The 144,179-nt window shown below is 38.4% G+C and overlaps 4 protein-coding genes and 2 non-coding genes across 12 annotated transcripts; 3 read left to right on the top strand and 3 right to left on the bottom strand.

The window, feature by feature from the left end:
- Positions 1 to 41,825: 41,825 nt before the first annotated feature.
- Positions 41,826 to 51,616, bottom strand: znf346 (zinc finger protein 346). Of its 4 annotated transcripts, none has more exons than XM_041052381.1 (7): positions 51,544 to 51,616; positions 48,334 to 48,437; positions 47,258 to 47,353; positions 45,896 to 46,043; positions 45,457 to 45,690; positions 45,165 to 45,264; positions 41,826 to 44,485 (listed from the first exon to the last, which is right to left on the bottom strand). In XM_041052381.1, exons 1-7 carry the CDS (start codon positions 51,599 to 51,601, stop codon positions 44,281 to 44,283), a joined length of 945 nt encoding a protein of 314 aa, XP_040908315.1. In that variant the 5' UTR covers positions 51,602 to 51,616; the 3' UTR covers positions 41,826 to 44,280. The 4 variants fall into 4 exon arrangements, with proteins under 4 accessions (XP_040908315.1, XP_040908313.1, XP_040908314.1 ...); XM_041052379.1 differs by having other exon boundaries at positions 45,457 to 45,693; XM_041052380.1 differs by having other exon boundaries at positions 45,896 to 46,046.
- Positions 51,617 to 52,272: 656 nt separating this feature from the next.
- On the top strand, positions 52,273 to 52,345 carry trnav-aac. The gene has a single exon. It is a non-coding gene; the product is annotated as a tRNA-Val (tRNA).
- A 555-nt stretch (positions 52,346 to 52,900) lies between these two features.
- On the bottom strand, positions 52,901 to 52,972 carry trnad-guc. The gene has a single exon. It is a non-coding gene; the product is annotated as a tRNA-Asp (tRNA).
- Positions 52,973 to 54,324: 1,352 nt separating this feature from the next.
- Positions 54,325 to 57,655, top strand: LOC121191143 (15-hydroxyprostaglandin dehydrogenase [NAD(+)]-like). The gene is made up of 7 exons (XM_041052234.1): positions 54,325 to 54,812; positions 55,261 to 55,384; positions 55,976 to 56,082; positions 56,303 to 56,399; positions 56,618 to 56,694; positions 56,816 to 56,970; positions 57,266 to 57,655. The coding sequence occupies exons 1-7, from the start codon at positions 54,720 to 54,722 to the stop codon at positions 57,384 to 57,386; spliced, it is 774 nt and encodes a 257-aa protein (XP_040908168.1). The 5' UTR covers positions 54,325 to 54,719; the 3' UTR covers positions 57,387 to 57,655.
- Positions 57,656 to 57,791: 136 nt separating this feature from the next.
- On the bottom strand, positions 57,792 to 63,042 carry LOC121191141 (15-hydroxyprostaglandin dehydrogenase [NAD(+)]-like). Of its 3 annotated transcripts, none has more exons than XM_041052233.1 (7): positions 62,876 to 63,042; positions 61,708 to 61,831; positions 60,955 to 61,061; positions 60,545 to 60,641; positions 60,054 to 60,130; positions 59,448 to 59,567; positions 57,792 to 59,243 (listed from the first exon to the last, which is right to left on the bottom strand). In XM_041052233.1, the coding sequence occupies exons 1-7, from the start codon at positions 62,966 to 62,968 to the stop codon at positions 59,235 to 59,237; spliced, it is 627 nt and encodes a 208-aa protein (XP_040908167.1). In that variant the 5' UTR covers positions 62,969 to 63,042; the 3' UTR covers positions 57,792 to 59,234. The 3 variants fall into 3 exon arrangements, with proteins under 3 accessions (XP_040908167.1, XP_040908166.1, XP_040908165.1); XM_041052232.1 differs by having other exon boundaries at positions 59,410 to 59,567; positions 60,054 to 60,094; positions 62,876 to 63,040; XM_041052231.1 differs by having other exon boundaries at positions 59,410 to 59,567; positions 62,876 to 63,040.
- A 9,246-nt stretch (positions 63,043 to 72,288) lies between these two features.
- larp1 (La ribonucleoprotein 1, translational regulator) lies at positions 72,289 to 117,524 on the top strand. Of its 2 annotated transcripts, XM_041051120.1 has the most exons (20): positions 72,289 to 72,962; positions 89,408 to 89,472; positions 90,892 to 90,957; positions 95,501 to 95,572; positions 99,073 to 99,223; positions 101,518 to 101,652; positions 102,151 to 102,303; positions 104,593 to 104,755; positions 106,104 to 106,248; positions 106,406 to 106,580; positions 106,905 to 107,071; positions 107,680 to 107,778; positions 107,928 to 108,254; positions 110,023 to 110,146; positions 111,255 to 111,460; positions 111,624 to 111,730; positions 112,245 to 112,547; positions 113,038 to 113,147; positions 113,336 to 113,463; positions 113,812 to 117,524. In XM_041051120.1, the coding sequence occupies exons 1-20, from the start codon at positions 72,578 to 72,580 to the stop codon at positions 114,034 to 114,036; spliced, it is 3,306 nt and encodes a 1,101-aa protein (XP_040907054.1). In that variant the 5' UTR covers positions 72,289 to 72,577; the 3' UTR covers positions 114,037 to 117,524. The 2 variants fall into 2 exon arrangements, with proteins under 2 accessions (XP_040907054.1, XP_040907055.1); XM_041051121.1 differs by lacking the exon at positions 95,501 to 95,572.
- Positions 117,525 to 144,179: the final 26,655 nt, after the last annotated feature.

A 144,179-nucleotide genomic window follows, 5' to 3' on the forward strand; every position in this document is an offset into this window, starting at 1 on the left:
ACCACCATGAGTCCGGGTGCCGTTTCTACATGCATATGCTGGTGGTGCATGCTGGGAGATGGGGGCGGTGCCAATTGACCAATTTCCCCACACAGTAATATGATAGATAATAGAAAACAGCTTAGCGGCGCAGATGATTTTCTTTTCACGTGGTTGTGCCGCCCCCATGTGATGCCGCCCCGGGCGGCTGTCCGATTCACCCGTGCCAAAAACGGCCACTGCTCAGGGCCATCCGCCCAAGTCTCCTGTTAAGCCTGGGTTTGGCCCTTGAGTTTTAGTTTCAGTGCTTCCTGTTTTATTTTGAAGCCCCATTTCCTGTGTATCTGAACCCGGTCAACTTTCTGCCTTTGTCTGGTTTCCCACCTTTGTTGATTGTCTGCTCCACCCAGATTTGTGCCACCTGTTGTCAATTAGCCCCAGTGTATTTAAGTCTCTGTTGATGCCATGTCTCTTGTTTGTCTGTGCTTGTGTCTGAGTCTGTTCTTGTAGTCATGCCCAAGTTTATACCTGTTGTCTTCCCTGAGTTTCTGTGCCTGTGTTTTCCTCCAGTGTTTGCTCCTTGTTTTCCCCCATTGACTATCCTCCTTGCTGTTACAAGTACAGCTGGGATTACCTTCAAGTTTATGTTTGTTTTTGAGTGGTTTTTTCCTCTATGTGGACACTTTGAGCCAGTGAATTTTGCTTTGAATAAAAAGACTATCACTTTATCAGTCTGCCTCATGTATCTGCATTTGGGTCCTTCCCTCATGTTCTTGGCCACAGCCTTTAACAGGAAAGCCAAATGTGAGAGAGAAAAAGACAGAGATGGGCACAGAGAAACGGCGAGACAGAAGAATGAATAGATGGAGGTTAAAGGTCAAGAGGAGGGAGGAGACGGCAGCAGTGATCCCACCCAGCCCTGGCTTTTGAAGTGTGTCTCTGTGTGTGTTTTCAAAGTGTGAGTGTGTATATGATTATGTTAAAGTGTGTGTCTGATCTCCTATGTAGATGGTGTGTGGTCTCTACATGAATGTGCGTGCGCCTGTGTCTTATCTCCCATGTACAATAAAGAGACTTGATCACCTAGCAAGTCTCTCTCTGAGCTGCCTTCCTGCTTGAACTGATAAAGGTCTCAGTCTGGGATCTGTGTCTAGAGGTGTGTGTGTGTCTGTTACATTAATAGTTAAATACACACACCAGCATATATTTTTTCCCTCAAATGCAGTTTTAAAATTGCCTGTAAAAACACTTTTTCCTCCTCTATGATGATGCATATGTGATCAAAGATGATAGAGAGGCCTCTTGCATCCGATCGAGTCTTAGATATATTGACACACAGACCCGTGACCTGCTGCAACACAATGGGACCTGTCATGCCCGATTAGACTCGATACGATTTTGGTCTGAGACTAGACCTTTAAAGACCTCTTGCCAGTTAGTCTAGTTTCTACTGAAATTTGCCTTCATCCTTCTTATCCTCTTCCACAAGCAGTAGGTCACATGAGAGGGATGACTAAAAAAACACGGCTGAAATGCCTCCCATGATAGTGGATGTTCAAGAGTTGTGGTCTGGCTTCATGACATTTCTGTGCAGTGAGTTGTTCTGCTCACTTTTCGCCTCCTCAAGTTGTTTGAATCTAGATCTAGTTTATGTTTATGTTTAGAATAAACGTGATAAACCACACCCAGACTTGCACATACAGATCTGCATGAATTCAACTGTTTACACACGAAGACCTCTTATCTCCAAAGAACAGTCTGTTCAGTTGGTTGCATAACTTGAGATTTGAGGTGTGAGTGTTTGTCTTTGTTACCTCTTCTGATAAAAGGAAAATAGTTGAGGTCATTTAATTCCCATCACTTCTGGCCAAAAAAAACAAAACAAAAAAAAACACAACTACATTTCACTCTGTTTTCCTGTGCCCAGTGCTAATATTCTGCTAGGCTAACAATCTCGTCCTATCAATCTCCTCATCATTCTCTCTATAAGAAAGAAAATAAGTGTATTTTCAAAGATGTTCAACTATTCCTTTAAAGCATGACTTTCCAGTTCTACAGATCTAATATTAATTATCTTATAAAAGCAGTAATACGTTCTTTGCTGTGATTTTAGACCTGTTGTTGATGTTCCTGTTGGTTTTCCACCACAAAAATGTTCAGAAAAATAAACATAAAAGTCCAGTATGTCTCTTCAAAATGTGTTTTGATTGTGGCAGCTGCATTTTTGCACATGTGAAAAAAACACAAGCATCCTACTGTCACTGACCGTGGTTTATGTGTTGACACTGAGCACAGAGGGATACATGGATGACTTTGGTGTCCCTGCTCTCATGCTAAACTCACCACTGGAACAACACGCTGGATTTGTCGTGGTTTATTTCTCTTTATGCTCTAAATGCTCAGGGGTGGCAGTGGTTTGTTTTGCTGGGTGTGCGAGTGTATATGAGCGCAGTGTTAGACTCAGCAGGCAGTATATCTGCTGACTTGTTTCCTTCTCTTCTTCTCTGATTAGTCAGCAAGCGCCCGGCCTGTATTGTGGGACTCTATCTGTCAACTAATCCAGCTCCCATTTAGTCAAATTGAACTGTTGGTGACTGGAGAAATCCCTCAGGCTTCAGCTTTACTGACTTTCATGTTTTTGGGTGCTGCTGAGCAAGCTTAACGACTGTAGGAACCATAACGCCACCTTCTATTTAAAAGGAATAAAGAGTATGTCCACACTTGAAATCATATCTTTATGTCCATGTTTTCCTTCCAGCTGGCAACACTAAGCTGCTACTTTAGCATAACTTCTTAAAAATGTTGGAGAGCATGTTCAGAAAGTCTCTTAAAATTTCAAGTCAAAATACATCAAGTCAGAAGAAATCAAGTTTTGGAATTCTGAACTCAAGTTGAAGTGATTTGAGAAGCGCAAAACTCAATTAATGTTATGTTAATGAGAAAATATTAGCTGATCCTGCGAAACTTCTGCATGTTTTACAGTGCACCTGATGTACCAGCAGGTTGTTTGTTGGACCTGTCTTCCCACAGTATTTGAGCATCTGAAAGTCAACACAAGTCGAGTCCAGTCTGTAACTTCCTGTGGTATTTAGAGGAACATCTGAAGCAGACGTTCTTTTGTTCTCATGTGCTTTTAGATTGTTTTCATGTTCATGCTCACACATATCAGTGCCATTATTTGGTGCCACTTGAGTTCACATGGCGCTGTCTTCATCTGCGAAAATACTCCAAGCAAAGAGGCAAAGTCCAGAGTTTGAATGAACTGCGGGATCTGTGTACTGACCGTGTGAGGGTTTAAAACCATTTCCTCAGTTGCTTGTGAGAGTGTTTCTGTCAGCTTTGAACAGAGACCAAGACATATTCCAGATACATTTTCAGTAAATTCCGGCCTGTATTTGTTGAATCAACAGCAGTTATCATCACTTGGCAAATTTAAATAATCAAAGGATCATATTTGTTATGAAAGCACTGAGACTAGATGCTTTGATCCTTTTAAAAAGGCAAGAAAAATGTCTCTCAGAGGCAAAATAAACTATACTGCTGACAATATCTATCTCGTCTTTCTAAACTCATCATCATCATAACGTCATAGAAATTCCAACACAAATAGACTCTCATCTTGGGCACCCTAAATATTTATGGTTTGCTATGCCAAAAATGGTATCATACCAGCTCCAAACAGTATTCCTAGTTTTCAAAATCCTCTGGTTACCTGAAAGATAAACACCTAGCGGCCACAACATTAAAACCAGTTTTAATATAGTAGCTGATCTGTGTAACCTAATGACAGGATTAAAAGTTTGTTTGAGAGATGAAAAGAAAAAAGAGAGAAAGAAATGTTTTCTACATGAATCAGCAACCGGTTACTAAACAATACTACTGCAAAGGGTGCTTTTATTTGACATTTTGTCATTTACAAATCTGATCAGGCAGTGAGCAGAATGTGGAGGTCGACTAAAGAGACTTGGGGCAGCTCCTCTGTTTATCAGCCTTTAATGATTAACTGCTACAGCACACTGAACCCTGGACCACACATACACACACAACTGTAGCAGCCCTGTAGTGTGTGTGCGTGTTTGCGTGCGATCCAGTGCAATGTTTGTTGGTCTAATTTATCTATTGACCTCCGGAAGTATTTCTGATTCTGTCTACACACACACACTGTGTGATAAGGCCAGGAAGAGAGTGTGGACACAGGATGTTGAGTTAACACTGGGACAACACGAGAGGAGCTTATCACACAGAGAGGCAGCCATAACACAACAAGCAGCCACGTGGGTCCCTACCGGTGTCTGCTCACACGGCCTGCTGGACAGAGGACAGCAGTGACAATGAAGAGCTCATTTTCTATTTACTGTCCACCAGCAATGAAAGGTGTGAATATTTTGAAAAAAAAAGCCACACTAAAGGCTGAGATGATTGTAAATGTCCAGAGCTTCTTCTTATGCTATTTGCGATAGATAGATAGATCACGTGTAGAGAGCAAAACAGAGTTGAGAAGTCTGAATTACTGACCAGGCAATTGCTCACAGACCCTCAAAGGTCCCAAAGCTGTTTTTAATTGGCTGGTTTGTGGTAGTTTGGTAAAACTGCAATTGTGCTTGAAATATGCACCACATCAGCCCAGTGCCCACAGTGAGGCTTGTAAGTACGTGGAAAAGAGAGAGGAGATGTGACATGTGTGGGAGGTCAGGGAGAACAGTCAACATTTTAGAGGATTGAAAATGACTTTCCATTGTTGTGCAACAAGAATGATCAAACCAGTTATTTCACAAGCAAAAAATATCTGCTTTGAGTAAATTTAACTATTTATTTTCTGTCCCTTCACTTCATAGACAGGGTCATTTTTGACCCCACCCATGCATACCCTAATAAATTCTGAACCAGATCTACTTTGCATTCATCAATACCCTATCAGTTATTGATTAATGAGTTAATCTTTAATAAATGTCCCACAAAGCAGAGAGAGGACAGTTAAGTTTTACATCACAGAAGTAATTGTTCATGATCACCCTTTATTATGGATCCATTTTACCTAAGAGGGGTTATTGATCATGTCTGGGGGTTTATCATTAACATTATGACCATCGATCAGCACTGCAAAGCTCACAAGTCTTTGCCTTTGTAACAGTGGCAGTAAACACTGAACACTTACAGTGGCAACAAGTTGTGTTTGATTTGCAGTCCCAGTGAACAGCTTACAAAGCATCATACTGGAATGTGGCATCCAAATTTCTATATTTCTAATACTGGTAAAACAAGACAAATACATGATGAATTATATAACAGAGAGATGTTGTGTGATATCACAATACATACTGTACATATCTGTACAAAACTGTACAAAACTGTATAGCAAAGAACCACTGACTAGCCTTTTCTTTCCCTTTAAGGTTCTAGATTCCTCTTTTTCAAGATGGAAAATGTCCTGTTTTCTTAACACATCCATAGTGGGAAACTTTCGCATATGCAAAAAACAGACAAAAGCTGAGAAAACAGTTGTCCACTGTATCAACAGCTTCTAGTAAATTTAATTAAACAGAGCTGCTTTTAGATCTAATGGAGATCTTTCGTCATAGTAAAAATCATAGTAAAAAAAAACCAAACAAACCAAAAAAAATGATTTAGCAGTATGATAGGAATATGGGAAGTTCACTTGACTTAGTGTGAAGTCTCCCATTGAACTCTGTCCCCACAGTCCCGGTGAAAAAATACAGACACCCCAATGTGTGGTTTCACCGTCAGGGAAGGAGATGCTTCATTTTTGTAATGCACAGAAGTCACAGTGAGTTGGTCAGGATGGGTGGTGGGAGTATTCAGCACAGGACTGTGACACCAAGGTTTGTGTCCTGAGTCCTGTGTGGTTAAGTTCAGGCCACAAAAGCACTTTGGTTACACTCAAGGAAAGACTGTAGTTTAGTTTAAATGTTACAGCAAGCACACTGTATCTTGTACTTCAAGTCATCAGACCTTTTCAGTGTTAAACCCAGGCCATGATCTTTTAGCCAACTTTAATCAAATCCTGTGACTGCACGTTCCTTCAGAACATATTTGCTGTGGCAAATTAGCAGTACATTAGTGTCATTTATAGGCAACAGGGCTGCATGTTCATATGTTTGAGTTTGAGTTTGAGTTTGAGTGTGTGTGTGTGTGTGTGTGTGTGTGTGTGTGTGTGTGTGTGTGTGTGTGTGTGTGTGTGTGTGTGTGTGTGTGTGTGTGTGTGTGTGTGTGTGTGTGTGTGTGTGTGTGTGTGTGTGTACACAGAGAAATGATTTGACTGGGACAGTCTGCAACAGGCCAGATCAGGTAACAACAGAGCAGAGACCAAGGTCACAGCACCTCGAAACTGTAGACACCCCCTGCCTGGCGTCTACTGTTACCCACAAGGCCAAAACGAGACGTATGGAGCTTATGGTATTATCTATTAAAAGAATGTCCTTAAAGAACTTTGTCTTAAATGCATACAGAGGAGAAACATTTTGTACACGTTTGATTACTGCACAAGCTCTTACTCTCTCTATATGTGAAAGAATAGAGTGCAAGTGTGTACATATGATATGGAAAAGTTTTGTCATTAGTCTCTCTTCTTTTTCTCATTAAACCAAACGCTCCAAACAGATTCAATCATCCTGTAAACATCACACAGCGAAGCACATAAAAAGCTCTTATTGTGATATTGTTAGAGGTTGGAGGCCCCTGCCTCCTGAGCTGCACATGCAGACAGGAGGGGCCCCATAACTCTGGTTTGTCCTCCGCCCGTCTCCGCTGTTGCCGACTGGCCCTCATTTTATTGCTCTGTAATTTCTGCAGACTAATTGATTTGGCTCGGCTTTCAGGCTGCACGGAGACAGGAAGTCAGGCAACCAAGAGGTTAAGAGGGAGGAAAGTGTGTGTGTATGTGTGTGAGACAGAGAGAAAAAGTGTTGGTGGTGGGACAAACGTTTCTTAGAAACAGAAAGATGAATATGTGAGAACAAAGCAGAGGAAGAGAAGATGAGTGTGTATGAGAGGGAGATGTAATGTGTGTAAGTGCTGGTGAACATGTGTGGTGTGTCACATATTTACTGCAGTATATCTTCTGACTCTGACTTCTGACTCAGATTTTACACCTCATATATTTGCTGCTTTTCAATTATATATATATATATATATATATAAAGCAGGGATGGTATTGTTAGGATTTTTTTAATGTGGGTAATTTTAGCGGGACTAAAATTTACAACCACAGCTAGTTGTGACCTTTATTTACTTTTATTTGACCAAGGATCTCAGCATAGTCTTAGTGATAATAGGATAATCTGCTCACAACAATCAGGTTGTATCACACATTGATACTTTGTCAGTAGTAGTAGTAGTGGGGTAACACTACTATATCTATCACTGGAGGTAACACATGAAATAGAGGTTTTTAAGTTACTTCAGAGGTAATGCGTAAGGTGAGTGCACCCAAAATGTCCATAATAATTTCTCATTACAGGCCAACTGTGTGTGGACAGACACAAGCACAGTGGGTCAATGCTAAACCATGAAGTTGGCCGGTGAACTGTGGGAAGACTCTCAATATAATTGCCATGAGCTGTAAGGTGAGGGTCATGTGACCAACATGACCCTTGCAAAGTAATCAGTGATAATGTGCACAGCTGTCCATGGAAAATTAGAAGAATTCTGTAGAGCAAAGGGGAAAATGCAGTAAACACAGTTTTTATCAGTGCATTTCCTTATTATTTTACCACTATTTTGTTTTGCAGAATCATAATTTGAGCAATATTCGAATGCAAAAACAATGATTGAGTTGAAACCAGAAACCTGTAACTCCCTCAGAACTATCAAATATAACACTACTATCTATTATGAGCATTCATACAAGCAAACCTTTAGTTAGTTATGTTTTGATTTCCATTTATGGAACCCTTCAATATGTTGCTTTCAGATTTCTGACCAAGAAAAGAAAAGAGCCCAGCTGTAAAACAACAGCAATTATCCTGTAAAATCTGTTCTGTAACTAATGGTAAGATTACTGGGAAACAAGCACGTTTCAGTCTGCAGATTGATTTTTAATGTGTTCATGTGTGTTCATTTAATTGAAATGAAATGAAATGAAATGAGCACAACATCCATCTGGTTTGTAGGAAAACACATTCAAAACAACCCAAAAGTGCAGTGCAGTTTGCTTTGGAAAATGCTTGGCAGGAATGAAAATAAACCATTAAGTACATGTAATTAGCAGTAAATGGGTTAAAACATACAAAGACACAAGTACAGTCCCTTAAGCCAAACTAAGCAGCATTTTAGCTTTGACATTAGGTCAGCATTAGATTTCTACAATTTATAGCTCCACACTAAGTGGTTTCAGGTCAGAAAATGAGGGTTCAATTAAATTATTCCCCAGACAACACTTAGTAAAGGTCAGTAGCTCGCTGAGATCAGCCTGCTCAATGTGAAAAGCATCGGTGAACCGTTTGTCTGGCTCAGACCCAGTCGATAGCGACTCTACTCAGCCTGTGAACTGAAACCAACAGAAGGCTTTCAGGGGGACACCGTCACACCCTGCAGCCTAAACTGTCCCTTCAGGCCTCATTACGAACAGACACTCCATGGACAACAGGAGCAAAAAAACAGGAGATATAAACTCCACCTCTGCTGGACTCTGAGTCATCATGAACCAAACTGAGATTAATATTTTGTGGGAATGTTTAGGTGGTTGAAAGCTTTTTGTTGAGGTGAAGTCAAGATAAGTGTCTTTGTAATCAATGAAGTCACCACTGACTTGAAGCGCGAGACAGGAAGCATTGACTTTTTTAATACTTAATGCCCTGTTTTCACAAAATAAAAAAAATGAAAAGCCCAGTGTAACGTCCGTAACTTGTTTTGCACTTTGGATTGTGTGTGGTGTTAATTAGTGAGCTTTACAGATGTCGGTGCATGAATTTTGTTACCTCTAGACAGAGCCCGACCAGCCGTTTCCTTACTTCCAATGTTCAGCTGAGTAAAATCTCCCAGCGTCATGTTCAATGGGCCAATACAAGAGAAGAATCATATCCTTTTATTTTTATTTTTTATTTTTTTCCTTTTTAGTTTTGCATTACAAATCACGATGCAAAGATTTTCTGTGCTTTATTCAAATGGCAGAAATTTCCTACTGGAGTGAAATTATTTATCTTTGAGCTTTTGCCGAGCTTAAGTTGGATTTGATGAAAAAAAAAGTGAATCTTCGGGAGCCTCTATCTCAAGAGAGCAGCTGTTAATGGTACATCGTCAGGTGCCAGTGAAGAGGTCACACAAACATTTGTAAAGCTGTCAGAACCTCATCATCTGTTGCATGCGCGTATCGTGTTACAGGTGCCGAAACGGCATGCATGAAGAGAACGTGAAGGAGACGGTGAGAGTCTGAGAGAATTTGTAACAGAAGAGAGAAGGAAAAAAAGTGCGTGTGTGTCTGTGAGAAGGAGGGAATCTGAAGGAGGCAGAAAAATGTGTGAATAATCCAATCCAACCCAAAACTAAATAGCTGCCTCCTTTTAATGGGGAAAGATTTCTGGAACTCAACCCAGACACGCTGGTGCTGGCTAGACTACTCCAACGGTCAAGCCAACGTCTCTTTAGGTGGAAAAATAAAGGATTTAATAACATAAGTGAAAAAGTGCTTGACTAAGTGGCTTATTTTGTGAATGGAGGCTGTGACTGTGGAGCCTTGAAACAGCTAACTGAGTGTGATTTGAAGCACAGTGTTGATATCGAAATGATTCTATTTCAGGGGAAATTGTATAATGTCATTTTTTTTTTCTAGATGGGACGTGAACCCCTTTGACCATAACCCAGCAAGATTCCCTCCTCTGTGTATAGTATGCATCCAGACCAAGCAGTGCAAGTTATTAGTGCAGTGACAAGCACGTGATCCCTCACAGGCTTCCCACCCATTAACGCAGTTAGTTGTATTTGTTGGATTGCTCAACCCTGCCAAAGATAAGGGCCCATATACTCTGTCAGAACTGCTTGTCAGATGGTTGGATAGCATGTCATAGAGGCGTCTGGTAATGATTAAGACACATAACCCATAATTGCAATGTCCCTGGTTCTAGTTGGCGACTTTAGTTGCATGTCCCCCTGTTTCTCTTTTTCTCTCCCTCCATTTCCTGTCTGTATCTCTACCATCACTGTCAAATAAAGGCCAAAACATTTAAAATATAAATAAATTATCATGTCACATACTGTTATGTAAAAAACCTTTTATCCCCAAATTTGGTTAGTGCTGCGCTCCAACATAAATTGCCTGATCAGATCATCATCTGTGGTTTGAGAAACTTCCACCTCCACTTTGGCTTAACAAAAAAAAAGCTTTTCAAAACTGGATAAACCAATAAAAGATAAAAAAATATAACAAAAACATAACTTGTAAAGAGTTGTCGCAAACATAGAAAAAACAGAGAAAAAGAAAGCAACAATGCCATTTCTCAAAGGTGTGAAAGAAAAATAGACAGCAGATGTCATCCAGGCAGGGGGTCTGTCTCATCCCTCCCCATCCAGATGTCTTATTACCTCTCACTGTGTCTGTCTGTCTCGCCTCTCATGCTAACTGCTAAACGTTTTGGACAACATGGATGAAGAGCTCGTGTCTATGCTGCAGAAGGTTTTGGTGTTTTTATTTCTTTTTGACCAAATCCACAAAAGGTGTTTGAGGGTCCCGTGTTTTGTTTTTTATTATTATTTTGGCTGCTAGTTAATGGTGGACCTACTGCCAGTGCTGGTGGCTACTCAGGTCACCTGCATTCTGGATCAGGTTTGATAATTCAGAAGTGCCTTAAGGACCATCTCTTTAAGGACCATCTCTTCTTTTTTGTTTTATTTTGTTTTTAAAAATTAAAGTACATTTTCTCCATTGGCCTGTTTCAGATTGGGTCCAAAAATTGTGGATGAGTTTTAAAACAGATTCTTCATTCTGCTTCACCTCTGTTTATGTGACATGTGCTATGCTGGCCATCTGTCGTGCTCTTGAGAAGGAGTGTAATTCCTGTTTAATAATGCTATTCTTCAGGATTTTGCACAACCTCTGACATTTATTATTACAGTAAATATGGGTATATAAATGAAGGCATAAGAAGTAACCAATAGGAAAGGGCTTACCCATTCTACAATAAGATTAGCATAAAATGTTTTAGGAGCTTATAAATACAAAACTGAATTGCACAAATGCCAAAAATAAAATTTGCAGCTTCAGGTTGATCCACACGTGGCTCTTTGGTCTGCTGAACCATCGTGACGCCCTCACTCAGTGGTTTTTAGGAACTCTGCTTCATGTCTGTTAGTGCTTCAGAGACCACATCACAGGTCGATCCACACATGGCCGAGAGGGTTCAGAGCCACGACCATGTGTGAGATGCAGTAATATGTGGTGGGTGGTAATTGCCCAGGCGTCACCAAGTGGGTGTGTTTGTATGTATATAGTGTGTGTGTGTGTGCGCACTGTGTCTCCACAGTGTCTCGAGGTCTCTGCAAGCTGCTGACAGGTCCCCATTAGACACTTCATTACTGTCAAAGCAGCAGAAACAAACCATCAAGCACTTGCCTTGTTCTCTCCATCAAAAGTGTACATTAAAATTATTAAAAATGTGATTATAATGAGATGAAGACATCAGTGGGAGGAAGGCACAGTATATGTACAGCTGTTCCTGGTATCGCTCTCTTCTCTCTCGCCCTCTCTCCCCCATTGCTCTCCTCTCAGCCCAACTGGTCGGGACAGATGAGTCCGGTGATGTTGGAGGTTTCTTCCTGTTAAAAGGGAGTTTTCCTCTCCACTGTCACCATCATGGTGGGAACTGTTGGGTTTCTCTTTATAATATTATCTAAAGTCTTACATAAATAAAATGAATTGAATTGAACCTTGAGGGGATGGCCATTCATCTTTATGGAAGCTGACTGAAGGAATCAAATAAAATGGGATGCAAACTCTCCCAGTAAATGTCCTGTGTGTTTTCGTTTTGCGGAAGTTGCAACTATGAATTTTGACCCTAATTTGAGGAAATGTTTTTTTCAGCTGTCAGTTAGTGTATTGTCTCTCAATGATAAGAAAAAAAATCAAATCCTTCATGAATTTATGATTTTTGGCCTTGTTGGTTTTGGTTTTTTTTTTTTTTTTTTGTGTCAGCTGGTGTGAACCATAGTTCATACTTTCAGCTGAAAGCGAAAACAAAGCAATGCACTTGGCAATAATCTAATGCATCAACTACTATTCATACAACCACATGAGGCTCCGTCCACATGGAAAGCACAGTGGGTGAGCAGTTTGTGGTGTACAAATTTTTCAGCTTTCAGGAAATCCAAAACCACTTTAGGACTGTTTTGTGATTAAGCTGAATTGCTTGTCAGTCAGATCACGCAAAGCCAAAGTCATTTATTGAGTAGATGCGACTACTTAATACATATTTCCATCCCTCACAAGCATGTTTGAGGTATTGAGGAAACTGAATATTGATTTCTGGTATTTCCTTTCACCTTTTTTAATTCAATAGACTATAACTCAGTCAGTAATATTTAGAACTGCAGCTGTAATGTGCCAAAATATTTTGTGGACCTCAAGGCAGGAAGCAGCATTAAAAAACAAAAATAGTTTTCAGTATTAAACTTAGAGCTCTTAGGTTATCTCTCTGCAGACTCACGCCATTTGCTTCAACGTGTCAGTGGCTGTTTTTCCCCAACTGTAAATTTGGAAACATCTTTGACAACATTTAAAAAAAGAGAGCCTCCAGCATAATATATCAATATCATAGGTTTATGTTTTTCGAGGCACAATCTTAAACTTTAACTGACCGTGAACGTATCAGAATCTTAAGCTCTGTGAATGGATATTTCTCACCAAAGTGCTACTTGTGAGTCCTAGTTGACTCTTTTCAAAATAATCTTTGCTTGGCAACCACAGCATAGTTAAGATTGGGAAAGATGGTTATTTAAAAAGCCAATGTTAATTGCAGGCCTGTGACTAGACACAAACTCTAGTCGCCTGCATGAAACATATCCATCACCCTGACCTCCGCACCCTCACTTTCAGCCTCGCTACATGAAGAGCACATTACCTCCTACAGTTTGTGGTATTGGATGGACTGTAAATCGCCCAACATTGATGTAAAATCCTGGGATACTGGGCTAAAGTTAGAAGTGTTCCAACTGTTTGTTTCTGTGCAGAAAATGAACAGCAGCCCCACTTTGTGAATAAGGTTGATAAAAAGGAAAACGTTGGCCAGTTTGACTTGAACTCCATCCTCAACTTTAGCCTCCTTCTCTTCCAGGTAAACTGACTATGACTGTTATCAGGCTAATTATCTGATCTGCTCTTCCTCTCCGCCTCACTTCTCCTGCAGGAAAACAGGAAGGCAGGATTAGAGCGACGCGCTGCGCTGAGATCCGGAGAGACCGGACGAGTTGCCGGGTGGAATGCACACACACACACACACACACACACTGAAACACACACACACACACACATTCAAAGTGAGAGAGGGAAGGGGTTTTGAGTCACTCTAAATACACAGTCTACACACAAGCACACTTTCTCTCAACATCTACCACACACCATTTTTTAGACATACACACATCCCTATTAAATCCATTAAGTGATCATGAGCAAACAAATAGCACAAACAGCTCTGGGAAAACTCACTGGATCGTGGATCTAATAAAAACAAAAACAAAACAAAACAAAAAAAAAAAGTCATGGGGCGAGGACGACAAGGAAAGAGCCAAAAAACAATAATTGCTTCAGACTGCAGCCAAGAACACCACAGTAACGTTTACGACCTGCATTAGGGTTCAGACCCCGTCATTATGAGGAAGAGGTGCTCATTATAGCCTTTTATGGGAGGAAACAAATAGTCTCCAGTGAGTCGCATTTTATTTGAAATGCAAAGATGCAAAACAACATGTAAAAAAAAATTGTGGCTGCAGTTGGCCAAGAAAACACGAAAAGTTATCTTGGACAGATATCTGTGACCTTGAGAGGCGGTAATTGAGCGGAAAGGGGATGTAAAACATCCGCTGGTGGGGTTTAGGGTTTTGTGTGACTGTGCGCACACACACGCACACACACACACGCACATACACACAGCAGCAGTGGCAGCAGTGTTAGTCCCCGGCTGGCCTCTCTCTGGCATTATCTCATAGCCTGAGCACTCCCGCTCCCTCTGAGGTCAGCCAGCTCCATGCACAGAAGCATTACGCGCATCTGCCTCGCATTAATCGGCAAATTATGGAAAAACTGCGCGTCAAAAGACATTACTGAGGGTGGTGGGGGTGAAGTGGTTGGATCTACACACACACAATACAACCTCACACCGTTTTTCTCTCTTGTGTGCACTCATTTTTAAATTTACTGTACTTCTTCCTTATGCACATTCAACACAGTGAAAACAGAAAATTAACTTTTTCATTCACTTTCAGTTGTTTGTGTTGTGACACAGTTTTCCTTATTTTAAGGATTATTTTAACTCTGTTTGCAAAACAGTAGAACATCATTTCTTGTTTGTTTCTGTGCTCAGATTTATTTTTACAGCTACACATTGATAAAAAAAAAAAATAGCGCAAATAATAGTACAAATAGGTCACAAGGGCCCCACTTCCACCATACACAGCCACCTACTTTGCTGGGGCCCCCCCATGACGCTTGTTGCCATGGATACCATTCACTACTACAACCACCACATCCATGGGCAGCTAATAAGGAATTCACATGACCTCATCCCAGCGCAGGTGGTTTCTGTGCCATTTCTTTACAGTGACAGCAGAGTGAAAACAATCAGCAGGAAGCTACAGATTAGTGCTGATTAACACTGATATCAGTAAATTCGGTAGAAATTAAGTTTTGTGTAAAAAAAACAAAAAACTGCACCACTGTAAAAACACATACACTGTATTTTTTCCCCCATGGCCCGTTCACTGGAACAGTTTACTACAGCAGCTGCAGGAATTTTCAGGAGACCCCCTCCTGTGTTTGAGATGATTTGCTAGATTACCAGATCAGCACTGATGCGCATTTCCAGGACAGTCTCGAACGCTGAGTCGGACACTGACAAAAGCTCTGAAATTGTGCTGACTGCTGAACCGCTGCCAGTATGCTAAAGAATACCAAAGATACGACTTAGGAGCACTGGGGCTCAGTGCTTTTTATCCTACACAGTTTGATGAGAATCCAGTTGTTTTGCATATAAATAAATCTTTGTTAATGAATTGGAGTTTTCTGGAAAGCTGAGGCTCGTCCTTTTCACCCCCAGTCAGTGCTGTTGTAATGAGTAAAATGTCTCCAAAAAAGAAAAAAGTGACACTAACACCAGACCAACCTGGATATTCTCTTCAATTCTCTCTTTTTTTTGTTTGTTTGTTTTTGTTTGTTGTTTTTTTTTTTTTTTGGATATGTTGAGATCTCAAACTGCTAAGAGACATCACTCTCTGCAGATCCAGTTCTTCAGTCATTAGTGTTTTGGGACATAAGTCTTATTAAATTTGATGTTCATGCAGTGGTTTGGTTTTTCCCACAGTGCATCTTGAAGAGAATGAAACTTGTCAAACTTTATGACAAAGTGTATGATAATACTTCTCTACAAATCATGCAAAGTCTTTATTTTTGAGCAATGGCGCCAATTTCTACAGTCTTTGTCAAATGTCTGTATTTTTCAGCCTTTTATTAGCCTTTTATTCTGGCACCAGGACTTAGTCTTTGCTCTGGAGAAACTAGCATCAAGCTTTGCCACTTCATCAGTCTCATCAGGACAAACATCCAGTGTCTCTGTCAAACCACCGAATGTTCTCTGTGGTCAGATCTCCCCATCCCCTCCCATCTCTCAGATATTTCTGTAATGAACAAACTTTCTCGCCTCTGACATTCACTTTCTGAAAGTTGGTGTTTGTCAGCACTTACGGTTTACCAAGCAGCCCCTCACACACCCCTCACTCCGCCACCCCCAGGCTGTGACTCATTCTCTGACTCAAACTACATTCAGGTTTGGATGCATCAGTTTGTTGCTAAATTTTTCAGGCCACCCGAGTGAGGCACTAAATAATTTGTTTGTTTGCTCGTACGTCAATGTGAAAGTGAAAAAAAGTTGTTCACGCCAAGTATCAAATCAAACCATGAAAACAGTGGGGCTTAATTGGACTGAACCTGGCAATTACTTCGAAATAAGATCCTCCATTCTTAAGGTGACATTAGCATCACCATGAGTACTTTCGCATGAGTGGTTTTATTAATTCTTTATGTGTCTGGATGCTAGTGATAGAGGTGGGTGTTTGATGATGCAGCAGTCAGAGCAGCTAAAGCAGCTTATTACTGTAGTTGGCACAGTGTGAATACTGACACAATGCAAAGTAGCCAGAGACACATGGCTGATTTGTTTCTGAACATCCAGGCTGCAGCAGCAGAGCAGAGACAACAGGATCTCAAACCAGATCCTGCAGTAGCTACATGACATACATGTATATAGATGTAGTGGGTGATAAGATTTTTTTTTCTGAAACTCTGAATGCATGATATTCCTTCTCTTGTCTCTCATGCTTTGATGTCTTAAACCCTTAAATCTTGCCTTTTCTCATTCCCTGTCTCTATTTCTCTGATCCCTGAAGGTCATATCCAGACCTTCTCACAATCTCATTTACTCCACAACATCACAACGCTCGTTGCTCATTTCCTGCTGAATCAAAAACACAATTTAATTTGCCTCATTAGGGCTAAATGTGGAATGTATGCAATGTGTGTGTTTGCGTGAGTGTATGCACATGTTTGGATGTTTTCATGCCAGAACCACAATGCACACAAGCAGCAGCACTAATAAGTGAGAAAGTGAGAGAGAGAAAGAGAGAGAGAGACAAGCAGAGAGAGAGTGAGAGGAGAACAGAAAGACAGAGTGAGATAGATGTGGAGTAAGACAGAAAAACGAGGGAGAGTTGGAGAGCAGCCAAAGTTTACGGCCCAACATTTCATTTCACACTCTTAGCTTTTCCTGATGGTGTTCTGCTGGCAGGGAAATACCTGATTAGTCAAGTTGTGTAATATGACTTCCTCTCCAGTAACCTTGAAACCACTCTCTAAGTGAAAGTTCACAATAAAACCAGACGATAAAAATCAGATTAGACTAAATGAGTTATTTAGCAGTCTTTGACCTTAACAATAGTCAGACCTAGCAATTTTTTTTTCTTAAGGAAAATGTTGAGGGAAAAGTTTGGATTTGTCAAGTCTGTCTAAATGTCTGTCTAAATACAATACATGTATTCATATTCTTATATTTTTAAGTGTGGCTTAAGAACATAGTCGCATGCCCATTTATGTGTTTGGAGAGTTATTGCTCACTATAATTGTTCCTCCTTACTGAATGCCATGCTAATAGAAGTGATGGGAGATAAAATCTACATTCTGGCTAAAAATGAAATTTTAAGTTGAGTCAAAGCCAATATGAATCTTCAGCAGTCTGAGTTAGACAAAACAAGCAGATACCTTCCAAAGTTACAGTGTTTGCCTCTTTGCTTTACTGTGCCTCTGCTGCAGCTCAGCTTAGGAAACACTGTCCAAGGGAAACAAAGTTTGAACTAAAAACACTGCAACGTTGAAAGATTGATTTGACTTGATTTCACTGCTGAAGCCTCATATTAGCTTCAAGTAGATGTTAGTGCATGTTTGCACGACAGAGAACTGTGGATTTTCTCCCCCATCACTTCCACTGGAGACAGATTAGGTTCTCTTTATGGCCAGGAGGGAGACAACTCTTTCTATGTAGAAACTGTACAGGCATGTGATGTTTTAGTGTTTTGAGGTAAACTTGAAAAAATGTGAACCTATCCTTTAAAGCTTAAATCTGTAACACTTAAATGTGTAACATTCCCTCACACATCTTTCATTTTAGTAAATCTGTATTGTATATCTCTGCCGAATCTTTTTCACATTCTATATATATATATGTTTTCTTGGTCTCCAGTCCCTTCTGAGAGCAGACAAACACACAAATACATACTGTAAAAACACTCACACATTTGAACACACAAAACTGTCTTTCATGGCAGAATCATCCAGTGGTGGTGTAAACTGATTCCCACCCAGATACAGTCAGCCTTTCAGCCAAGCAGACGGAATCTGACAGGAGTGTGTAAGTCGCTGTGTGAGGTTTAACATCGGATGAAGATTCCTTGGTGGGGATAAAGAATAAAATAAGTACTGGAACACATAGTGTGTGTGACTGTGCTGCTGTGTGTGTGTGTGTCTTTAATGATGATATGCCACACATTTGTTTCTCAGATGTGATAATTTGATGTTTTTGTACAAAATTTAAGACATCACTTTGGGCTGCAGCAACTTATTTTTATGACTAAACCATACACTGGGAAACTACTGATTTGATTAATTGATGCTAAGGTTACCATAGTTGCAGTTTCTGCAACAGATCTCCTTAAATTTCAGAGAGTAACTATGTGAATCAGCTGTTTTCCCAGTGAGATGGAGTCTAAAAACTAAAGCTTTCAAAATGCAGGTTTCTTTCACCACATTTCTTCATGAGTGCACACATCCATCCTTTATAACAGAATCTCTGTGCTGTGAATTGGAATGAAATAAGCTTGACTCAACTTGTTTCTGAAGGTTTAATTGTGCTTTGACTGCTTTATTACCTCCTGAGCTCCAGGTACTTGGCTCTCCTTAATTCTCTCAAGTGGTGTGTTGACAGTGAAAACAAGCCGGGGGAACAAACGCCAGGAGGGATCCAAGGATCTGATTGCAGAGCCTCAAACCCCCTACTTGGCTAAGGCTACAATGGGTTTGGAGTTTTGTGAATGTGTAAGTGTGCCAGAGGTTTCTTTAGATATGCCTGCTGGAATGCCACCATAGTGAGAGCATTTTCACTTTTATGAGGAAGCGTGGTTTGATTTCCTTCCAAATTAGAGCTCATAGGGGGAATGAACTACTGCCTGAGTGAAAGTTACACTTTTAATTCTGAGATGTTTTACAATCAGAGCTTTACACAGAGAAACTCAACCATTACAGACATGTTAAATATGAGTTGATGTTTTTTCTTTCAATTTAAAGGATAAGTCTGGTGACATTCTATATTTTTCTTCCTGTCAACTAATTCCATGAAGCAACCAACACCAACAGAGACTAACAAGTTTGCCTGTGTATCCTGATGTAATTTAAACTATGCACTAAGTCATGTAATCTTTTAAAATGCTGTTTCCCATCAAAAGTGCACGTGACGTGCACTCACACAAGCTTTTCCAGGTCATTTTTGAAAAAAAATCCTGCTCTCTGGGATTATCTGTACTGATGAAGCCAAATTAACTAGATACTTACATGCATAATTTTCCTGTTTCTATTGTCCTAAATGCTACATCTAGAGAGAAAACGGCTGTGCTATGCTTCAAAATTAGTGATCACAGAGGACACTAGAGACGGTACAAAGTGCTTCTTAATTTTACTGCCACACAGCCAGTGTTCCTAAGCCCTACGTGGGCTGACTTATGTCATTGTTTTGGAAAAGCTGTTTTTCCCTTAAACACTGAAATACCAAGTCAGCATTTCAAGATTTATCCAGACCATTTTTGGAAAAGCTCAGTTTTGGGGGGAAAAAACATCAGCTTAGTGAGGACGGAGGGCTGTAACCAAAAGAAAAAGCATGCATTTTTACTTCTAACCCGCTTTATTTCTGCCACACTGTCCAAAAACATATCAATGAGCAACACTGTTAAACTGGGTGACATGCTCTTTCTTTATCATGAAGTGTAACACTAAACAACGGCTGCTCATTGGTCAGAATCTTCAAGAACAGTATAGTATCCACTGATTTACACCACTGACGTGAGCTTGAGAAATGAACAGCCTGAGGCATCTCACCACCCCATCATTTTAAAAATGAGTCTGATATTGCCATGTCAGTATAGGCCGAAACAAGGTCACATTTTTACCCGTTGCATCATATTTTCATTTGAAAAGCGGTACTCCAAAGTACCGTAAAATACAGCCCAGATGGAGGACTGCTGATGCCAAGATCTGCAGGGAATTTTAATAATCATTTAGTAAAGACGTTTTATTTTGACAGAGGGGAAGCTAGAAAAGGAGGGGGGGTTAGGAAGAGGGTGAGGGAAAGGGTGAGGTAAATTAAAGGTATGGATAGAGGTAGAGAGGATGTAGGCAAATGTGGGGGTAGGGGATAAAAAGCGAGATAGAGAGGTGGTAGAGGGGAGGTAATAGGGGAGGAAAAGGAGAAGGGGGAGAAAGCCCAAAGCTCTTAGGGAACAAAGAGGCACTTATACAACTAGAAGCAACAGCTGAAAACATCTTTAAGCTGAGCCGGGCTGGCTGAGAGTTTAGTGCGTGTGTGTGTGTGTGTGTGTGTGTGTGTGTGTGTGTGTGTGTGTGTGTGTGTGTGTGTGTGTGTGTGTGTGTGTGTGTGTGTGTGTGTGTGTGTGTGTGTGTGTGTGTGTAAAAAGACCAAGAAGAATTCTGAACCTGCACTGATGTACAACCTGCATAACCTGCATTCATGTTTACAATTGCCATGAAGCCAAAATAAGCAAGTGCAACATTTCGTACACGCCACAAAACTGAAATCTTGTTGTGAACCTCAGTGTTGGTCAAGGGTAAATCTTAACCTGACGCTAAAGTCAAGAAGGTCACTGTACCTATTGGGAACCATCTGCTGCAGATCATTGGTTATTCAGTCAAATTTCATGGCATCAACACATCAAGTATGATGTGGGAATTTGAAGCCACATTAGAACAATTATTATTATTATTCAGTGCAGAACAGTTTCATATGTCTTAAAACATGCTTGGAGGGGAACGAACACAATACTTCACCTGGTCAACAAAATCTCTGCAGATGTTTGTCAGACCTCACTGGCTTCATCCACTCTTCTACAGTTCCTCTCCCCATCCTCCCCTGCGCCTCCATCCTCCTCCACCACTGCTCCTCTCCTATCTTTTTCCCTCCCTCCCTTCTTCACACTCCCTTCCTCTCCTCCCATCCTGGCCTCCCTTATCTCCCACCCTTCCTCCATGCCAGCTGTTGTTTTGAAGGCTATGAGTGGAAGGTCTGCAGGTCAGGACCCGGACAGGACCTCTACAGTTCTCAGTCCAGATAAATGCAGGCATTGTAAAGATAGAAGAACATGCATGAGCCATTTTGAACTATCACTTGTGTTTATTATCATACGATTATTTTCAGTGGTTTAGCTGGGTGTTCGGCACAACGCAAGGAGGGGCTGGAAGGACTAGGAGAAAGTCTTAAGCTTGGGTTCATATAAAGCTTGAAGTGATAGAAAATGATTCATTACACTCACTTTAATTATTGTAATTTAATATTTGGGTTTATGTTCATTCTAAAATCAGTAAGAAAGATTGTTAAAGGTTTTTCACTCTGCAGAAAAGAGTTTTAGAGCAACACAGTTGTTCATAACATGCTAGCCTGGATTAGTAATTAGTCTGCACTAGCAGATTGCCATTAGACGCATTTCTTCATATGAATAAAAAACGATCGGGCCCTTTCCGATTCCTTGTGTGTTTTTTTGTTTTTCTTTGTTTTTCTTTTTTTTTTTTAGATCTGTACAGCATGTGGACAAAATATTTGGTCACTTTTAGCAGGAGTTGTAGACGTAGCCTCTAAATCCTAAAAAGACACTTTCAGAGCCCCACAGCCTCCAGAGCTTGGGCTCAATGTGAGCTTTGTCCTCAGCATCAGGGAGGGGAAGGTGAGTCTGGGCTGTCTGAACCTTGACCTTTGAACCTAGAGGTCACATGTCCCTGGAAGCCATTTTTGAGGCCCAAAACTACACAGGGCAGCTGGGAGGTCTCCATCTCAAACAACAGTGAGAGTACAGAACTGTTGCTGCTTGGTGAACAAAGGGCACAATGATGTGATCCCACTTAACAGGCAGCATTTTAATTTGACGAGCCTCGCCACCCATCCACTCTCTGCTCTGTGCTTTCTTCTTCACAGAGTTTACATTGCCCACTGAGACTCAAAGATGTATCAGTGCAACTGTCAGGTGTTGACCCTATGATTATTACTGCAATGGAGCGTCATAAAGATCATTTACTTCCTAAAACTGAACAAAGCGTAAAAAAAAGACCTTTAAGTTCTCCTCTGCCTCTTTGGGTTTCAACAAGACCCTCCTTTTATTGCTATCAATGCCATCTTTCCTGTGAAGGAGAGAGAGGGGAGTTTGGTGTGTTTGACCTTTGACCTAGGTCCCACATGTCCCCAGAGGCCATGAACTGAACAGTGCAAGTGAAGAACCCTGACACAGGATCACATTTTGTACAGCAGGGTCGGCTAAGTGGTCATTTTTGGTTGCACACATTCATATATGTATACATTTTTTCAGTCTGGCTACGAAACACAATGTTTCTCCTCATTTTTTCATCATCCATCATCTGAAACATAAAAAGGGAAACAGGAGCTTGACTGAATCTTGGAAAAGCTGTAAAAATTTTCCAAAAACAAGATAGATAAAAACAAGACAAAAAGATAAGTTCTTAAGTGGCGTGTACCAACTCGTCACATTCACAGAATTTCTTGTACTTAGAATTTTCTCTTAGGCAGGAAAAGAATCTACGAGTGGTTCAGACCCATCAGCCAAGTCTTTCTTTCTCCACAGGGGGAAAAACATTTGTTTGACCATGAGAATCGTAATGCTTTTATATGACTATGAATATGGCACTTAAAAGTGTGGTGTGCATCATGGCTGCCAATTCACTGCGAGGTTCCACCCCAGCAGGGTTTTGTAAAGACTGGAGTGCCATGAATATTTTGGCATAACAACATACAATTCAGTAGATAACACTCACACTCTTTATACAGAGAAACATTCTCCTTTGCACCAGACAGTGAAACTGTTTTCTCTTGTCCATATCTGTGTCACATCCCATTTAAACTCCCATTTTAGCATGGGCCACTTTGCTTAAGCAAGATTGATTTATTTATTTACTTTGGCATCTAACTTCATGTTGTATATGCTGTAATATTTTCTGCTTTTTTTTTTTTGCCAAATCCCTTTCTACCACCAATGATATGACTAAATTTGTAATGATTTCATCTGCAGATTTCTGACAGGACTTCAACCTTTGAGAGGTTTTTCTTTTAGCTCTTGGATGATATTTTGTGAATGGAACTGGTCAACAAACAAAGCATAACAGGCAACTAATTTTCGGGGCGTCAGTTAGGTTAATGATCCTGAACAAGTGGCGTTTATTGAGTTGAAAGGAGCAATTTACAACACTTTTGTTGCAGCTAAAAGATTGCACTGAATCTGACTTCAAACAAAAAAGTAAGAGTTTAGATAAGAACACAAAATTGTTCTTGCATTAGGTCCATTCTCTTTACAACTGACAAAAAACTTATAATTGTCAAAAAGTCTACTTTCATACACATCAAAAGAAATGTTGATTCGTGTGTTGCACCTGTTCATTTACCTGATTATTTGTATCAGGTGACAAGGCTACAACAAATCAGGTCCAGCCGGACAGTCCATTAAACATATTAGCTCTGATGAACCGTATCAATCCCAGTGTGACCCTGTTTTGCCAGAGAGTAGATTAGAGCCTGAGCTGCATGGATGTCAAGGTCAGTCCTGTCAGTCAAGCAAAGAAACCTGAACCTCGATCTTTAACCTCTGTCTTAGACTATAGTCACATGTCTTCATAAGCTTCAGTCTGCCCAAAAAGATTTACTCTTATCTGCTGAAGTTTGGTGAATTTTTGTTCACTTATAACTTGTTCACTATATAAATGGACAGTTGAAATGTCAAGATCCTGGATGTTACCTCTAATCTAGCGGACTAGTGCGGACTAGATAGACCGATGCGTATGAACTGATGAAGCCCCTTGGATAAGAGGCGAAACGTCTTCCCAGACAAACATATGTCCAGTTGCCTTCGATTCAATTTCAAAGAGAGTACCTCTAATCTTGTACTAATTTAATCCTCTTGGATGAATGGATTGATTTCGTTTCCACACTGGAAAGAAAAAGCTTAAAACAACCTATGTTTTAGATATGAGGATTTGTTGGTCCCACTTTTGGTCATGTGAACAATTCCACAGGAGCTGATGGCATTTTAGTGGCTTTCTCAGGAGAACGTTAATGCTCACAGGTCTGCTTAGAGCAGAAATGATGTAGCACAGCCTATGCAGCATAACTAATCTAATGTCTGGGTGGTCCAGGCATCCCTGGTAGGAAGTGATCAGCAGCTAACGACAAAGTTCAACTCAAGCAGTTAAGTCAAGCCACGGGGCTCTAAGTGAACAATGAACAACACCAAATCCCTCACAGATCCTCATAATGTTTCAGTTCTGTGATGCAACTTTCCTTTCCTTCTGGCCTTTCACTCAGGATATGGCCAAGTCAAGCAGCAAAACCAAACCACTGTGCCCAGTGAGTTAAGCCTAAGCCCCATTCAGAAACTCTCAGTCTGTAGTCACAACAGTGAGATCTTCACAGTCCTGTGATGGAAGCTTCCTGTCTCTTTGCATCTGTGCAAATACAGAGTTAAGGTACTATCAGATAGTGAGCGGTCACTGCTGCATACAGCTGCCACCCATTCAGCACAGAACACTAATGTTGCGGCTGGGCGCTACTGTAGCAACCATGCATATACATTTTACTACTTTACTATTACTATTGTACTTTTTATTTAGCTCCATCGTCAGGTGATAGTGTGCTGACAGTGTTGCAGGCTGCAATGCTGACTCAATCATTTGAGATCTCCTTTAAGGTCAGGTTTTTATAAATGCCAGATTTTAATGCTTGTACTTAAGCTTTTCTTTGATACAACCACATTCTTGTCGATACACACATTTTGTGGTTGCTTAAGTGTAATTTTTGCAGTGAGGTAGCCATTTAAGCACTGTGACCTGGTAGATATTTTTCACATCTGTCTCTCTTCTGTGGTCCTGCAGCAAGACTTTCCAGATTTTTCATCTTTCAGCTGAAGCAAAACTGTGACTCCCTTCACATAGTGACAGTCCTCTTCTTAGATAAACCCAACATCTGAATTTCCATAGGCCATTTTGCTCTGCATTAAATCATAGCTTGGTTGCAGCACAGCTATAAAAGTCTAACTTTAATGGCTTCATCTCTGTTTCTTTGCTATAGGCTTTCACATGTTGAATTCCCTGGTTTTCTCAGCGTGTCGTATATTTTCACCTCACTGTTCACTGATCATTTTATCAGGCAACACAAACACTCTGAGGCAAGATGCCAAGAGGCCGTCAGTTTCTTCCTGACAACCATAAAACAGTATAGACGTTGTGGCTCATGCTGAAACACGAGGTTGACATCCTGCTGTGAATAATGTGCTAATTAGATTTGGCCTGTGGTTGTTGCCGTAATCAAATCTATCCGGTGCAGCAGGGCAGAGAGGCTGAAACCTGATCTGAAATCCCAAGTATGCACTTGGACCCTCTCTCCAATCTGTTTCCTCTCAAGTCCTGGCACACTGCACTATCTGTCCACCTCAAGTCTGTGTGTGTGTGTGTGTACTCGTTTTCTTCTTCTTTCCTACTGCGCTCTGCTCTATTCTATTCTGCTCCTCTTTTCCTTTGTACTCCGCTCTATTCTGCAAAGTTTTACTTTGCTCAAGTCTTTACTGCTATGTCTGCTAAATTGAGCTTGAATAAGCTTTATGCCACCTTACTGCTCTGTTATGTTACTTCCCTCTGTCTCGCTTTTCAAACACTAACATGCTGATGTTTAGCAGGTATAACGTCTCATCATGTTCGCTACCTCAGTTAACTGTTTTAGTACTAAACTTTTTTTTTTTTTTTTGACCTACAGATAGTGCTAAATGGAAAATCAGGGGATCATCAAAGTCAGTACGTTTCATCCATCCTCTGGGGAACATGAGTGCTTCTTCAAAATTTAAAGGCAATAAATCCAGTAGTTGTGGAGATATTTCAGAGGAGAGATGAGTAGACCACAGATCACCAGATTAGAGTGGAGCAGAGAGGACTGCTACAGAAATGCAGAGGCCTTCCCATGCTTTCAGACTGCATCAGAGTGTCCAGCTGACTGTGCTGTGGATCCACCTGTTTCTTGTGCTCAGAGCTGCTTCCTGATCCGGATGTGGGAACATGAGAATATGGATGACTCCACAAGCAAAACAAGTGAAGTTTTTTTTTTGTTGTTGTTGTTTTTTTTTTTAAATCGGAAGAGTCGGTCTTATTATCCCCCGGATGGGTTTTGTGGTGGAATGTGGCAGAGCTGAAATTTTGAAAAGTGTTGATCTGCCTCAAGTATCCCAGAACAAAGGAGGTGCTCACTTCTTGTGTTTTTCTTGGCTTCATTTTCTTGTGTTTTACTGTTAAATGTGGTTTCAGGTTTCGTGCTTGGTGGGCACAAAAAAAAAGAAAACAGAGAGAGGCACATTTCACAAACAACCCTTTTCCTCTGCTGCTGCACAACTGTACATACTGTGGTCTGTTAATATTATAGTAACAGTAAGATCTCATTTTCCTGTAATTTACCTCATTCATGGTTTTAACAGCAGAAAACAAATACACAGGCAGGATGTTTTTGAACAAATATTTGAGTATATAAGTGTACTTTATTTGACTTTTTCTGTTGCATGTAGAGGTACAAGAAAACTTTCCAATGATAATTTCCTATTTTGAATAGAGCTACGGTATCTGTAATAGAACTGAATGCATTTTTCTTACAATCTGGGTACAAGACTTTATTCATTTAGAATAATTAATTAAATTGTACTCATTATAAAGCAGTTTGTATATTGTTTATTCATTTGTGCATTTATGGGTGAATAATGACAGTTCACACACCCATATATGTATACATTTTTTCAGACACGACTTCCTGGTCCAACTTTGACACATTTCAGGTGCACTCACTTTAGCTAATCTCCATATAAAGTGATTTCGATAATTTGGATAAACTTCTTTACAGCCTTATCTGACTGCTTGGGCTTGTTGCGCCTTCGTTGTAGCAGTGTCACTGTGTCACTGTGTTCCCATATTTCAGTAATTACTTTGGTGGGTACAGTGTTATCATAACTGATAGAAACGACAGAAAAAATAATGACAATAAGACCAAAGTTGATATAAACCAGAGTTTTCCGTTAGAACACCACACAGTTCTGCATGTCCAGTATGTGTCAAGCCACATGTTGCATCTGGGCCTTCAGAGTGAGAGACAAAGAGGGACAGACAGATAAAGAGCAAGACATGGAGACAGAGAGAGAGAAAGGAGTGGTGTTCGTTTTTCCTGCACTGGGGTTGGGGGGTGAGGGTGGTGGTGGTGGTGGTGGGAGGAACAGATTATGCAGAAAACCACTTCCAGAGGAAGTGTGTTTTAATGCTGACAGGGTTCCTGCGGAGGCTGTTATGCTAATCTGCCCCCCTCCCTTGTTAAACGCTGCAGAACGTCCGCGGTGGAAGAGGGGAAATGCACCATGAAAACCTATAGGTCCGGTGGTGAGAGAGCGGGAGGGAGAGAGAGAGAGAGAGAGAGAGAGAGAGAGAGAGAGAGAGAGAGAGAGAGAGAGAGAGAGGATACAGTGCAGAGGAAGCACACAGGAAGCAAACACGGCATGTTTTTTATCCCTTCAATGCCAGTGCTGCTGCTCCCTTACCCTGCTCTGACCCATCTGGGGGGGGTGACATCTTGTTTTCAGAGTGGACTGCATCCGCCCACACAACCCCCAAACCACCACCACCTCCACACACACACACACACACACACACATATACACACACTTTACCACCACACCAGATTTTACAGCTGGATGAAGAGCATCAATGGAAGCAGTGAGCAAGCGGCCAGACAATAGACATGGCGTCCAGGCCGGCACGCCAACCCAGGATTTCCTGGCTTACACCACAAAAAAAAAAAATTTGTTAGACCCTTCCGACAGCACAATAACAAATGAAACTCTTGTATGCACCTGAAAAAAACAGCATGTTGGGTATTCTCACAAGCCAGACAAGTGGTGTTAGTATCAGTTTGCGGGCAGTTGGTGGGCAGATATCAGGTGGTTTGTTTTTGACTGCCATTGTGAATTACTGGAAGGCTCTGCCTGACCCAGCGCCGGGCAGCTCAGGCAGTCTGACACAACAGGGCTTAAAAAAGCAAACACAGGCGAAATAAGCGGTGCCTTCAAACAGGAGCGCCTCCCCGACATCAAACACTCTGAATCTAACCCGATCCTCCCTTTCACTGTCGCATGAGCCTGCATGGAAGCTGTCAGGCCTCGTTAAGGCAGAGACGCCCACCGCCAGCTTGTCTGCAGTCCCAACTGTCGGCTGGTCTGTGCAGCTTTCAGTCTGACATCTCAACCCTCCGTCTGACTGTCTGTTGCCGGCTTTCTGTTTGTCTGGTCCTCAACACACAACTTTGTCCCTGAGGTTTTGGAAGAGTGGGGTGAAGGGAGCGTAAAGGTCAGCACAACAGTGAGAGCTAAAGGGCAGAATGCAGAGGTGAGAGGAAGTGGGGAAGATGTACGACAAAGACAAGGTTAAAGTTGCGGTCTGCAGTTTGTACCAATACTGTACATCAAGCTTGATCAGCCATTCAAAATAAGCCCATGAAACATGCAATGACTGGGTGACCTCACTTGGGTCTGCTTTGTTCCATCAGGAAGATTTTATGCTCATCTTGAACATCTGAACAAGACCTAAGCTGGGCAGACACAAGTTAGGTCTGATTTTAGCCCTGAATTGGTTTGTTTTAATATTATTGCAGTATTATTTTACATGTGACTAAAACTGTAGTCTTGAGACTGCAGTGATTTGAAACTGAACCTCAGGTGTAATGTTTACCATGTCATTTAAGACTAAAATTAGCTAATTAGCAATAAACACAAATTGCAGCTGAGGCTGATGGTAAATTCATTAGTTCATTTTTTTTTGTCAGAGGATCACTCTGACAGTTCATCCTGAGGTGGCACAAATGCCTGTACCAAATTTCATGGTAATCCATCTAATAGAAATTGAGATATTTCAGTATGGGCCAAAGTGGTGGATTGGTGGACAACCAGAACAACACTGCCATCCATAGAGCCATGCTGCTAGCATGGCTAAGAAAAACACATTTCTTAGTGAGACGGGTTTGTGCACATTTTGTCTGCATGTCTGAATGTCAGCACGACCTATTGAAATATTGCTCACTCAGCGTGGCTCCTACTTCATTCAAGTCAGACATTATTCATTTAACTGTGATGTATAATACAAAAACTCACTGCCCAAAGTGAGAGTCTCTGTTCCACTCACCTTTGATTTCCTGTAAACCCACTCAGAGTCCTGTGATCTCCCGAGGAGCAGAGCATCAGGGATCCCCTCATCCTTCCTGCCCTCCCTTCCTCTCTCCATCCCCTCCTCCTTTACTTCCTCCTCCTCATTGCAGGGGGACATAAGCCTCTTATCAACAGGCTTCAGAGAAGCTGAGTGGCTCCCAAACTGTTTAAAATGTATTGCTTTCACACATCTGGCTTTGAATAGAGGGGGTTGCTTTTTGGTTCTGTAAACAGGATGAATTTGGCTGGTGTATGTAAACTACAAAATCCAGAATTCTTTCACCAAAATTTTAAGAAACAAAAAACCAAAACACCTATTAATTAAGATGACTAAAAAAGAAACAGAGCAGTTCCTTCCTCCTGGGGAATCAATCCAGCCTTACAGGTGGCTCAGTCTCGCCCCAGGGAAGTGAAAACTCTCCATCAGTGAGTAACGGAGGCAGACAGAGGAGTTTTTTGTGCTGAAGGGAAACAAGAGAAGCTGCCGATTATCAGCACCAAAAGCAAAAGATCCCCTCATTCTTAAAACCCCTGAGCAAGGCTCTGAAGCCTAACATGCTCTTTTATCCCTCCTGATTTGAAACACAAAAGCTCCTCATGAGCATGACTCTGAGGCAGACGTGGACATGAAGAGTAAGTTGTGGAAAAAAAATCTCTCCCTTAATTAGCCAAAGCATGGAAGCAGTGCCAACAATACAAGACGTCATTCTTTGTGAAAAATTTGTGCACTCCCAAACAGCTGAGAGACATTTTGGGATGAGCATAAAGAAGCATCCATGATTTCCTATGTTTATAGAAACTCAGTTTTGAGGAAAATTCAAGACTAAACACAAAATATGAGATGAGTTTTTATTCTGCTTTTGATAAAATCATTCTTTTGTGCTTTATACTCAATCCAAATCCAACTTTACCTTAACCTCAAACCCTGTATCTGGAACTGCTAACCACAACCTAACCTCAGCTCTAACCCAAACCATAGCAGTCAACAATGTGAAAAACATCAACTGAAAGAAGGTAAGGGAAAGACATCAGTTAAAATGTCAGCACCACTTTGTCTATTGTTGCCTGTCCCACAGCTGCCACTTTACCCGCCTGCCAACCAGTACCTCTATAATGGCCTAAAACCAAAACATCCCTCTTTGCACAATACAGTAAAAATGCAAGGATAAACCTGTGCCAAAGTCTCAAAAGCTTCTGGAAATTTTAGGTTACGAGAAGCTCCAGGGTATGGGTTGCTCGATTCCTGCAGGGGAAAAGGGCTATGTATGGCAGCTAGAGACCATCAGGGGCCCCTAAACAAGCAAACTGCAAATTATTGTTGTGTATCCTTACATTTTTAGATTCAACATGGTTTCTACACAACATTTAAAGTTCTGTTTTCTATTTTTGTTGTTCTTGTTTTGTTTTTCTAGTCGTTTTTTTCTTCAGTTACCCAAAGTTGTGAAAAAAAGTAGAATTTTCTTAAACCTAAATAATAAACCTACATTCTTTGTTTCCTGGGTGTTTTCTCCAGGTATTTGGCAAACTGTGTAATCCTTCTTCCTGGAGCCTTGTACCCCCCCCCTTTCCCCTACACACACACCCAGGTGAAGGAGAGATGCCCAGCACAGCAAGCAGACATCCGCTGACTATCATCCTTGGGGGAGGGGGGGGGGGGGGGCGGTGACCCATTTCTCCTTAAACGCCCAGAGGTCAGCCAAAACAGAGGTGTTGGATTTAGATGGGGGTTCATTTCAACACAGTGTGTTCAGGGCTCCACTGAGCTCTGACCTGCAGCCTCCTGAAAGGAAGCCATTGTACTGTAGGACCCTGGAAACCTCCCTCCCCGTCTGTCTCACTGTTTTCACTTTCATTTAAGGTTAATTGTCTTGAGGGAAAAAAGAAATTTAAAAAGATGTTGGAATTACATTGTTTTATGCTCCAAATTGTATTTTCTGTTTAAACATGGATTTTCAAATTATTGATTCTCACCAAGGTTTTTACATTTTAAAGTAGATTCCAAGAAATTCCATATTTTTTCTCTCTTTTACTGTCCTCTGTTTAAAGGCCACTGGCAGACAGCGATGTGTGTGCAGTGTTTTGAAGATTAAGGATCTTGATGCTGGTCAGTATGCTGCAGCTGAATAACTAATTAGCTATCTTGCCTGTTTTACAGAGGTGTTGATTCAGCTCTGTGATCATATTAGAGGCTGCAGTTTGTGGTGCTGGTGAACTGCATTGCATTATATGGACTGGTGTTTCTAATAAGAGGAGGCTAAATAACAGAAACACCTCTCAGTTAAACAGCACCACAAGCTAAATCCTCCAAAATGGAATGAAATCTACAAAATAAGATATATGCATGACTACGTACCCCTGGACAAAAGTAAGAAAATTTGGGTGAACTGACCCTTAAAAAAACACACATGCTGATTAAGTTAGCACTTCTCTCCCACCCTCCAAACATCCACTCACTCTCAAACCTCCTCAGATGCTTTCACATATCTCTCCTCTGAGTCGCTCCGGCCGTATTAACTGCCGTTCAGCCTCGCCTGAGATCTGCTTCACATTGAGAGGATCAAAGCCTGGAGGGGGGGGGCTATAAGGCAGTAATGTGTTTCCACAGGGGAGTCATCTCCCTGGGAAAGTGCAATAGGTTAGAATATCAATGAGACGTGCCTGAGAGCGTAACCGCTCACCTGTTGTCTGACTGCGGCTTTGGCACTGCTGCTCTGTGGTCAGGAGGCCGCCTCGGCTTCCTCTAAACTCTGTCTGTCCCGTGTTTCCCAGCAAACATTTTGACACTGAATAAATCATGAAGACAACCTGCACCGACACTAAAGACCCAAGCACAGACTGTGAGGAACAGGCGACTGTTTCAGTAGTCATCAGTGAAGCCCTGACATACAGTACAACCGTTATTGTCTCACATTAAGGAACACTGGCAACCTATATAGGATTTTTAAGCTGATACGGATACTGGAGACTAACAAAAGTCGACTATAGACTGGAACAACTAGTCGATTAACTGATTAGTCAATTAAAAGGAAATTAACAGCTATTCTGATAATCTATTAACCGTTTAAGTTATTCATCAAACAAAAATAATTATTCTTTAGTTTCCCAATTGTGATGACTTTGTATTTACCTACCAACAAACACAGTGATACCAAAACATGATACAGGCTTTATAATATATTGTTGAGCTTGACTTTATTGTTTCAAAGATTATGGACAGTGGATAATGGCCGCATTTGATAGACAGGACAAACTGGCTCCACAGAAATGGCCACAAATTTTGCCTTACATTTTAGAATTTAAATCTCTCATCTTTTAGCTTTGGACACGTTCAGTGGATAAACTTTCATTTTTTGAGTGTAAAGGGTCACACAGCCTGTCAGTGTTAATCATTCACCACCTTGAGGTGGAAGTTAAAATGTTACTCATTACCCCTTTAAGACTCTTGGGTCGCTGCTAAAAACAGTCCTGACAAATCTAAGACAGGAAACAGAAAACGGAAACATTCAGTTGATCCAGCTGTTTTCTCCCTTTCTCCCCTTCCTCCTCTATCTGTTTCTGTCTCATTCCCTTCTCCCCTTTCTCCCCCCCTTTCTCTCCCACATATCAAGTGTCTGGGGGAGAAAAGGGAGAGGAGGAGGGGGTTCAAACAGGTGTCTGCTGATTGTCCCAGCAGCCTGTTGGATACAGGTTTTACCTCGTGCTCCCAGCTGCTCTCACACACACATGCACACACACACACACACACACACACACACACACACACACACACACACACCACCATTTGTCCTAACCCTAATCCAAAGGAATTTTCAGATGTCATGGAAGGAGAGGTGTGTGTGTGTGTGTGTGTGTGTGTGTGTGTATCCTTGAGTGTGTGTATCCTTGAGTGTGTGTGTATCCTTGAGTGTGTGTACTTTCACTGGGGTTGTAACCCGACCACCCAGCCACCTGCAGCAGACGGCTGAGAAACCCAGAGGAAAAAGAGGACGCGCACTCTCTCCCACTTTGTTTCTACGTCTCTCTGTCTCTCTCTCACCCTATGTTATTGACATGCTTTATAAAGCAATGTACAGAGTGCACAGAGTGGGTAGACAAAATAATGTAAACACCTCATGGGAAAGGGCATTTCTTGACTGTCTCAAACACTGACACTAATATGAGTCTTATGAAATTAAACAGCATTTGGCAGTACATTTCCAGGAATCAGCAGGTTGGTTTGCAAGACAGATGTGTGTTTAAACTGAGTCATGAAAGAATTATAAAAGCGCTCTTCACACACTGAAAAAAAGTTTCATTGAATTTACTCAATTTTATTGTTGAAAGTGGTTGCACGAAATACATTCATCTAAATCTAGACATATTTTTTAAGTTGGCTGTACTAGTAATTTCAAATGAGTTATATAAGCACCTTTGGCATGAAAATTCTGAGTATTTGTTACTTTTTTGTATTTCCTTAGTAATTCTAACTAAACCCATGTTTAATTTACTTAAATTCATTATGTAATTCATATGTTGTGGTTAGCTAATTTGTTATTGTGCTTTAAATTAAATTGTTTTATTCTACATATGTAAAATGTTTTAATTCAATTCACAATTTTATTTAACCCTGTTAAACCTACGGGAGCGCCGGCGATCTTAAAGGGGTTTAAACCGACGGGAGCGCCGGCGATCTCTTTTGCATATCAATTTTTAAATGCCGGTAAAACTGCAACCACATAAGATAGAGCAATAATTCTTTTTGCATATTAAACCGGAGGAGTAACACTTACATATCAAACTTTAAACATGTCTCAGAGAGCTGTTCTCTTCCACGAGTGGGTGTGCAGAAAACCAGTAAAAAGTCGCAAAAAATCCATAAACAGCGCACACAATAAAACTAGTATAATCCAGATAGCGGGTGTTCGTTTTGTTTTTGTCTTAGTTTATAAATTTGAGTGTATCTCAAAGACTAGCCAGTGAATACACTCAAATTTATTGTGGTTTAAAGTTATTTTGTGCAACTTTTTTATTTTTCTAATTTTGAGGGATACAGCTAAGACATCTCTGTATTTAGAAAAATATGTGGCACCACAGCAGGTAAAAATGTAAAATATGTTCTGGAGGATTTGGTTCTATGGCAGGTTTAAAAGGGTTAAAACAATCAAAATGCATATGTAGATGTGGGGGTGGCCGAGAAACCCGGTATACAACAATGAGTTGTGGCAGTCTGGAGCAATTCCCAATTCAATTTTATTTTGACAAAATTAGAGTCTTGTTCAAAAACTTCACAGTAAAAAATGCACATTGGGCCAACCAGAAAGATAAAAGTAAGCAAAAAAGAGGGGAAAAATTCTCAAGAGCACTTCTCAAGAAGAATCAAAATAATTAAATTGTTTTATGCTACTGTTACAGGGAGACCCCGTGCACTCAAGTAAGGCACATGTGCCTTACATGTGCTCTTTCTCAGGTAGATTTTATCAGAATGTTGATCCTGGTGTGAAGTGCTGGTGGTGATGTGTGTGGTATGAACATTTGGAGGAGGGGGTGAAGGAGAGAAGACACACTGTTATCGTGTATTTGATTTATTGAATTTACATTTTGTTGACCTGTCTCCTTTGTTGCACTTCTTCCTCTGTCAGACCAGGAACAGCCAAACCTGAGCTGGAGTGGTCCATTTGGTTAAATAGGGGGGTTCACAGGGGAAGAAACCAAGTGTGGTAGAGTGGGAGGGGTGTTTTGTCTTTTGTGGTGAAATGACCTGTATAAGTATCTTGTTTAAAAAGAAATAAGTATTTTTAAAGTAAGTTTAACTGAACTTCTACTTGATAATGTTATTTAGTATTGGGATTATTGTAAGTGTGCTGGAAGAGATAATTGATATTGATTTCTTGGTGCAGTCCACCAGTATAAAAGTGAGGAGGCTGTGGTGGCCGGAGCCTAAAGGAGAGAAGCACAGCTCCTGAACACAGCTCCAGATTGTAGCTCCTGCCATGGGCCCAAACTTTAAGGGTATAACCAGAAAGGCAGTTTAGAGCGAATTCTTTTGTTCTGTATTATTTTGATTCTTCTTGAGAAGTGCTCTTGAGAATTTTGTCCCCCCTTTTTGATTATCTTTCTGGTTGGCCCAATGTGCATTTTTTACTATGGAGTTTTTGAACAAGACTCCATTTTATTTTGTCAAATAAAATGGAATTGGGAATTGCTCCAGACTGCCACAACTCATTGTTGTATACAGGGTTTCTCGGCCACCCCCACAGCTACATATGCATTTTGATTGTTTTAAATAAAATTGTGAATTGAATTAAAACATTTTACATATGTAGAATAAAACAATTTAATTTAAAGCACAATAACAAATTAGCTAACCACAACATATGAATTACATAATGAATTTAAGTAAATTAAACATGGGCTTAGTTAGAATTACTAAGGAAATCAGAGTAACAAATACTTTTATAATTTATTTGAAATTACTCAAAAATATAAAGTACAGCCAACTTAAAAAATATGTCTAGATTTAGATGAATGTATTGCGTGCAACCACTTTCAACATTAAAATTGAGTAAATTCAACGAAACATTTTTTTCAGTGCAACTTTGTCCACTTTTTTCCTGCCGTTACCAAACACCTGTCTTTTCTTCTTCTTTTCTTATTGTCCATTCCAAGTTCATTTTGGCTCATTCAGGAAAATCATTTTACAAATATTTGTCCTATACAGCTGCACAGTCACAATTTTTATACAGTATATCTGTCTGAAAACAGACACATACTGTATCTGTCTGTTGCCCCGCACCATAAAGCTGCCATTAAGACATAACTGAGTGTTTGCTTCTCTCCCGATCAGCTCAGGTTCATAGATATTTAGGTCAAGTCATGCAGGATGTGAAAACCCCTCAGCTATGACTGCTTAGCTTCATTGTGCAGTTATTTCAAATTTCAAATCATTGTTTAAATCTTGGCTAGCAGCAGTTTGTAAAGCAAAAACACACTGGGGTGATTTAGGATTTTGGGATCAGAAAACAAACAAACTTGGACTCTTAGAGACAAGCGTACACACACACACACACACACATCACAGAGATACAGAGTCAAAACAACAACACACATGCAGACAAACCCACACCTACGGACATGACTGATGAGACAAAGTGATGAAATTATCAATGAAAAGACAAAACTTCACACACACTAACCCAGTGCTCTGTCTCTTCACCCAACACACACCTGCAGCCGTCAGGTAGCACAGGAGGCACAGATGTTGGTGTTTCCTACCTGGCCACCTGTGAGTAACAGGGTGGCTTGGTGACTGATGCTTGATGGGAAATGATGCCTGCTGCATGCTGGGGAATGAGCTGATGACAGCCTGATCTGCCTGCCTGCTTTGACCGGCTGTTGATTTGCTGCAGTCACCTGTGTTAGCGCCCCTTATGCAGACAATAGAACTACAATTGAACAAAGAGAAAAACAGATTTTTTTCAGTAATTCATAATTGTTGGCACAGAGGTTGTTCCAAAAGCTTTGAGTTGTGTTTCTGTCCACCTAATGAATAGAAGTCCAATTTTCACACCCTGTTTTGTTTTGCTCTACACCAACTCCTGAAGGAAATATCTGGCTCTGTAGCTGCTAAGTCTCCATCATGTTCACCAATTAATATCAGTGGGGAGGCAACCAAGACATATATTTGTTAAACCAACCAGTTAGCGTTGAATGTTTTTCTTTTTTTTAACACTTAAACATTAGATGATTAATTGATTTTGAATTGATTTTTCCTTACTCTTTCTGTGGTGCTCACATGTCTATCAAGTTTTATACCACAAGAGGGCGTACTTCATCTTTGCAGTTCAGGAGTAGTTGGAAAATCAAGAGGCAAGTTGAAGGGGGCAAAATAGTCTAGCTTTGGAGCATTAAAGAGTAAAAGAGAACAGTACTCAGAGTAAGTACTGCAACATCACCTTAAAGTACAACTTAAAGTACAAGTTAGAGTATAGCTTCAGTGTTGCACCATCTGAAAGTCAGCATCTAACAGTTGCAGGGCAAGAGAAAAGTAGAAGACCGTCCTCCAAACAAAGTATGTTAGAGTCAGGTCAGGAGAGGCTGTAGTGATGTGTATTATAATTAAAAAGCAAATCATGCCTATAAACTTAGTGGACTATGTATAATAGGATTTGCCTTACCATACAATTCATTACAGTGTTGGATAAAACCAAAAACATACTCAAGGTTTGATTAGTATTAGAGCTTTAGCAGTAGTGGGGCAAAAAAAATATCAAGTTTGTCCTGAGGATGGTGCAAGAGGAAAAACCATGTTGCCATTATATTCATGAGGGTTCATCACTCTGGGAGCATGAAAAATATGCTCACCAAAGGGTTTGGGAAAGATTATTATTTTTTGCAATGTGAAGCTCAGCCACCTGTGATTCCATGTAAGGAGAGGAGTAGAGGTCTGGACGGTGGCAGAGGGAGGTGAAGGAGGGAGGTTGTTTTGTTCCTTGGTCAAATACAACGATGCACTGGCCTCCGGATGTCTCCATTTCAAGACAATGATCTCCCTGACACCTGTCACAGACTGAAGGTTTCTATAAAACACCATCCACAGTCTCTCTCTGCCTGCCATTTGTCTTTTTGTCTTCTCTCTATTTTTTATTCCTTTCTTTGTTTTAACAATTTCTCCTTCTCACTGTCTTCTTTTCCTCAGCATTCTAACAGAAATTTAAGGAATATTTTAGTTTTAAATCAACTGAAAAAAAATTCTTGCACTTTACAGCAACAAAAAGGTTTATTGGAAACGTATATGCCTCCCTCCTCACTTCCCAGCATGCAAACAATTGAGTACATGCAAAATATGCAACTTGACACCTCCCCATATCATACAAACAAACATCAGAAGATGGTTCAGTCACAGACACAGGCCTGATACAGTGAAAATTCAAAGACATTCAGCACAGGCAGAACAAATTTAGTTATGTTTACAAATTAGATCTAAATTTAGATACTGGATGTGAAACATGATTGCACAGGTTTGCTGTAATAGGATATACAAGACTAAAACTGGTTAATTAAATGAAAGTTTAATGATCTCTTGGAGGAAATTAGGTAATGTAATTAAACCAAATGGTGTCTCTATGAGGAAGAAAACTGCACCGAGCTGCTTCCTAAAATACTCCGCTGTGATGCCTCAGATATAGAGCCACTCGCCGGGGTGTCTCACTTACCAGTTTTCCAACTTTAACTGTTTCAAAAAAAAAAAAAAAAAAAAAAGAAAAGAAAGAAACCTGTTTCCAATGTCTCCAGTTACATCAGGCATTTGAAGTTTCTTTTAGATTTGAGATCTGAATCAAAAACCCCTTTTCTTCAAACGGATGAAGCAAAGATCAGATGCCATAAAACCTTCAGCAACTTCATGGGATTGATCCTTTTGATCCTTTGAACACATGGGCTGCACAGTACAGGAAATGGAACAAGACACCAAAGTAAAGGCAAGCTATGTACTGTTCTATGTTTCCTCTTCGTGACCCGATTCCACAGCCATGACATATTTCAAAGGTTCCTAACTGGTTTTAGGAGTCATTATCTGGCTTCAAAAGGACATTGCTTGACTGCCCACTGTATTGTAGTTGTGTACCACTGAAAACTCAAAGCATCTTTGATTAAATCACCAAGTACGTGGCACTGTAGGTCACCAACTCCCTTTTTGTGTCAGGCAGGAAAGTGACTTGACTTGAGGCTGCTGTTTGAGCATCATAAAACACTGAGGTGTTTATCTGTACCTACCTGCATTTTTGTAGCTGTAGGCCCAACACACAGGTACATTTTCAAAAAGGCCAATGCAGCTATGAAAAAAGTGAGAAATTCAAGCCAGTCTCATGAAGCGAACTTACTTGCTGGACTCTTGGTTTAAAAAGGTGTGTGTGGATGGGGATTTCAAACTGTTTGACAATTCACACACGCTTCATTTAAAGCAAACTGATGCCTTTACCTACTGAATTGTTGATCCATTGCATCTGTTTTCCCCCAAAGAAAAGAACATCTGGATACAATGGCCCTTCTGTGTCTAAAATACATATCATTAAATAACCAACTGTAGGTTCCAATACAGACAATAAGAAATATAGAGATCCGTGAGTTTCACAACAGCTTCGCACAAACACCCTCTGGCAACCAAAGCATTTTTCAAGGCAAGAAGGAAAATTTAACTGACAATAAAAGACAATTTATTCAGGCTCATCCATTAGTGGTTACTGTAAGATGATACTGCTGCTGCTTAAAAACCAGATGCATTTTAATACTCACATTCCTCTTTTAATTGAATTACAATAACGGTGAAGCCCATTCAACCTGCAGGGGACCAAGACAAATTGTCTTGTCTGGCTGCTCTTACAGACTATCCTGATGTCACCCTGTGTGCTCCACATTACTATGTACAACTGCACACGCTGGCCTGGCTGGGTGGGGGTGTGGTGTGGCCACCTGTATGTGTGAGTGTCTAAATGTTTAAATGAAACTGTTTAAATAATTAGATTTCCTTTAGTGTATTTTCATTTGTGTGATGAAGGATTTGTGCTATTCAGAATATGTATTCTATATTTTATTTGTATATTATTCTTTTATTATTTTAAAATAATAAAATTATATTGTTTTTATCTTATTGTTATTCTCTGCTGTTGTTGCTCGGAAGGGGTCTCGCCCGGGCAGTAATTCAATGTAGAACCGCCACTGGGCCAAGTGAAAGATAAAGAGGGAACAAGGTGTCTTTGTGTCTTACAAACTACTTTCTGCACGTTACTCACACACTCACAATAAAGAATTCATTGTGTATCCAAGAGTGTGTTCAAAATCCAACTCAAAGCATCAGTTCTGGGACGTAACCTGGAAGATTTAAGGCTGTCGGGGGTTGGAGGGGGGCAGTGAAACCTCAGCCAGGAAGCTCACAGGGACTGGCTCGACACTGTGTCGAGTTTAGAACAGTCCATGTGTGTTTTATATGCATTCATCTTTGTATCAGCTATGGATAAATACTCAGAAGATACTCACAACCACAGACTGTAGAAAAAACATTGAACACTGTTTAAAGGGCTATGTGTGTTTCAAATGAAGTGTTTGTCCAACTGTCTAATGTCTGAAATCTCCACATAGAGGAGGCTTTAAAACTGAAAACACAATCAGCTTCTGACTTGAAGCATTGGGGTCCTACAGGAACACAAAAATCTTCTGTTAAAGAAACAATTTTAGTTATTTTGCATGGTTTTGCATTTTGCATTTTGATGAACCTACTTTCTTTTGTCAAACTACACACAAATATGATACAGTATTTAGGATATAGGTAAAAAGCGATGTATTTTATTCATTTGTTAGGAACAGCAAATGATGCTTTGTGATAGACGTCAAGCAGAGAGCAACTTTGGAAAATCACTGCCAAGTACAGTTGTGTAAGGGAAAGCTAAGTATTTTATATCCAAAGATAAGCAATTTTTTTTAATCCAAGATTTTTCCATAACTGTCTCCATCCATTTTCCTCTAAGTTCTCTGTTTCCTTACACATAAAAAAAAAAATCAGGTGGGTTTACATGGATAGTAATGCGTAGTGAAATCTCTGTACTGGACGTCCAGAAGGGTTTTCCTTCTACAGGTATTAAGAGATTTAATAATGTAAAATGAAAATTGATAGGTCACATGAGGAAAATGCCACTTGAGCCTGAACCCTGAACAAGCCTCCTGAGCTGGGACCAGAAACCCCTGCACTGGTCCAGCACCAGTGAAGAGTAAGTGCTCCACCATGTGGACTAAATGATATCAAGCAAATAAGCAAATCATTTGAGACACTTCACCCATATGTGATCGTTGAGCATCTCATTCTAAAACTATGGGCACTAATCTGCTGCTACAGCGGCCTTCACAGTTCTGGGAAGGATTTCAACATGAGTTTGGAACCTGGCTGCAGGGATTTGCTCCCATTCAGCCACGTGAGCATTAGCGAGATCAGCCAGTGATGTCTGGTGATTAGGCATTCCACTCCATCCCAAAGGCAGTCGATGGAGTTAAGGTTACAGCTCTACACCAAATTGGGAAAAAAAACCCCATTTATTTATGGATTTGTCTTTGTCTATGGAGGCGTTGCAATGTTGAAAGACTATTTGTCTAAAACAGGCCAATATACTTCACAGGATCCTTGACGGATCTTTCTGTAAGAGAACAACTTAGTCTGGGACTTGGATCGTTGCTCAAGAGTAGATACGGCCTGAGTATAATCTGAACTTTGCCAATTTATTTTAGGCAAGCACTGATATATTTGAGAGATTTAGAAAAAAATCTGATAACACATCTGATAATATTGTACTTAAAAAAAATAAACATATAATATGTACCAAAATGGGACATTTTACAGTTGGAAAACCATCCAAAAATAATGGCGGAACTAAACTAAACTACCTTCGACAAATTGTTGGTATTACTATACACTAACTTACTTTTGCTTATCAGATGACATATTCATCTGCAATATGTTTCTCAGGAGAGCCCTTCTTTTCACGTTGGAAAACATGTTTACACTCTTGAACAAGCCAGGCTCCAACAAATGTCTCAATTAAAGGAAAAACAAGTGAACAAACAGACTCTCTTAAAACATTTCTTTACTTAACGCACATCTTCACGGCATTTTTTTCCCTCAAGTATACACAACTTATACTGAAAGTAAATCTTATTCACAGAACACCTAACACACAAAGCATGAGGACTAAAAACAAAAAGGCCATTTCTCTTTTATACACCATGTACGATACAGTATGTATGAGCCCTCTTGGTATAAATTACATCCAAAAAAAAAGTCCTTAGCCAGAAAGTTGAAGACATTCAATACTAAAATATTCAGCCAGTCATCTTTAATGAGGACAAATGGAATAAAAAAAATGCTTTTGTTATTCTAATATTGACATCACTTTCTAATTTGACATCACTCTTGAAAATCTCTGCGGTAAATATTGTCATCTCTGCTATTGACAGTAATTACAGAGCTCAGAAAACAAATCAGTCTCCTCAAGAGTTTACAGAGTCCCACTCTTGACAGCCAAAAGGGAAAAGTATTTAAAAATCTTGCACCCTTCAGTAAACCAAGAATTGAACTCAATAGTACAAAAAAAGCTTATATTTTCATGAGCCCACAGCTGTTATAGTTCCACTGCATTTGAAATGTGAGGATAATACTAATATTTTTCATCATAATCCCTTTCATCTCCATTTTGTAATTGAAACTGTCCAGGCTGAAAAATTAAAAGAAAATTATTTTTTTTATATAAAAATGACATCAACCTCTACAAAATACTAGACAACGATAATGATTGACAGCTTGGGGTTTGAAAACTTAACAGGAGGCTCTCACAGGTTTGTGACCTGTAACCTTTTTCATCAACATCTGTGTCTTTCATCAATTAATGATAAGCGCCTGATAGTTTCCACTGTCACGTCATTTTTAGTGTCCTATAGTAAAATATTTTACTCCTCTGTTATGTAGCCTATACTTGTTAAGGAAATAAAATGTCTTACAGCAAGACAGCAAAACAGCAAATGGTTGACCAATCTGAAAAGATCTTTAGTAAGTTTTACCAAACTTCAGGCTGTGTTTTTACAGTGAAAAATTGCTGTACTTAATAAGTAAAATGTAAAAACTGTAAAACTGGGCCACCTGAAAGGAAGTATCAGCTCCTTCGAGACTGCCACATTAAAAGACTGTGATTCACACAGAAACAAGCAAACATTTCAACAAACTGAAGATATTTCAGCTTTAAATAAAAATAGAGGAGAGAAAAAAAACTATAAAAAGCAACTTCTCTTAAAATTCAGCTAAAATAGATTTATCTAGACAGAAAGGCTTAGATTGTTTTTTGTTGTCCCTCTGTATAGACAGCAATGATATTATCAAAACTGGCTACAGTGACTGATCTGGCTTTGCAAAAGTTTGACTTCTTCTTCTTGACTTCTTTTCCAAAGTCTGCATCTTCAACACCAGATTTAGAAATAATCAAACATGGAAAAAGCAAAGAAATGAGGTGAGGACATGTTTCAAATACATTCACTGGAGATGTAAACCAACTATATTCAGGTGAACTAGAGTTGTGAACTGGATAGCAGCTTTGCTTTGAATTGACACTGATCACATGTGGCTCTGGTATTAGACGTTAGTACTGGTAAGATGTTAGTAGAGGCTAAACAATTAAATAACTTTACTGTGTCTGCCTGATGCATCAAACCAAACTTTAAATAAAGTTTAATAACAGGATTTAGACCTTCTCTTATTATTATTTTGATGTATGTACACTAAGGCTGGGTTTTGAAGGTCAGTACTTTTTTGGTACCAGCCAAAATGTGTCTGACAGTAGCACTGACATACTCAAAGTTGGCATAAAATGTCTGGTCAGGTTTGTTGTCTTATTTACTTAATCGCTGATAAAATATTTACTCATTAAAATACAAATTTTAAACAGTGTTTTGTGTTTACACTTAAATAAAAAAAATTATACATTTATATTAAAACATTATTGTTTTGAAAGTAAGGTCTTGAAACAAACCTCAGAGCCAGTACTGACAAATTTCAGATAATACCCAGCCCTAATGTACATCGGCACGAAGAACGGTTTTTAGTCAGTACACAAGTTTGTAACAGAAGTAGAGGTCAGTTGAACCCTCAAAGACATTCTTTACAGTGGCCGGGGGTATAGCTGCGGCACTGATGAACCCATGATCACACATCAAAGGGTATACCCACTTCCACTCATTTCGCCCCACGCATAAAAACTCCTTCCATTATGAGAAAATAAAATAAAAAATAAATAAAAACAACATTCTTTCACTGTTTCAGCTGGGAACCCAATATGGTAAAATACCACTTTGGGGTAATCCAGGGTTCACACCCGTGGTTTAGATGACTCTGTTCCAGGGGAATACCTACTGACAAGAGACTCTGACAGGAGCTGAAGGTCCATGGAGGCTGATGGTTTGTTAATGTGTTAAAGGGGCTGGTTGTTGTCATTCCAAGTCCTGACTAAAACCTCTGCAGTCCCTCCAAGTCCAGCTTCAAGTATACTGGTACTCCTCTGAGTACTCTGTGTCCTCAGGAGTGTATTGGTTATCTCCGGCTGTGTACTGGTCATCCCCGGGGGCATACTGGTTGTCTGCAGCAGTGTACTGGTTGTCTCTGCCGGCGTACTGATTGTCGCTCCCGTACGACTGTTCTGCTGTGTGTTGGTTCTCTGCAGTGTTTAGGCCTGATTTCTTCATTCTTAACAACACAGAAACACATAAGACAACATTTTCCAGTGGCAGTGAGAAGTTTGGAATATTAGTGTTTTAATAGTGCCGACAGGTTTATAAACATAAACTACTGGAGCTAGCATGGCTCCAGCAGGAAAACAATAATGTTGCACAAGTTGAAATTTAAACAGCGTTTAATCAAACACTCTGTGAGTGAGTTGAATCCAGAGGACAAAGCTTCTTCTGGGAATTTGTTGTCCTCAAGGTGACAAGCACCTAGCTCAGCTGAATTTTGTTGGAAGAGAGATCACTGTTTTTATTTGACTTTGTCAGTTCAGGTAATCAGCAACCTTCTCCTTCTGTGCTGCTTGTGTTATTTAGCCATGAAGTTACATAAACAATCAATGACTCCTAACTGAACTGCACAAGCTGTTGCAAGCCGACCTGCAGAAATAACTAAAATCAACCGTTTTTCACACCATCGACTGTTCCAAATGACCAACCCTCCAGCTTCCATGTTGCCTGAAAATTAAGATGGTGTTTCACGTACCTCGCTACCTACTGATCTTGAAGTCAAGACAAAACAAAATAACCCCCATGCAACACAGAAATCGACTGATGTGATGTCGAGCTAAATAATGCAGTGAAACAACATAGCAATTTGGTGAAATTGTAAGAAAGAAAGAAAGAAAGATGTGTGTACTTACTGGTTCTTATGTTTGGCACCACTGATATGAGACTGGTACTGCTCCACAGAGTTAAGTTCAATATTGCAGATGGTACATGGGTAGCCCTTTAGCGTGGAAGCTGTTGACACACAGAAAAAGGAAAGAAGTTAGTCTTCTTTATATCTGTAAGATTAAATCTGTCCATATAGTGAAAAAACGAACAGAAAATTTTGTAATTAATTATTTATCTTTACAGCACTGATGGCGTCAGCAATTAAAAATGGCAGTTTCCCAAATGCAGCTACGTGAAATCCTGATTCTGTGGTCTGACCTGGTGCTGTGGAGGGGCCGTACGTCTCCATCAGTTTGAGCTTGGTCATCTGTTTTCTGTGTTTCTTGCCGACGTAGTGCTGTTGGGCCATGAGTGGGTTGTTGAATGATGCCTGGCAGATGGAGCAGAAACGGTCCGGGTTGTTGTTGTCGTTGTTGCCTGTTGCCGGCACAGCACTCAAATCGTCTGCAGGTTTCTTCTTCGGCTGAGCTGTTGGGATTGTTTGGGAAGCTACTGCTGAAGAGGAGATACAATAAAAACAATCCTAAAAATGTTATTAAACTTAAACTGTTTAGTGCTTCACGAAACATCAGATCAAAACCAAAACAACATAAGCTGGAAAAATGCAGATTATACATTCATGCAGGAAATGAGATTAAAGAAATACACAAAAAAAGATAAAGCTTATGGACAGTAAAAAGCTGGAGTTTGTGAATACCTGGGGTCTGGGGCCCGACGGTTTTCAGCCTCAGGTTCTTGGCATGAACTTTGCCCTGGTAGTGAGACTCAGCCACCACAGGAGAGGAGAAGGTCATATTACATACGTGACACACCTTAGACCGATCAGTGTCTCCGTTGTTACAGTCCTGCTGACAAAGACACATGCACAAACATAAATCTTTTACGACTACAAAACCTACAGCTACAATATCATGTGTCTTATTTTAAAAAATGCTGCTCTGTGTTTCTAAATTTCTAAAACTAATAGCTTAAAATTGGCTTTTCACTAATATGTGAGATGTTACAGGGGCATTAACTGAAACATCCTGAAACAATAGGCCTTTCTCAGCATAGACAACACAATGTTCACACATTCCAGGGAGTTGACGGCAGGAATCCAAACTCCAAAGAATGAGAGGATGAGGTACGCTCAGTTTGCATTGTGGACAGCAGCTGACATCTCCCTCTTTACTGCTTCTATTTTTTAACATGTCATCAGCCTGATTGGACAGCATGTGAAGCAAACAACGCGGTCAATACGTCTCAGCCTGTTCCTCACAGAAATGAATGGGTAGTGAAATCAGGTGTGACCACAGCCACAGTGTGTTTTAGAACAGATTATGTAGGTTGGTTTGAATTAATGAGGCGATTGTCTGAATTTGTTTTGTTTTGGTTGATTTTCTGTTCTATTTTTTAAAAACATGACCGCCCTAGATGGCACGGACTCAACTGCAGACTGGTGAGTGGGCTTCGTAGCAGGCAGTTATGGCAGGAGATCCTGTGAGTGCAGGCGAAACGTGGTGAGAAAGCAGCAGCAGCATTCAGTGTTTGACTTAAAATACACAGCCCTCCAGCAGAAATGTTTAAGACACCCTGGGAGAGCCAACTGCTCCGTTTGCTCAGGATCAAAAACGTTTTTCAAAAGTACTTTTGTTTTTTTTCAATTCGTGCTTGGCAATTTAATGGTGACTGGGAGCATTAGCTCAGTTTGGCATCACAGAAATTAAAGCTGTATGCAAAAGTTTGGGAAATTGCATGTTTTGTTGATTTTTGAAGTGAAAAGAAGTAAATAAAACCTCTGCAGCAAATTCACTGAGCACGTAGCAGGGTACCCAAATGTTTTCACATGCCACAATTAACATTTATTTTTTGCTATTTTCTGAGGTGATGACATAAAAAGTAACAGTCCATTAATACTTGAAAAATCTGATTTAATGTGTCACTTCAAATAAATCAACATAATATGTAATTTGCCCAGGTATGCACAAACTTTTGTACTGACGTGCAGCTATTTTGTGTTGTTTTGTTTTGTTTTGGTTTGGCTTATATTAACCATTAAAACTGAACACTGTTTACTCACACTGTCAGATGACGACGACTTTAACTTTTTGAGCGCTGGCTCCTTCTCATTTTGGATGGAAAGATAACGTCTCACTTTGTTGGCATGTTTCTTGCTCTGAAAAGAGACACGCAAATGTTTATCACAAAGTGGACAACAAACATCAACACTCCAATCCACTGCATTAGACACATTTTTAACACTAAAATACTACATCTACAATATACATCAAATGTTTACACATCTGTGTATGTATGAATGTACAGTATATACATATTTATAAAGACACAAATATAAAGTGAGGTCCAAAAGTCCATCAGCTTAACAATTTATTAACAGTAAAATCACAATTTAGAACTAGTTAGCACTAGCAACCCCGACCTTGCCCTAGTACTCAAACATTCAACTCAACTTGAGTCAACTCAACTTTTAGAACTGCTTGCTTGTGAAAAAGCTGTTTTGTCAACACTACAATTTATTGTAGGTATTTATAGAGATCTTCATCCGCACTGAAATGCCTGAATAACCGGAAATCAGATCAATTTCTTCTTCATCACCCTCTTTTCAGTCAGCAAACAGCAGAAATGTGGATAACAGCCAACATCTGGTGAGCAGAAGAGCTGCAAGTCTGCCTACTCTGCTGAGTCTCAGTTGGTTAAACGTCTGTGATCACCTACATACTGTGATTTAATCCAGCCAAACTCTGAACTGATTTAGTTCAGGGTTTCTGTATAATCCCCTGAGTAAAATTCAAAACTTTTTTAATACCACATAGAATGAAATTTAACCAGTGTCACAATCATTCCGACAAAAGTGTGAAAAATATCAATGAAAATCAGAAAGGATGATGTGGTCCAGAATTATTTACCATTAATTCATTGACATTTATAACAGATTTTTTTCCTTCCCTGCTGTACATAATAATATTTCCTAATAACATCATTAATTAAAATGACCTGGACAAATATAAGTAGCAGAAAAGAGATGAATGGATGGATTAATCAATTAAAAATGAATGAGTGAACAGATGAATGAATGAACATACAGTAAGGTCTCCTGACATGGAAACAGCAGCAGGAGACTGTGGGCTCACCGACCTGATAATGAGTCAACTTCTGAGACTCAGAAATTAGGACAGCACTGCAGACTTTACACTGGGAGTCAGAAAACAGGTCGCCGTGCTCTTTTATCATCTTATTTACTGCAGGGGGGGAGAAAAACGCAGGATTTTTCAGGTTACAATCAGGTTACATCTTCTGGGAAATTGTAAATATAACTCAATGTAAAAAATATATATATATCCATGGCAACAGTTCGAACAAGCATTCAGCTCAACAACTCTGTTCAAGGTACTCTTTTCATTTCTCAAGGGCGCAATGTCCAAATGTGAGACGACTACCTTGTGCACATGTTAATGCCTATGCAGACATCTGTGATCAACATAATCCCAGACACAGAAGCATGTTTTAGGCCTGTGAGTCTGAGTCATTATTCTTGGCTTATACGATCTGGAAATTGAGTTGACTTACTGAGTCAACTAAAAGCGACATATGACAAAAATAGCTGGTGATGCATTACACAGATATGATTAAGCCAAGTCAGGAGATCTGATTTGGTTTAAAAGTAAATTGTAGAAGCATGACATGTCATGATGTCTTTTATTTGCTTAGTTTGTTTGTATGAGCACTGTTTAATTTAGGCCTCATCTTCCTGTTAAGGTTTTAACAGGTTACCAGACGTAGGCGTCTGTTAGATAAATGTTTGGCACAGATTTATTCAAACATGACAGGACCTTAACAGAGTAACTGACATCCACTATTCTCTACTCCATATTTAATAGCACAGACATGTTGCTTTTGATTTCTGATGTAGCATATTATTTTAAACAATACAATAAATGAGAATGGCATGGACAAAAATATTGGGACGTTTAGCCTAATATTCCTTTTCCCACCTAAGAGTTTAAGCTCTTTCCATAGACATTCTATTGGATTAAGAACAGGACTCATAGCAGGCCATGTCAGAACTAGGGCTGAATGATTTATCGTTTTCTGATCAAAATTGCGATTTCAGACGTGATCATGTGGTCGCCAAAGCTGCGTTTTTTTTTTTAAGTGCTCCTCACTGACCCAGGATCTGCTGTGTCAACTATTTTACACATACATGCCGTCTCCCTACCTGCCAAGCTCACCAATCAGAAACAGCATGCTGCTCGTGGACAGGTCATGCTAGCGCAATCAGTATAACCTGCTCCACCTGCACCTTAATTTCTGAAATGGCTTTCAGCTGGACCTGAAGTGGAGTTACAGGATTTAAGCCCCAAGAAAAACAGCATGGCGGTCATTTGGGAGTATTGGGGTTTGAGGCTGCAGATGTGCACCAGAAACAGGTACTGTGCAAAACCTGTTGCACTAAAGTTGCAACATCCAGCAGAAACACAACCAATTTATACACTTGAAAAATCACCACAGGCATTTGCATGTCAAAAAAGGTCTTGTGAAAAGTCTAGCGAAAATAGAAAAATAACTGCCATTGGTCAAGGACTTCATAGAATGTACATGCATGTTTCTTAAATACATTTGAAATCAATTCTTTAGTTTTCATTCTTGCATTAGAATAATGGCATTTAATGTTTTAAGGGTATGATGTAATTTTCTGTTTGTAAATGTTACTGTACATGTGAATATTGCACTGAATCTTGATCTGAAGAAAACTGTGAATCAAATCAAAATTGCAATATCTGCCAGAAAAATCACAATTAGATCTTTTCCTAAAATCATTCTGAAGATCTAATTGCGATCCAGTGTTTTCTTCTAACCCATTCTTGGCTGCTTTTAGATATAAGCTTTATCCTGTTGGAGGTTGCATGACCTGTGACTGAGACACAGCTCTCTGACACTGGGAAGAATGTTTTGCTCCAGAGTGCTCTGATAATCTTCTGATTTAATTTTGCCCTGCGCAGATGCAACAAAGCAACTGCATAATATAACCCCCTCTATGTTTCACAGTGGGGGTGTGACCAGACACTGCTTTAGCTTGATTTTGGAGACCAGCTAGAAGATTTCCTTGAGTCTTTTTCTACCATATACACTCTTCTTCTGTTCATGTGGGGGGTAATTTTCCTCTTGCAGCCACATCCAAGGAGGTTGGCCACAGTCCCATGGATCTTAAACCTCTTCAACATTGGTGACAGGAACATCAAGCTGCTTGGAGATGGCAAATATCTTCTTATCTCCTCTAACAACTCTTTTCTTTCTCTCATCCATGTTTAGTGTGGTGCACTGAACATGGATGAACACTTTGCTGAAAGACCAAGTATATGTTTGAAAACATCTGTGATACTAACTGAAGACAAAACTGCTTGAAATCTGACAACAATCCCCTTACTTACCAATACTTTTGATGAGTACCAATAATTTTGTCCAAACCATTTTAAAAGATCTTTGTAAAATAAAGAATTACTCTTCATGGCTTCTGTTTTATTTTACAGCAAACCAAAAGTATGCTGGTATGCATAACAAAAAGGCTTTTAATTTCAGCACTTTTCAGGACGAACGGAGAACTGTTTCAATGAGATGTAAGGGTACCAACACTTTAAACCATGTCTGTAATGTAGCCTCAAGAAAAGATCTGAAAATTAGGATTAACCAGAACTCAAGATAATATCTACTTTATTATATCTCACGCCACAGAGCCTTTATTGGCTGCTGGGGACAGTATTTCTTCTTCTTGAGCAATTTGTTTTGGCATCACTAAAACCATCATATCAGTAACATGCAATGGCAGTTAAAAAATAGATGAAATTAGTAACTGTGGTCCACTCAAAAAAAGCTTACAGCCATACTGAGACGTTGCATTGAGGCAACTCATACAAAGTTTAGCTCCTATAGTGTCCATTCAAAAGTTCAGAAGTAATATCTAACGCGAGGTACAGGACCAAAGCCAGGATTGTAATGCAAACCGTATTTCACCTAAAACATGCACGTCTGATGAACCAAGCCTGAAGATGTCTCCCTCAGTCTCCACTGGTCGACAAGCAGACAGACTGATTCTCAGTCACTCTGAACCTGAATTGGATGCAGACATGCTCTCATCGACCTTGGAGCCGAAGCGGCTACGGCTATCTTAGCTTAGCTTAGCATATTTTAGCAAACCCACTCTGCTCAAGCTGCAATGCCGGCTAACGTTAGCTTGCAAAAATGTAGCGGCAACACTGGTATTTTGCGCCAGATTCATCTCGACTGTGACCAGGAGCACCGACACATTGTACTATTATAAGGATTAAATTAGCAGGTAAAAGGCCATACCCTCCGCCGGCCCCGAAGGTAAGTAAGGAAAGTCCTCCGTCTGCATCACGACGGCCATAATTCCTGCTCTCAACCAGCGGCGTCTTAATACGCATGCGCTGCTTTTGCTAGACCAGGTTTAGTGCGTTGCTGTCTCCCACTAAAAATTACTGTGGTGACTGAATATATATGCATTTTTTCAATAAGCAATATAATACAATAAGATAATTTAAGCTCTTTATTCACAGTAAACCAAGAAATATTAAGTAATAATACAAGTACAGTAGAATAAAGCGCACAGCACAAGTCAATGCTCAGAGTTCTGCTCAGAAGAATGCAGAGGAAGAATATGAAGACCTTGGTCAGCCATCATTTGAAATCCTTTATGTGGCGAGGGACACCAAGGGGAGGACTGAAATTACCGACAACGCCATGGGGACTTGCACCCCAGGAAATAGCTAACATAAGTACTTAGTAAAAGTAAAAGACACACAGGTACATTACTGAGGCAGAGACATGAGTTGAGAAATATATAAATGTATTTAATAATAAAAGAGAGCTGGAGAGAGCGCCCGTATTATAAGTGTCACTCATTTCATCAAAGTAATAATTATTTTTGTTTTATTTTATATTGCCCATTCCTCAAAGTTGGCAGTTATAGTCAACACGTAACAATAACACGATTTCCTTCCTTACGCCCATCACCGTAGATCAGCAATGATTATACATATTGCGGAAACAGTATCAACAGTTTCCGTAGTGTAGTGGTTATCACGTTCGCCTAACACGCGAAAGGTCCCCGGTTCGAAACCGGGCGGAAACAAATATTATATAAATATATATAAAATTATTTTCTTTCTTGAAAAGATCAAAAAGGTTTCAGTGTTAGTACATGCTGTTAAGATGGCAGTTGTGGCAATAGCCATAGCTGTACCTGGCTGCGGTGATGGACACAGGTGCGGTAGGTTTTGCGGTATTTCGGCGGCCATGTCAGCCAAAAGGTCCTTGTTAGCTTTATGTGAGGCTAGAAAGTTGTGTTGCCATAGTTAATTTTACTATATATTAGCGACATTAGCGTTAAATGTTAACGTTAGCTAGTCTGTGTGCCACTGTAGGCTGAGGACGATTATCTTAAATTGATATCAACATGTTAGGAAAAATGCTGTGCTGTCTTTAAATTTGTTGCTGATGTTAATAGCTCAAGGAGGCTAATTATTATGACTAGCTTTTGGGGGGAATGAGTTTGTGATGGACTACATAAACTGTAAACTAGTACTTGCGACGATGCACACGGCTGTTATTGTAGATGATGTTGCTGTTACTGTTGATGGGCTGCACTGGACGTAGTAAATTGTGCGAGAAAAAAAAAAAACAGAGCCTCCCCGTCGGGGAATCGAACCCCGGTCTCCCGCGTGACAGGCGGGGATACTTACCACTATACTAACGAGGAGTAGCTGATAACTTGTTCGGTAACAGCTATTTTGAATTTTAGTTTTTGGTCGAAGGGGACAAAAAGAGAGTATACTGAGAAATTGGACGAGCCTTTATCTGTATCGAGGCTGGTGAGGTGAATACTCAGTGTTAACACGATGGCCTTGCCGTGACAGCGTGACAGGAAAATTTGAATAGATCCAGACTGTATATACACTCACCGGCCACTTTAGTAGTTACACCTGTTCACCTGCTAGTTAATGCAGATATCTAGTCAGCCAATCACATGGCAGCGACTGAATGCATTTAGGCATGTAGACATGGTCAAAACGACCTGCTGACGTTCAAACTGAGCATCAGAAAGGAGAAGAAAGGCGATTTAAGTGACTTTGGACGGGGAATGGTTGTTGGTGCCAAACTGTCTGGGCTGAGTAACTGCTTATCTGCTGGGATCTCCCCGCACAACCATCTCTCCATTTACAGAGAATCGTCTGAAAAAGATAAATTATCCAATGAGCGGCAGTTCTCTGGGTGAAAATGTCTTGCTAACATTTGGAAAAAGCGTTGCCTCACGTCTGATGAGTCTCGATTTCTGTTGAGACATTCAGGTGGTAGGGTCAGAATTCAGCCTAAACAACAAGAAAGCATGGATTCATCCTGCCTTGCATCAAGGATTTAGCCTGGTGGTGCTGGTGTAATGGTGTAGGGGATATTTTCCTGACACACTTTGGGCCCCTTAGGAACAACTGAGCACTGTTTAAATGCCATGGCCTACCTGAGATTATTGCTGACCATGCCCATCCCTTTAACCACAGTGTACCCACCTTCTCAATGGGCTCAAATCACATCAAACTTGTCTCTTGAACATGGGGTAACCCTAACCCTTGCCTTTGCCGCAAAGGCAATATATATATATATATATATATATATATATATATGAAAATTGCAGATTGCTGAATAGTGCAGATGGTTATGTGCAAGTTGGCCAAAAGATTGTCTTAGTTACAGAGTCCAGGTGGCAGTGGGGGTAGGGGGGTTGGGGGTCAGCAGAGTTGGGGTCCAGGTCGGGGGGCGGGGGCGGGGGGGGGGGGGGGGGGTGTAGTGTACAGAGTTCAGTATCCTGACAGCCTGGTGGATGAAGCTGTTGGACAGTCTTGTGGAGCGGGCCCGGAGGCATCGGAACCGTCTCCCTGAAGGCAGGAGGCTGAAGTGGGGGTGTGAGTTGTCTTCCACAATGTTGATGGCTCTGCGGGTGATGCGTGTGTTATAAATGTCTGTGAGGGGCAACAGAGGGACACCGATGATATTGCTGGCTGTACAGGAGATTTGCATCTTGCATTGATGGATGTGCAGAAGAGGAATCTGCAGCAACTGTGTGATGCTATCTTGTCAATATGGACCAAAATCTCCGAGGAATGTTTCTGGCACCTTGTTGAATCTATGCCACAAAGAATTAAAGCAGATCTGAAGGCAAAAGGGAGTCCATTGGTTTGAATTGTATTCTGCTTGTTTCATTTTTCTAATCCTACTGTTTTACCTCCATAGAATTTCTTTTTATTAGTTTAACCATGACACAGATAAAATGAGAGTCACTGAAACTGGTTTGTCTGGTTTATGTTTAACTAAATTCACTTTGCCAGCTGGCTTTAACAGACTGCAGTCCTGAGTCTGTGTAAAAGCACACTAACTTCACTTGATCCAGCACTTCAAGTTTTCTTGCAGGGACCCTGCTGCTAACTTCCTCCTTTCTACTCTGAACAACTGAAATGGCTTTAAACGGTAGAATCGCAGTAGTTACCGGGGCAGCAATGGGAATAGGAAAAGCAATAACAGAGATACTTCTACAAAACCGTGCCAAGGTAAAGTTTTGCCTCAGTTATGCAAGATAGCAAAACAAGTTGTGTGCGTGTCATTTTGTGTGTTCCTATGTATGCTTGTGCATCCTTGCAGGATTACAGTCACGTTAATAAGCAAGAGATCAATTTTCATTAAATAATTGCAGTTGATTGAAAAGAATAATGTGGCATACAAAAAATGAATTAAAACTTTTCTGTTTTGTATCATATCCTTTTAAAATATTACAGTTAATCTTTTTTGTGAACTATAAAAGTGATAAATTGACTACTTTCGAAAGAGTATAGCATCTGCAGCTTGTGCCTGCAGTTTGTCTGTGCCCAATGCAGAAGTAAATGCATGAAATACTGCTCTATATTATAGTCAGTCTCTGGAAACAGACCAAAAATGCAGCCACGAAAAGCATGGAGATGTTCACCTGTCTAGTTCTGTGACCTATCTTCACCTATACAGGTGGTCCTCCTGGATGTGAATGAGACCGCTGGGAAGAGTTTAAAGGAAGCCCTTGACAAACAGTATGGACAAGAGAGAACTCTGTTCCTGAACTGTGATGTTGAGTCAGAGGAGCAGATCAAAGGTAACACAAACACCAAGTGTTGACATTTTTAAATTTACACTTTACACTGTGTGTGGCAATTACAGCATGATTAAGTTTAGGGGAGAGGTGGTTATGGTTAATTAATTACTCTCATTGAGATCAAGACCTCTTTTGCAAGAACAGAGATAGGACACAGGAAAATACAGCCAGTCACGCAAACATTTACCAAAAAAAGAAAAAAAAGTCCTTTCATTAACATTTTGAGAGTTAGCCAGACCAGGGATCTGATCTGATGCACCGTAGTTTTAGATCTGAAAAGAGCTGTGAGATAAATAGCAATAGTAGTGCATTGTTGTCTTCTTTTTGCAAGTGAGGATCGGTCTACTTTTTTATGTATTACACAATGATAAGTAGGATATTTCTATCCAGTAATGAAACGCAGGACACGCTGGTAAACTGTATCAAGTTGTTTCAAGGTAGAGTAAGTAGCACTACAGAATGTTTTAAATGAATGCATGCATTTGCCTAATTAAAAATAGTTCTGCTGTCTGAGAAGGTTACAGAGCTGTAACCTACCTATCTGGGTTGTAAAATGAAAAGTTGACATATGTGTTATTTTCTATTCTCAAGCTGCCTTGAAGAAAACTGTAGAAACCTTTGGTGGAATTGACATCCTGTGCAACAATGCCGGCATCTTGGATGAGAGCAAGTGGGAAAAAACTGTCTCCATAAACCTCGTAAGAATTTACAGTCTGCTGTTATTCAGGTAGCTACTTGTTATCTAAAAAAATCTTCATGGATCAACACCTTTACCAGGCAAAACTCCTGTCCTTAGAATGAGAGTCATAACATGGCATGATTATTGTCTCATTATTATTACTTATTTTCTGAGAAGAGAAAGAAATGTGTTTTGCTGTGTTTTCTGCTGTAGCAATCAAAAATAATTCTTTGATGTAGACTGGTGTTATCAGAGTGACCTATCTGGCTTTGGAGTACATGAACAAGTTGACTGGAGGTCGAGGAGGGGTCATTGTGCTCACAGCATCCCTTGCAGGTACAGCCCACAATGCACTGTGCTATTTTTTAATTTATTTTTTTTTAAGTTTGTAAAAGAGAAATGGCAAGGAGGCATTTCTTTCTATCTCCCCAAGCACTAAGTACAGAGACAGAAACGGTATTTTATATGTGTATAGATTTAATTTTTTATGAATTTTGAAAATTTCAAAGAAAATTTCAATCATAATTTTGACTAATATCACCCACATCTTACAGGTCTTGGCCCACTGCTAAGCTGTCCTGTCTATACAGCCACCAAGCATGGGGTGATTGGCTTTACTCGAGCCATGGCAGTAAGAAAACATCATCTTTACTTTCTTTTTATTTTAATTCTTGTATTTTACAAATAGCTCTTCTGGGCAGCTAATTCAATGAACAGACTAATTGTGTGTATATGTGTGCATCTTTTACCAGGCTGCCTCCTCTGCCTCAGGCTACGGTATACGTTTCAACGCTCTTTGCCCAACTTTTGTCCAGACTGACCTCTTCTCCGCCATTTTAGATAGACTGGGACAATTCTCCCACCTGGCTGATGCAACCCAACAATTTGTAGACAAAGGGGTGTTAAAGTAGGTATTTTTTGTGAAAGTTATAGTTGTTAAGCTTTTATTAGTGTTATAGCCTGTATTTCTTTTTTTTTTTTAATTCACCAATTATCTCTCTGCAGAGTAGTTTTTACATTCCCTCGCTTGATTCAGACTGGCTACATAAGTACAAGGGATTCACAGGAAAACTATGCATGCATGTAATCCACCACAATCTACACTGTTTACTGTTTGGGCTCTTCGTACCTTGTCAGAGCTATGTTTCTGCTAATGCTAAGGGAACATCCTATTGCTAAATGACTGTACCTTTTTCTTTCAGCGTGTCTGAGGTAGCCGAGGGCCTGTTAGAGCTGGTAACAGATGAGACAAAGAATGGAGAAGCCCTCATGGTGTTACCCAACATGAAGAACTACATGACATTTCCTACATTTTTTCAGTAGTTCTTTGCAATGACAAACTACAACACCATCATGCAGAACCAACTGACCTAACTGAATCCTGAAAACTAATTGCAATGTTTCTCAGTGCTTTAACAGTATTAACAGTATTATTAGTTGTTCATTGGATCACATTTGATATTGGGGCTGAAACATCTGATTATTTTCATTTTTAAATAATCTGTTGAATCGTCAAATACTTAAAATACGTCAAGCAATTGCAACGACTTGCAATCAGATGTACTGTTAATAAACAAAACATGGCAATCCTATTCTCTGTTTTCAGTAATTTGTATTTACACAAAAAACCCCAAGATTGGATTATGGTTATAAGTGTGTGCTGTGCTCATATTTAGCCATATCTTCATAGAAGAACATTATAGAAGTAGAGGCAGACAATGAGTGATGTGGAGTTAGAGTTACAGCAGTTGGCATCTGATCTTTGATTGTTTAATGAAATTCAGCTACTCTTGTAAACTAACACGTTCCAACAAATACATGTACAAATAGACTTGTAAACATACAGGTACCCACATATGGAAACAGCATGAGACAAGAATTCATATGACTATGACTATATGAATATCACTAAAAGGCAACATTTTCTGAATAATATTTGACTGAGCTCACGTCAGCAGAAATACAGCTCTTTAATACACATGGAGACCACATGTCACTAATCCACCAGCTCAAATTGCAAAACCCGTCTTGGTAAAGGGTATTGGCAGTAGTAAGTTTTTCTCTACCGGTTTCTTTTTTTGTGTGTGTGTTTTTCCACACTGCAACTTGACCTTCCTGTTTCAGAATCAGAAAACTTTATTGCCGGGTATGTTATACATACAAGGAATTTGCCATGGTGTTGTTGGTGCAAAAACAGAAGATAATAAACAATAAACATTTTGAGGCTTGGTAGTGGTTTGGTTAGTGGTCTTGTTGTGAATCATCTAAGGTTACAGTCACGAAATCTTCTAATGGTCAGTCTTAAGAAACAAGTCTGCCTACATCTTGGAGAGCATTCTTGACTTGCTGTGCAGTCAGAAAGGGGTTTTTCTTCACCATGCCAATGATTTTCCAGTTCTACACAAGGTTTCTGTATTGTACATAAGTGTCAACAAAAAAACAAACATTGTAGGCATCATGATAGTAGACATTATGGCAGAACATTTGTATTGCATTAGAGCAGATGTATTCAAACTGTTCCACAAAGGGCCGTGTGGCTGCAGGTTTTTGTTCCAACCAATCAAGAGCACACAGTTTGACCAATCAACTGTCTGAAGACCTGAAGATCAGTTGATTCAAGTCTGGTGTGCTGCTGCTTGGTTGGAACCAAAACCTGCTAAACTGCCCTTTATGGATCAGTTTGGACACCTCTGCATTAGAGTGTACATAGGTGCTTAAAAAAGGGTATTTTGTGATATCCTGAAAGCCACCGTTTTACACTTTGTTGATGACATTGCCAAATCTGTCCCTCACATACACATACATCGAATCAAGAAATTACATTTAAATCTAAACAAAAACAACTATCAAACATTTGAACAGAAGATCCCATCTCCTTAACAAGTTAAAGTTCAAAGTTTCTGGGGTAATCTCGAGGAACTGAACACATCTGCCAGTTAAATATCTTCATATGTCATCTTTCATATGTTCTGATAAATGTTGACATGTTTGAGGACACACCAGTTGAAGTCTGAGGGTTGGTGCTGTATGATGGTGTGGTGGTGGGTTGCCACTGCCAAGAGCTACTTGAAGGAAGGACAAGTCACATATTTCTTTCCTTTCGGGGTGATCAAAAGAGCATCTCCGTTCTTTGTCTCATCTGTTACCAGCTCAAGGAAGGACTCGGCTACCTCAGACACGCTGAAACAAAAAGGTCCAGCGACATCAGTGAACATGAATATGCATGCACACAACATCATATGTACTTTGGTGTCACATGACAAACAGTGGACATGATTTAATGTAGCATAGGTTTTGTGAGGCTTAGCACCAACTTTAACAAAAGGACACAAGAAAAAAGACTCACTTTAAGATCCCCATTTTATCTACTAATTGCTGGCTTACATCAGCCAGGTGCGAGAATCGTCCCAGTTTGGATGTGGCGTCTGATAAGAGGTCAGTTTGGACAAAACCTGGGCAAAGAGCGTTGATCCGTATACCGTAGCCTGATGCAGCAGAGGCAGCCTGGTAAAAGACACAGACAATTTCAAGCTTCAGCTGTTCGTGTATGTGTAATACAAGCACTGAAAGGGAAAAAGTCATACTATTATTTTCTTCCTGTTTGTTTGTCACGTTCACACATTCATGCACACCTCTTAAAGCTGTGATAATTGATTCTTTATGGCCTCTTGAGGGTAGAACAAGCTGACAAAACAGCAGCCCTCACATCACCCATGGGAGTGATTATGGCTAACATGCAGTTGCACATTCAGCAGACACATATCAACCTTATTATTCTCTCCCCATTCAAGTCACACCTGAAGAATGTATATTCATTCTACTTTTAGCTCTGTTTTTCACCAGATCCTGAGAAAAAAAAAACTGCTCTTTATCTGCTCTAATGGATCCAGGTTGTGCATAGAACAGTTAATGTGATCACAGAACAAGCCAAGACTATTTGCAGTGATTTAGAAAAAAAAATTATAATAATAATAATAAAATCTTGCTTACCGCCATGGCTCGAGTGAAGCCGACCACTCCGTTCTTTGTGGCTGTATAGACAGGACAGGTCAGTAGAAAGCTGACACCTGCAAGGTAATATCAGTTAATATTAGTGTTACAAAACTGGAGTTGTTAGAACCCTAACATATAGAGCCACACAAAATTCCTGTCCATACTCGCTCTTATTTACATGAAACAATTTTGAAATATTATTGAGACCGGATGGCATTTGTTAAATTTACCTTCTGTGTGGTGTGACTAATCATAAAAATCTTAGTATTGGTTTGCAGAGATGAGGCCAAAGCATTGCCAAAATGACAACACAATAAAGCTTGGTACTAGATTAAATTGTTACCTGTAAGTAATTGTGTTGTATCTGTAACAGGTTAGTTACAATGTGGAATGAAAAAATTTTAGATACACAAAATTAACATAACATAAATTCTGTCTTTATATTAATAACAGAAAGTGTTTTCTTTGGTTGAAAACATGAGCTTTACCTGCCACAGACGCTGTGTTGACGATGACCCCTCCCTGACCTCCAGTCATCTTGCTCATGTACTCCAGAGCCAGGTAAGTCCCCCTGATAACACCCATCTACAACAAAAAATAGTTATTTCTTTAGTTGTCAATGGCAACAGCAGAAATGTTTAATCCTGTGCATGAATACATGGTCCTTTGTGTACTACGTTGTGAAAAACAGAGGGAGCACAATACGTAATATGCAAAACCTGTTGTATTTAACTGCTAGGATGCCAAATCATTTCTTCATACAACTGCCGAAAAGAAAGAAATGTGGTCTTGTAGTGTAATTTCCCCTGTGCAAGTGGTGCACCAGAGTAAAAGTACATGCACAAAACTATATTATATTCACAACCAGATGCTGTATATTGCTCTTTCTGCTTCTTACAAGGTTTATGGAGACAGTTTTCTCCCACATGTTCTCATTCATGATGCCAGCATTGTTGCACAGGATGTCTATTCCTCCAAAGGTTTCTGCAGTTTTCTGAAAAGCAGCTTGAGAAAAAAAAAAAAACATTACTGGTTATCTTTTCATTTTGCAACCAAGCTGAACTCTTCCTCTTACCTAACCGCTTTAAATGATGTAAATGAGGCCACTTCAGAGTAGCAACATGTACTGTGGAGCTGCAACGCTTTGTCAGTTCATTAATTAGTTGCTCAAGTGGTTTTCACACTCTTCTGATCGTAAAATGAATATCTTTAGGTTCTGAACAGGTTGTCAGACAAAACAAGACATTTGAAGACTTTAGACCATGGGGACTTGTGTGTGTTTTTGTCTCATTTCTGCAAAATATAAGCAATAAGCAAATAAAAGATATGGTTACACATTTTTTTTGTTTTTACTGTTTTTGTATAAACTTTTGTATCCTGTTCAGAACTGCTCTTCTGCCCCCTAATAGGCTTTGTTGAAGACAAAATGTCTTTTGTTTGTGGGCTTCCCAGTGTCTGTACAAACATCTGCTGGGTGGAATTTTTGGTTTCAAAACAAATGACAACTCTGCGAAGTCCAGGTGGGAGTGATTAGCTTCATGTGTTTTTAGGCCTGTTTATTTCAGTAAATGAGAGTCCAGCTGTTTCCCACTCGTCAGTACCTCCCCCACTTCCGTACTTTTTTTTTTGTGTGTGTGTGTGTGTGTATTACCTTTCATCTGCTCCTCTGATTCAACGTTACAGTTCAGAAACAAAGCTCTGTCTTGTCCATGCTGTTTATTGAGGGCTTCCATCAAACTCCCTGCTGCAGTTTCATTCACATCCAAGAGAGCTACCTGTACAAGTGAGAGATCATAAAATATACACTAGTTTATAAGGACCATTTTTCTACCTATCTCCTTCATTAAGTTCATAATGTTCAGTTATTGTTGAAAGAGCTGTGTTTCATTTCAGCTTCATGATCTCTATGGAGGCTGTAGTTTAGTTTTTACTAACTTGCCTCATTGATGTAAATGAGGTGGTCAAAATATCAGAAACACCTCTCAGTACTAGGCAGGCCTGAGAGTGCCTCCAAAACAATGGTTAGACCCCAAGCAAGGACTTACAAGTTCACATTCTACAACCACTGAGCTCCCTTCATAAACCTTTTTATCAGGGAGTGATGACTGACCGGGGCACTGCCAAAAACCCACATGGCAAGATGAAACTGCCACCAAAAGAGTAGGAAAAGTCCCATCTTGTCTAATAAATCCTTGAAATGGGCACTCCAGAGATTTGCTGTTATCGCACTGTTGTCCTCTTGACAAAAAAGAAATGAATTTTGTCTGTAAATTTGGTGGAATGTCCCTTTCAGAAGCTCAACTTCACATTTACATAAACTCTGCCTAGATCTAAATAGTTTCAGTCCTCCTCATCAGATTTTACATAATTTGCACACTAACTGTGGCCTGCTGAGAGGACACGTGAATTTACAAATTTTCCCATAATTGACTTCTAAAACCCTTATTTTGCTGTGCAATAAGAATATGTTTCAGTTTAACTCAGCTTGTTTAAAAATGTTCAGTGTCTGTATCTTGAAAGAAGAAAGAACCATTCAGGTTGCAGGATTAAAATTACGAAAATGTTGATTTTAGAACGTTTTTGTTTGTTAAAGGCTTTAAGACGCAATTCCAGACTAAAATGTCTTTTTAAGGGGGAGATCTTTTCACTGAACACCTTGCGAGCATCTCGTTTTAGAAGCTCAGTAACTAAGCCTTATTGTGTCTTACTGTGCACCCTTGCTGCTTCAACGATGCACAATAAACTGCTGCTGATAGCCACAATCACACAACCCTTATTTTTGGTTAAACAGCATTACCACAACTCGGATAAAACTTTACCTTGGCTCCGTTTTGCAAAAGTATCTCCGTTATTGCTTTTCCTATTCCCATTGCTGCCCCGGTCACAACTGCGATTTTGCCACTTAAAGCCATTTCAGCTCTTCACTGACAACAGAGGAGGAAGTCAGCTGTAAGATCCTTGCAGGAAAGAGGAAAGTCTTGAAGAGAGAGAAGTCCGTGAGCTTTTAACAGTGAGCCCGCCCATCAATGGGGAACGTGTAACGTGTCAAAACATGCTGATAAGGATGCACACATTATATTATTACAACACTGGTTAAACGGCATCAAAATAACAGGAACTGGTCGTCGTTAGTCAGTCCATTCTTTGAACTTGCAGAGCGCTACAGCTGAACTCAGATGTGACTACATCTGAACTCCACCTAAAACATTTTCATATCACCTACATTTTCTCTTTCGCTGATACTGTGACACACTCTGAAGTTTTACATTTCTGTCTCGGTTCACAGGTGTACTTCACAATCTACACTTCTCATCTATTTCTTTTTTTATCCTCTTTCAAACCAGCACTGAATCACCTCTTTTGACCTCATGTATGTATGCCGAAATTAAGAGTGTCTCATTGCAATTATGGCTACCTCTTAATTATAATTTGAATCGTTTGTTTGACTGTTTACACAAAAGGCAGCATAAAACTGCCACATTTTCTAATGAAGTTTGGAGCGGCTGTATTAGGAAAAACTTTTATTAGAAAATTCCCCGAGGCACACATTTGTTTATGTGGTCACTAGATGGAGGCAGAGTGCTGTGTAATCTGATAGCTCCTATTCATCAAGATCTGCCGTCATCAACAGGACAGTATCTAAATAGTGAGTATTAAGCACGGGGATTCACACGTTTCAGCAGCATAGAGACTAAGACACCAAAAGTAAATTACGATTTGAAATATATGAAAATTAAATAAGGTGACATTAAAATACTATTTCTATAATAAATAGCCAACATTACAATTAGACTGTATAAACTACACATATGGTCTAGCTATATAGGAGTAAATATGCATAATAAATGCAACATTTACACAGTAATGTGTTAAGTATACAGATTAGTGTATTATTATACATGCAGTTAATGTAATATACACACAGTATACAGTAAAACTCAATACTATGGAATATATATAATAGAAACAGTTAAAAAGTACCATGATAATGAATATAATGTAATTAGAAAAACACAATAATAATGATTTATTTGTATTATTATAACTATCTCCATACTTAAGAAATCTTGTAATATGTAATGGAGGACAAGATGCGGTAATTTCCTGCACCTTTCAGGCTGCATTGGTACAAATGTGTACTTTAAACCAGTAGTTCCCAAACCAGGGCTTCTCCAAGGGGTCACAACATACATCTGAAAGGTCACAAGATGAATACTAGGCAAAGAAACAAACATGTTTTACCACACAAAATTATTTTCTTTTTCGTGGAAATACATTTATAATTTGACTGAATTTGCCTGAATAATTAAGCAATAATTGTTAAAGTGCCTGAATTTAACTTTTCAGGCACCTTAACAATTATTGCTCAAAAACTTAATCTTGGTGAAGTTCTATGTTAGAAACACAGGTACTGAGCTCTGCCTTAAATATAAAGTGTCACATGACAGTGTTATTTTTCATAACGCATGAAAAGTTTTCTGATCTGTTTGATTTAGTGCTGATCAGGGAGACCGGGATCATCCTTCAGTCCTTCCTGCAGCACTTTATGTCAATGCACATACATGGCGGAAGAGTTAAACTGAGTCTATACTAAGTTTAAGTGTACAAAATGTTTACAGGTACACCTAACCCTTTTCCAAGTACAGTTGCAATGTGTGTATCAGGTGTTCCACCCATAATGTGTGTGTGTGTGTGTGTGTGTGTGTGTGTGTGTGTGTGTGTGTGTGTGTGTGTGTGTGTGTGTGTGTGTGTGTGTGTATTCAGGACGCCTGTTGCTTAAGTGCTTTTGATAAGCATACTTGGCAAGACCCTACATGCTGCTTAACTGTCGAGCTCACTGAAGGGAATACTGAGTGGGAGTCTGGCCAAAGAGTTCTGTCACAACCACAAGAAATGTGTCCAAAGCTGCAAAAGAAGCAACAACACAGTCAACACATGATGGTGACACTGAATACTTAGAATACTGTTCTAAGTATTCAGTGTCAGGCTAAACTTTTTTTTTTGTTTAGCCTGCTCGAGGTCAGAGGTCAGCACACTCTGAAGCACTTGTAAATTTACCTAACTTCTGTTTGTTGTAACAAGAACCACAGCTGTCTTTATTGCAGTTTACGGGATCGCTCCAAATAAAGGAATACATTCATTTTCTTGTGGGAAGTTGTGGCTGTGGCCTTGACCCTGGAAAATAAAAACGCACAAACTTAAATGTAGCTGTGGCAGAATGGAGCCACCTAACATCGTGAATGTGAAATAATTCAACTTTTTAAGAGACCAGGCCTGAGCAGCGGCTTACAGGGAAAATCTTTAACAGGGATGTATCTTCTCTTTCTTTTTTCTTTTTGTAACTTAAGCTTTTATTCGTTTTAATGTATTGACGTTATGTAAAAATACAGATGTGACATAGCAAAATAAAAAAACATAATAAACAACTATGTAAACTAAAAGTACAAAGTAAAAAGGAACAACCCAGGCAGCCCAATATTGCTTCATATTCTGTTAACTATAACCTGATATCCTCAGAAGATAAATAACTTTACACTGAAAAAGGCAGACAGTAAACTTACAGTGAAAACAAGGATGACATTGTCAAAATAAATAACAAAAAAATCTGATTTCTAAAACATACCAAACTGACTATATGTGGGAAATTATTCTTTTTTAACAGATGCATTCACCATAAGTGGATGAGAACAAATGATTACAACACACAGCATGCTTTTTTGTTGCTGTGAAGAGGGTGTACAGAGCTGTGTGTCCTAAACTACCACAAGGTGGAGCGTAGAGTTGCCACATGGTGACTTATTGCCTCTTTGACTGCGTCTGTTACATCATAGCTTCTCAGATACAGCAAGTTTAAACACATGGGCACAGACAGAGAGCAGAGATTTCACTCTCATCATGTGAGCACATTATCTGTTGCCTTTGTAAAAGAAGCTGTAATGAGTTTAACTGTGCACTTTTAACTTCTAACTTTTTTAAGATTAGTTCTTTTTTTTTTCTTTTTGGAAGAACATTCTTTGCCCACTGTTTCATGCTTCTGGAGCAAGGAAACCTATTACGAAAGCAGCAGCTGATGTTAGGAAAACACTGAATTTTTTTTTTAGATGGATGGATGGATAGATAGGAGAAAGGTAGCTTTCCACCAATGCCAGCATAAAACTGACTCACTTCTTGAACTTGAATTGCATTCAGATTGGCAGATAGCCAGTTCATGTCCAATAATTTTTATTGAAATCTTCTGTTTTCTGAAATGTGTTTTTGGATGTTAATTTTACCTGCCTGAGATTTTAGATACATCTTTAACCAAGACTGAGAACAGTATGGGGTCTGAGATTAACCACAAAGTTTAAGGTTTTGTCAAATGAAATCCAGTTCCTTCACAGTACTGATGATATGTATTGTCTTATAGGACAGTATATAATTCAGAGGACTGCCAAGCTATGAATCTAACTGATAAATAAATGATTATGAAAAAAGTCTCTGTGCACTCAGACTGGGTCCACAAAGCCCCCCCAAGCTTGTCTTGCTTACGGGGCAAATCTGCCATTTAACGGCTTTCAACTGTGATTTGCTGACCAGCTGCTGACTTGTGTTTTCATCCTGGTGGCCCATTGCCATTTCACTGGTGATTACACTGCTAAAGAGCTCCAGAGAGCTGGACAATGCCAGAGAGCTTTACATGTCACCAATGTCATTGGTCGCAAAGAATGGGACGCCGCCACTGAAAGAAATATCTGCCTGTTTACAGTGAGGGGCCGCCGTGGGCAGGCAGGGGCAGGGTGTGTGTGTGAGTATACCTAATGTCAATACCTACAGGAGACTGTGAATGCAAAGGTGTGTGTATGTGTAGACATTATGTGGTCTGAGGGTGTGTGACGGGTGCTACAACTTAGACAGAGGAGGGTGTTTGTGGGCTTGCCAACGATGACCGTGATACACCTCACCGCCCATACACTCAGACAGGACTGTGTGTCCCTGTCGCATCATTAAATTACACAAAAACAAACTCTGGTATGTTTGCAATGAACAACCTATAAGACTATGAGACAAGTAACAGACACACAACAGACAATGTGTGGTCTGTCATCAAGCCAAAACCACTATAGTGCTATTTAAGTTCTTCTGCTGCAGACACACACAGGTAATAACAGGAAGTCAGATGTGTTGCATTAAGTCATGATTGATGATTGAAGATGTTTCATACTGAAATAAGAGGAAATCTACCATAAAACAATCACAAGTCTGGTCTGTTTGAAAGCAATAAACAACCAAATTCACACCATGCATTTCACAACTTCATTATTTGTCACATAGATTGTAAATGTAATGGTTGTTTGGCAGCCGACTCCCAAACCTCAGATGTCAGAGCTTCCTAAAAGCTTTTAAAAAACACCAACAAGAGTGCTTTCACAAATGGTCTCTAAACACATCACTATGCACCTGTAATATAACATTTGTACACCCAAAAAGAGAGTGATTACTTTTTTTTTCCAAAAGGACACTGGTCGTTTCTGGATAATATTCACGTCAGCAAGCATGTTCAGTCTGTCTCTGATGTGTCTAAATGTATTTAAGTTTGATTGTCCAACCTTGTTTGACATTTTTATGTTTTTCAAATTACAATGGCATCTGACATTGTACTCATGTAATTTACCACTGAAAACATTGGCTATTAACCTTTAAATTTAAAGTAGTTGTTTAAATACTTTGGGAAATATGCTAATTTGCTGAGAGTTACATGAAGTTGGTACAACTCCCAGATTTGTAACTTAAGTTCGAAGCATTTCATTTGTATGAGCCATGCAAAAAGTGTGAAACAACACATCATAGTTTTCAAAGGAGTTAGATTCTGACCTGAATCAAAATCAGAGAACCAAACAGAGCATATGATTTAAATGGGTAAGTCTTCAGTAAATCTCAAAACATATTAGATTTGTTAAAGATCATAAATTTTATAAATTTCATATCATATAGTTCATCCTCCTGAACACAGAAGCAACTTCAGCAGCAGCCTGTGAACATAGTCACAATCAGACAGATTGATCCCTTCCTGAGGAAACTGAACCAGCATGAAATTACCTCAAGGTAACGCAGACATTTGCTTCACATTGTGTGTATGTCTTGTCAGGTGTGTATTATGGTGATGTTGTTATGAACAGGACCAAACAGCAGCCTGGCAGAACACAAAAGAGAGAGAGACAAAGAGAAAGACACAGAACAGAGGGATTAGAAGGTATTCTCACCACAGGTCATGACTTGTTTTTCATACATGACTAGAAACACACAAACACTGGTCCATGACAAAACACATTTTCAGTATTTCACTGTCGAAACCCGATTGTTAAAATTGGAAATATTACCACAATGATAATAAAATCACTCTAAAGAAAGAAACCATCTTTGGACAAAGGCTTTGTAATTTGAAATATTACACACTTTATACGGATCTCGTTTAATATTTGGAAACATGTCTCTGCTTTCATCTGTTTTTTCACTATGTTCATCATAGCGCCACAGCTCACCAGGTATTCATCTCCCCATCTGATGGGCCAATCAGTTGTTATAACACAGTCTGACACAGTCTGAGACCAGAATTGAGACCAGACCCACCATGCTTTGGCGTGTGACATGTAGATGCTGGGTGTGAAACTTTCAACTAGTTTTTCTAACCTTTCCTGACACAGGTAAATATATCTACTGTTGTAACAAGAGCTTTTGCATTAAATGGGGTAATTAGAGAACAAAATAAATTGTAGATGCACCCTTTTTTTTATCATGTATGTGATTTTAATGTACAAATGCATGGATGAATGCATTGCAGCTAAAAATTTAAAACTCAATGAACTTACCAGCATTTATCTGGCTGTGATTTCCACACCCGAACACTCTCTTTCATTTCCTTGTGTTCAGGCAGGAATATGACATTTGACTGTTTGCTTTTCTTACCTGGAGGACTGAATGTCTGATGGTCATGTGACTAAAATGTGAGTAACAGCTAGAGGCTTTACAGCAGCCAGAAGAGCATTGCCAGTCCAGTCTTGTCCACCACACCTCATCCAGTTGGGGATTACGGTCGTTTTCTGTGAAGTATCCGGGGGGGTGGGTGCTGCTACAGGAGGTAGCATCTGATGTTTAGCATTGCGCTGCACCAAAGGGAGGATATTGGTGATTTTAAGATAAAAGAATCTTCAAGATATCTAGGTTAAAACTGAACTAAAATGAAAAACAAAGCTCTGTTTCTCTAACGTTAGAAACAAATTTAATCACGGGGTTCTCTGATGATGAGGCCACTGGGTCAGTTTAATAATAGCATATCATATTTATACACATATACAATAAAACCAGTTGTGCAGGCAGAGCTCCAGTACTAATGAGGGCTGGCTTTATGCCTTATTGGACTCATGAGCACCGCCCATCAGAGCAGCACAGATATGAGGAAGAACTGTGGAAGGTGTGTGTGTGTGTGTGAACATGTAATGGATGTGAATCCATAGGGGCAATGTAATTTAAGTGTTTGCTGTTAAACACAGTTTCTCTATTATTCACAACACAGTTTTCTCCTGCACACCCCCCAGACACGCCCAGTCATTCAAACACTCAGCAACCACTGGTGTGCCTTTTATAATAATGCAACCATTTACAGTATACTGTGAGAAAATACATCAGAGTCATGATCGGCACTGACTGATAGCATATTTCAGACTTTAGTCATGAACACATGAGGAATCTTGCAGGCCATGTGCAGCAGCTGAAGTTCCTGTGCTGTTAGTCAGAAGTTTTTAATGCTTCAAGTATATTTTTATGTTTTTCATACATATTATCCTGTATCCGATCTTATACATGACACAAGTTTAAAAGATGTTTTTAAATATGTGGAGGTTTATTCTCGCTTAATGTATTTACACTGTTACTAATTGTAATTGTGTTATTCAGTTGCTGAGGATTGAATCTTAAGTTTCTCCAATGTTGCAATGATTACTCTTCTGTTTCTACTGGTTATGGAAACTTTGAATTGGACTCAATCTGTAATAAGTAATACATATATTAGCCAGTGTTTTTCTTTCATACCATCTAATTTACTCACCATCTAAATTATGATGCTTAACTTAATAACTGACTAAACTGGAAGATGTGTACAACTAAGTGCAATACCATGAATTTGTCTGTAAATGTTCATTTTCAAGATTCATAACATCTCACCCCTCTCCGTGACAGCTCTGCCTTCGAGTATGGCCATGCAGAACAGGTTTTAACACTTCAGTCTTAAGATGTGGACTATTTCTCAAACTAGTTTGCTTGAAATATACGCCATAGCACCTGTAGATAGCTGTGATCAACTGCCCTGAGGCCAGATCAGCTCTTCAAGTTAGAACTGTCCAATAAGCACTTGCCAAGTCCATGTAAGGAAAAAGTAAGAATTTACTGTGCACTTTGACTTACTTAAAGGATATGAATACTTCTTCCACCAGTGATGTAATCTACTAATTCTTCATAAATAGGGGAATGTTTAGTTTTGCATGGGTTAAAAGTTAAATGCACAACTTTTTTATGTTTGTAACTTTTTTTTCTTAATTTTTGCATTGATGTAGTTAAGTACCTTAATACACAGTAGTTTATCAATGTTTATATTTTGATATTGTGATATAAATCTCTCATACTGTGATTTCTTTCCACTCCTAGACAGTGTTGTAAAATTGTAAATAAACTACTAAATACATCAGCCATGAAGAAGTGTAACCATTATGCCAATGTAAATATAAACAATTTACATTGTGCTGAACTAAGGCCTTAGTGCATGTCTTCTCATGTCCATGTGAGGAAAACTAAGTCTGTACTCTACTTATCTGAACAAAAAGCAGTACTGACTGTAGAGGCACAGTAAACTCATGTGAAGCCTCATTTCCCCCTATTTACAACTTTCGTTCTCAAACATAAGAACACTCAATATTCCCTACTCTCTCTCTCTCTCTCTCTCTCTCTCTCTCTCTTTTTTTTTTCCACACATACGCGAAGTATCAAATGGCACACGTTAAGTCCAAACTCCTATTGCTATTACATAATCAACCACACTGACTGAAAGAAAAAGTTCTTTAATGTTGAGCCACACGTTGGATGTCACTACAGACACAACACACGGGATCCCACACAGTAGCTACGGACACAACACAGACACAAACTTAAGCTCCGAGTCTATTGTACTTAAAGTATAAAGCTCCTGGGGAAAAAAATGATAAAGTGAAAAAGGGAAAGTGAACTCAGAGCGTGAGCACACACGTGCAGCTCCGGTATGCACACGTGTGTACAGTGTAGAGACGGTGAAGAGCGGTTTAGGTGCATTTTCCCACCTTTTTTAAAAAGATGTTAGAAAACTGAATAACATCAAACGCATGGGTGATGGATAAACAAATGTCACACCATATCCACGAGGCTCTTTGAAACGGTACTTATGGTAAAAACATTATGTTTTGTTAATGATATTTAATGAGTTAACGGTGATTTGACGTTTCCAGAGGGCGAGACCGACGTCATCCAGGGCACCGCGCTGCTTTCAGGATTGTCGGAAAAAATGATTCAGCTGAAGAAATAACATGAGGGGTTTTCAAGTCTAAGACTGTGGGCTTCCCCTCAGGCAAGGCTTGGACAAAAAGGCGCCTCCACAAACCATTACTAAGTTTACTTTATATAGAGCAGTATTGAAGTGGTAACGATTGTCTTTGCAACAAACTATTCTTACACATTTGACAAATGAGGGTGAAAAAAATCCTGTAAATTATCATTGTTATATGTTATAAACCATAATCACACATATTCATTTTATATTCTACAGGGATTATCCATGAACAAATATATATTTAATTTGTCAGTAAGTTATTTGCAGACAAAGACATGTATAGTATGTTGTCCTACACAGTGAGTGGAAGGGACTTCAGGTGAAAATAAGACTTAGAGCATTTTCTCCTTTTCTTCTCCAGCTGCAGGACAAAAGTAGATTGGTTGGATTCTCAGTTTGTCTTTTTAACACTAAACTAAACTCGAATAAACAACTTAGTCGAAAAATTTGCAATCCATCCACGATGTCCTTATTAAAGGCATTATTAAAGTGCGCCCGACAAAGTGGCACTTTATGACTTCCGAAATTGAGAGGTTTTACGATCAGGCGGCACTTGAAAGCATCATCTCAACCTGACCCAAAGGCGCGCTCTCGACTTTACGTGGCTACTCCCCCTGTTCAGCGTACGTGCGCGCACCCCTCTATCGCGTGGTGGTGATCATCCATATTGCTGCTGGTGGTGGAGATAAGGTTGTAATCCTGAGAGGCCCTCGGACACGTTTCTTTATTTTTATATATGTTTTAATCCGGCGCTGACTGCTCTGCGTCTTAGACTGAAGCTCTTTTAGTCTAGGAGCGACAGAGGAGCGGCAGACTCCGCGGAACAACTTCACATTTCCTAGACATTGAAGGCGAATTCGGGCCGGGGGGAGGACTGGTAATCCTGAGGGGGGAAGAAAGACGGTGGTGGGAAATGGCCACTCAGGTGGAGGCTCTCCTGCCCGGCAACCCGCTTGCCAAAGCTGAGGAGCACGGCAAAGTGATCCCATGTGAGCCGGAGGAACAGGAGGGTGGCCAGGGCGACGGGGCCAAGCGGGAGACGGGTGTCGCCGACCAGGGGAGCAGCGGCAGCAGCAGCCCCGGGCAGGGAGGGACCCCCGGTACGGAGGAGCAGACTTCCAAACAGGCTAACGAGGAGAGCAAAGGGGGCTGTGACAGCGAGGACAAGCAAAACGAGGAAGGTGGTAAAAGCAGCAGCAGAAAGGAGTTTACTGAAGCTCCCCCGCCCAAGGTGAACCCGTGGACTAGGAAAATGAATGCGGTGACCGTGGTCAGCGTGAATGGACAAGCACACCACGGTTTGTACCCTCCCTACATGTTGATTTTCTTGCTGTCAGTGTTGTGCTGCTGTCTGTCCATCCAGGTGTGGTCACACTGGATAATCGAGTGGCTGTCACGGGGCGTGGGGGTCTGATAGCATTTATTGAACAAAAAGAGCCAAGGGGGGTGGACAAACAAGCCCTGTCTTTGGTCGCCCTCTTGTTGCTCCCTGCTAGGTGGTTATATTTGGAGTGAGAGCCACCCCCCTCCTCTTGGTGAAGGTTATTCCTGGAGTTCAGGGTGGCATAGTGGACTCATGGGTGGCTGATTGCACAAGGGATCACACCCTCCAAATAAGTTAAATGCTGCAAAAGTTACTCTTCGTAGCTTGGCCTAAGGCCTCTTATTTCTTGTCATATGCTTGGAGTCAGTGATATTAACTGTTCCTTTTGGTCTGTTTAAGATGAAATCATGTTTACTCTGTAGACTCCTTAATCATGATATGAAGAGTTCATGGTGTAATTAAGGGATTGTGTTCCCAAACAGATAGAAAACAGTGCTTTGCTCGCTTGTTCTGCACCTTTATGTGCGCATTGTGTTGTAGTGCAGTGCTTGCGAAGTTGCTCTTGCTTGTGCCATCACTCTAGACAAACAAACTGAATGCATTTGAGCAGATCAAGTTTTGGTGTCAGTAGGTGTGTTTTTCTGTCTTGTTTTATGGCAGGGGGAGCCTTAATTTTTAGCAGTGTCACCATGCACGCTTGCTGCAGTGACTTTAAACTTTCAAGGTAGGAGAAGACAGAGCCGTCAACTCCAATGTACTCATTCTTAGCCTGCTACATCACCATGTTCTCTGTCCCCCGTGCGACCAATCTCCTGCCACCCAGGCAAACATTAGCTGACACACTCCCTTTGCTTTCCCAACATTTAAACCGGTGTTTACTGCTGTGTACATGTTTGTTTTTGAGGCGAATTTTTTTCGACATACATCCACGCAAGACATCAATGAGATACCCACCCATGCCTTGCATTGCACTAATTAATAGAAAAGCCACGAGCTTGGTCGGTTGTGTGTAGCTGCTAAGCCAGCTAACAATAGCACACACACACACACACACACGCACTCTCGTGTCTGGCCTAGTGCGTCGTCAAGCCACACTCAGATGTTAGCTTAGCTTCCAGGTTGCTACTGTCCACCTCCGGTCATCCTGTGTAAACATGCCAGCTTCTGAAGTCTTTATAAGATCGGTTCTTGGTACCGAAACGCGACCAGACATGAAACATCTGCTCGTTTAATCTATAAAAAACAAGCAGGTTTGTTATGAGACATCACGTGTTCACTCCACGTGTTCCCCAAGAGAAAGGCATGGGCGCTGCTAGCTAGCTAGCTATTGAACCGCATCAGTGCAAACTCATAAAACCAGACATAATTTCAGGTTGTCCTAGGTGAGACAGTCAGGTTGTTGTGTGGTTAACAACCACGTTGTCATGACGTGTATCGGTTGTCAGCACAAACCCGGCTCCTGCTTGCTTGTTCAACCATCCTAGCTATCCTTAGCATAGGAGCTAGCAGGCAGAGCCATCATGGCTTTTGCATGATCTGACTCTGATTCGAGCTAAAGCATTACAACTAATTGTGCTTTGTCATTAAATCCACGTAGGAATGATAAAAAATGAAGGGATCATTGATCGATTATTTGGAGTGATTAGTGGTGGTGCACATGGAGCAGCTCTCTTTCTCCTGCTCTGTCAGGGCAACGTGGTTTCATGTCTCTGAACCATGTGTGCTTTTCCCCTGGATACTGGCTGGTTGGTAGTTACACAGTCCGGCCATCCTGGTTCTTACTGCAGCCTGCCAGCTATTTGTGTTGTCTTTTTGTTTGCCATCTGGGTTGTTTACTGTGCTGAAGCATGTGCAACTAATGTAGACTTAAGGGTACAGCCTGTACCCTGAGTCTGGACAAGTGTGGGTTGATTGGATGGATATGCTCCAAAACATCAGCAAGTAAACCTGGCAGGGAGACAGAGGTTGAGATAACCAGACAGTATTACCCCCTTTATTATGTTGAATTCAAATAAACAATGTTTAAATGCAATTTGTAAGCTGATTGTTGATTGTGTCTTTAGATAAGTGGTTATAGACTTTTTTTGTGACTCTTTAACACAAAGCCATGTGTGGCTGGAGTTGCTGTCACATGTTGTGTTTATGACTTGTGAGCAGTACAATCAAAGAGTGAATTACCCTTCTCAGATTGTTTGATTTGAGTAAATTGTAGAGGCAAGTAAAGGTCCAACTATGCAGTACTTGACAAAAAGTTGGGCAGGGAAGTGAATCACAGTCAAGACTTTGAAAATAAACATAACCTTGAGTATCAAAGATATATATACTTTTTTTTTTTTGGACAGAGTGGGTTCCATGTGTGAAACCATTGGTTTAAAGCAAATGTTTAAAACCCAGCTTTTTTTTATTTATTTATTTTTGTTTAGCCAGTGATTTTGAAGAAACTAATGATTTTTGTTGTTGATTAACCTAACAGTTGTTTCTGTCATTAGTCATTCAACAAAATTAAAGGAAACAGTGAAAAATTCCAATCACCACTTCCTAAAGTGCAGTGTGTCATCACCACATCCACACTACAAATGATTTTTCGCCCTGTTAAACTTGGCCTTTGATAGTCTGAATCCTTGCCCAGACGAGAGAAACTCAGACTAGATGCCTCCTCTCGGTAGGTGTACGCTCTGAAGGTGTGTGCCAATATTGTTGCTAATATTAGTAGTAAACATGACTGTGACTTGTCTCCAAGGTGTGTGGATCCATTCTTCATACTGTCACCAAAAACCGAGACTAAAGAATTGGCCACAGACTTAAAGGTGCTGCCCTGTGAAGTTTTCATGTAAAAAAGAAGACAAGAGTTCTGGTTATTTTCAGTGTTTCTCGCCCAAACACATTGCGCATGTATCATTGAGGCTTAACAGATGTCTTAAATGGTTTTTCTCTCTTGGTTTTTGATTTATTGTGCTGTGTTTATATCCTTGCTTGATTGGTAGCAGTGGTCTTCATCACTGCCTTAGTTGGCGCATTATTGTTTCTTTGTGTGCCACCACCACCAGTTGTCGAACAGCGGAGTAGCTTGAAATGGCTAGCAAGAACATGCATCTCGTCACCTGCATCCTCCTATAGGTGGATGACTTGCTCATAAAAACACTGCTCCACAGTGCAACTAGTGGGCTAAAACTCTACAGGGCTCCTCTAAGGTGTGGTTACTTTAGGTTTTGCTGTTGCTTCTCGCCATACCAGGCTAGTGGTGATGGAGTACTGTTAGCGCTGATGTGACGTTTACATTTCTGTAATTCAGTTCAGTCACTACTCAGTTCTGCGTTCACTGGATCTACAGTATGTTGTTTTGTGCTGTATGTCTTCCTGAATGTTGGAATTGCTGCAGAGATGCCTCTGAAAACAAAGTGGAGCAGTTGAATAAAGACTGATAGTAAGGCAGTAGGGCAAATACAAATGAATTCGTCACGCTGACCTTATACACAGCCCATCAGTCTTTTGACTGTCATGATCATGTGTTTGAGTAAAACTAAAATGGGTTAAGCATAACATTTCAGGTTTTTTTTATTTTTTAAAAAATGTGTATGGTCCAGAATTTGAATCAGTTTCCCAGACAAGTAGTTTCAGTTCCTCTGAACAGGGTGATGTTTTGATTCATAAGTGTGTTTTGTCCCCTGAGGCTCTTCATGGTTGATTAGTTATAAAGGTTAAAAAGTGGTGTGGCCAGCCTTGTTGCGTTTCACATTGCTTTTCAGACTCTCACAGAAGTTACAATGCTAATGGTAACATACTGAATAAAGCATGATACATGATGCCAGACAGTCCAGTGCACAGAATAAACTCTTAACTGCCAGCAAAATGCATCCACTTTGGCTGAGCAAGTTAGTTTCCTGTCCTGCTGTGCCACCTGTTGCTGCTAACCAACAGTAAAGCCATGTTCAGACTGAAAATAGTCCCGCATCCAAAAGATGCAAGAGGCAGTGCTGCTTTGTTGCCACAGGTACGGGTGAGAAGATCAAACAGGAATGAGTTATCATGGGTGCATGAATTTGTCTCAGTGCCTGTAATGTTAACAGTAGCATTAGCTAAATGGTTTTGGACTGAGTTGTGGCCAAATTATTACCAGGATGAGCTTTGCCAGACAACCTTGCATTTTTCCTTTCTTTTGAGCCTTCAGCATTGACATCCTGCTGCATCAACACAGAGTTGTCTAATGGCCTTGAATAAATAGGTAGCATTTTTATGTTCTCATTGTGAAATGTACATTAAGTTCTAAGCTAAAAATTTGTTTATGTTGTGTCTAGATCTGTGTTATTTATTAAAAGTTATGGTCAGGTATGATACTCAATGGCACAGTTGTTAAAGTTGTGTGTGCTCTCTGGTTGGATTGTAAAATGGAGACGCGGGCATTTTTGTATTGCAGTTTTTTTTTGTTTTTTTGACTCAGGTGCTGCTGTATCTGTCACAGGTAATATCAAGGTATTTGAGCTACAGGATTAGCATTCTGTATTTTGGCTTTTGCTTAAATTTTAAAAGCTGTAGGAAAAAGGTTTTAAGATAATTTGGGGGATTTTTGTCTTAGGGGCGGGCTGGCTGTGGTCCAGTTCCACTGAGATAGGCACATGACATCTACAAAAGGTTGTGGAGATAATGTACTCATACACTGTTCTGTTTAAGATACCAGAAGTGATACATCATCAGATTACAGCCTTATTTGAAATCCAGTCTCTGTTTGTCTGTTGTGAACAATTCAGGCTGACGTGTAATGCTGTCCTGTAGCTTAGGTGTGACCCTTGGTCAGGAGATCAGGAATGACTGACAGTCTTTCAAATGAATAAATGTAAATGTAGGTTTAGCTCGATACATTAGCATTTCTTAACCATCTGTGGGACCCTTAATTAACACATGCTAATGCTGCTCTCTATGCTTGAAACTGTGGATAGAGGGGGCCTACTGAAGGACACCCCCCTTCTCTTTACACTTTACATAACCTGTCTTTTAGCCACTTTATGAATTAAAGCTACAGCTTCTGTTTGGTGAAGGGTTGTCTTACACTTCAGACAGGGAGTTAAGATTTTCCTTTATGCTGCACCTACAATATTTTGGTAACATTTTACTTTAACTCCCCTTTATGTGGCACTGGTAAAACACTGGACAAATGACTGGTTGGCTATACTACCTAGAAATGCTAAATAGAAGAGGCTAACTTCTAGTGTTACCTTGATTTACTTTTTTTTTTACACGAAAGCCTCCACTCCTGTGTTTATGGCCTTCTTGACAGCTCTAAATAAAGTTGTGAATTCGAAGTGCTGTGAAGTGTGTGATGTTTTAAAGCAGCTTGGCATTCCCGCGTCAGCCACTTCTACAGCAGGGCTTCACAGAACCAGGGGGTTGCTGTTTCAAAATTAGCATGGACGCCTCACTTCGTCTCCCGCATTTGTCCCCCCGTCCCCTTCCCTCTTTGTTGTGGTTGTGAAGAGGCAGACCCAAACCTTCAAACATCTGACCCCTAAAGGCTGATTGTAGCTGGGTTTTACAAGGTGTCGGGACCTGACAAAGGTCATGAAGCTGGAAGGAGTGCAGAAGCGTGAAAAGTTAAAGTGGCACTACTGTTTCAGGACAGTCGTGGGTTGTTTTATTTCACAAAACAACATATGTGTCTAATATAGAGCTGGAGCAAGATGATAAATAAATATGATGCTGTCAGACAGAGTGGGATTAGATGATTTTTCTAACCCTGATGGGAAATGGAAGGAGAGAAACTGTACATTGGGGGGTTAATGTGCAACGCACTTGTCAACACCCAGTTTGCTGTTGATATGATAAACAAGGCAAACTTATCACAGAAAGTTTTTGCCCCTTCCTATGACTTACATATCACTACAACCTACGCAGCTGGTTGATTAATCAATCAATCAGCTGAGCAACAGAAAACTGAGTTAATCACCGATTTCATTTATCAAGCCAAAATAGCAGCTATTCTCTGTTTTCAGCTTCTTAAATTTGAGGATTTGATGCTTTTGTCTGGCGTATATGATTCTAAATTCAGTTTTTAGGTTTCAGACTTGGTCAGACAAAACAAGACTTAGAGCTGTGAACACAGATATTAGTCAGATATCAAAGGTCTAAACCTCAGAGCAGATTAACCCAGGGTGGAAATGCTAAGCTAAGTAGCAGCCTAATGTTTGTCCTACTCACTCTAGTCCACCTCTCCCTTTACACCTTACACACACACACACACACACACACACACACACACACACACACACACACACACACACACACACACACACACACAGTCAGCTGTTTCAGATGAGCCCTTGTCTTAAGTCATCCGGCTCGAGTTGCTTTATCTGTCTCAGGGTTGTGTCTGGACTCAGTGATAGAGGCACATCTCTCTGACTCGGTAACGCAGGCGTTCGCTCAGGGTGTGGATTGTTTGCATCAAGGATGTGTAGAGTCTGTGGTGTATGAAAACATGATCTGCCCAATGACTCGATTCATGAGTTCGGTGGCATTTGCTTTAGAAACAGCTTTGAGGAAAGAAGTTCATGAAAATGTATGACAGAGCAGAGTAAACTACGGGAGAGAAACGTGTTACAAATCTTAATATGGTTGAATCGATTTCTTTGTGACTGAATATTCCTGTAATTTTGTGAAACTATCAGACCAACAGGAGATGATAAAGCAAACTGTTAGAACTTCTTTCTCTAACTCAGATTTTCATTCACTTTTCTTGTGTACAGCTGAATGCAACACTATAAATGTTTTCAGGGAAAGACAGTCTGAGAATGCACAGTTATCCCCATATTTAACTATCAGTGCGTCTCCTCCCCCTCCTCTAAGATGGTCGTCTTTTAACCCTGCCCTCGGGTGTGGCCTTTTGGAACATGTTTGACCACTGACAAGGTTGGAAAACACACTTAGCAAACTAGTGCTGTCTGAGCATAACCCGACCCTCACTGAGTCAACCTGCACTGTTATGGTTCAGCTTGGTAGCCAGGTTGACCATGGCTAACCTGTGACAGTCTCCACTCTCAAACCAAACTGTCTCTTTGTCCGTAAAATTTCCGGTTTACACATGTGGTTGCGCTGGTGACTAGAGAGAAGGTGTTAGATGAAGAACTGAAGTTGACAGGTTGCTTGTTTTTGTTTGTGAGAACACCTCCGACACATCATCAAGGTCAACAACATTGTTTACTTCACCGTGGTGTTCTGAGGATAAACCATTCGCACTGCACCAGCAGCGACTCAACCTAGTGCCCCATCACGACTGGAAAAACTTCAACTTGAAAACACACATTGAGACATGGTAACAATTTGAAGAAAGCTGTCATATCAGCTTTGTTTGTGACAGAAGTTAAAATCATGAGTCATTAGCATCTCACAGCTGTCATAATGTTTTGATTCGCAGGAGGACTACAAGCAGCTGTATAGTCAAAACTCTTAGCCACACACTGTAGCTGAAAAGTATTTTAATCATCTTGCAAAAAAAAAGCATCCCAGAATAGATCTGAGGATTCATCCAGGGATTTGAATCCAGTTAAACAGTGAGTTGAGCATTAAGGGCTGTGATGGCAAGTGGGGTTTTGTTAAGAACAGGTAGCCTCTTGCTACCTGACCTCAGCTTAACATACGTGTCTGTCTGTGTGTGTGTGTAGCTACTGCTGCTCAGCGTATGCAGGGAGAAACCTCCCAGGCCTCTGCTGTCTGAGCTTTTGACTCTGCAGGAGATGATGTCACCACACTGATCATGTGACGCCAAGGAGAGTATTTGAGGCGTGTGTGTGTGGAGGGAGGCAGGCGTTCTGTGGCGTACGCTCTGACTGTCGTTTCCTCCATATTTGGTTCTTGCAGACAGGCTTCCCTCCTCTGTCGTCACTCCGCTCTGCTCTGCTCTGCTGTGCATGTAAGACCATCAAACTGCCAGCAGCTAGTAGATAAAACTCTAGATTAAGTTTCATGCCGGTTAAATGTTAGTTGAGGTTTTGATTTTAAGAAATGTCTAAACATTGATAAGGTGATTTCAAGGTGATAGCCACACCTCATCTGGTTGCTGCTTGCCTGAAATGAGTCAAAATAAGACATCTTAGCTGTCTTCAGTGCCTTTTAGGGAACGTTGTGTGTCTCAAATCAAGCATTTGCCAGGATTTACAAATTGGATGTGTACATCCTGGCACTGTTTCTCATTTCTTTCATCCGGAGAGAAACTGAAATGCTTTTTGAAATTTAAATGCCTGTGTTAATAATGAGGGGTTTTTCTGTTAGACACTAGTTTCTGTGGATGTTTTTTGAAAGTCATCATGTGAGGAAGATATCAGAGTGCTGCTTTCTCTCATTTTAATTTGACACAGTAACTGGGCAATCCCGGAATACAACACAAAGCACACTAAATAAGTAAGTCGTTGGCATACAATATGACTTTGGAATGATGTTACAATACACGTGGGAGTATAAAAAAAAAACCTACTCGCCAAAGCCAACAAAAAGCCCCAGCATCTGGCAGAGGACTGGGCCGGTTTCCCAACACTACCACTGTGTTTATCTAAGACTGCAGAGCCGACGTGGCACAAAGTTTATTTATAGGCTTCACCGGCGATATACCCTGTGGGCTTTGGGGCAGGTATTGTCACTGGTGCATGCTGTAGCCCCCATGGGAATTTGTCTTTGGACTCCACCTGAGCTGTGTGCTCTGTTGTGAGTTTCTGAGAAGAAGAGAGAAGGGACTGTGTGTGTTGGGGGTGGCAAAATTCGAGATTATAGTAAGTGGACAGTAAGAGGATATCTGACAGAGAGTATTCGAACAATATTGCAAAGTTAATATTGTTATTACATTATTAACCCTGCAGTCGCTGTTTGGTTTTAATTGAAAACAAACCAGTAAACATTTTGAATGTGTAAAATAATCAGAAATGGAGCCTACAAAGCTGAGTGAATTGAACTAACAACATTATGAGACAGAGGGAGAGATAATGGTTAATGTGAGGTGGCGGGGGTTGGTGGTGGCTAATGTTAATGGTAGCCTCTGGCTGTCTGTTGAGCACAGCAGGCTACATCAGCTGGCTGTGGCTGTGAGTGCTGTGAAGACAGATGGAGGGAATAAACACAGAGGAGAGAGGAAGGAGACGGTGAAAAGAGAGTGAATTGTGAGAAGAGGAACTGACAGAGGAGAGGGTGATGCTTGATTGCTATTTTTATTTGGGAAGGGGGTGGGCAAAATTGTTTTCAATTTCATGTTGCAATTGGTCCAAAACTTGTTGAGCCCAGTTTAGCATTAACTGCTAGCCTAGCTTTGTGTTCAATCGTGCTGTTGGAAGAACTTCAACACGGTTTTGCTTAACTAGGATAAACACATCCTGCTCTTCCATGTACTGAACACACATATATTAGTATCAGTCAATATCATCTTACTCCTGTTAGAATGCAAACAAGTGTATTTCCTAAAATGTCAAAGTTAACACCAGTCAGGTCTCATTATTGCTTGTTTGGTGAAGCAAGTACAATATATTTGCTATAAATTACTTCTAAATTACTTGTTTGAAATTCTTCACTGCAGCAACCGCAATTGTGTGGTTGCTGCAGTGTTAGTGTGTTTGTGCATTGCTCTTGTGTCTGTGGGTCAGCTCGTATTTCAGGCACAGCTGATCTCTACCAACCAGTGTTTTTTTTTTTTTTTTTGTATATTAAAAAAAAAAGTTGTATACGTTCCTGAGTTACCCTGAAGACCTGCAAATACAGAAGAACCCTTTCTTTTCATATAAGCTCAGCTTTTGATGGATTTCCTCTTCTTCTTCCTTGATTCTGATTCATTTTGTTCTGCTCTCACTGTCAATGCAAATACAGAAAAGTCATCAGCACTTCTGTCACTTCCTTCACACACACACACACACACACACACACACACACACACACACACACACACACACACACACACGCATGCACGCATGCACACCTGACCTGTCCTTGAGTTTTAGTGGCTATAACACTTATCATCGCTCTTGTACAGTTGAGCACATAATGCTTAGATAACACCCAGCTTTCACTCCTACCTGTTGAGTCAGATTGTTCTCAAGGTGCTTTCACACTCAGAGTTCTGTTTTCAGCAAATAATCCCTGAAACTGTAAATGACCAAAACTCCTATGACCAAAGAATCTGAAGTTGAAATTCATGTACAAGGGCACTTTTATATTACGGTGCATCTGAAGCATAAATTACAGAGATAACAGATCTGTTAATATATATTACATTTCTACATATATTTGAGTTTTGTAATTTCTGCAATTTCGCCTTTCTATTTTACGTTACATTTCTGTCAATTTTTCTTTTACTCACTCTTGCTTGCAGACTTGTGGATAAAATGGGAATTGCTTTTGACTCTATATCTTGAGGTTTTTTTTTTTAAACAGCAGTCAGAGGTCAACTACATCATTTGCATGTCAAACATCAATAATGTAGGATGATTGTTGATAAAAATTGTCTGGGTTTGTTTGCAGCTGGAATGAATGTTAAACGCATCTCGTCTCGGACTGAAATTTGACCTGTCAGTCCCCCAATATTTGGTGTTTGTGGCAGCAGGTAGTACTGTATATCTGTGGAACCAAATCAAGAAGTAGATTCTTGTGGTTAAAATACATGCAGAGTTCCTATAGACTTTTTAAGTTATACCACTGTATTTATTTGCAGCAAAATATACCAGCACTTTGCTTTGGGAGAACAAAAAGTTGAACCAAAGTACTAAATAATACTGGTGAAGGCATAATGGCTACATCTAAAAGGAAAATGTAATAAATCACTGCTTACACTGCTTGTAAAAATAATTCCTAGAAAGCATTTAAAGCCCCAAAGTTGTCTAGAAAAGAGCGTCTTGTCTGAAGGCTGTTCTGACTGTAGCTGCCTGAGCAGCAGCAGTAGCAGCTTATAGTTTGGCGGACGTCCCGGCCCCGGGAGGCTTTCTTCTGACCTTAAACTATCATCTGATATCATCTGATGCACAGTGAACACTGAGCAGCCCTGTGAGCAATCGTGAGTGATGCCTTACATGCTCGCACTGAAGGGAGCGTAGCGCTCGGCTCAGCTGACCAGCAGAACGTGGCTGATCTCGACAAACCTGCTGTTTATCATTGAACAACCGCGGATTGTCCACCGGTTGCAGTGGTTAATGAACTACAAAATTCACTTACCAGTCACAAACAGTTTTAGGAAGCGCAAACCAGTCTGGCTCGATGCTTGGCTCATTCCCGGTGGTGTTGTGTGTCAGTTTCCCAGATGCCAGAAGTGGTTTCAAAGGATCTGTAGCCACTTTGATAGTATGACTCTACCAAAGACTTTAACTACTATACTGCAAATAAAACATATATGGCTTGTAAAATGAGAGGAGCTGTGCATTGTGTTTGTCTCTGGACACCAAAAAGCACATCAAGTTTATACAACCTACTTTTAAATAAGTGTTAAATAATAAAACTTGCTTCCAATTAAGGTGATGTTGTGTCTCTTAAGAATATCTGAATCTGTAACTTTCAGTGTGGACCTAAGTGGTGAATCAACTGGCAAACACACGGACTGTGCCATCCCCAAAGCCATGCTGCTATTTCGGCTAATTGGTAAAAAAAACAAAAACATCATGAGATGTTAAAATGAATTTAGTGTATGAAATTAACTTCAAATATAATATAGTAGTAAGTAGTAAGTCTGTTTCAGGCCAGAGATCTGCTATCTTCACTTTGAGAAACACTTGAAATACAAATACAAATAAAACTAAAACAAAACTTTGTTATTACTGTATATGGAAACAATAAAGAACAGAAAACAGTCATGTTTGAGAGTCCACTGCCATAATGATGAGGCTGAAATACTCAGTGAAACCGGCTTTAAGTGTTTTGTTATTTGTCCCACTCCCTGTGATCAGGCGTTCAGAAAAGCTTTCAGAAGAAATAGGTACAGTGAAACCATTGAGAAAGTAGGAGCATTTCGACACTTTGTGGGAAAGATTTTATGGTTGCACCATAAATATGCCATCCATTATGTGTCGTTGCCTGTTAAGCATGCTCTGTCATGCTCTGTAGTCACCAGTGTGACTTTGTAAACTTTCAGACTGCTGTTGTTCTCTCTCCTTGTGCTCAAACTAAGCAGATAAGAGGGGGTAAATACTCAAGGAATTCATGTCGAATCCTTCACTTAATTTAGCAGTTTCTAGTTTCTATGGCAGGCTGCTGAGAGGAGGTAAGGCATTTTTTCTCGAATGAAATGTGTGTTTATGTGGCCCAAATGCGGCTGCATGTTCACACAAAGTCCTTAAACAGAGGGTAATAAGATGCCGGACCAATACCTGATCAGGTTGTGTCTGTTATGGTGACATGTCGGTGGGAGCTGACATAAATATACTTTATATTTGAGAATTGACTGGATGTTTACCTTTGCCAAGGAGGTTTTGTTTTCTGTCCTGTTTGTTTGGTTATCAAGCTCTGCGTACACCAGGAAGTGGCACAGTTAAATTACTGTGTCTATTTGGTTCTTCAAGCTCAGTGACATCTCGTGAAGCTAGTTGGTGAGCTACCGTCACAAGCTAGCCAGTTAGATATGGTGAAATTAGCAAACTGTTTTTTATTTACACATTCAGCAGTTACAGAGCCACATTAGCACTTGCAAGAATGCAAGTCTAATATTTACTCTCTTTTAGCTCAGAAACATCTGGCTCTTCTCTTCTGTGATCACCAGCTAGTAAAGTTTTTTAGTTCTCTGACTAAAAACTGACACCATGAGGGCAGTGAGAGCGAATCAAAGCAATAAAGTTGTTGGGCAGAAAGCCAAACAATGATCTGAGACTCTATAAAGCTCAGAGAGAAGCTGCAGATTCAGGTGATAATTGTAGGTTCAACACTACAAGCGATCGCTTTCATTCACCAAAGTTCAACTCAGTGCAAATGATTTGCACAGGTTTATTTTGCCCACGAGTGACTCCTTTAATCACAGCGACTCCACTGAAATTGAAATTGATTTCTCTGTGAAATGTTTCTATTTTAGGAAAGAAAATCCAACAAATAGTTCAGAGGTTGTGTGTTTTTGTTATTGGTCATTTTCAATAGTTTTCTATTGAGCTTTACTAAACATATGTAAATAAATAAAATCGGGCATAATAATCGTCAACATTAAAATTACACATTTAAAGGACTGAACATTCACTTACTGCTTGAAATGATTGTTCCATTTATATTGTCAGTTAAACAAAACTTTGAGATTGCGTCAGCTGCACCCTGACCTTCATTAAATTCATGTTAATTTCACCAAGGTTTAGGAGCAACCGAAAACTGTGTCCTACATATGCAGCTTATCTTAATCTTGGTGATGAAATAGTCACATGAATAGGTGATATTTGAAGTCTACCACTAGAAGAAAATCCCCAGTTATGCTTGAGTGTTGCTTCTTGCAAAAACCCAGAAAGACATTTATGCTGTAGACTAGATCCACCATCAGAAAATCTAACTTTAAATAGGATCCAGATTATGTGTTCACCATGAACTCCTTGAATTTTGCTGACCACTGCAGCTTTGGTGCTTTGGTTCGAAAAATCTTCTTGTTCCCGTCCTTCATTAGTGATTTTTGGATTAATGGCAGGTTCATGTGATTCCATCAAGCATGATTAGGAACAGCAGCAGACTGCTGAAGCAACATTATTCCTGCCTGACTGTGAGATGTTGAGTTAACCTCTGGAAACAACGCCAGGTTTTAAGAAGCTTTTATTTCACAGTAAAACGTTGGCAGGTTAAGAAGTTAAGCTGCCAGCTTCACAAAGCAAACATTTCAGTGTTAAATTAGTTTACACAGTCTTTTAATGATAATAAAAAAAAACTGTACTGTACAGAAGCAAAAGTAGCTGCTTCACCACACCCTCTAATGCGCATTGGATTTTATCTCCTCTCTTTGATTCTTCCTGACACTTTATACTGTGCACCCTTAAATAGAAAAGAAACTTCCTAGAAATTAAGTTTTGTAAAAAGTCTTTCTGCCGACAAAGCTTCTGTTGAAAATCCCCGGACACATGACTGTTACAAGGCTTAGCAAATGAAATGACGGCGACGGCCAGAACCGTTTCAGGAAGTTTGAATTAAGTCTCACTATTTCTCAAACTTCTCACTTAAAACTGAACAAACAGTTACAGTTTGAACTTCAGAAACCATGTTAGGGGATGTCATTAAACTACATGTGTCCATTTCTGGGATACCAAAGGACAGGAAAGAAATATGAGGCATGAGTTTCAGGCTGCAGTGTAGGGTTTGGTTTGCCTCTGAATTGGAACTGATTGCACATTTATAATTCTGCTCACAGATTCCAGTTCCTGTTGTCGTCTGTGTTGCTGTTCAGGGGATAGTTTTGTGTCTTGATGAGTTTTTATTTGATTGTGTGCATGGAGAACATGTCTGTCCAGTGGTTGCACCTGCTACTGTTAGAGTCTTAATTTACCGCACTTCTGTACAATGCTTCTTTCTGCCCTAGCGACCCCTTCAGTGTGACTGTACAGTCTTGTCATGTCACGTCATTCTGCCTACCAGTGACAACCTGCTTGTTTGCTAGTCTGAGAACCTAGAACCAGCACAAGTCTTTAGGTTTTTATGGATAAATAACCTAAAAAATCAAATTCAACCAAAAAAAGCTGCAACCACTAGCCAAATATTGTGTAACTGAAACTTTTCTTGGTTGAATTTGACTGGATTCAAAGGGTTTATATAGACAATAGATACATATACATACATATAGACAATTTGAATATGAGTAGATTTGAACTTCTTAGATCTCTAGTATCATAATATTTTGCCTCATGAACATGTATGTACATGTGTATCTGTAATGAAACCCTGGTACGCTGCTGCTCTTGGTGTTGTTATAGATGTAGTCTGCCAAAGGATTTTATTCCCCTCTCTCTTCCTCTTTCTGGCTCTGTCCCTCGACACGATTGTCCTTAAGGAGCTTACTGAGATTTGCTCTTTGGTGTAAACGGCTCGGCGAAGTCCCTGTGAGCCGCTTTCGCTCCCTCGTATCACTGAGTGTGGTGACACTGCAGCCAAAGACAGCAGGGAAACAAGATCTCTGACTTTAGGACATAAGCCAGGACAGCGCGATGAAGTGAGCCTAGCCCCTCTTTTTCCTTATGTTTTTATGAAGATTCATGACCAGGTATGACCAGGGCTGGTTGTTGTTGCTTGTTTACATGTGTGAAGTTGTATTTTCAAGTCTCAATATTTTTCAGCATTTTGATGCCAAACGCACGACATGTCCCATTTGGTATGTGGGTAAACAGTTAATGATAGTTAATGTTTGATTGATTGATTTGGTTTAGGGTTTTTTTATGTTCTTTTTTATGGTTTGGACCTTGCTTTTATTATTGTATTAATGTTTTATTTGGTCACTTTTGATTTATTTGGGCATTTGTATTTGTATGTACGTAAGATATTTAAGATTAGCAACTGTTGCGTCAGCGGCTAATGGAGATCCAATAAAATCAACAATGATCTAAAACAACAAACCAGGCACAGACACGTTTTGTCAATTGGTTATCTTTCAGGTTTGGACTGCTGGTCCAATAAAACAACAATCTTAAAATGTCACCTTGGACACAAGGAAACTGTGATGGGCTTTTTACATCATTTTCTGATAGACTAAATAATCAGTATATTGCTCTAAATCATTCCTTAATGGACTTTAATTTTTTCATCCACCAGACAGAGAACTTCCTCTTTATGACTGTTAGTTTCTGTTGTTCTGTCTGCAATGGTGTGTTTCTGTCTCGAGTTGCCCAGTTTTTCCAGGGTCTGTGATGCTTTTGGTTGACATGCTCATTGACCTGGTTTAACTGCCGTTTCACTCCATGTCTCTCCAGGCCGAATCAATCTGCCCCGGGTCTGATCGTGTATTCTAGCAGTTTTGTTGTGTTTTGTTTTGGTCTGTTGCAGTGAGCCATTGTTGTTGCAGTACCTGCTTACAGCGATGACAGGGCAGAAAAATGATGGTATTGGTTTTTAGCTTATCTGAACATAATGCCACAGCTGAGACCTGCAGAAGAAGCCAAATAAAATCAGATGATTCGTTGAGAGCCTACCTGCCACAGTTAGATAAGACAAGTAATGGAAAAGTTAATTAAAACATAGAAAAGAGGCAAACAAATAAACTGAGACAAGAAAGTCAGTAAGTGTGGGCAAAACCGAGACAGAGAAACAAGCCCCTCTGTGTTTGATTTCTTGCTTTTTTTATTGCTCTAAAGCTGATTTTGTGCACTGCTTTTTTTTCCCCAAGAAGAAACATCCAATTCAGAAGGAATCTGTTGTTTTCCTGCTTTCCCCTCCACACACTAGCTCTTGGTAGATGGTTTTTAGATGGTCCGTATACATGTATGCAGAGCCAGTTGTAATTCCAACCATCTTGATGTGTTTCCACAGATTCGACCGGCCCCGCCAAGGTGGTGAGAGCAGGGAACCCACCCAAAGCCAGACGTGGGGGAAAGGTAATAATCTGTGTTAGCATGTGTGTCTGTACATGATGTGTTCAGCACTGCTCCATTTATGGTTAACTAGTATTCGTAAGATGTAACAGGAGCAACATAGTTAACAAAAACAGGCATATTAGGCATTAATCAAAGTGAACAGCTGCAGTGTGACTTTACAGCTTCAACCATCAGTTCTCTAATTTGTGCATCCACCCTGTTTCCAACCCAATTTAAAAAGAAATGGACCTTGTGCTGCTCACAATATTATCTCTTCAGAGTACAAATTTGGTGTTTTTAAAACGATCACTGTGAGTACTTTGCCCACAGTGCAAATTGCGTGGTCATTCAAGATCTTTGCAACATTAGTAGGTTGACATGTTTGTACCAAGACTTGTTTTTGTACCAAGTCACAGTTCACTCTTCTCATCACTGATGTGTTTATTTGCAGCTTGTTGCTTTTTTTGCCTTTCAGTTTTTGTGTGCACTAAGCAAATGAGCTGTTAGCAGGCATAGCTGTTTTTTTTTCCTCACTGTAGTGTTATATGCTCAATGATCAGAAACAAGAGGGGTTTTAAAGGATCCTTTAAAATCAAATGTTCGTAGTTACTGTGTGGGATTAACTGTATATCACCATCTGGACTTTTTAATTTTTTTGTAGACATTCAACATGAAGGACACTGTTTTATGGCTGCAAGTACACCAAAATATAATTATTATAAATTGAGAAAACAACCTCTTATTTCCTGTACTTTATTATAAACCATAAACTCTGCGCCAGTTAAAAAAAGAACACCTTCATTTAACAGCTTAGTGAAGGTGTGATTAATGACAGATAAACACCAGAGAGCCAGTGTTTAACTCTTCATACTTTGTGGAATGCAGACATAAAATTCCTGTTAAGCCAATAGCCCAGCAGATGAAGCAAGCAAACTTGTCTCGAAGAGTTTCATTCACAACTTCATACCTTTGATTGCAGTCTCTGCTGTAGTACTCGAGGGCTGTTAACCACACCTAAACCACAAACCTTTATGGCGCTCTTGTTAACTGCAGTGTTGCAGGAACAACAGCCAGAAATTGACAAACTATAGGCAACATAGGGCTGAATATCGGAGGAAAAGGAGAAAAGCTTGTTGACATCAGGCAAGGACAATGACGAGAAAGTGTTTTTTTTTTGTTTTTTTTGGTAGATTTCTGTGCAAGATTTTGCAGCTTCTACACCAAATTGTCATGTAAATATTTAAATTAAACATTTGAATTTCTTGATTTGATGCCTGTTTGTTTTATTTTCAGTGCTTCAGTCAGAAACAGAGGATAAAAATAAAAGTGAAAGTGTAAACACATTCCTCTTTTGTTTGTGCCCTTCACTTTTAGTTTCCTCAACACGTGACAGTCCTGCTCATTTAGCTTTGGTTTTTTTTCCTTTCGTTTGTTGCTCAGGTTGGAGACTTTGGTGACGCAAACAGCTGGCCAACTCCAGGGGAGATCGCAACTAAAGACATGCAGGTAGGTGTTAATGTTTATTTGAGAAGTGTTGAGTCACAGGTTGGTAGATGTATAGAGAAAACACTGAAGAGATGAGGGTGATGTCTGTTGTCTAAAACTGTGACCACTGCACTGCACTGTAGTGAAATTGGGGAAATAAATCTCTATTAAAACCATCTTATTCTACTTAGAATAGTTGCATTAGGTGACCACAGACTCTTTTAGCAGCTTTAGTAGTTACAAGTTTCTTTTAAATTTATATCCATAACAGAGATCAGACCACATAGACAACTTAATGGAGTCTCTCGACCTGGTATAGTAGGGTTTCATTGTTGCTTGTGGTGAAGGTGGACAAGGTGCCCTTGTTGCTCCGTGTGATGATAAATCAAGACCGTGTGACTAGAAATCCTTGTAAAGTCACAGTAAAATGGAGGACAGTTTTCTGAGTGAAACAGAACATGTGGGTGAGGTGTAGTTACCAGAGGGATTTAAATGAGGTCCTTTAGATTTGGTTGGATCGCTCAAAGTGGGTGCAGCTTCAGCGAATACAGCGGAGCTGTGGTGAGACACTGAGCTGTAGAGGACTCGCTTGTTTCCGTCCACACCCCCCTCACCTGTGTTGTTAGATCAGGAAAAGGAGAGCGAGGGAGGAAAATAGACCTCAACTGCACTCTTTTGAAAATGTTGCCAGCTAACATCCAGAGACACACCTCTGACACATGATATTGCTCTGCTAGCTACTACATCTATTAATTTAACATTCAGGAACAGTTTTATGTACTGGGCGGGGTTTGTTGGTCACCACAAATCACATTTGATTGGGTAAATTTATCCACCCCCAAATTTAAGATGACTCATCAAAAATATTTAAAGGAACAGAGAAGGGAGAGATTTTGGTATTTACACAATAAGGAACTTAGATGTATTTTTATTTCACTGTGTCTTTAAGTGATGTAAAAAAAAAAAACAGGAACCATCATCACCCCCGTGTCTGCAGGAGATCGTAGGAGGGTAAATCCGGAGATAGGGCTGGGTGACCATAACAAAATCGTGGTACTTGTGAGTTGTTACCACAGTGGATATGTGACCTTATTGTGTGCATGACCAGGTGCTTTCATATGGCTTTAAGTTCAGACAAGAGCTGTGGTGGTATGATGTCAGGGAAAAAAAATGCTTACTAACAGTGGTGAAAAAGGATTAGTTTCGGTTTCTGTTACTCAGGTTGTTCTCAAAAAGTTTGAAAGGTTGATAAAACACTAACAGGGGATGGTGTTGGTTAAAAGAGCATCTTGGTAGCCTCAAGTCTGAAGTTATTATATTCACCAACCAATCAGAAAGAGCTGCTGAGCTTATCCTGCCACACATTACTGTAGTGTGTGTAGTTTTCTACAATAGGTATTTTAGTGGTTGTGGCTGTAATTACACAGCAGCTAAACAGCACGTCCAGACAGAGCGTCTGCTGGCCTGACTCTGTGTCCTCAGTACTGCATGTTTCTGTTTTTTAAGCGTGTTAGGGTTAGGCCAGGCTCACCACCATGCCAGGACCTCTTGGACGCTGTGGAGACGGAGCAAAGCAGGCTGACCAACTCTGAAATCATAAAAAGACAATCAGTAATTTTGGGAGAAGAATTCAAACACACACTCACAGTATGATGCAAGAAGTTTGGCTATAGATGGCATTTTTTCTTATTTGGAAACACCATACTATCAAAAGATTAGAAAATAATTATTAAATGACAAAGGGAAATAATGTTGAGTGTGTCACTATTCATCAGAAATGTCAAATGGGGCCAAAAAGAATTAAATGTCAGCCATCAAAAAGTTGATTACCGTATGTTTTCGGTTCTTGGTTATGTCAGTTCATATTATAGATAATCATAATTAAATTGTTCTCTGGTCTTGGGCCAGAAATGTTACTTTGCTGTTTTACAGTACATGTGCCTGACGATTTCTTGGTCTTCTCGTCTAGCTCACGGCAAGAAAGCAATTAAGAAAATTTGAACTATTCCTTTTAACAACAGAAAAAGTGGTCTTCGTCCTTAACAGTTACACCTTTTGCATACAACCTCTACTCTAGTCTAGACTGGCTCAGCTCAGGTGTCCATAGCCCCGTTAACCATGAATCCAACTTATGAATCCCGTCCCCTCTTTACTTATCCTGTCATCTGTTGGGCTGACAGGGGATGCATCTAATTTGTTTCCTCTTACAGTAGCAGCAGTAGTCAATCATCCCTCACAGTCGTGTTTCTATTTCTGATCTCTGGACGATAGTGTGTCACTAGGAGAGTGACCCCAGTAACCTCCCCTATTTTAGGCAGCCGGGTCTGAGAACATGAGGGAGAGCTTGTGTCCCCCGAGCAGGAAAATGTGGGTCGCATCATCAGAGCCAGGAATAACCGAGGGGTTCGGTGGCAGAAATCGAGGGTGGGAGGGGTGGAGTTTGGAGACGGTGGCCAAGCCCTGGGAAGGGATGTCCTTTTAGGGATCCCCCTCCCTCAATAAACCACGCTTGGATCTGTGCTGCTGCTATTCTTAGGGGGGTCGGAGTTCACTGTCCATCACGTAACATTTAAAGCTGTAAATCAATCACTGGATTCCACAGATTATACATGCAGGGAAATAGACACTGAAATTTGATAAAGGAGGAGTTTTGATTGCAGGGTTGTGCTGTAGGTTAAAGTTAAATTTAAATACTCCATGCAGTAATCCGCCCTGTTGTCTACTCTTTAAAGTTTTAAAATAAAAATTCCTACATTTATGAGGTGACAGTTGTATGAATTTGCACGTGTGGCTTTTCTCCAGACGAACAGAAAATCATTTTTAAGAACAGTTTTGATTATTAGTTAATCATTAATCAAGTTAGTTCCAGTTTTTCAAATCAAGTCAGGATGCATTGATTTCCTCTGTTTTAATATTAGGGCTGAGACAATTAGCTGACTAATTGTTATAATGATGATTGTTTTTTTTTTTTTTTAATTCATATTTTCATTCAGAAAACATTATCTGTCCTCTGGCTCCAGCTTCTCCAAAGTGAGAATTTTGTGTTTTTCTGTTTTATATCATTGTAAACCGAAAATAATTTGGACTGTTGGTGGGACGACAGAAGCAATAAGAAGATTGGGGCTGCGACTAATTTCGATCGATTATTTCGATCAACAATTAATATGTCTATTATTTTCTTGATTAATTGTCATTTGACCTATAAAACACCAGAAAGTTCAGTCATCAGTTCCCTGAAGACTAAGGTGGTAATGTCATCAAATGATTTGTTGTGTATGGTGAACAGTCCAAACCCAGCAGATATTCAATTTACTGTCCTACTAAGACAACAACAGATTTTCACATCTGAGAAGCAAAATAGTTGCTGTTTAATTTTCTGTATATCAACTGATTGAATTGAATCTCCAAATAATTATGCTCTGGGAACTTGTGACATGTGCTTTCCTCTATTTTTTTTTCCCCCTTTCTATTTCCTCTCAACAAAAATAGTTTTGTCTAAATATAACACTTGCATGCTTGTGTATAAGTTGAAAGAGTTATTGATCTCCAGTGGAAGCGGTATGAGATAAAACCCACAGTAAAAAGACTTTCTAGTTCACTTGCAGTCTTTGTAATCAAAACTTAAACTAACATATGTAACGTGTGGTGATACCATAACAGTTATCACCACAGCTTTATTTCCAGCTTTGTGTCCCGTGTGTGAAGATAGTGTAGTGTTTGTTTCTCGTGTTGGTTGGAGATTTGAAAACCACGATCATGAGTCTTTATTTTTCGTTGTGGAAGTTACTGTAACAGAAGCTTCATCCTGTGATGGAAGAAGAATGAATCAGCATGCTTGTGAGCTCAGCATTACTGTCTATATTTGCACGGCCGTTAAACCACACGTCTTTATTGATTCAGAAAACGCACTCCACCACTCACACCTGAACTTTGAACACAGTTGTCTCCTCTAACGGCTGATTTCATTCATTTCTCATTTCCCTGTCCTCGCTAAAAATAATTGCCTCTTATTCCCATCTGTGTAGAATCCAAAGCAATATGTAATGACACAGCATTAGCCATTTAGCCACTGAGATGATATTGGATGCACTTTAGAAAACCCAGAGGGAGCTCAGTAGACTGTAGATGCAGCAGATGCTTCTTATTATCCACACTTGTGCACCATTCACGTGGCATTTTCATTGTGTTTGATGACAACAGGAAGAAGCGTAATGCCCTTATGTTGTTTGAGCAGAGCAGCACAACACAACACAACACAACACAACACAACACAACACAAAAGAGCTTTTAAAGAGGCAATAATAGTTTTTTTTTTTTTCAGCCCGGCGCAGCGTAAATTGACCTGATCAGAAGGACTCACTGATGACTCAGTCAGGTGCTGAGACTTTACATCCTGATAAAGTCCCAGCCATTGACTTTTTGAGACTCCCAACTCATGTTCATTCTCTGTTTAGAAATAGAGCGTGTAATTCATCTTCTACATACTGTGTGTGTTTGTGTGTGTGTTTACATCATGGTCCACCTCATTGTCTTCTCTAAACTGCTCTTCCCTCCCTCTGTTCAGATCGAGGCAGTGACACGGACCGTGTCCTGCCCGCCGACTGTCAGGCAGGTCAGAGACTCATGGAGATCCACTGTAAGTTCAACCTGATGCCCATGAAACGTGCAGCCTGCCTACCTGCTGACATTCAGTCTCTGTATCTGATTTATGATACCAGCATTAAGTTAACAAGAGTGTTTTAACAGTGTCACAAAGTCTTAAGTAACACTCAGTGAAAGCTGGAAGCTGAGTCGGGGCTACGCGTTATAAATCTGAATAGTTTATAAACTGACTCTCAGCAATGAAAAACATCAGTCTCTGAGATGCTGATGGTTATAGATCCACCACTCAGTGTGTTTGCTGGTGATGTCTAATTTAGTAAGCAACAATTAGTCAGCAACTGTTTTATTGAGAACACGCGCAGTGTTAACACGCTTGCTAGCTTGCAAACTTTCTGATGTTGCTTCAGCAGCTCTGACAAACCTGCATGATTTCTTACTGTGGCTAAGCTTTTTGTGTTGTTGTGAGGAATGTAGCGAGAAAGACAGAATTATGCAGGAAGACAAACTTGCCTTCACAATAAAGGCCATGATTACCACACTGTAAGTATAATTGACCTTCAAAGTAAAAGCAACATATATCCCTTCATGACTGAAGGGATAAACTCAGCGAGACAACTGTTGACATCATATCAAATGTGTAGTTAAATTATATCATTGCAGTATGGGAGGTAAGATCCTAAGATTTAATTTTTAAGTCATCAGCATCATTTTAGGGTAGCATTAATCAATTGAAAATATTATAAAGATAACACAAAGTCTATCACCTGTAGCCATCAGCATCGTATACGTCGTTTTTCATTGCTGATACATGTATAGCCCCTCACTAACTTCATCAAACTGAAATTTGAGTTCTCCACACTTTTGTGTAAGAAAATATTAATAATAACTAATAATCACAAGTACTACAAATATAAATTAGTAATAAGTACTACAAATATGTTGCATACTTCAAAAGAGAATAAAAACGTTTTTGACATATTTGTGGAAACTGTCTGAACCTTGAGACTCTGGGGGGGCGTTTCTCACATCATCATTTACGAGCTAGCGATGTTAGGAGATGAGCTGTCAAGTTCTGTTGCGCGCTACAGACTGGAGAATGTCATACTGTATATCCTATGAAATCTGATACAAAGGCCTTTTCCCTCCTTTTTTCAATCCACATCCAATTCTCCTATTAGCCATTAGTGATATACGCTGCCTGTCCCTTAACAACAGTCAACATCTAGAATGAAGTCCAAGACTTGGTTCCACTATGGTCCTTGATGTAAAGACAGCATATGATGCAGGAGTCCAGATGCCAAGGAGACATTATACTTCCATCAAATCCATATAATAAATATGACGTACTGGTTGTAATTTACTGGGGAGGATGTGGGAGATTTGCCTTCTATTGGTCTTTATATCCTCGCCTCTGCACAATCATTTTTATGTTGACAGCACATTGTGCTCTTGCATTTTATGATAATTTTTTTTATTAAATAAGCTTCGAAGCTTTTGAAGAAATGCGTGGCACGCCTGGCCCGAACGATGCTATCTGTGGTACTGAAAGGTGGATTTAATTCCATCATGTAAGTTAGCATTTAACCTTATGTTTTGTTGTGTATGATGGCATCAGCGATGGGGGATGCAGACACATTGAGGCTGTGACTTGGACCACTTGGCTACTGATGACGGTAGTGAATCAGTATTTAGACCACAGAGTAAGGAAGAACAGCAGCACCTATTTTGGCTCTCTCGGTCCTGTCATGCCTGAATAAAGCCAAAATGAACATTTACATAACTGATACCTATGGCTGAATGACTTAAAAACATTTCTCTAACAGAGTGATGAAGCCAGAAATGTCACGTATTCAATATTTGACAAGGGCTTAAAAGTTTCATCACCTATACATTTTGCAGAGACGGTATTGGGACCAGTATAAGTATATAAACAAAATCAAATAAAATGTAATTGTAGGTTCCGCAGACAGTTTTATATGTAGCCTGGGTGGATCCTCCTTCACATCTTCGATGGAAAGTATCACAGAACATTAAATTAAAAGCCCTAACATGTCATTACACACTGATTTATCTGTCTTAAACCTTCAAGCAAACAGAACCAATGAGACGAAGGATCAGAAGCACTGCCCGTGATGAACACAAATGTCCAATATAGTTGATATGTGTTCCTTTGATTTCCTGAAATATTTTCTCCACCAGTCACGTTTTTTTTTTTCAAGACGTCGCTCATTACAGAATTGTCTGTGCCACCACTGTTGTTTTATGTTTGTTGAGACTCATTGTCAACAGTGTTGTTAAGAACTACAGTGCATGTTTGAAGTGGGTCTTTGAGTTCAGTGTGATTAGATTAGTCGGCATTATGGTACCTTGAAGGCTGAGCATGTCGAGTTGTGTGGGTGTGTGTACATGGACAGAATGGTTTGGGGCATGAAACATGTCGTACCTCTAGTTATTCACTCGACTTAAGACAAACGTTTTGCCTGACTTCTATGCAAACCCTTCAGGAGTGTCAAACTTGGCAGATATGTGTGCAGCTGATAGCTGAGCAGTCGTAGCACAGAGGAGCGGCTGAACTCTGTTTGATTTGAATAAACTCCCATATCAGCTCTGTGAGCAAAGATAACCACCAGAGGCAATTCATGTGCGCTGAACTACCCTGTGTCCGTTAGAGCTTGTTAGCCCAGGCTTGGCTGGAGGGCAGTGGTAGTACCCGTGTAGCTTTGGTGCAGCCACACATTATAATGAGACCGAACAAAAGACAGGATAATGAAAAGTCTAAACCACATGCAAAGTCTGCTTTGTCCCAGTTTCATTGTGACCCTGAAGAGGTGGCATTTGCAATGTCAACCTGAAGGGATAAATTGACTAAAACCTCCCAGGCTGATTTGTTATTTATTTATTCTTTGTTTATTCTTAGACTTTCTTTTATTGATAATCATGTGCTCTTTATATTTATTTAGCTAATCTGATGTTAGCTTTAAATAATAGGTATTTGCTGGATACATACATGACATGATGCTAAACGACTAAGGCCAAAGCTACACGTCACAAAGGTCAGCAGAGTCTCTGGTTTTGTAAAGGCTAAAAGTAAAGACCACCTGTCAAACTCTTTGAATACTGAGCATCTCTCGTACCAGAAGCCCGTGCTCGCCATTATGCCATGTTGAGGAATCCAATGCTTGACAGAATTAGCATAGCATATATGCCTGCTAGGTAGGCTTGTTACACTACGATTGGACAATCAGTGTTCAGGGGAAGGGTTTAGCTAATAGTCGACTGCCTGACTGTGCATGTTTAACCATAAAAACTCAGGTTCCACTTTGTCAAATCAGAAGAGAACATTGTATAAATTTGTGTCTATGCCTCTAATTTCAGTCAATTTCATTTCCTGTAAAAATGTGTTTTGCAGAATAGTTTTATGAGATGTTAATAACATGAAGTGCCCAGTGTTTCTTTTGTTGTTGTCTCCTTTGATGGTCTTCACTGTTTCTCCAGCTCTTTTCTAAATGTGCAAATGTCCTGTTTTGTCTCCAGGCCCCCAAGAGGTCGACAGCCAAGAAGGAGTCAAAGGAGAAGAGAGAGAGCAACGAGGAGAGCAAGGAGAACCTGAAGGCCAAGTCAGACGACTCCGGAGAGGAAAAGAATGGCGACGACGACTCCCAGAAGAACGGGCCAAAGAAAAAAGGTAAATCTGACTGGACAAATGAACGTTTTAACATGCTGAAAATCCTAATTATAAAGTACTCTACATAATAGTATGCGTTAATGATAGCATCCAACCAGGCTTGTGTTTTTCATGTTAAACCTCAGCATCATATAATGGCCACCATACAGAGGATTTTTGATAGAGGTGACAGACATGGCCTTTCCACTGGCACCATCCTCAGGCCAGTGTTTGACTAAGGTTATGGTTTATATTGATAAAATAAGTTTTTTTGTTTTGTTTTTGGTGCCTTTTCAAGCACCACTGCATAGTATTTTCTAAAGAGGCTATGGGAACTGGTTAAGTACTTATTCAACTTGCTAGTTAACCGGCTTGTTGGATCCTCAAACACTTTCACTTTCCAACTGAGACTGGTGGGTTTTCCTAGTGTTGTTTCCCTCATCGTCTTTCTTTTCTGTTTTTTGTAATTACCTCACACAAAAAAGTCCACGTTTCTTGTTAGTTTCTTGTTAATAATGATGTGACTGACTTTAATTACTAAGCACATCAACAATAAACAGGAAGAGTGGACATCATTGTTCTGTGCCCCTTTAGAACAAAGAGAAGAAAGTCTTTTACTACGCTGCTTTGATAAGTGGCTTATGTCAAATATAATTTTTGCCAAATACAGTGTGTTCTTGATAGAGACATGTTTACTCCAGATGTGACCAGAGCAAGAGTAGAAGCTTGTGATGGATGGTTGCAGTTTTGGCAGCAATAAAAGGTTTAAATTGCACCAGCCAGCCCAGGCAGCGAGTGTTTTCTGACCTTCACAACATGGTAGCCCTCTTATGGGGAATTTTTGGGTTTGTTGTGGGGGGGGTGGACTTCCTGTCTCTTTATGGTCTTCAGCCTCTTTCTCTTATGTCCTTAAACCATACTGGCATAGAAAGGCACTGGCAAGTATTTCACCACTGTGCTGCATGTGTGTCCGTCACCACAGAGAACTTTTCTTTTGTGTCAAGCTCACTTACGTATTTTCAAAATATGTCTTTGTGACATTGACGGTTAGACATTAACAACTCTCAGCGACAGATGTGTACACTGGCACACATTATGACAGGGCAGCAAAGTCATATACCTTGAACCAACGACCATATAGCACATACCTTTTATATATTTCAATGTCAAGTCTAAGATAATAATAAAACCAAAACTTTCCTTATGTCATATGGAGATGTAGCCTGCCGACGTGCTGTAGAAGTGATGAGCACTTCATGTCTCTTCTCTGACTAAACATCAATGAAGAGAACTTTTACAACTCTGATCTCAGCATTGAAGCCAAAAAAAAAAAATCAAACCATTTTTCCTCCTTTATTCTCTACCTCCCTCCCTCCCTCTCCCCTTCTCTCTCTCCCTTACCCAGTGAGTCAGCAGATAGACGCAGGGCCACGTCACTTAAAAGTGGCTGTCGTTTCCACTTTCCCATTGCATGTGGTATCTGTCACACACTGACCCAAACATCCACACAGCTCCCCTCTACAACCAGATGATGTTTTTTTTTAGACACTGATGCTTCCTGCTGGTCAGCAGAGGTAGTGCAGCCAACTTGCTGCTGCTGCTACACCAATAAAGGACTTAGCAGTAATGATCACTATTTTTCAAAATCACTGTTGCACATTTGCCACACCCTGCCAGTAATTGTTGGTCACAGCAGCTTCACCATCCACTACATGGAGGTGCTGTTGTGTCATAACCTGAAGGCAAACTGGCTTTATTTTAACTTTATTTGTCCCCTGGAGGTATGTGCTGGGCATTAAGAAGCTTGAAACAGTTTATCAGTTTAAAAGGCCTTAAAAGGGCCTAAGTTTAGTTCACTTTTTAAATGTAGTTGGTAGTTTGGATGCTTTGGATGCTGAACTAGGATCATCAGTTAGAGTTAGGATGTGGTGTGTAGTTAGTTAAGAGTGTCAATCAAGTGGTCCATAGTCAGAGGGATTCTTTAAAGACAATGTTTGTCAACAGTTTTTACTTGCATTTGATGGGATTTGAGAAATATATTTGCCTTAAAAATTCCCAAAGTATACAAAGTTTAAATATTTTGCATTTTAGATATAAAATATAATTATTGTCATTTGTAATATAATTATTGTAATATAAATTTTGCTGAAAGTTCACCTTACACCATTAATACATTTCCAATGCAAAATTTGGTTTTGAGGGAGCCTTAAAAAGTCAGTTCTTAAAAAAGTCAGTTTTATGTAGCTTTAATATTGAATTGGGGACTAAATTAATGAACTTCTAACTGTGTTGCCTTGTGCTGTCGTTACAAACAGGAAACAAGCAGAAGTGGGTTCCCCTGATGATCGAGGTGAAGTCCGAGGGTCCCAGGGAGCGCTCGGCCTCCAGGAACAACAGCAGACAGAACGAAAACCCCCGCCTCCCTCCCAACGCCAGGAATGACCTCAGAGGTGAGTCTGTGATGTCATCACGCAGCTTTGGCATCGCTGTGCGGGAAAGTGAGGCAGCACTTTTTCAGGCTGCGTGCTGCAGGCGTCAGGGAGTTTAGAGAAAAACATCTGAAATTTGAAATGATGTGAAGAAATCCCATCCAACTCGTTTTACACTGAGTTATTAGCTAGTGCTGTTTGACGTGTCATAGCATGGGACAGCAGATGTTTATTTCACTGTAGGTGTCTGTATCACTCCATCAGTAGCTGTTGATCTATTGATGCATCATGCAGGAGCATTTAGCTGATTGAGGCAGTGTGCATGACTCAGCAGCAGGATGTGGAGAGGTTTGTGTGTGCGCTCCTTCTAATATTCTGCTTCTGCTTTGATAGTTCTTTGTCATAAGCTGCAAGAACCGACTGGCTTTCACAAGTCCATTCGATATTGGTTCTGATTCACTAGTCTGATGTGGCGATGTGTTTGTGTAGATATGAAAGTTGTTGTTGGTTTCCCTGCAGACTGGCACAGTCAAAAGTACGAGCGGGAGTGGCGTGACGATCACGACGAGGTGTCCAGTGTGAAGAGTGAAGGGGCGCCGTTCCGCGGAGGGTTCAGAGGTCGTGGCCGTGGAAGAGGAAGAGGCCGGGGACGAGGCAGAGGTGGCGGGAGAGGTATGTCCATTTTTTTGCTTCTCACGCATAGATAGAAACATACAGGAATAAAAGATGTAAAACACTAAAATGCAACTGTACCACAGGTTTTCTGTCCTCAAAAATGTTTAAAAATAGAACTTTCTTTTCTTGGTCTTTCTTATGTGGTCTTCAGCCTCTTTTGTTATTTCCTGAAACAGTTCTGAATCTGGAAACACTTTTAGTTACAAGTCCATTTACTTACAGTACAACAAATGTGCCTGAATGTGTCTCTGTGATGTTAATACTCAGACATTCACAGTGACATCCAGGATATACATCATAAACATACAGTGTACTATGGACCTTCTACACAGAGTTAAACCAAAACTCTTCTTACTTCAACTGGAGATCTTTTATCAGTCAGATCTAACCTGCAGACGTGCTGTAGAAGTGATGAGCTCCTCATGTCTCTTCTCTGACTAAACATCAATGGAGAGAAGTTTCACAACTCTGATCTCAGCCTCGAAGTGCAAAAACAAAACGAAAATCACTTGAACCTTTATGCTCATACAAAATGATACAGACCCTGATAACAACAGAAATACTCATCCCAGAATGGGCTTGCCACATGATTTTGCCTTGGTGTCAAAAGTCAGATAAACCCTGTGGTCCTCACAGAAAGCGGCACCTCAACAACAACCCTAAATGTATAAAGAGCTGTTGTGCATGAAGGAGGTAAGACGATGTCAGGGGCGGGGTGATTCCATTTGAAGTCCCAAATGCAGCTTGAATACAGCTGCTTACACAAGTTTACTGGCCGAGAGTGGTATCGATATTCTCGTCTGAAAAAGAATATTAGCTTATTTCTCATAAAAGTCAAACTCAGTTAACAGTGTCTATCTAGTTACTACTACAAGGTAAGAAGGCTTGACTTTTCCCTGCAAAATAAAGCGGTTATAGTTGTTTTAGTGGTTTGGACTGATTCTGCTTTCAAACCGGGTGGTTGGTGACCCTCACCAGGCCTCACGGAGGCTACAGCAAAAACAAAAATGTGCAATAACAACCAGCAAGTGTTGGAATGAGGAAAGGCCTTGGATCCAGCAGGAGAAGCAGGTTTCCCCGAAGTCCTGTTGGTTTTGGCAGGATTCTCCCACTCTGCTCCCTGTTGTTCACTCTTTTCATACACATTGGCTTCCCTTACTCTCTCCCCTTCCCTCCCTCTTCTTTCACGCACTCTCTCCTTGTTTTCTGTCTTCTCCTTCCTCACTTCCCTCCCCACACTTAGGTAGACAAAACACTGGTACCTTTCAGATTTTATGAGGGGGAAGAGAAGCGTGAGAGAAAACAAAGATTACAAATAAACCGGAGGAAGAAATGAGAAGCGATTGTCTTGAGGACACCTTGTTTACTTTCAGCAGCACTGAAGAGACGGTCAGAGTTAATGCTGAGCAGATAAACTTTGTGTGTTTGTATTTACTCTGCTCTGGCTTGTGAGTGTGTCTTTATATGTTTGTGCTCCTACATACACTGTACACTCACACAAGTACACTTTATTTTTTAGGTTGACTACATTCATGCTCTCTTAATTTTTATGACTACATTTTTATGTTTTCCTTAGTAACGTCTTGAGTTGCTTCTTGGAAACACAGGCACCATATTGACCTACTGAATTAAATTTTTTATGTTCACTGGGATATGAGCAGGATGTTTTTATGCATTTCTTTTAAAATATTCCTATAAAATACAGTCTGATTACAGTTTTATTTCCTTAATCTTAATTTCTGTCTCATGCTTCTGTATTTCTGCCTCTCTCACATATCCCCTTGCTCTTCTTTCAATTTAAAAAATTAAATTACGGCAGCAACAGCTCCCTGTTTGTCAGACAGGAAATAATGGTTAGACTCAGAAACTAAATAAATCCAAGCAATTTATCTGCATGTAACTTAATCCGAAATGGAACCGCCTCTGGCTATATTAAACCAAAATGTCAAAAACCAAAATATGATAAGGCAATGTTAACTCATCAAACAAATGAAATCAAATTGGCCTAGCAGAAAAAGATTCATTAATGAACAAAGACATTATGAGAGCTCTAATTAGAGGATAGGGATCGACAGACAGAAAACTGTCTAAACAGCACTGAAATGTTCTTTGGAGGCAGGAAATGCAAGCAACTGTTCTCCTGTGTTGCCTGAAATTTATTTTTAGTTTGTGTCACATCTTCACTTGAAATAAACAACATACACTGATGTGTGAGAGTTAAATATTACAGAAAAATTGAAGAAGGCTTGAAGTGATCTAAATCTCATCTCTGTCTGTCCTGTCAAGGCCACTATGACTACCACTACGGATACAAGTCCTACGATATGAAGGACGGACCTTACGGCCAGAAGTTCAGCAACTCTGTGACCTACTACTACGACAACATGAGCAGCAACGACCTATACACCGTCGATCAGGACCTGTTGAAGGACTACATCAAGAGGCAGATGTAAGTTTAGCTTCTTTCTTACAGCAGTGAGACAAAGACAAAAAGCCAAAACATGTAAAAAAAAAAAATGCAAGAGTTTTAGCTATTTTTCAGGATTTCAGTCAGATCCAACCTGCAGTCGTGCTGTAGAAGTGATGAGCTCCTCATGTCTCTTCTCTGACTAAACATCAATGGAGAGAACTTTTACAACTCTGATCTCAGCATTGAAACGCAAACAAGACAAAATATTAAAAACTTGTTCAGTGTTACACATCAAAGTCCGTTTATGGGTTTTGGGAATCACTGCTGTAAATGTGAGAAAAGGTTATGTAAGTAATCTAAGTAAGTTTTTTGTGGAGAAAGAGAGAGTCACATGAAATCTGAAACTTCGCCTCCAGTGATGCGATGTGAGTCAGTGTTTAGGTTTGAAGACTACAAGTTTGAAAATGAAAAAAAAATCTGGAGATGTGGAGAAGCCACTGGGATACGCTAACCGCTACTAAGACAATGCACCTGAGTCTCGGACATGTCCTCTGACTTAGCACTGTGGTCGAGTTGCGTTGGGGGTTATGTAGGTGCCAGGTTTTAACAGGGAAGAAGAATACATGCTTCAGTGATTTGGATTTTTGTTTTTTAACTGTCCAGTGTGAGTTCAACAATGCTGTAGGACTAAAATGATAAACTCTTTTATATATACTCTTTATTCACGTAAAGATATATTCGACCCTTGTTGCACGTTGAACCGTTCTTTCTTTCTTTCCCCCCAAATTAAGGCCAGTCCGACAGTTGGAGATGTTGGGGTTCAGTTTTTCTGAACACTATTGTGTTTGTGGTTTGTCTGACAGATAGATTATGTTAAATACTTGTCTTACATACAAGCAAATTTGTAGGAAGTGATACTACAAAAAATACACATCTCCCCTGAACATCTTTGCCAGATGATGACACTACGTGTGTTGAGGCAGTAGTTTTTGGCACCTGACTGAAGGAGCGTAACCGTTTCCTTGTGTGCACTCAGTGCTCCCTTAAGTTTAAATCTGTATTAAAGTGCTCAGAGACTTTGAAATCCCGTCAGATCCTCTGTTTCTGATTAGTTGGTCCTTGGAAGGTATTTGGTTACACATGACACAGTTTAAAGCCAGTCTGTTTCCAGTGTTTTCACAAAATGTTTTCTGACTTAGTAATGCAGTTGTGTGCGGTCTCTTCCTGTTTTCATTCCCTCTCTGAGTTTAAATGGGAGCTTCTCATTTCCCATCTTAGACACAAGAGAAAGACGTGAGGAAACAACAGTAAACAACAACAGCTGACATGTCAGCATAGACTGGATAATGTTGACCATGCGTTTCCTCACTTCTCCACTCCCCTGTAGTGAGTACTACTTCAGCCTGGACAACCTGGAGCGGGACTTCTTCCTGCGGAGGAAGATGGATCAGGAGGGTTTCCTGCCCATCGGACTCATCGCCAGTTTCCACAGAGTGCAGGCTCTTACCACCGACATCAACCTCATTTTGGAAGTAAGGGCATTTCTTCGACTATTCGATTCTTCTGATTAAAGTGACTAGTGAAGTTGCTGATAGATAATCTGAGATGATGATGAGACACAAATCATGTCAACATGGTACACAATTACAGTTCTGTTATCGGACAGACTAACACCATCTCTCATGTCAGGCTTTGAAGGACAGTAAGGAAGTGGAGCTGATCGACATGAAGATCCGTCGGAAGGTGGACCCTGAGAAGTGGCCTCTGCCGGGTCTGACCGTGCCTAACCACACCCACACCGACTTCTCCCAGCTCATCAACTGCCCCGAGTTTGTCCCAAGACAAATGACCGAGGAGCCCAGAGGTGAGGAGCCTGTGCTTCTGTTAATGAACCTGAACTGTGGGTCAAACTGTTAAAAAGAATCAGGTGTAATTTCTCTTGATTTCTACTGTGGGGGATTTGCTTTATTTTGTCTTCTTTCAAGTTTACTGACATTTTTGTTCTAGAAATTTATGAAACAAGATGATTTATATTAAAAACAAGTCAAAATGGTTTTACTCCGCAGGCAGATTTTGATCTGTAAGGCTCGTTTTTTTTGCAAGTTGACCTGCTCATGTTGCAAATTTTTCACATGAAACATCATTTGCACTTTGGTACCAGTAATCATTTTCTCTGTGTTTGCTGCAGGGTCTCCCAGGGCCTCCACACCAGTGCACCAACAGACCAAGACTGAAGCAGACACCTCCAACCTCAAGACGATGCCCAGGGGCCTCTCCGCCAGTCTCCCTGACCTGGACTCTGAGTCCTGGATTGAGGTCAAGAAGAGGCCCAGACCCTCCCCAGCCAGACCCAAGGTCAGTGTGAGCTTAAGGAGTGTCTGCAGTTGTGTTTTGTAGCTATGAAGTCCTTGAATGTTCACGTCCATGACATAGGAACCAATCAGTTATCATTTCTAATGTCAGTCATTCGTATGATGATTATATTAAGATTTCCATTCAGTTTTTTTTTTCCTGTGGACCATGATGCCTTATGGCCTCTTGCCAGATGAAACATATATTCTTATATTCATATATTATAAACATTTATCAAAAGAATTATCAACAGATTAACTGAAATTAAAATGAATCATTTAGTTGTGATCTGAAAAAAAAAAAAAAATCACAGTCACGCTGGCAAGTAGACATCAGGCTTTGTTTATGTAGCACCGTTGAATTTCATCTTCACAGCCACATGCAGAAATATTGTTTAAAATTTCAGCATTGAACAGCTTTTTGTTATTTTGTTGTGCATTTTTGTCTCAAGAAAACCAAATTAAAATCAGTTTGGCTTCTCCTCATCGCATTCTTAACTTTCCACATTGGTCTCCATTCCTCCATCCGTTCACTTCTTTCCATATCTTCGTCCACCACCTCCTCCTCCTCCTTCCTTCCACTGTGTTCTTGCTGTTGGTTCACTGATGTAGGCCCCCTCGTTGCAGCAGCAGAAGGAAAAGGACGACTTGATTCGCTCCTCGATCCCCCAGCCTGGCTCCTCGCCCTCCCCTGCTACCTCAGGAAATAAGGTGTGTTTGATCGATCACAACTTAAATCAACTAATTTGGTTAAGTGACTGCAAGTAATCAGCCATATGCTGATCAAAAAGTGAGCACATATAATCAGCCAACAGCTTCTTATAATTTCTTTGCTTTTGTTTGACTTGAACTCTGATCAGGACGGAGTGGAGCAGGATGAACCGGAGGAGCTGGATTTCATGTTCGACGAGGAGATGGAGCAGATGGATGGTCGGCGCAACACCTTCACCGACTGGTCGGACGAGGACTCAGACGGTGAGATCGACGACCACGACGTCAACAAGATCCTGATCGTGACGCAGACGCCGCCCTACCTGAGGAAGCACCCGGGGGGCGACCGCACAGGGCACCACACATCACGCGCCAAGCTGACCAGCGAGCTGGCCAAGGTGATCAATGACGGGCTCTTTTACTACGAGCAGGACCTGTGGGACGACACGTACGAGCCAGAGTACGCCACCATCAAGGTGAGGGCATTTGTCATGGTTAACTTTGAAACTGATGGTGATGATGCTACCTATGCTGCTGAGTGTCGTATGTTGAGAGACCTGTCAATCAATCAACCACATGGTCTATTTAAGGACATACCTAAAAGAATTAAGAAGAGATACTTTCACAAAATATTTCTTAAATCATAATCGGGTAGTTCAGAATAAAACTAGAAAGTCTGTCGCTAAGATTTCTACAAAGGACAATACAAAGCAAAAGGCATTTCGTTTTCTACTTCATTTAATTCACATAACAGACAAAGCAGATCCTGTTCTTCAAACCCATCATTACATCCAGTTTCCAGATGTAATGAGATACCACATCTCAGTGGGGGCAGGCACAGATCTTTTCCTTTAAGGCAGATTAAGTTTTCAGTACTAAAGTCAGTTTTGATTAAACCATGTGTTTTAGTTTATTCCAAATCTCAAGAGCTCATTTTTCTTGGGGAAAAAAGCAATATTAACTTTTTCTTTCACAGTGTATGTTTCTTCACACTCACCTATATATATATATACATATAAAACTGAGATGTGGTAAATAATATTTACCAAAAAAGGGAAAGTGAGTTAAAGTACAATGTGTTGTTATTTTTAGAAGCTAAATATTATAATCAAAATTAACACAGGTATATTCCAAATTTTTTGGGTTATAGAAAAACTAAAATCATGCAGAATGTCTGCGAGTATCAGTTGCAAGTTTTTAGAGTCGGATAACACCAACCGAGGCGGTCTCTTCTGACAGCTTCCACGTTACGTCATTGTCATTTTGGTCATGTTTCTGCCCAAGGCCAGATGATGAGTACATTTATTCTTCTTCAGTTAGAGCTGTTTCTGGACACAGAAACCCAACACAGAACAGAAAGTTTGTTTTGTTTTGTTTTTGTTGTTATTGCTGCCCATTGTAGCATTGTTGAACTCTTTGTGGGGACCTTCACGTGCTCGCCGGCACACGTCCAGCGGCGTGTGGAACAGAGGACGCTTGTTTATAAATAAACCCCACATACAAGGCCTCGGCCTAAGGGGTCAGTGTGACGGGCTGCAGGGGGAGACAAAGATGGACGCTCAAAGATCTGAGGACACTTGGTGGAATGAAGGGGCGAGTGTGAGTCGTACTTGATCATGTTTGTGAAACAGTCAAACGCTGGAGGACTGAAAAATAAAGCTTGTTGTGCGTTTATGATGGGATTTTAAAATAAGTTGTTGTTGCAGGCAGAACAGTAACTGTTGTGTTGTTAGGAGCTTTTTTACTTGTGGAAAATTCAAGGTTTGTGTTGATGTGACCCAGCTGGTTGATGTACTCAGAACAGTAAGAGATGTGAAACATGAGGGTGAAAAGAGTGTTTTTGGCAGCCATGTTTTGCTGCTGCATCTCAATCTCCAGACTGCTGCAGATAAGGTCTGTTGATGATCCGTTTTTTTTTAACATTTCCTTTAATGTCCTGGGTTATTTTTTTCTGATTTGGACACTTTTTTCTCACTGTTTTCTAACTGCATTTTGGTAAAGGTCTAGAGTTTCATTACAGCATGTGATTGTTCTTAACAAGAGTTTTGTTTCAGAGATCACAGCTAAATTCTTTAAAACGAGTCTTTACATTTTGGGCTACCATAGAAATGTTCACCCCACATTTGACGCATTTAACAATTTATATCTAAAATTCCAACCAACACTTCAAATCCCTCTTTGAAAGTTTTTTTTTTCTTTTTTATATTTATATCCTTATCTATATCTATGTCCTCCTTTTTACAGCAAGAGGTGGAGAACTTCAAGAAGGTCCACCTGATCAGCCGCGAACAGTTTGACTGCCTGACTCCTGAACCCCCTGTCGATCCCAACCAGGAAGTCCCCCCGGGCCCCCCACGACCCCAGCAGAGTAAGGACATGGGAACACACAAATAGACAGACACATCATGCATTTACTTAATTGACTTTTTGTCTTTACTTGGAATACAATTAGGGCACAAATTATGTCACAGAGCAGGGGTTCCCAGCCTCAGGATCTGGACTCCTCTAAGAGACACAAGATAAACCTGACAGGTCGCAAAAATCATGAGAGGACACAAATTGAGAGGACAAAACATACTTATGCTTCACAAAATAATGTATTTCTCTCACCTTTCTGAAATCTTTGCTAGTTCTGTGTGAGGCGCTGTATAGTTTTACCTGTTCAGGCTGCTAGAAATTGTTCAAATGATGCACTCTTGAACTACTCACAGCTCACCGACATATACAGCATATGACCAGAAGCTTAACTTGTGTCATACACTTTAAGGATTGACTGACTTTAACAAATTCACTGTAAATAATTTTAAGTAAATCGCTAGCTTAGCAGCGTTAGGGCTACAAACACCACATAGTGCAACACTCTGTAGTGGTACTCTATTTAAAAAAATTGCTGTTTTGAATACCTAATTGTCTAGTGCTTGAATATAAGACAAAAAAATCAGGCCAAGCTTGTGTTTAGCTTGTCAGCATGCTGTTTTTCTTCTGAAAACTCCTAGATTTCAACAGTTGCTCTTACTCGTGATGAAAAGGGTCTTGTTTTTCATTCTAACTGGTATTAAGTGGACCTTATAAAGTCGTAAATCCATGTTGATTAAACTTTCTGACACACCGCTCCTTCATCTCTTTGTCACTGTGTTCAGCTGGTAACAACTGTCGTTTTACTGCTCACTCACCATTAATCACGAGCCCTGTGACTCTGAGTTTTCACACTGAGAAATAAATGAAGCTATTAGATGGCTGATGTTGTGGCATTAGATTTTGTCTTAATGGCTTTAAAGAGTTTTTCTTCAGGATTGCTGCAATAAAAGTGATGAATATTAAGTTACTTTTAAAGTCGGTTTAAAGTTGGTTTGAGAATGGTCCAGTTAGAGGAGCCGTTAAACATGTAAAGAGTTATGGAGAAGCTTTCATCCTGTTGGAAGTAGTTTCTGTCTTTTTTGTTCCTCTGTAACGCGTCTCTTCCCTCACGTCCTCAGTCCCCACAGACGCTTTGGCGAACAAACTCTTCGGTGCTCCTGAGCCCTCCTCAATAGCTCGCTCGCTCCCAACTACCGTGCCTGACTCGCCCAACTACCGCAGTGCCCGGACGCCCCGCACGCCTCGCACCCCTCACCGGAAGGACCCGACAATGACGCCACGCTTCTACCCAGTGGTGAAGGAAAGTCGGCCTGTTGACGCCAAGGTAAGATGGCTGCCAAGTGAGGGTGGAATCAGATTTACTTGCGTGGAAATGTGTCGTTTTGTGGTTCCAGTACCTGGTGTTAAAGTTTTAACTTGTTGCCATTTATGGACAGTTCAGTTACTTTGCAACTCACCGTTACAAAATTTTATGTGTAATTTTTCAGACGCCCAGGAAGAGGAAGACCCGACACAGCTCCAACCCACCCATGGAGTGCCACGTCGGCTGGGTGATGGACTCCAGAGAGCACCGCTCACGTACCGCCTCTGTCAGGTGAGACTCACTGCCCTAGACTCTGTAATGTTTCTCTTAGATCCCTGTGGACAGTAATAAAACTTATTTTAGATGTAAAACATTGTAAGATTTCACCTCTGACTGCCAGTTGGAGCTGCCAACATGCAGCTTTTGTTACCCATCACAACAAAATCTATAAAGAAAAAAAATGCTAAACGATACATATCAAATTGTTAAAATGCTTTTAGGATTTAAAGTCACGTTCGTCTCTTACTTTGCCAGGTTAGGAAAAAAGTACAGTACCTTAAATGAATTGAATGTGTAAGAGCAGACTGTGCTCTTACTTGGTCTTTACTTTGGTCTTTTAAGGATCAAATTTAGTTTCTTTAATGGTTAAAGTTGCCTATATTATGTCCATCCCAACCAATCTCAGGGTGAATGTAAAGTAGAACAGCAGAAAGTGACAGACTCAGGACTAATTTCACCAGTGAAATAGATCCAGTGTTTGATGAGGTCGTACTCACTCTCTGTCTTCCACCTCTCTCCCTCTCAGCTCTAACGCCAGCCCATCAGAGGGCACCCCTGCCATGGGTAACATTGGCTGCACGCCTCAGTCCCTCCCCAAGTTCCAGCACCCATCACACGAGCTGCTCAAGGAGAACGGCTTCACGCAACACGTTTACCACAAGTACCGCCGCCGCTGCCTAAATGAGCGAAAGCGGCTGGGAATTGGCCAATCGCAGGAGATGAACACACTCTTCCGCTTCTGGTCATTTTTCCTGCGAGATCACTTCAACAGGAAGATGTACGAGGAGTTCAGACAGCTGGTGGTCGAGGATGGGAAAGAAGGATACAGGTAAGAGTCCTGACCAATGCTGGGTGGATACTTTTTTAAAAGCAGGTATATATACAGACTCACTACTGACTCTAAATTCTGAGAATTCTTCTTAGGATTTTGTATTTGGCAGTGTGATTGTGGAGTAACAAGGTGTGAACTCTGTCTTAAAATCAGTATTTATAATGAGTTTAAAATTGACTGGACCAGACAAGTGTGCCTTTAGCAGTAACAGAAAAGAAAACTGAATTAAGCTTGTACAGACTCCAACCAGAACCATTTCCAAATTATTTTTCTGCACAACTTTATTGTGGTCATGTTGATTCTGATTTGAGCTCAGATTACTGTTCCTGAGGTTTTGGTGCAAAATGTTCATTGATAGTATGTGTGCTGATTTGGATCCAATCCATTCCCAAATCCATTATGCAAACTTTTTCCATTTTTCTCCAACCGGCTCTTTCAATGCGTTTTTCTCTGTGTGCGTGTGTGTGTGTTTATGCACATGTTGCAGGTACGGTTTGGAGTGCCTCTTCAGGTACTACAGCTACGGTCTAGAGAGGAAATTTAGGCCAGATATCTTCAAGGACTTCCAGGAGGAGACCATCAAAGATTACGAGGCTGGTGAGTCAATCTGACAAAAAAAACACACACACTGTGCTCAGATCAGAGGAGACACTTATTCATAGTAGAACAGTCTCAGCTCAGTTTTTGATGTCAAGAGTTTCTGGTTCTTTTTGTCCTCTTTCATAGAAAAGCTATTACGTTCACTTTCACGCCCACCTAATTGCATTTCTGTCTCCTGTTCTCAGGCCAGCTTTATGGACTGGAGAAGTTCTGGGCCTTCCTTAAATACTCTAAAGCCAAGAGCCTGGAGATTGATCCCAAGCTTCATCAGTACCTGAGCAAGTTTAAACGTCTGGAAGATTTCAGAATTGATGTAAGTAGAATATTTTTTATAAATGCTGATTGGTAGCTCTCTTAAACTCTGAAAAGGTGCTTCTTCTCACTGAGTTTTTCCACGTAAACGCATGCTACATGCTACTACTGCTTCATTATCATCTGTCAGCTTTAGTAAACTTACTCAAACTGATGTCTGTTAGCCACTGATGTCTGTATCTGAGTGATACTGAGATCTGTTTTGTACATGTTCAATAGAAGAACAAGTAGCTGTTGCTTCCATGCACTTGACAACTCATATATAACAGCACACAATGACTCACATTACAACTCGACATGGGTGAACTCCCCCCAGTCTCATCCCCACCGTCTTCATGTCTGGTTCTAGCCGCCTATGGAGGAAGGAGGCCGCAGAAGACACTCATCCAGTGGGGACGGTCGCCGCCGGCATCCCTCTCAGCCCTCCAGCCGGCCCCACAGCCAGGCCAGCCTAGGCCCCAGCCTCGCACCCACTGGCCAGGGCCCCACAGCCAGGGATGATGCCAAATCCACCAGCCAGAAAGCCCCCGCCCCCACTGCTGACCCCGCATCAGATGCCAAGACACTGAAGTAACCCCACCAACACACCGGCCCGCATGGATCAACTCAACCACGTCAAGACGCCGGTTCTCTCTGCGCCACAGGAGGGGGGAGGGGGATGTCCAGCTCTCATTCAGGCACGAGAATATTTTTATTTTGTTTTTTGTTTTTTTGCCATGACAACTTCTGATTGAAAAATAAGGAAGAAAATAATTAAGATGGCTTGGTTATTAATTAGTTTTTGAGGAAAATGACCTTTTGCCTCATCCATTCTTTTTGAGGCAAAGCATGGATCAGGAGTCAAACAATTTTTTAAATTTTATTTTTTGCTTTTATACGCCATTGCCGGTCCACACGGTGGATGGTTAAGTGGTGATTTACCTCTTTTTTTTTTTTTTTTTTTTTTTAACGTTTATTTTGACCCCCCTCTCCGTCACTGGGACCCTGCTTTGATCATCACTGTCCTGCTGGCTGAAAGATATTTGATTCCTTGCCCAGATCTCAGATTAATGATTATTATTTCTTCGGCATGTGGTGGGATTGGAGACTTGGAAATAGTTTGATCTAGACTGAGCATCTGAAAAGCCCCACTAGCAGCCGGCTGGAGGCCGTGCTGCTCCTGACCTCTAACCGGACCAAAGTGGTTTGAACCGAGCGACTTACATTTCCATCCGCAGAGCCCCGAGTGCTCTCACCCGAGGGGCTAAAAAAAGAGAAATATTTGATTTACTTTCCGGCTGGACTCTGGGGGGAGAAACATTAAAGAACCAAAATGATAAAAAGAGAGGGGAAAAAAAAGACTTGTACCACCTCCTCATTATGGACAAGGTCATTGAAAGTTGCCTTATTTTAATGGTTTTACTGCTTCTAACTTGTGCCCGCCACCTTATTGTCGATTGTACAGCATTGAAATCACCCATATACCTGGTCACCGCGCTGTGTCTGCCAAACTCCATCGCCCCTCTCACTCCCTTTCTGAGCTGTCTTCCAAGTGTCATTCGGTCTGTTACAAGTCCAGTAATTCAAGTCGTGTTTGCAAGTTGTGGCTTTTTGTGCTGAAACACGTCGACCTGGTTGAAGTCCCCTGCCCCTCTCCAAGAAAAAAAAAAACACAAAACAAAAAAACACTTGAGTGGAGTGGGGAGTTGGGAAGGGAGGATCCCTGTTGGATCTCCCTTTGGGTGCTTCCTAACTTCCTCTGTCCCCTCCTTCTGCCTCCCCGTCAGACGAGCTGCATCCATCCGTTCATCCATCCGCTTGACATCCATCCATCAGCCAACCATCAGTGACACTACAGGACTGGAATCATCAATCTGGATTACTTGAAGAAACGATGATTATGAAGAGGGCCGTCGTGCTCTGACGCAGGTGCTCTGGGTGGAGACGCTAATGAGGCTCAACGAGGCTCAGTTTGGCCTCTTGACTTTACTGTTGTTCGCTCGGCCGACCCCGCTGCTTAACGAGGCCGATCTGGCCTTGGGCGCTCACCGCCTCTTCCTGTTTTACATAAAAAGATACACACATCAGCCGCAGGCATGAACACTGACGGGTGTAGTCGCACGCAGGTACAGATGTAGCAGCGTGAGCAAGATGAATACTAAACACACAGCTCGATGTCTTGCCTCGTTGTGGACAGAAATTCAAGACTGGATTGTTTGTTCACGCTCTTTTTGTGTGTTCACTCGTCACTCTTCCTACACTCAGCTGTGTGGATAGTTAAATCTTTATCCAACTTGAGAACTGATGATATCAAATAGTGATTTTTTTTTTCCTCCATTAATGTAAATGTGAATTTGACAGATGAAGAGAAATGATTACAGCTCCCTGCTACTTGTTTTATTGTTTATAGAACAGATTATATATTTGCCTTACACGTGTACGTACTCTAACTTTTTTTTTTAATGGTTTCATAATTATCTTTTAATGCTTTTTAATTTCAATTTGCAGTGTTTCTAGCATTGTTAGGATGGAGGTGGGGTTTGTGTCAGGCTGTTAAAACATCTGTGGATTTCAGAAACGGGAACATAGTTCACATCAGAAAAGGGAACGTTGACATCAGGACATCAACAGGTATTCAGCTCATAAACAAATCTGTAAGCTTATAATATTTCATGTCAAAATCACAGTTAATTTACTATTCTTTGCCAAGATGACAGAGCAGCATTTCCAACAGCAAACTGTTATTAAATCATCAGCCTCCAGCTTTTCTACAAACAGTATGTCTGCAAAGTTTAAAAATGATTTGTTTTGGGGATTTGAATTGAACCAGAGCTTCTGGGGGAAAAAAAATTGAGTCTTAATACAAACATGGTTATCCAGATGCTTATTCAAGTGACCCATTTTCCATTGACGTACTGCAATGTTTGTTGCAGTTTTTGCTGTAGAGTACAGTCACATCATTGAAATTCTTAAATTGGAAAAAGCCTGACGTTTTTTAGATGAAACTGTGTTGGACACCTGTGCCTGTTTTTTTTTGTTTTTTTTTTGTTTTTTTAAGTCTAGGTCCTTGGGTGTAAAAAAAAAAAAATCGTTGATATTCCAGCAGAGTGGAGGTGGATATCACATTGTCTCATCAGTGTTTCTGTTCTTCAGTTTCTCCCTCTAAACCCAGAATTGATGGAAACATGGAAATGTAAAGCAAAGCTGTACTTATTTTTTTTTTTTTAACATCTTGTTGGTTTAACTTCAGGGAGACTTGGATCCATTTCAGAAGCTTACAGTTGATTCATCAAGTTGTTTACCGGAGGTTTAAAGATGGGAGAAAAAAAGAGCTACAAAATATTCAGAAAAGCAAAACTCCATGCATTTCCCAAAACCAGCGAAAACCTTTGAATGGGTGAGCTGGTGTGTGGCTGCAGACATGACGGGCCGTCACCAGGGGACCTTCCTCCTGCGACAGTCACACGATCCCTCCCTCTAATGTGATCATTGCCTGCCATCACCTGGCACCGGACATTTGGGGGTTTCAGGTGTTTTGGGAGTTTTCAGCCTTCTATATCAGCTTAGAACTGCTGCTAGCTGTCCAAACAAACTGCAGGGGGCGCTGCACCCTCTGCTCATCAGTTTTACATGGACTTGGCCAGATGGCCGGACACTGGAGAGATGAAACGATGGACGTGGAAAAGAGAGGGAGGAGCAGAAAATGAGAAAGAACCCGACTGGGGTTTGTGATGTTGCTCAGAGGAATATGGCTGGTTATGATGTCTGGAGACTGAAAAAAAGGACAAAATTCCATAAAGCCATATGAATAAGAAACTGTATATGAACCATTAAAATAGTTCATTACATTACAATATCCTAGGCTTGTCATGAGGAAAAAAAGATGAAAATGAGGAAAAAAGGAACAAAAAAATATATAAAATGGAAAAATGTAAAATACTTGAATGAGATCTTGTATAATATCATTTAATATTCATAATATCTGCTTTGTAGGCTGATGTGATTCGCTATTAGTGTTATTTGTAATTTGTAGTAATTATGCTTTCCTTTAATAAAGAAAAAAAACACAAAACCAACAAAAAAACCTCAAACACGCTGACTTTTGAGTGATTATTTATGTTGTGGGTGAGAATGAATGAATGAACTTTGCAGAAAAGTTTGAAACGTATTTAAATTCATGTAATGAAAGAATATGTAATAGGTCTTTTTTGTTTGTAAAGGTTTTTTTGTTTTGTTTTGTCCTTGTCCTATTACAGAAGCCATGAGGGGCTAGTGAGAAAAAAAAATCATCTATGAAAACAGGTGAAAAACGTTTGGCAGGTGATTTTTTTTTCTTCCAGGGTTTTAATTATTGGCTGATTTTGACGCCACCTTACTATACTATGACGTTTTTTATGATATTTTGAGGCCATTTTTCAGAATGGCCTCAAAATGTCATAAAAATGGTCATAGTATAGTAAGGCGTCAATATCGGCCAAAAAAAATATTTTTGACTTTTTTTGGCCGATTTTGACGCCTTACTATACTATGACGTTTTTTATGACATTTTGAGGTCAAAAAAATTTTTGACTTTTTTTGTCTGATTTTGACGCCTTACTATACTATGACGTTTTTTATGACATTTTGAGACGAAAATTTTTTTTTACTTTTTTTGTCCGATTTTGACGCCTTACTATACTATGACGTTTTTTATGACATTTTGAGGTCAAAAAAATTTTGGACTTTTTATGTCCGATTTTGATGCCTTACTATACTATGACGTTTTTTATGACTTTTTGAGTTCAAAAAAAAATTTTACTTTTTACGTCCGATTTTGACGCCTTACTATACTATGACGTTTTTTATGACATTTTGAGGCCATTTTTCAGAATGGCCTCAAAATGTCATAAAAATGGTCATAGTATAGTAAGGCGTCAATATCGGCCAAAAAAAATATTTTTGACTTTTTTTGGCCGATTTTGACGCCTTACTATACTATGACGTTTTTTATGACATTTTGAGGTCAAAAAAAATTTGGACTTTTTTTGTCCGATTTTGACGCCTTCCTATACTATGACGTTTTTTATGACTTTATGAGTTCAAAAAAAATTTTGACATTTATTGTCCGATTTTGACGCCTTCCTATACTATGACGTTTTTTATGACTTTTTGAGTTCAAAAAAATTTTTGACATTTTTTGTCCGATTTTGACGCCTTACTATACTATGACGTTTTTTATGACATTTTGAGGTAAAAAAAAATGTTGACTTTTTTTGTCCGATTTTGACGCCTTACTATACTATGACGTTTTTTATGACATTTTGAGGTCAAAAAAATTTTTGACTTTTTTTGGCCAAAAAAAAAACGCCTTACTATACTATGACGTTTTTTATGACATTTTGAGGTCAGAAAAAATTTTGACTTTTTTTGGCCGAAAAAAACGCCTTACTATACTATGACGTTTTTTATGACATTTTGAGGTCAAAAAATTTTTTGACTTTTTTTGTCCGATTTTGACGCCTTACTATACTATGACGTTTTTTATGACATTTTGAGGTCAAAAAAAATTTGGACTTTTTTTGGCCGAAAAAAACGCCTTACTATACTTTGACGTTTTTTATGACATTTTGAGGTCAAAAAAATTTTTGACTTTTTTTGGCCGAAAAAAACGTCTTACTATACTATGACGTTTTTTATGACATTTTGAGGTAAAAAAAAAATGTGGACTTTTTTTGGCCAAAAAAAACGCCTTACTATACTATGACGTTTTTTATGACATTTTGAGGTCAAAAAATTTTTTGACTTTTTTTGGCCGAAAAAAACGCCTTACTATACTATGACGTTTTTTATGACATTTTGAGGTCAAAAAAATTTGGACTTTTTTTGGCCGAAAAAAACGCCTTACTATACTATGACGTTTTTTATGACATTTTGAGGTAAAAAAAAATGTTGACTTTTTTTGTCCGATTTTGACGCCTTACTATACTATGACGTTTTTTATGACATTTTGAGGTCAAAAAAATTTTTGACTTTTTTTGGCCAAAAAAAAAACACCTTACTATACTATGACGTTTTTTATGACATTTTGAGGTAAAAAAAAATTTGGACTTTTTTTGGCCGAAAAAAACGCCTTACTATACTATGACGTTTTTTATGACATTTTGAGGTCAAAAAATTTTTTGACTTTTTTTGTCCGATTTTGACGCCTTACTATACTATGACGTTTTTTATGACATTTTGAGGTAAAAAAAAATGTGGACTTTTTTTGGCCGAAAAAAACGCCTTACTATACTATGACGTTTTTTATGACATTTTGAGATCAAAAAAAATTTTGACTTTTTTTGGCCGAAAAAAACGCCTTACTATACTATGACGTTTTTTATGACATTTTGAGGTCAAAAAATTTTTTGACTTTTTTTGGCCGAAAAAAACGCCTTACTATACTATGACGTTTTTTATGACATTTTGAGGTCAAAAAAAATTTTGACTTTTTTTGTCCGATTTTGACGCATTACTATACTATGACGTTTTTTATGACATTTTGAGGTCAAAAAAATTTTTGACTTTTTTTGGCCGAAAAAAACGCCTTACTATACTATGACGTTTTTTATGACATTTTGAGGTCAAAAAAAATTTGGACTTTTTTTGGCCAAAAAAAACGCCTTACTATACTGACGTTTTTTATGACATTTTGAGGTCAAAAATTTTTTTGACTTTTTTTGTCCGATTTTGACGCCTTACTATACTATGACATTTTTTATGACATTTTGAGGTCAAAAAAATTTTTGACTTTTTTTGGCCGAAAAAAACGCCTTACTATACTATGACGTTTTTTATGACATTTTGAGGTCAAAAAATTTTTTGACTTTTTTTGTCCGATTTTGACGCCTTACTATACTATGACGTTTTTTTATGACATTTTGAGGTCAAAAAAATTTTTGACTTTTTTTGTCCGATTTTGACGCCTTACTATACTATGACGTTTTTTATGACATTTTGAGGTCAAAAAAAATTTTGACTTTTTTTGGCCGAAAAAAAACGCCTTACTATACTATGACGTTTTTTATGACATTTTGAGGTCAAAAAATTTTTTGACTTTTTTTGGCCGAAAAAAACGCCTTACTATACTATGACGTTTTTTATGACATTTTGAGGTCAAAAAATTTTTTGACTTTTTTTGGCCGAAAAAAACGCCTTACTATACTATGACGTTTTTTATGACATTTTGAGGTCAAAAAATTTTTTGACTTTTTTTGTCCGATTTTGACGCCTTACTATACTATGACGTTTTTTATGACATTTTGAGGTCAAAAAAAATTTTGACTTTTTTGGCCGAAAAAAACGCCTTACTATACTATGACGTTTTTTATGACATTTTGAGGTCAAAAAATTTTTTGACTTTTTTTGGCCGAAAAAAAACGCCTTACTATACTATGACGTTTTTTATGACATTTTGAGGTCAAAAAATTTTTTGACTTTTTTTGGCCGAAAAAAACGCCTTACTATACTATGACGTTTTTTATGACATTTTGAGGTCAAAAAAAATTTGGACTTTTTTTGGCCAAAAAAAAACGCCTTACTATACTATGACGTTTTTTATGACATTTTGAGGTCGAAAAAACTTTGGACTTTTTTTGGCCGAAAAAACGCCTTACTATACTATGACGTTTTTTATGACATTTTGAGGTCAAAAAATTTTTTGACTTTTTTTGTCCGATTTTGACGCCTTACTATACTATGACGTTTTTTATGACATTTTGAGGTCAAAAAAAATTTGGACTTTTTTTGGCCGAAAAAAACGCCTTACTATACTATGACGTTTTTTATGACATTTTGAGGTCAAAAAAAATTTTGACTTTTTTTGGCCGAAAAAAACGCCTTACTATACTATGACGTTTTTTATGACATTTTGAGGTCAAAAGAAATTTTGACTTTTTTTGGCCGAAAAAAACGCCTTACTATACTATGACGTTTTTTATGACATTTTGAGGTCAAAAAATTTTTTGACTTTTTTTGTCCGATTTTGACGCCTTACTATACTATGACGTTTTTTATGACATTTTGAGGTCAAAAAAAATTTTGACTTTTTTTGGCCGAAAAAAACGCCTTACTATACTATGACGTTTTTTATGACATTTTGAGGTCAAAAAAATTGTTGACTTTTTTTGTCCGATTTTGACGCCTTACTATACTATGACGTTTTTTATGACATTTTGAGGTCAAAAAAATTTTTGACTTTTTTTGGCCGAAAAAAACGCCTTACTATACTATGACGTTTTTTATGACATTTTGAGGTCAAAAAAAATTTTGACTTTTTTTGGCCGAAAAAAACGCCTTACTATACTATGACGTTTTTTATGACATTTTGAGGTCAAAAATTTTTTTGACTTTTTTTGTCCGATTTTGACGCCTTACTATACTATGACGTTTTTTATGACATTTTGAGGTCAAAAATTTTTTTGACTTTTTTTGTCCGATTTTGACGCCTTACTATACTATGACGTTTTTTATGACATTTTGAGGTAAAAAAAAATTTTGACTTTTTTTGGCCAAAAAAAACGCCTTACTATACTATGACGTTTTTTATGACATTTTGAGGTAAAAAAAAATTTGGACTTTTATTGGCCAAAAAAAACGCCTTACTATTCTATGACGTTTTTTATGACATTTTGAGGTAAAAAAAAATTTGGACTTTTTTTGGCCAAAAAAAACGCCTTACTATACTATGACGTTTTTTATGACATTTTGAGGTCAAAAAATTTTTTGACTTTTTTTGGCCAAAAAAAACGCCTTACTATACTATGACGTTTTTTATGACATTTTGAGGTCAAAAAATTTTTTGACTTTTTTTGGCCGATTTTGACGCCTTACTATACTATGACGTTTTTTATGACATTTTGAGGTCAAAAAAAATTTTGACTTTTTTTGGCCGAAAAAAACGCCTTACTATACTATGACGTTTTTTATGACATTTTGAGGTCAAAAAATTTTTTGACTTTTTTTGGCCAAAAAAAACGCCTTACTATACTATGACGTTTTTTATGACATTTTGAGGTCAAAAATTTTTTTGACTTTTTTTGTCCGATTTTGACGCCTTACTATACTATGACGTTTTTTATGACATTTTGAGGTCAAAAAAAATTTGGACTTTTTTTGGCCGAAAAAAACGCCTTACTATACTATGACGTTTTTTATGACATTTTGAGGTCAAAAAAAATTTGGACTTTTTTTGGCCGAAAAAAACGCCTTACTATACTATGACGTTTTTTATGACATTTTGAGGTCAAAAGAAATTTTGACTTTTTTTGGCCGAAAAAAACGCCTTACTATACTATGACGTTTTTTATGACATTTTGAGGTCAAAAAATTTTTTGACTTTTTTTGGCCGAAAAAAACGCCTTACTATACTATGACGTTTTTTATGACATTTTGAGGTCAAAAAATTTTTTGACTTTTTTTGTCCGATTTTGACGCCTTACTATACTATGACGTTTTTTATGACATTTTGAGGTCAAAATAAATTTTGACTTTTTTTGGCCGAAAAAAACGCCTTACTATACTATGACGTTTTTTATGACATTTTGAGGTCAAAAAAAATTTGGACTTCTTTTGTCCGATTTTGACGCCTTACTATACTATGATGTTTTTTATGACATTTTGAGGTCAAAAAAATTGTTGACTTTTTTTGTCCGATTTTGACGCCTTACTATACTATGACGTTTTTTATGACATTTTGAGGTCAAAAAATTTTTTGACTTTTTTTGTCCGATTTTGACGCCTTACTATACTATGACGTTTTTTATGACATTTTGAGGTCAAAAAAAATTTGGATTTCTTTTGTCCGATTTTGACGCCTTACTATACTATGATGTTTTTTATGACATTTTGAGGTCAAAAAAATTGTTGACTTTTTTTGTCCGATTTTGACGCCTTACTATACTATGACGTTTTTTATGACATTTTGAGGTCAAAAAATTTTTTGACTTTTTTTGTCCGATTTTGACGCCTTACTATACTATGACGTTTTTTATGACATTTTGAGGTCAAAAAAAATTTTGACTTTTTTTGGCCGAAAAAAACGCCTTACTGTACTATGACGTTTTTTATGACATTTTGAGGTCAAAAAATTTTTTGACTTTTTTTGGCCGAAAAAAACGCCTTACTATACTATGACGTTTTTTATGACATTTTGAGGTCAAAAAAAATTTTGACTTTTTTTGGCCGAAAAAAACGCCTTACTATACTATGACGTTTTTTATGACATTTTGAGGTCAAAAATTTTTTTGACTTTTTTTGTCCGATTTTGACGCCTTACTATACTATGACGTTTTTTATGACATTTTGAGGTCAAAAAAAATTTGGACTTTTTTTGGCCGAAAAAAACGCCTTACTATTCTATGACGTTTTTTATGACATTTTGAGGTAAAAAAAAATTTGGACTTTTTTTGGCCGAAAAAAACGCCTTACTATTCTATGACGTTTTTTATGACATTTTGAGGTCAAAAAAAATTTTGACTTTTTTTGGCCAAAAAAAACGCCTTACTATACTATGACGTTTTTTATGACATTTTGAGGTCAAAAAAAATTTGGACTTTTTTTGGCCGAAAAAAACGCCTTACTATACTATGACGTTTTTTATGACATTTTGAGGTCAAAAAATTTTTTGACTTTTTTTGGCCGAAAAAAACGCCTTACTATACTATGACGTTTTTTATGACATTTTGAGGTCAAAAAAAATTTTGACTTTTTTTGTCCGATTTTGACGCCTTACTATACTATGACGTTTTTTATGACATTTTGAGGTCAAAAAAAATTTGGACTTTTTTTGGCCAAAAAAAACGCCTTACTATACTATGACGTTTTTTATGACATTTTGAGGTCAAAAAAAATTTGGACTTTTTTTGGCCGAAAAAAACGCCTTACTATACTATGACGTTTTTTATGACATTTTGAGGTCAAAAAATTTTTTGACTTTTTTTGGCCGAAAAAAACGCCTTACTATACTATGACGTTTTTTATGACATTTTGAGGTCAAAAAATTTTTTGACTTTTTTTGTCCGATTTTGACGCCTTACTATACTATGACGTTTTTTATGACATTTTGAGGTCAAAAAAAATTTTGACTTTTTTTGGCCGAAAAAAACGCCTTACTGTACTATGACGTTTTTTATGACATTTTGAGGTCAAAAAATTTTTTGACTTTTTTTGGCCGAAAAAAACGCCTTACTATACTATGACGTTTTTTATGACATTTTGAGGTCAAAAAATTTTTTGACTTTTTTTGGCCGAAAAAAACGCCTTACTATACTATGACGTTTTTTATGACATTTTGAGGTCAAAAAAAATTTTGACTTTTTTTGGCCGAAAAAAACGCCTTACTATACTATGACGTTTTTTATGACATTTTGAGGTCAAAAATTTTTTTGACTTTTTTTGTCCGATTTTGACGCCTTACTATACTATGACGTTTTTTATGACATTTTGAGGTCAAAAAATTTTTTGACTTTTTTTGGCCGAAAAAAACGCCTTACTATACTATGACGTTTTTTATGACATTTTGAGGTCAAAAAATTTTTTGACTTTTTTTGTCCGATTTTGACGCCTTACTATACTATGACGTTTTTTATGACATTTTGAGGTCAAAAAAAATTTGGACTTTTTTTGGCCGAAAAAAACGCCTTACTATACTATGACGTTTTTTATGACATTTTGAGGTCAAAAAAATTGTTGACTTTTTTTGTCCGATTTTGACGCCTTACTATACTATGACGTTTTTTATGACATTTTGAGGTCAAAAAAATTTTTGACTTTTTTTGGCCGAAAAAAACGCCTTACTATTCTATGACGTTTTTTATGACATTTTGAGGTAAAAAAAAATTTGGACTTTTATTGGCCGAAAAAAACGCCTTACTATTCTATGACGTTTTTTATGACATTTTGAGGTCAAAAAAAATTTGGACTTTTTTTGGCCAAAAAAAACGCCTTACTATACTATGACGTTTTTTATGACATTTAGAGGTCAAAAAATTTTTTGACTTTTTTTGGCCAAAAAAAACGCCTTACTATACTATGACGTTTTTTATGACATTTTGAGGTCAAAAAATTTTTTGACTTTTTTTGGCCGAAAAAAACGCCTTACTATACTATGACGTTTTTTATGACATTTTGAGGTCAAAAATTTTTTTGACTTTTTTTGTCCGATTTTGACGCCTTACTATACTATGACGTTTTTTATGACATTTTGAGGTCAAAAAAAATTTGGACTTTTTTTGGCCAAAAAAAAACGCCTTACTATACTATGACGTTTTTTATGACATTTTGAGGTCAAAAAATTTGGACTTTTATTGGCCGAAAAAAACGCCTTACTATTCTATGACGTTTTTTATGACATTTTGAGGTCAAAAAAATTTTTGACTTTTTTTGGCCAAAAAAAACGCCTTACTATACTATGACGTTTTTTATGACATTTTGAGGTCAAAAATTTTTTTGACTTTTTTTGTCCGATTTTGACGCCTTACTATACTATGACGTTTTTTATGACATTTTGAGGTCAAAAAAATTTTGACTTTTTTTGTCCGATTTTGACGCCTTACTATACTATGACGTTTTTTATGACATTTTGAGGTCAAAAAAAATTTGGACTTTTTTTGGCCGAAAAAAACGCCTTACTATACTATGACGTTTTTTATGACATTTTGAGGTCAAAAAAAATTTGGACTTTTTTTGGCCGAAAAAAACGCCTTACTATACTATGACGTTTTTTATGACATTTTGAGGTCAAAAGAAATTTGGACTTTTTTTGGCCGAAAAAAACGCCTTACTATACTATGACGTTTTTTATGACATTTTGAGGTCAAAAATTTTTTTGACTTTTTTTGGCCGAAAAAAACGCCTTACTATACTATGACGTTTTTTATGACATTTTGAGGTCAAAAAATTTTGACTTTTTTTGTCCGATTTTGACGCCTTACTATACTATGACGTTTTTTATGACATTTTGAGGTCAAAAAAAATTTGGACTTTTTTTGGCCGAAAAAAACGCCTTACTATACTATGACGTTTTTTATGACATTTTGAGGTCAAAAATTTTTTTGACTTTTTTTGGCCGAAAAAAACGCCTTACTATACTATGACGTTTTTTATGACATTTTGAGGTCAAAAAAAATTTTGACTTTTTTTGTCCGATTTTGACGCCTTACTATACTATGACGTTTTTTATGACATTTTGAGGTCAAAAAAAATTTTGACTTTTTTTGGCCAAAAAAAACGCCTTACTATACTATGACGTTTTTTATGACATTTTGAGGTCAAAAATTTTTTTGACTTTTTTTGTCCGATTTTGACGCCTTACTATACTATGACGTTTTTTATGACATTTTGAGGTCAAAAAAAATTTGGACTTTTTTTGGCCGAAAAAAACGCCTTACTATTCTATGACGTTTTTTATGACATTTTGAGGTAAAAAAAAATTTGGACTTTTATTGGCCGAAAAAAACGCCTTACTATTCTATGACGTTTTTTATGACATTTTGAGGTCAAAAAAAATTTTGACTTTTTTTGGCCAAAAAAAAACGCCTTACTATACTATGACGTTTTTTATGACATTTTGAGGTCAAAAAAAATTTGGACTTTTTTTGGCCGAAAAAAACGCCTTACTATACTATGACGTTTTTTATGACATTTTGAGGTCAAAAAATTTTTTGACTTTTTTTGGCCGAAAAAAACGCCTTACTATACTATGACGTTTTTTATGACATTTTGAGGTCAAAAAATTTTTTGACTTTTTTTGTCCGATTTTGACGCCTTACTATACTATGATGTTTTTTATGACATTTTGAGGTCAAAAAAAATTTGGACTTTTTTTGTCCGATTTTGACGCCTTACTATACTATGATGTTTTTTATGACATTTTGAGGTCAAAAAAATTTTTGACTTTTTTTGGCCGATTTTGACGCCTTACTATACTATGACGTTTTTTATGACATTTTGAGGTCAAAAAAAATTTGGACTTTTTTTGGCCGAAAAAAACGCCTTACTATACTATGACGTTTTTTATGACATTTTGAGGTCAAAAAATTTTTTGACTTTTTTTGGCCGAAAAAAACGCCTTACTATACTATGACGTTTTTTATGACATTTTGAGGTCAAAAAATTTTTTGACTTTTTTTGGCCGAAAAAAACGCCTTACTATACTATGACGTTTTTTATGACATTTTGAGGTCAAAAAATTTTTTGACTTTTTTTGTCCGATTTTGACGCCTTACTATACTATGACGTTTTTTATGACATTTTGAGGTCAAAAAAAAGTTTGACTTTTTTGGCCGAAAAAAACGCCTTACTATACTATGACGTTTTTTATGACATTTTGAGGTCAAAAAATTTTTTGACTTTTTTTGGCCGAAAAAAACGCCTTACTATACTATGACGTTTTTTATGACATTTTGAGGTCAAAAAATTTTTTGACTTTTTTTGGCCGAAAAAAACGCCTTACTATACTATGACGTTTTTTATGACATTTTGAGGTCAAAAAATTTTTTGACTTTTTTTGGCCAAAAAAAACGCCTTACTATACTATGACGTTTTTTATGACATTTTGAGGTCAAAAAAAATTTTGACTTTTTTTGGCCGAAAAAAACGCCTTACTATACTATGACGTTTTTTATGACATTTTGAGGTCAAAAAATTTTTTGACTTTTTTTGGCCGAAAAAAACGCCTTACTATACTTTGACGTTTTTTATGACATTTTGAGGTCAAAAAATTTTTTGACTTTTTTTGGCCGAAAAAAACGCCTTACTATACTATGACGTTTTTTATGACATTTTGAGGTCAAAACATTTTTTGACTTTTTTTGTCCGATTTTGACGCCTTACTATACTATGACGTTTTTTATGACATTTTGAGGTCAAAAAAAATTTTGACTTTTTTGGCCGAAAAAAACGCCTTACTATACTATGACGTTTTTTATGACATTTTGAGGTCAAAAAATTTTTTGACTTTTTTTGGCCGAAAAAAACGCCTTACTATACTATGACGTTTTTTATGACATTTTGAGGTCAAAAAATTTTTTGACTTTTTTTGGCCGAAAAAAACGCCTTACTATACTATGACGTTTTTTATGACATTTTGAGGTCAAAAAATTTTTTGACTTTTTTTGGCCGAAAAAAACGCCTTACTATACTATGACGTTTTTTATGACATTTTGAGGTCAAAAAATTTTTTGACTTTTTTTGGCCGAAAAAAACGCCTTACTATACTATGACGTTTTTTATGACATTTTGAGGTCAAAAAAAATTTGGACTTTTTTTGGCCAAAAAAAAACGCCTTACTATACTATGACGTTTTTTATGACATTTTGAGGTCGAAAAAACTTTGGACTTTTTTTGGCCGAAAAAACGCCTTACTATACTATGACGTTTTTTATGACATTTTGAGGTCAAAAAATTTTTTGACTTTTTTTGTCCGATTTTGACGCCTTACTATACTATGACGTTTTTTATGACATTTTGAGGTCAAAAAAAATTTGGACTTTTTTTGGCCGAAAAAAACGCCTTACTATACTATGACGTTTTTTATGACATTTTGAGGTCAAAAAAATTTTTGACTTTTTTTGGCCGAAAAAAACGCCTTACTATACTATGACGTTTTTTATGACATTTTGAGGTCAAAAGAAATTTTGACTTTTTTTGGCCGAAAAAAACGCCTTACTATACTATGACGTTTTTTATGACATTTTGAGGTCAAAAAATTTTTTGACTTTTTTTGTCCGATTTTGACGCCTTACTATACTATGACGTTTTTTATGACATTTTGAGGTCAAAAAAAATTTTGACTTTTTTTGGCCGAAAAAAACGCCTTACTATACTATGACGTTTTTTATGACATTTTGAGGTCAAAAAAATTGTTGACTTTTTTTGTCCGATTTTGACGCCTTACTATACTATGACGTTTTTTATGACATTTTGAGGTCAAAAAAATTTTTGACTTTTTTTGGCCGAAAAAAACGCCTTACTATACTATGACGTTTTTTATGACATTTTGAGGTCAAAAAAAATTTTGACTTTTTTTGGCCGAAAAAAACGCCTTACTATACTATGACGTTTTTTATGACATTTTGAGGTCAAAAATTTTTTTGACTTTTTTTGTCCGATTTTGACGCCTTACTATACTATGACGTTTTTTATGACATTTTGAGGTCAAAAAAAATTTGGACTTTTTTTGGCCGAAAAAAACGCCTTACTATTCTATGACGTTTTTTATGACATTTTGAGGTAAAAAAAAATTTGGACTTTTATTGGCCGAAAAAAACGCCTTACTATTCTATGACGTTTTTTATGACATTTTGAGGTCAAAAAAAATTTGGACTTTTTTTGGCCAAAAAAAACGCCTTACTATACTATGACGTTTTTTATGACATTTAGAGGTCAAAAAATTTTTTGACTTTTTTTGGCCAAAAAAAACGCCTTACTATACTATGACGTTTTTTATGACATTTTGAGGTCAAAAAATTTTTTGACTTTTTTTGGCCGAAAAAAACGCCTTACTATACTATGACGTTTTTTATGACATTTTGAGGTCAAAAAATTTTTTGACTTTTTTTGTCCGATTTTGACGCCTTACTATACTATGACGTTTTTTATGACATTTTGAGGTCAAAAAAAATTTGGACTTTTTTTGGCCAAAAAAAACGCCTTACTATACTATGACGTTTTTTATGACATTTTGAGGTCAAAAAATTTTTTGACTTTTTTTGTCCGATTTTGACGCCTTACTATACTATGACGTTTTTTATGACATTTTGAGGTCAAAAAAAATTTGGACTTTTTTTGTCCGAAAAAAACGCCTTACTATACTATGACGTTTTTTATCACATTTTGAGGTCAAAAATTTTTTTGACTTTTTTTGGCCAAAAAAAACGCCTTACTATACTATGACGTTTTTTATGACATTTTGAGGTCAAAAAATTTTTTGACTTTTTTTGTCCGATTTTGACGCCTTACTATACTATGACGTTTTTTATGACATTTTGAGGTCAAAAAAAATTTGGACTTTTTTTGTCCGATTTTGACGCCTTACTATACTATGATGTTTTTTATGACATTTTGAGGTCAAAAAAAATTTGGACTTTTTTTGTCCGATTTTGACGCCTTACTATACTATGATGTTTTTTATGACATTTTGAGGTCAAAAAAAATTTTGACTTTTTTTGGCCGAAAAAAACGCCTTACTATACTATGACGTTTTTTATGACATTTTGAGGTCAAAAGAAAGTTTGACTTTTTTTGGCCGAAAAAAACGCCTTACTATACTATGACGTTTTTTATGACATTTTGAGGTCAAAAAATTTTTTGACTTTTTTTGGCCGAAAAAAACGCCTTACTATACTATGACGTTTTTTATGACATTTTGAGGTCAAAAAATTTTTTGACTTTTTTTGTCCGATTTTGACGCCTTACTATACTATGACGTTTTTTATGACATTTTGAGGTCAAAAAAAATTTGGACTTTTTTTGGCCGAAAAAAACGCCTTACTATACTATGACGTTTTTTATGACATTTTGAGGTCAAAAGAAATTTGGACTTTTTTTGGCCGAAAAAAACGCCTTACTATACTATGACGTTTTTTATGACATTTTGAGGTCAAAAAATTTTTTGACTTTTTTTGGCCGAAAAAAACGCCTTACTATACTATGACGTTTTTTATGACATTTTGAGGTCAAAAAATTTTGACTTTTTTTGTCCGATTTTGACGCCTTACTATACTATGACGTTTTTTATGACATTTTGAGGTCAAAAAATTTTTTGACTTTTTTTGGCCGAAAAAAACGCCTTACTATACTATGACGTTTTTTATGACATTTTGAGGTCAAAAAATTTTTTGACTTTTTTTGGCCGAAAAAAACGCCTTACTATACTATGACGTTTTTTATGACATTTTGAGGTCAAAAAATTTTTTGACTTTTTTTGTCCGATTTTGACGCCTTACTATACTATGACGTTTTTTATGACATTTTGAGGTCAAAAAAAATTTGGACTTTTTTTGGCCAAAAAAAACGCCTTACTATACTATGACGTTTTTTATGACATTTTGAGGTCAAAAAATTTTTTGACTTTTTTTGTCCGATTTTGACGCCTTACTATACTATGACGTTTTTTATGACATTTTGAGGTCAAAAAAAATTTGGACTTTTTTTGGCCGAAAAAAACGCCTTACTATACTATGACGTTTTTTATCACATTTTGAGGTCAAAAATTTTTTTGACTTTTTTTGGCCAAAAAAAACGCCTTACTATACTATGACGTTTTTTATGACATTTTGAGGTCAAAAAATTTTTTGACTTTTTTTGTCCGATTTTGACGCCTTACTATACTATGACGTTTTTTATGACATTTTGAGGTCAAAAAAAATTTGGACTTTTTTTGTCCGATTTTGACGCCTTACTATACTATGATGTTTTTTATGACATTTTGAGGTCAAAAAAAATTTGGACTTTTTTTGTCCGATTTTGACGCCTTACTATACTATGATGTTTTTTATGACATTTTGAGGTCAAAAAAAATTTTGACTTTTTTTGTCCGATTTTGACGCCTTACTATACTATGACGTTTTTTATGACATTTTGAGGTCAAAAAAAACTTGGACTTTTTTTGGCCGAAAAAAACGCCTTACTATACTATGACGTTTTTTATGACATTTTGAGGTCAAAAAATTTTTTGACTTTTTTTGGCCGAAAAAAACGCCTTACTATACTATGACGTTTTTTATGACATTTTGAGGTCAAAAAATTTTTTGACTTTTTTTGTCCGATTTTGACGCCTTACTATACTATGACGTTTTTTATGACATTTTGAGGTCAAAAAAAATTTTGACTTTTTTTGGCCGAAAAAAACGCCTTACTATACTATGACGTTTTTTATGACATTTTGAGGTCAAAAAATTTTTTGAATTTTTTTGGCCGAAAAAAACGCCTTACTATACTATGACGTTTTTTATGACATTTTGAGGTCAAAAAATTTTTTGACTTTTTTTGTCCGATTTTGACGCCTTACTATACTATGACGTTTTTTATGACATTTTGAGGTCAAAAAAAATTTTGACTTTTTTTGTCCGATTTTGACGCCTTACTATACTATGACGTTTTTTATGACATTTTGAGGTCAAAAAAATTGTTGACTTTTTTTGTCCGATTTTGACGCCTTACTATACTATGACGTTTTTTATGACATTTTGAGGTCAAAAAAAATTTGGACTTTTTTTGTCCGATTTTGACGCCTTACTATACTATGACGTTTTTTATGACATTTTGAGGTCAAAAAAAATTTTGACTTTTTTTGGCCGAAAAAAACGCCTTACTATACTATGACGTTTTTTATGACATTTTGAGGTCAAAAAATTTTTTGACTTTTTTTGGCCAAAAAAAACGCCTTACTATACTATGACGTTTTTTATGACATTTTGAGGTCAAAAATTTTTTTGACTTTTTTTGGCCAAAAAAAAACGCCTTACTATACTATGACGTTTTTTATGACATTTTGAGGTCGAAAAAAATTTGGACTTTTTTCGGTCGAAAAAAACGCCTTACTATACTATGACGTTTTTTATGACATTTTGAGGTCAAAAAAAATTTGGACTTTTTTTGGCCGAAAAAAACGCCTTACTATACTATGACGTTTTTTATGACATTTTGAGGTCAAAAAAAATTTGGACTTTTTTTGGCCGAAAAAAAGGCCTTACTATACTATGACGTTTTTTATGACATTTTGAGGTCAAAAATTTTTTTGACTTTTTTTGTCCGATTTTGACGCCTTACTATACTATGACGTTTTTTATGACATTTTGAGGTCAAAAAAAATTTGGACTTTTTTTGGCCGAAAAAAACGCCTTACTATACTATGACGTTTTTTATGACATTTTGAGGTCAAAAAATTTTTTGACTTTTTTTGGCCAAAAAAAACGCCTTACTATACTATGACGTTTTTTATGACATTTTGAGGTCAAAAAATTTTTTGACTTTTTTTGGCCAAAAAAAACGCCTTACTATACTATGACGTTTTTTATGACATTTTGAGGTCAAAAAAAATTTTGACTTTTTTTGGCCAAAAAAAACGCCTTACTATACTATGACGTTTTTTATGACATTTTGAGGTCAAAAAAAATGTGGACTTTTTTTGGCCGAAAAAAACGCCTTACTATACTATGACGTTTTTTATGACATTTTGAGGTCAAAAAATTTTTTGACATTTTTTGGCCAAAAAAAACGCCTTACTATACTATGACGTTTTTTATGACATTTTGAGGTCGAAAAAAATTTGGACTTTTTTTGGCCGAAAAAAACACCTTACTATACTATGACGTTTTTTATGACATTTTGAGGTCAAAAAAAATTTGGACTTTTTTTGGCCGAAAAAAACGCCTTACTATACTATGACGTTTTTTATGACATTTTGAGGTCGAAAAAAATTTGGACTTTTTTTGGCCGAAAAAAACGCCTTACTATACTATGACGTTTTTTATGACATTTTGAGGTCAAAAAAATTTTTGACTTTTTTTGGCCGAAAAAAACGCCTTACTATACTATGACGTTTTTTATGACATTTTGAGGTCAAAAATTTTTTTGACTTTTTTTGGCCAAAAAAAACGCCTTACTATACTATGATGTTTTTTATGACATTTTGAGGTCAAAAAAAATTTTGACTTTTTTTGTCCGATTTTGACGCCTTACTATACTATGACGTTTTTTATGACATTTTGAGGTCAAAAAAAATTTGGACTTTTTTTGGCCGAAAAAAACGCCTTACTATACTATGACGTTTTTTATGACATTTTGAGGTCAAAAAAATTTTTGACTTTTTTTGGCCGAAAAAAACGCCTTACTATACTATGACGTTTTTTATGACATTTTGAGGTCAAAAAAAATTTGGACTTTTTTTGGCCAAAAAAAACGCCTTACTATACTATGACGTTTTTAATGACATTTTGAGGTCAAAAAATTTTTTGACTTTTTTTGTCCGATTTTGACGCCTTACTATACTATGACGTTTTTTATGACATTTTGAGGTCAAAAAAAATTTTGACTTTTTTTGGCCAAAAAAAACGCCTTACTATACTATGACGTTTTTTATGACATTTTGAGGTCAAAAAATTTTTTGACTTTTTTTGTCCGTTTTTGACGCCTTACTATACTATGACGTTTTTTATGACATTTTGAGGTCAAAAAATGTTTTGACATTTTTTGGCCAAAAAAAAACGCCTTACTATACTATGACGTTTTTTATGACATTTTGAGGTCGAAAAAAATTTTGACTTTTTTTGGCCGAAAAAAACGCCTTACTATACTATGACGTTTTTTATGACATTTTGAGGTCGAAAAAAATTTGGACTTTTTTTGGCCGAAAAAAACGCCTTACTATACTATGACGTTTTTTATGACATTTTGAGGTCAAAAAATTTTTTGACTTTTTTTGGCCAAAAAAAACGCCTTACTATACTATGACGTTTTTTATGACATTTTGAGGTCAAAAAAAATTTTGACTTTTTTTGGCCAAAAAAAACGCCTTACTATACTATGACGTTTTTAATGACATTTTGAGGTCAAAAAATTTTTTGACTTTTTTTGTCCGATTTTGACGCCTTACTATACTATGACGTTTTTTATGACATTTTGAGGTCAAAAAAAATTTGGACTTTTTTTGGCCGAAAAAAAAACGCCTTACTATACTATGACGTTTTTTATGACATTTTGAGGTCAAAAAAAATTTGGACTTTTTTTGGCCGAAAAAAACGCCTTACTATACTATGACGTTTTTTATAACATTTTGAGGTCCAAAAAAATTTGGACTTTTTTTGGCCGAAAAAAACGCCTTACTATACTATGACGTTTTTTATGACATTTTGAGGTCAAAAAAAATTTGGACTTTTTTTGGCCGAAAAAAACGCCTTACTATACTATGACGTTTTTTATGACATTTTGAGTTCAAAAAATTTTTTGACATTTTTTGGCCGAAAAAAACGCCTTACTATACTATGACGTTTTTTATGACATTTTGAGGTCCAAAAAAATTTGGACTTTTTTTGGCCGATTTTGACGCCTTACTATACTATGACGTTTTTTATGACATTTTGAGGTCCAAAAAAATTTTGACTTTTTTTGGCCGAAAAAAAACGCCTTACTATACTATGATGTTTTTTATGACATTTTGAGGTCAAAAAATTTTTTGACTTTTTTTGGCCGAAAAAAACGCCTTACTATACTATGACGTTTTTTATGACATTTTGAGGTCAAAAAATTTTTTGACTTTTTTTGGCCGAAAAAAACGCCTTACTATATACTATGACGTTTTTTATGACATTTTGAGGTCCAAAAAAATTTGGACTTTTTTTGGCCGATTTTGACGCCTTACTATACTATGACGTTTTTTATGACATTTTGAGGTCAAAAAAAATTTGGACTTTTTTTGGCCGAAAAAAAACGCCTTACTATACTATGACGTTTTTTATGACATTTTGAGGTCAAAAAAAATTTGGACTTTTTTTGGCCGAAAAAAACGCCTTACTATACTATGACGTTTTTTATGACATTTTGAGGTAAAAAAAAATTTGGACTTTTTTTGGCCGATTTTGACGCCTTACTATACTATGACGTTTTTTATGACATTTTGAGGTCAAAAAATTTTTTGACTTTTTTTGTCCGTTTTTGACGCCTTACTATACTATGACGTTTTTTATGACATTTTGAGGTCGAAAAAAATTTGGACTTTTTTTGGCCGAAAAAAACGCCTTACTATACTATGACGTTTTTTATGACATTTTGAGGTCAAAAAAAATTTTGACTTTTTTTGGCCAAAAAAAACGCCTTACTATACTATGACGTTTTTTATGACATTTTGAGGTCAAAAAATTTTTTGACTTTTTTTGTCCGTTTTTGACGCCTTACTATACTATGACGTTTTTTATGACATTTTGAGGTCAAAAAATTTTTTGACATTTTTTGGCCAAAAAAAAACGCCTTACTATACTATGACGTTTTTTATGACATTTTGAGGTCGAAAAAAATTTTGACTTTTTTTGGCCGAAAAAAACGCCTTACTATACTATGACGTTTTTTATGACATTTTGAGGTCGAAAAAAATTTGGACTTTTTTTGGCCGAAAAAAACGCCTTACTATACTATGACGTTTTTTATGACATTTTGAGGTCAAAAAATTTTTTGACTTTTTTTGGCCAAAAAAAACGCCTTACTATACTATGACGTTTTTTATGACATTTTGAGGTCAAAAAAAATTTTGACTTTTTTTGGCCAAAAAAAACGCCTTACTATACTATGACGTTTTTAATGACATTTTGAGGTCAAAAAATTTTTTGACTTTTTTTGTCCGATTTTGACGCCTTACTATACTATGACGTTTTTTATGACATTTTGAGGTCAAAAAAAATTTGGACTTTTTTTGGCCGAAAAAAAACGCCTTACTATACTATGACGTTTTTTATGACATTTTGAGGTCAAAAAAAATTTTGACTTTTTTTGGCCGAAAAAAACGCCTTACTATACTATGACGTTTTTTATAACATTTTGAGGTCCAAAAAAATTTGGACTTTTTTTGGCCGAAAAAAACGCCTTACTATACTATGACGTTTTTTATGACATTTTGAGGTCAAAAAAAATTTGGACTTTTTTTGGCCGAAAAAAACGCCTTACTATACTATGACGTTTTTTATGACATTTTGAGTTCAAAAAATTTTTTGACATTTTTTGGCCGAAAAAAACGCCTTACTATACTATGACGTTTTTTATGACATTTTGAGGTCCAAAAAAATTTGGACTTTTTTTGGCCGATTTTGACGCCTTACTATACTATGACGTTTTTTATGACATTTTGAGGTCCAAAAAAATTTTGACTTTTTTTGGCCGAAAAAAAACGCCTTACTATACTATGATGTTTTTTATGACATTTTGAGGTCAAAAAATTTTTTGACTTTTTTTGGCCGAAAAAAACGCCTTACTATACTATGACGTTTTTTATGACATTTTGAGGTCAAAAAATTTTTTGACTTTTTTTGGCCGAAAAAAACGCCTTACTATATACTATGACGTTTTTTATGACATTTTGAGGTCCAAAAAAATTTGGACTTTTTTTGGCCGATTTTGACGCCTTACTATACTATGACGTTTTTTATGACATTTTGAGGTCAAAAAAAATTTGGACTTTTTTTGGCCGAAAAAAAACGCCTTACTATACTATGACGTTTTTTATGACATTTTGAGGTCAAAAAAAATTTGGACTTTTTTTGGCCGAAAAAAACGCCTTACTATACTATGACGTTTTTTATGACATTTTGAGGTCAAAAAAAATTTGGACTTTTTTTGGCCGATTTTGACGCCTTACTATACTATGACGTTTTTTATGACATTTTGAGGTCAAAAAATTTTTTGACTTTTTTTGGCCGAAAAAAACGCCTTACTATACTATGACGTTTTTTATGACATTTTGAGGTCCAAAAAAATTTGGACTTTTTTTGGCCGATTTTGACGCCTTACTATACTATGACGTTTTTTATGACATTTTGAGGTCCAAAAAAATTTTGACTTTTTTTGGCCGAAAAAAAACGCCTTACTATACTATGACGTTTTTTATGACATTTTGAGGTCAAAAAATTTTTTGACTTTTTTTGGCCGAAAAAAACGCCTTACTATACTATGACGTTTTTTATGACATTTTGAGGTCAAAAAATTTTTTGACATTTTTTGGCCAAAAAAAAACGCCTTACTATACTATGACGTTTTTTATGACATTTTGAGGTCCAAAAAACTTTGGACTTTTTTTGGCCGAAAAAAACGCCTTACTATACTATGACGTTTTTTATGACATTTTGAGGTCAAAAAAAATTTGGACTTTTTTTGGCCGAAAAAAACGCCTTACTATACTATGACGTTTTTTATGACATTTTGAGGTCAAAAAAATTTTGGACTTTTTTTGTCCGATTTTGACGCCTTACTATACTATGACGTTTTTTATGACATTTTGAAGTCAAAAAATTTTTTGACGTTTTTTGGCCGATTTTGACGCCTTACTATACTATGATGTTTTTTTATGACATTTTGAGGTCAAAAATTTTTTTGACTTTTTTTGGCCGAAAAAAACGCCTTACTATACTATGACGTTTTTTATGACATTTTGAGGTCAAAAAAAATTTGGACTTTTTTTGGCTGAAAAAAACGCCTTACTATACTATGACGTTTTTTATGACATTTTGAGGTCAAAAATTTTTTTGACTTTTTTTGGCCAAAAAAAACGCCTTACTATACTATGATGTTTTTTATGACATTTTGAGGTCAAAAAAAATTTTGACTTTTTTTGTCCGATTTTGACGCCTTACTATACTATGACGTTTTTTATGACATTTTGAGGTCAAAAAAAATTTGGACTTTTTTTGGCCGAAAAAAACGCCTTACTATACTATGACGTTTTTTATGACATTTTGAGGTCAAAAAAATTTTTGACTTTTTTTGGCCAAAAAAAACGCCTTACTATACTATGACGTTTTTTATGACATTTTGAGGTCAAAAAAAATTTGGACTTTTTTTGGCCAAAAAAAACGCCTTACTATACTATGACGTTTTTAATGACATTTTGAGGTCAAAAAATTTTTTGACTTTTTTTGTCCGATTTTGACGCCTTACTATACTATGACGTTTTTTATGACATTTTGAGGTCAAAAAATATTTTGACTTTTTTTGGCCAAAAAAAACGCCTTACTATACTATGACGTTTTTTATGACATTTTGAGGTCAAAAAATTTTTTGACTTTTTTTGTCCGTTTTTGACGCCTTACTATACTATGACGTTTTTTATGACATTTTGAGGTCAAAAAATTTTTTGACATTTTTTGGCCAAAAAAAAACGCCTTACTATACTATGACGTTTTTTATGACATTTTGAGGTCGAAAAAAATTTGGACTTTTTTTGGCCGAAAAAAACGCCTTACTATACTATGACGTTTTTTATGACATTTTGAGGTCAAAAAAAATTTGGACTTTTTTTGGCCGAAAAAAACGCCTTACTATACTATGACGTTTTTTATGACATTTTGAGGTCGAAAAAAATTTGGACTTTTTTTGGCCGAAAAAAACGCCTTACTATACTATGACGTTTTTTATGACATTTTGAGGTCAAAAAATTTTTTGACTTTTTTTGGCCAAAAAAAACGCCTTACTATACTATGACGTTTTTTATGACATTTTGAGGTCAAAAAAAATTTTGACTTTTTTTGGCCAAAAAAAACGCCTTACTATACTATGACGTTTTTAATGACATTTTGAGGTCAAAAAATTTTTTGACTTTTTTTGTCCGATTTTGACGCCTTACTATACTATGACGTTTTTTATGACATTTTGAGGTCAAAAAAAATTTGGACTTTTTTTGGCCGAAAAAAACGCCTTACTATACTATGACGTTTTTTATGACATTTTGAGGTCAAAAATTTTTTTGACTTTTTTTGTCCGATTTTGACGCCTTACTATACTATGACGTTTTTTATGACATTTTGAGGTCAAAAAAATTTTTGACTTTTTTTGTCCGATTTTGACGCCTTACTATACTATGACGTTTTTTATGACATTTTGAGGTCAAAAAAAATTTTGACTTTTTTTGTCCGATTTTGACGCCTTACTATACTATGACGTTTTTTATGACATTTTGAGGTCAAAAAATTTTTTGACATTTTTTGGCCAAAAAAAACCGCCTTACTATACTATGACGTTTTTTATGACATTTTGAGGTCGAAAAAAATTTGGACTTTTTTTGGCCGAAAAAAACGCCTTACTATACTATGACGTTTTTTATGACATTTTGAGGTCGAAAAAAATTTGGACTTTTTTTGGCCGAAAAAAACGCCTTACTATACTATGACGTTTTTTATGACATTTTGAGGTCGAAAAAAATTTGGACTTTTTTTGGCCGAAAAAAACGCCTTACTATACTATGACGTTTTTTATGACATTTTGAGGTCGAAAAAAATTTGGACTTTTTTTGGCCGAAAAAAACGCCTTACTATACTATGACGTTTTTTATGACATTTTGAGGTCCAAAAAAATTTGGACTTTTTTTGGCCGAAAAAAACGCCTTACTATACTATGACGTTTTTTATGACATTTTGAGGTCAAAAAATTTTTTGACTTTTTTTGGCCGAAAAAAACGCCTTACTATACTATGACGTTTTTTATGACATTTTGAGGTCAAAAAAAATGTGGACTTTTTTTGGCCGAAAAAAAACGCCTTACTATACTATGACGTTTTTTATGACATTTTGAGGTCAAAAAAAATGTGGACTTTTTTTGGACAAAAAAAAACGCCTTACTATACTATGACGTTTTTTATGACATTTTGAGGTCAAAAAAAATTTGGACTTTTTTTGGCCGAAAAAAACGCCTTACTATACTATGACGTTTTTTATGACATTTTGAGGTCAAAAAAAATTTGGACTTTTTTTGGCCGAAAAAAAACGCCTTACTATACTATGACGTTTTTTATGACATTTTGAGGTCAAAAAAAATTTTGACTTTTTTTGGCCGAAAAAAACGCCTTACTATACTATGACGTTTTTTATAACATTTTGAGGTCCAAAAAAATTTGGACTTTTTTTGGCCGAAAAAAACGCCTTACTATACTATGACGTTTTTTATGACATTTTGAGGTCAAAAAAAATTTGGACTTTTTTTGGCCGAAAAAAACGCCTTACTATACTATGACGTTTTTTATGACATTTTGAGTTCAAAAAATTTTTTGACATTTTTTGGCCGAAAAAAACGCCTTACTATACTATGACGTTTTTTATGACATTTTGAGGTCCAAAAAAATTTGGACTTTTTTTGGCCGATTTTGACGCCTTACTATACTATGACGTTTTTTATGACATTTTGAGGTCCAAAAAAATTTTGACTTTTTTTGGCCGAAAAAAAACGCCTTACTATACTATGATGTTTTTTATGACATTTTGAGGTCAAAAAATTTTTTGACTTTTTTTGGCCGAAAAAAACGCCTTACTATACTATGACGTTTTTTATGACATTTTGAGGTCAAAAAATTTTTTGACTTTTTTTGGCCGAAAAAAACGCCTTACTATATACTATGACGTTTTTTATGACATTTTGAGGTCCAAAAAAATTTGGACTTTTTTTGGCCGATTTTGACGCCTTACTATACTATGACGTTTTTTATGACATTTTGAGGTCAAAAAAAATTTGGACTTTTTTTGGCCGAAAAAAAACGCCTTACTATACTATGACGTTTTTTATGACATTTTGAGGTCAAAAAAAATTTGGACTTTTTTTGGCCGAAAAAAACGCCTTACTATACTATGACGTTTTTTATGACATTTTGAGGTCAAAAAAAATTTGGACTTTTTTTGGCCGATTTTGACGCCTTACTATACTATGACGTTTTTTATGACATTTTGAGGTCAAAAAATTTTTTGACTTTTTTTGGCCGAAAAAAACGCCTTACTATACTATGACGTTTTTTATGACATTTTGAGGTCAAAAAAAATTTGGACTTTTTTTGGCCGATTTTGACGCCTTACTATACTATGACGTTTTTTATGACATTTTGAGGTCAAAAAAATTTTGGACTTTTTTTGTCCGATTTTGACGCCTTACTATACTATGACGTTTTTTATGACATTTTGAAGTCAAAAAATTTTTTGACGTTTTTTGGCCGATTTTGACGCCTTACTATACTATGATGTTTTTTTATGACATTTTGAGGTCAAAAATTTTTTTGACTTTTTTTGGCCGAAAAAAACGCCTTACTATACTATGACGTTTTTTATGACATTTTGAGGTCAAAAAAAATTTGGACTTTTTTTGGCTGAAAAAAACGCCTTACTATACTATGACGTTTTTTATGACATTTTGAGGTCAAAAATTTTTTTTGACTTTTTTTGGCCGAAAAAAACGCCTTACTATACTATGACGTTTTTTATGACATTTTTAGTTAAAAATTTTTTTTTGACTTTTTTTGTCCGATTTTGACGTTTTTTATGACATTTTGAGGTAAAAAAAAATTTGACTTTTTTTGTCCGATTGTGACGCCTTACTATACTATGACGTTTTTTATGACATTTTGAGGTCAAAAAAAATTTTGACTTTTTTTGGCCGATTTTGACGCCTTACTGTACTATGACATTTTTTATTGACATTTTGAGGTTATACTAAAATATGACTTTTTTCTGGTCTATTTTGACGCCTTATGGCCTTATGACATTTTTTATGACATTTTGAGTTTTTACGAAAATATGACTTTTTTTGGCCTATTTTGTCGCCTTACTATACTATGACGTCTTTTATGACATTTTGAGGCCAGATAAGATTAGATTAGATTAGGGCTGTTGGAATGAAGAGAAGACAAGATAGTGGAAGCATTGGTGCATTTGAGCTTCTTTTACTTTAAGCCATAAATGTCTGTTTATGTCACTGTGCTATGTGAGCTATATAATAGAAATACATACATTCTACATAAATGTTTTTACATGGAGTTGTCATGACAAGCTGTGTAGATTTAGGATTTTGTGTGGATCTTACATCATCAATCTCTTAGCAGGGCAGGTCTTAGCAGGGAATTGAACCCCACTCTAGTGTACTAGGTGTACCATAACCAGTGCCTTTTGCTTGAATTTACTGTGATGTAAAGGTAAAGCAAAACCTATATTTCAACGACATTTCCTAAATATTGTGCTATCAACATATCTAGTTAGAATGAGATATGGCATTCGTGGAAATGCTGTTGTAATGAAGGAACGAAAACCTTACTTTGAATAATGTATATGATGTATATGACATGCTGTATGTAGGTGCTATAGAATCAAAGCATGGATTTATGGCATATAATCTATAATGTGTTATGTATTTATGCGTTACGTCTGTGGCTAAGTGGTGATGTACATGATTGTATATGATTTGATATAGGTCTTAATTGTTGAGAAAGTAGAGAAAGCAAAGGATTTGGACATGTAAAGAGCACACAAACACAACAGGCTCCATTAACCTGCTTCATCAACATCTCTCAAACTGAACACTGACTGCGTGAATTCTCCTCTTTAAGAAACCTCTGAATATCCATTTCATAGCGGTGGCGCTCATTTTAATCATAACAAATGTCTGTCAGTACGTCACTACCATACAGTCTGTGCATCGTACCAGTGAAAGGTAATAGTGAAAACATGGAATGGATTTTTATTAATATGGGCATCTTCTTGGCGATGAGACAGAATGTATCCAACTCGCTGAAGCAGTGCATCACCTTGATTTCCTGTTCAAGGGAGAAGCAAAACATGGACTAGATTCTCGTTAATATCGGCTTTCTCTCAATGAAAAACCGAATTGGATTGGCGCTCTCTATGTCGCTTGGAATTTACACTGAATTGATAGAAACAACCAGAAATATGGTTAACTATTCTTGACTCCCCCCAGATTGTTTGGGGGGGCTAAAAGACATTTTAGGGGGGCTCAAGACCCCCTAAAATGGGCCTAACGACGTCCATGACAGTAATGTTAAATAACTTTCTGAACATAAATGCTTTTAGTCTTATTTAGACCAGGGTAGACTGAAGTGCACCTTCAGCCTTTTGTGGCTGCAATGAGTATTACAAAAACAAACATTTCACCTGACAAAACCTTTTTTCCCCCACCTGTTCCTAAGTCATAAAGTTAGGAGAGAAAACTATTTAGATCAGACTTAGAAAATGGATCAACAAAATTTTTTCTGAC

The sequence above is a fragment of the Toxotes jaculatrix genome, chromosome 12 (genome assembly GCF_017976425.1).
Source record: "Toxotes jaculatrix isolate fToxJac2 chromosome 12, fToxJac2.pri, whole genome shotgun sequence".
Taxonomy (NCBI): domain Eukaryota; kingdom Metazoa; phylum Chordata; class Actinopteri; family Toxotidae; genus Toxotes; species Toxotes jaculatrix.

Excerpts from the sequence above, each read along its gene's own strand:
- znf346 (XM_041052378.1), bottom strand. The coding sequence starts at position 51,601 with ATGGCCGTCGTGATGCAGACGGAGGACTTTCCTTACTTACCTTCGGGG. Across the intron at positions 46,047-47,257 it reads AGTCGTCGTCATCTGACAGT|CAGGACTGTAACAACGGAGA; the intron begins GTGAGTAAACAG and ends TGTCTTTGTCAG. Across the intron at positions 44,486-45,164 it reads GGTGCCAAACATAAGAACCA|AATGAAGAAATCAGGCCTAA; the intron begins GTAAGTACACAC and ends TGTGTTGTTAAG.
- LOC121191143 (XM_041052234.1), top strand. The coding sequence starts at position 54,720 with ATGGCTTTAAACGGTAGAATCGCAGTAGTTACCGGGGCAGCAATGGGA. Across the intron at positions 56,083-56,302 it reads AAACTGTCTCCATAAACCTC|ACTGGTGTTATCAGAGTGAC; the intron begins GTAAGAATTTAC and ends TCTTTGATGTAG. Across the intron at positions 56,400-56,617 it reads GCTCACAGCATCCCTTGCAG|GTCTTGGCCCACTGCTAAGC; the intron begins GTACAGCCCACA and ends CACATCTTACAG.
- LOC121191141 (XM_041052231.1), bottom strand. The coding sequence starts at position 62,968 with ATGGCTTTAAGTGGCAAAATCGCAGTTGTGACCGGGGCAGCAATGGGA. Across the intron at positions 61,832-62,875 it reads TTTTGCAAAACGGAGCCAAG|GTAGCTCTCTTGGATGTGAA; the intron begins GTAAAGTTTTAT and ends TCACTTGTACAG. Across the intron at positions 60,131-60,544 it reads CAACACAGCGTCTGTGGCAG|GTGTCAGCTTTCTACTGACC; the intron begins GTAAAGCTCATG and ends ATTACCTTGCAG.
- larp1 (XM_041051120.1), top strand. The coding sequence starts at position 72,578 with ATGGCCACTCAGGTGGAGGCTCTCCTGCCCGGCAACCCGCTTGCCAAA. Across the intron at positions 99,224-101,517 it reads GAACGGGCCAAAGAAAAAAG|GAAACAAGCAGAAGTGGGTT; the intron begins GTAAATCTGACT and ends CGTTACAAACAG. Across the intron at positions 107,779-107,927 it reads CTGCTACCTCAGGAAATAAG|GACGGAGTGGAGCAGGATGA; the intron begins GTGTGTTTGATC and ends AACTCTGATCAG.